The sequence below is a fragment of the Rhinoderma darwinii genome, chromosome 2, assembly GCF_050947455.1.
Source record: "Rhinoderma darwinii isolate aRhiDar2 chromosome 2, aRhiDar2.hap1, whole genome shotgun sequence".
Classification (NCBI taxonomy): Eukaryota; Metazoa; Chordata; class Amphibia; order Anura; family Rhinodermatidae; genus Rhinoderma; species Rhinoderma darwinii.
Window position 1 is genome coordinate 2,900,073 of NC_134688.1, and position 144,179 is coordinate 3,044,251.

Here is a 144,179-nt window from a genome sequence, read left to right on the forward strand (position 1 = left end):
ATACACCACAAATAGTGTCTGGCAGATACCCCATATACAGCTCCAGCCACAGATAAGCCATATACAGCACCTGACAGACACCTCGAAATACAGTTCTAGCCACAGATACCCCATATATAGTTCCAGACACAGATACCCCATATACAGTACCTGACACAGATACCCCATATACAGTGCCATATACAGATATCCCATATACAGTGCCTGACACCGATAACCCATATACAGTGCTTGACAAAGATACCCTATATAAAGTGCCTGATACAGATACCCCATATACAGTTCTAGCCACAGATACCCAATATACAGTGTCTGACACAGATACCCCATATACAGTGCCTGACACAGATGCCCCATATACTGTACCCGATACAGATAACCCATACACAGTTTCAGCCACAGATACCCGTATACAGTTTCAGGAACAGATACCCTATATACTGTGCCTGACACAGGTACCCCACCAACAGTGTCCTGGAGATATCCCATATACAGTGCCTGTCACTGATACCCCACATATAGTGCCAGACACAGATATCCTATATACAGTGCTTCCCACATATACCCCATATACAGTGCCTGACACAGATACCCCATATGCAGTGCATCCCACAGATTTCCCATATACAGTGCCTCCCAGATAACCCACATAAAGTTCCAGACACAGATACCCCATATACAGTGCCTGACACAGGTTCCCCATTTACAGTGCCTGACAGATACCGCATATTCAAAGGCTGACATAGATACCCAATATACAGTGCCTGACACATATACCCCATATACAGTGCCTGGGACAGATACCCCATATAAAGTGTCTGACACAGTTACCCAATATACAGTGCCAGCCACAGAGACCCCATATACAGTGCTAGCCACAGATACCCCATATACAGTGCCAGCCACAGATACCCCATATACGGTTCCAGACATAGATACTCCATATAAAGTGCCTGACACAGATACCACATATAGTGTGCCTGGAACAGATACCCCATATAAACTGCCAGCCACAGATATCCCATATACAGTGCCAGCCACAAATACCCAATATACCGTGCTTGCCACAGAAACCCCATTTATAGTGCATGAAACAGATACCCCATATACAGTGCCTGCCACAGAAACCCCATATACAGTGCCTGACACAAATACCCCATATACACTGCATGACACAAATACCCCATATACACTGCCTGACACAAATACCCCATATACAGTGACTGATTCAGATACCCAACATACAGTGCCTGACACAGATACCCCATTTCCAGTGTCTGACACAGATACCCCAAAGACAGATCTAGCCACAGTAACTCCATATACAATGTCTGACACAGATACCCCATATACATTGCCTAACAAAGATAACTTATATACAGTGCCTGCCACAAATATCGCATATATAAAGTGCCAGCCACAGATACCCAATATACAATTCCAGACACAGATACACAATATATAATTCCTGCCACAGTTCCCCCATATACAGTGACTGACAGAGACACCACATATACATTGCCATATACAGATATCCCATATACAGTGCATGACTCTGATAACCCATATACAGTGCTTGACAAAGACACCCTATATAATGTGCCTGATACAGATACCCCATATACAGTGCCTGACACAGATACCTCATATACAGTGTCTGACACAGATACCCCATGTACAGTGCCTGACAAGGTTACCCCACTAGGTGTCTGACACAAATACACCATATACAGTTCCAGCCACAGATACCCCATATACTGTGCCTGACACAGATGCCCCATGTACAGTACCTGATACAGATAACCCATACACAGTTTCAGCCACAGATACCCCGTATACAGTTTCAGCAACAGATACCCTATATACTGTGCCTGACACAGGTACCCCACCAACAGTGTCCTGGAGATATCCCATATACAGTGCCTGTCACTGATACCCCATATGCAGTGCCTTACACAGGTACCCCACATACAGTGCCAGACACAGATACCCTATATACAGTGCCTCCCACAGATATCCCATATACAGTGCCTGAAACATATCCCATATACAGTGATTCTCACATATACCCCATATACCGTGTATCCCACAGATTCCCCATATACAGTGCCTGACATAGATATCCCATATACAGTGCCTGACATATACCCCATATACAAAGGCTTATATAGATACCCCATATACAGTGCCTGACACAGATACCCCATGTACAGTGCCTCCCACAGATACCCCACATACAGTTCCAAACACAGATATCCCATATACAGTGCCTTGCACAGATACCCTATATAAAGTGCCTGACACAGTTACCCTATATACAGTTCCAGCCACAGATACCCCATATACATTGCCAGCCACAGATACCCCACATACAGTGACAGAAACAGATATCCCATATACAGTGCCTGACATAGATACCCCATATACAGTGCCTGATACAGATAACCAATACACAGTTCCAGCCACAGATACCCCATATACAGTGTCTGATACAGATGCCCCATTTACAGTGACTGAAAGATATCCCACATACAGTGCCTGACACAGATACCCCATATACAGTGCCTCCCACAGATACCCCATATACAGTGCCTCCCACAGATACCCCATATGGAGTGCCTCCCACAGATACCCCATATGGAGTGCCTGGAACAGATACCCCATATAAAGTGCCAGCCATAGATACCCCATATACAGTGCCAGCCACAGATACGCCATATACAGTGCCTGAGAGATACCCCAAATACAGTGTCAGCTACAGATACCATATATAGAGTGCCTGACACAGATGCCCCATATACAGTGCCTCCCACAGATACCCCATATACAGTGCCTCCCACAGATACCCCATATGGAGTGCCTCCCACAGATACCCCATATACAGTGCCTGGAACAGATACCCCATATAAAGTGCCAGCCATAGATACCCCATATACAGTGCCAGCCACAGATACGCCATATACAGTGCCTGAGAGATACCCCAAATACAGTGTCAGCTACAGATACCATATATAGAGTGCCTGACACAGATGCCCCATATACAGTGCCTCTTACAGATACACCATTGTCACGAAGGGTCTGTGGACCCACTGGGCCGTACCGCCTTGGCGGTAAGGCAGCTGGCCAACAGGGAGCAGGTGAATGTCTATAGTTCTATAGGTACCTGTGGCAGCTCAGACAGCAGCAGGGCAGGCTCTGCTGGGACTTAGGTAGCAGGCGGACGTCAGGCGAGGTGAAGCAGGTCAGACGTGGATGCAGCACGGCACAACTTTGGCACAGCTCGGTGTTAGACCAGGAAGGTATGGATTGCTAGGAACCGGAACTGGAAACAGGTATAGGTACAGGGACAGGGACTGGAACAGGAAACACACTAGGAGGCAATCACATAGATAAACTATAGGGAACACAACAACGCTCAGGCATAGAACTAGGGGGCTGGACCCCTCTTATCGTCCAGGGTACTCACAGGTAAAGTTCGTCCATGAGGTCCCGTGCGCGCGCTGCCCCTACGGGATCCGGCGGAGGTCAGTGGACGCGAGCACTGGCGTCTCCTGAGGAGGAGGCTGGGGCCAGCGCTTGCCGACTCGTGGCTGCGGCTGTCAGGGGGATGTTGGAGCGGACAGCCCGCAGCCACGGACATTACACCCATATACAGTGCCTGACACAGATAACCCATATAGTGTGCCACAGATAACAGTGTACAGATAACCTATATAGTGTGACACAGATAACCCATATAAAGTGCCTGACACAGTTACCCAATATACGATGCCAGCCACAGATACCCCATATACAGTGCCTGACACAGATACCCCATGTACAGTGCTAGCCACCGATACCCCATATACAGTACCTAACAGATACCCCATCTACAGTGCCTGACACAGAAACCCCATATACAGTGGCTGACACAGATACCCCATATACAGTGCCTGACACAAATACCCCATATACAGTGCGTGACACAGTTACCCCATTTACAGCGCCTGACAGACACCTCAAATACAATTCAAGCCACAGATACCCCATATATAGTTCCAGCCAGAGATACCCCATATACAGTGCCTGTAACAGATACCCCACATACAGTGCCAGCCACAGGGACCCTATATACAGTTCCAGACACAGATACCCCATATATTATTCCAGCCACATATATCCCATATACAGTGCCTCCCACAGATACCCCATATACAGTGCCAGCCACAGAAACCCCATATACAGTGTCAGAACAGATACCCCATATACAGTGCCTGGAACAGATACCCCATATACAGTGCTAGCCACAGATACCCCATATATAGTGCCAGCCACAGATACGCCATATACAGTGCCAGACACAGATACCCCATATACATTGCCTGACAGATATCCCAAATACAGTGCCAGGTACAGATACCCCATATACAGTGCCTGACATAGATACCCCATATACAGTGCCTCTTACAGATACCCCATATACAGTGCCTGGCACAGATAACCCATATAGTGTGCCACAGATAACAGTGTACAGATAACCTATATAGTGTGACACAGATACCCAATATAAAGTGCCTGACACAGCTACCCAATATACGGTGCCAGCCACAGATACCCCATATACAGTGCCTGACATAAATACCCTATATACAGTGCCTGCCACAGATACCCCATATACAGCGCCTGACAGACACCCCCAAATACAGTTCCTGCCACAGTAACCCCATATAAATTTCCAGCCATAGATACCACATATACAGTGCCTGGCACAGATACCCCATATACAGCGCCAGATACAGATATCTCATATACAGTGCTTGACGCTGATACCCCATATAAAGTGCCTGACACAGATGTCCCATATACAGTGCCCGATACAGATACCCCATATAAAAGGCCTCCCACAGTTACCCCATATACAGTGCCTCCCAGATAACCCACATACAGTTCCAGACACATAGTCCCCATTTACATTGCCTGACATAGATACCCCATATACAGTGCCAGACACAGATACTCCATATACAGTGCCTCCCACAGAAACCCCATATACAGTGCCTCCCACAGATACCCCACATACAGTACCTAACAGATACCCCATATACAGTGCCTGACACAGAAACCCCATATACAGTGCCGGCCACAGATACCCCATATACAGTGGCAGCTACCGATGCCCCATATACAGTACCTAAAAATACCCCATATACAGTGCCTGACACAGAAACCCCATATACAGTGCCGGCCACAGATACACCATATACTGTCCCTGACATAGATACCCCATATACAGGGCCTGACACAGATACCCCATATACAGTGCCAGCCACAGATACACCATATACTGTCCCTGACATAGATACCCCATATACAGTGCCTGACACAGATACCCCATATACAGTCCCTGACACAGATACCCCACATACAGTGCCTGACACAGATACCCCATATACAGTCCCTGACACAGATACCCCACATACAGTGCTAGATACAGATATCCCATTTACAGGGCCTGACACAGATACACTTATTGCAGTAATAAGCGTCCCACAAAGCGCTGAAGCTGCTTTTCTCCTTCAGTGTGCTGGGTCTCTTATCTGCATAATAGATCATGAGGTGCAGTGAAGGGTCCTCACACGGACGCCTCATTCTTCCCATTGTTACTTCTGTTCTGTATACGCTGCTATATTATCCATTCTTACTGAAGTGTCATCTTCTCTCTGACAGAGGAGTTTGCATTAGAAAGTGTTGGAGACCTCTCTGAAAGAATATATACCCCCATCATCCCTGTATATACCAGCCATCATCCCTGTATATAACCCCATTATCCCTGTATATAACCCCATCACCCCTGTATATACCAGCCAACGCCACTGTATATAACCCCATCATCCCTGTATATACCTACCAGTGATCATCCCTGTATATACCAGCCATCACCCCTGTATATAATCCCATCATCCCTGTATATACCTGTATTTACCTACCAGCGATCATCCCTGTATATACCAGCCATCACCCCTGTCTATAACCCCATCACCCCTGTATATACCAGCCATCGCCCCTGTATATAACCCCATCATCCCTGTATATACCGATCAGCGATAATTCCTGTATATACCGGCCATCACCCCTGTATATACCAGCCATCACCCCTGTATATACCTGTATATACCTACCAGTGATCATCCCTGTATATACCAGCCATCACCCCTGTATATAATCCCATCATCCCTGTATATACCTACCAGCGATCATCCCTGTATATAACCTCATCATCCCTGTATATACCAGCCATCAGCCCTGTATATAACCCCATTATCCCTGTATATAACCCCATCACCCCTGTATATACCAGTCATAACCCCTGTATATAATCCCATCATCCCTGTATATACCTACCAGCGATCATCCCTGTATATACCAGCCTTCACCCCTGTATATACCAGCCATCACCCCTGTATATAACCCCACCATCCCTGTATATAACCCCACCATCCCTGTATATACCAGCCATTAGCCCTGTATATAACCTCATCATCCCTGTATATAACCCCAACATCCCGGTATATACCAGCCATCAACCCTGTATATAACCCCCATCATCACTGTATATACCAGCCATCACCCCTGTATATAACCCCATCATCCCTGTATATACCTACCTGCATTCATTCCTGTATATACCTACCAGCGATCATTCCTGTATATACCGGCCATCACCCCTGTATATAATCCCATCATCGCTGTATATACCTACCAGCCATCATCCCTGTATATACCAGCCATCAGCCCTGTATATAACCCCATTATCCCTGTATATAACCCCATCATCCCTATATATACCAGCCATCACCCCTGTATATAACCCCATCATCCCTGTATATACCAGCAATTATCCCTGTATACAAACCCCATCATCCATGTATCCAGCCATCCATTTATTGGGGAGGGCTGCTTTCTCACGCAGACTTCTTCTGCTCCTCTCTGGCGGGCAGCATCAGAAGTGTGCTCTAGCACAGGTGCAGCACGTCTGCTAGATTGAAGAGTATTGGTGGCGTGGCCGCGGCGGTCATGGTGGGGGCTGACAGCGGTCATGGTGGGGGCTGACAGCGGTCATGGTGGGGACTGACGGCGGTCATGGTGGGGACTGACGGCGGTCATGGTGGGGACTGACGGCAGCTTGTATACAGATCTGTACAGAATAGACACTGACCGTAATAGCTTACTGCACTATAGCAGCTGCCACGCCTTAGCCCCCAACCAAGAGGTCATTACCTCGTTCTCAATTTGAGAGAGTTAAAAGGATTGTAGAAGACATTCCCACACAAACTATCAGACTAGAGGAAATCGCAGGGAAATTCCTAGAAAGGGGTTACCCTCGTGACATCACAGAAAGCAACTTACAAGCCCGTCCACACATCAGACCTCCAATGGGTAAGAGGACACCGTTCAATAAGGTGCAAAACGTCATCAGGAGACACTGGAACATCCTCGCGAAGGCCTATCCAACCATAGAAGAGTTCCAGTCACCCATTCTCCCATGTAACCGTAGACCCAGGAACCTCAGGGACAAACTAGTGAGGGCAGACGAAGGATCCAAGATCAAATTACATAGACAACTCTTTTTAGGTACCCAAAAGAAAGGCACATTCCCTCACCCGCACTGCGCCCTGTGCTCCAATGTCCTGAAAGGGGACAAAATACATCCTCCCCACATGGGGAAAACCTTCCCGGTCAGGGTATGTTCACACGGCAGCGTCCGTTACGGCTGAAATTACGGTGCTGTTTTCAGGAGATAACAGCACCGTACTTTCAGGCGTAATGGCATGTTGCTGGCGTCTTTCGCTGCGTCCATTACGGAAGTAACTGGAGCTGTTTTTCCATGGAGTCCAGGACAGGCACTCCTTTGACGCGGGCGTCTTTTTTAAAATGACCGTCGGCACAGAACATCGTAATGAATGGGCAGATGTTTGCCGACGCTTTGGAGCCGCTATTTCGGACGCAATTCGGGGCTAAAACGCCCGAATTATGTCCGTAAATAGTGTGTGTGAACCCAGCCTTAGAGATTACTTTACATGCGATTCCAGGTACGTTGCATGTCTTATTAAATGCCCATGCGGATTAGGTTATGTAGGGGAATCTACTCAAACAGTGAGCGATAGGATTGGCAAACATAAGTCCACAATACGATGCCAAAATCTACTATTACCCATACCCCAACATAAACAAGGTGAGTTTGATGCCTTTCGCTATCTATGACCTCCCACCACCCAATCCCAATAAGAGACCACACATGAATTTTGGTGTAAAGGCCACAGCAGCCATTTATTAAACACACAACTTTTATGCAATAAAATAACATAACCATAAAACATCATAAACACTCCATAATAACATCATAACACTCCATAATAACATCATAACACTCCATAATAACATCATAAACACTCCATAATAACATCATAACACTCCATAATAACATCATAAACACTCCATAATAACATCATAACACTCCATAATAACATCATAACACTCCATAACAACATCATAACACTCCATAATAACATCATAACACCCCATAATAACATCATAAACACTCCATAATAACATCATAACACTCCATAATAACATCATAACACTCCATAATAACATCATAACACTCCATAATAACCATCATAACACTCCATAATAACCATCATAACACTCCATAATAACATCATAACACTCCATAATAACATCATAAACACTCCATAATAACATCATAAACACTCCATAATAACATCATAACACTCCATAATAACATCATAAACACTCCATAATAACATCATAACACTCCATAATAACATCATAACACTCCATAATAACATCATAACACTCCATAATAACATCATAACACTCCATAATAACATCATAACACTCCATAATAACATCATAACACTCCATAATAACATCATAACACCCCATAATAACATCATAACACTCCATAATAACATCATAACACTCCATAATAACATCATAAACACTCCATAACAACATCATAAACACTCCATAATAACATCATAACACTCCATAATAACATCATAACACTCCATAATAACATCATAACACTCCATAATAACATCATAAACACTCCATAATAACATCATAAACACTCCATAATAACATCATAAACACTCCATAATAACATCATAACACTCCATAATAACATCATAACACTCCATAATAACATCATAACACTCCATAATAACATCATAACACTCCATAATAACATCATAACACTCCATAATAACATCATAACACTCCATAATAACATCATAACACTCCATAATAACATCATAAACACCCCATAATAACATCATAACACTCCATAATAACATCATAACACTCCATAATAACATCATAACACTCCATAATAACATCATAACACTCCATAATAACATCATAACACTCCATAATAACCATCATAACACTCCATAATAATCATCATAACACTCCATAATAACATCATAACACTCCATAATAACATCATAACACTCCATAATAACATCATAACACTCCATAATAACATCATAACACTCCATAATAACATCATAAACACTCCATAATAACATCATAACACTCCATAATAACATCATAACACTCCATAATAACATCATAACACTCCATAATAACATCATAACACTCCATAATAACATCATAACACTCCATAATAACATCATAACACTCCATAATAACATCCTGCTCTATTTCCCACATTCTCCAGATAAAGGATCCTTGAAGGCACTTCAGTCATTAAACTCCATCGTTTCCTTGTTAGGTCTGGACTTCTTTCCCTACAGCCGTTCTGCAGCTGACCCGAGGGCACCAACCATGTCCAAGACCTCTCTCTCCCTTCCTGGGGACCCTGCCCATCAGGAATATATGCCATATCAGCTGGGTAACCACTCCCCAGCCCCTCCAATACTATCCAGGGTTAAACGCCCCGAGTTCTCTTCCAACAATCTCCATTGTTGCTTCTCCTTCTTCCCATTACGTGCCTTCAAAGACCCCTCCTCCTACCGCCATCGCTACTGTGACAAATTGCAACCCAAAGACCCCCATTAAAACAGGAGAAAATTGGGAGGGCGGGCAGGACAAATCTTTTCTCCTGTTGTCCAGCGGGAAAGAGGGCGGTCTCTATCCCGCATGGACTTATATACACTATACTCCTCCCACCACATATAGATACATTCTTACACCAGCCCCCCTATACTTAACCCTTTAACTCCCTATACACATAGCCTCGAACGTAATAGCCTAAAACCCTGCGTCTACATTACGTTGGGCTTACTTTTTCAGGAGGCAAAACACAATATTTCACAACTCAAGTTTCAGGTTCTGGAGCATGTGCCCAAATCTAGGAGAGGAGGGAATAGAATCAAATTACTCAAAAAAAGGGGAGCCTATTGGATCCATAAGCTGCAACGCCATGCACCACGGGGTCTAAACCGGGACTACGAGATTTATAGCTTCTTTTTAACACCATAGACGAATCTCCTTTCTTTTTTAACCTGTCATTTACAGCTTAATCTCGCGAGATTAAGCTGTAAATGACAGGTTACGAGATCACGCTTCCTCTGCTGTAACTACCACAGACAGAGTAACGAAGTGCAGAGATTGTGAATAGACATCCCGTGGAATGTCTATTCACTGTCTAAACACTTCAGTATCGTTAATGTGTTAGTATAAGACAGCACATAAGGATCTAGCAGGATCCCTATGTGCTGAGGAAATGAGTGGAGAGGAGTGCATGATGCTGATTGGTCACTGATTGGTCAGCGTCATACACTCCCCTGTACAACGCCCGCTTGGTCTAAAGAAAAACACGCCCACTTGGTCATTAAGCAACTCATTATCATAAATCTAAAATCGCTAATAAAGTGGTGAAAACAGATCATTTTTTTTTAAAATAAAAAGCATTACTGTCACCTACATTATAGCGCCGACCTCCTTATATAGGAGACAGGGCACTTATAATGTGGTGACAGAGCCTCTTTAAGTTTATCTTTCCAAATATCTGCGGGGTGGGAACCCTACCTATAGCACCCAGACGACGTGCAGAGTGCCACAGATTCGATCTATGGTGGGGACGGCGGCACTCATGGCGGGCCCTACCATCTCAGTGGACCCGGGGCCGCCGCCCCCCCCCCCCCTGCTTGCTACGCCACTGTCTAAACCGTGAGATGATCTGAGGGTTTGTTTCACTTTTATCCAGTGTAAACAATCCTCTGGGAGAAGAGACATTTTACCTGCATTGATATCAGAACAGGAAAGAAATTTGTGCTGCTGATGTTTAGCTCACAGACAACAAGCAGAGATTTTGAAAATGGTATGGAATTGCAATAAAGTATATTAGAAAGTAGCATTCTCAGCAGATTAATGGGGTCGTCTCATCACAGAACTGCCTGGGTCCGGCCCTCACGACCCCGCAAACATGAGATTTTTCTGGGGGGAGTTTGTCGAATAAAATTTCCCCTATAGTGACCCCTACAGTACAAATGTGGTATTACATGATGACCATTTACCTGCGCTCTGACTCCGCTCCTATGGGGAATTATTTTAGTCGCTCGTCATCTATTGGAATAATTTGAATTTTGGGGTCTATGTACTATGTGTGCACTGTATGCAGTATATGGGTGCTGTATGTACTATGTGTGCGCTGTATGCAGTATATGGGTGCTGTATGTACCATGTGTGCGCTGTATGCAGTATATGGGTGCTGTATGTACTATGTATGCCGTATATGGGTGCTGTATGTACTATGTGTGCACTGTATGCAGTATATGGGGGCTGTATGTACTATGTGTGCACTGTATGCAGTATATGGGAGCTGTATGTACTATGTGTGCGCTGTATGCCGTATATGGGTGCTGTATGTACTATGTGTGCGCTGTATGCTGTATACGGGTGCTGTATGTACTATGTGTGCACTGTATGCAGTATATGGGGGCTGTATGTACTATGTGTGCACTGTATGCAGTATATGGGAGCTGTATGTACTATGTGTGCGCTGTATGCCGTATATGGGTGCTGTATGTACTATGTGTGCGCTGTATGCTGTATACGGGTGCTGTATGTACTATGTGTGCACTGTATGCAGTATATGGGGGCTGTATGTACTATGTGTGCACTGTATGCAGTATATGGGAGCTGTATGTACTATGTGTGCGCTGTATGCCGTATATGGGTGCTGTATGTACTATGTGTGCGCTGTATGCTGTATACGGGTGCTGTATGTACTATGTGTGCACTGTATGCAGTATATGGGGGCTGTATGTACTATGTGTGCACTGTATGCAGTATATGGGAGCTGTATGTACTATGTGTGCGCTGTATGCAGTATATGGGTGCTGTATGTACTATGTGTGCACTGTATGCAGTATATGGGGGCTGTATGTACTATGTGTGCACTGTATGCAGTATATGGGTGATGTATGTACTATGTGTGCGCTGTATGCCGTATATGGGTGCTGTATGTACTATGTGTGCGCTGTATGCAGTATATGGGTGCTGCATGTACTATGTGTGCACTGTATGCAGTATATGGGTGCTGTATGTACTATGTGTGCACTGTATGCAGTATATGGGTGCTGTATGTACCATGTGTGCGCTGTATGCAGTATATGGGTGCTGTATGTACTATGTATGCAGTATATGGGAGCTGTATGTACTATGTGCGCACTGTATGCAGTATATGGGTGCTGTATGTACTATGTGTGCGCTGTATTCAGTATATGGGTGCTGTATGTACTATGTGTGCACTGTATGCATTATATGGGTGCTGTATGTACTATGTGTGCACTGTATGCAGTATATGGGTGCTGTATGTACTATGTGTGCACTGTATGCCGTATATAGGTGCTGTATGTACTATGTGTGCGCTGTATGCAGTATATGGGTGCTGTATGTACTATGTGTGCGCTGTATGCAGTATATGGGTGCTGTATGTACTATGTGTGCGCTGTATGCAGTATATGGGTGCTGTATGTACTATGTGTGCGCTGTATGCAGTATATGGGTGCTGTATGTACTATGTGTGCACTGTATGCAGTATATGGGTGATGTATGTACTATGTGTGCGCTGTATGCAGTATATGGGTGCTGTATGTACTATGTGTGCACTGTATGCAGTATATGGGTGCTGTATGTACTATGTGTGCACTGTATGCAGTATATGGGGGCTGTATGTACTATGTGTGCACTGTATGCAGTATATGGGTGCTGTATGTACTATGTGTGCACTGTATGCAGTATATGGGTGCTGTATGTACTATGTGTGCGCTGTATGCAGTATATGGGTGCTGTATGTACTATGTGTGCACTGTATGCAGTATATGGGGGCTGTATGTACTATGTGTGCGCTGTATGCCGTATATAGGTGCTGTATGTACTATGTGTGCACTGTATGCAGTATATGGGTGCTGTATGTACTATGTGTGCACTGTATGCAGTATATAGGTGCTGTATGTACTATGTGTGCACTGTATGCAGTATATGGGTGCTGTATGTACTATGTGTGCACTGTATGCAGTATATGGTTGCTGTATGTACTATGTGTGCACTGTATGCAGTATATGGTTGCTGTATGTACTATGTGTGCGCTGTATGCAGTATATAGGTGCTGTATGTACTATATGTGCACTGTATGCAGTATATGGGTGCTGTATGTACTATGTGTGCACTGTATGCAGTATATGGTTGCTGTATGTACTATGTGTGCACTGTATGCAGTATATGGGTGCTGTATGTACTATGTGTGCTCTGTATGCAGTATATGGGTGCTGAATGTACTATGTGTGCGCTGTATGCAGTATATGGGTGCTGTATGTACTATGTGTGCGCTGTATGCCGTATATGGGTGCTGTATGTACTATGTGTGCGCTGTGTGCAGTATATGGGTGCTGTATGTACTATGTGTGCACTGTATGCAGTATATGGGTGCTGTATGTACTATGTGTGCGCTGTATGCAGTATATGGGTGCTGTATGTACCATGTGTGCGCTGTATGCAGTATATGGGTGCTGTATGTACTATGTATGCCGTATATGGGTGCTGTATGTACTATGTGTGCACTGTATGCAGTATATGGGGGCTGTATGTACTATGTGTGCACTGTATGCAGTATATGGGGGCTGTATGTACTATGTGTGCACTGTATGCAGTATATGGGAGCTGTATGTACTATGTGTGCGCTGTATGCCGTATATGGGTGCTGTATGTACTATGTGTGCGCTGTATGCCGTATACGGGTGCTGTATGTACTATGTGTGCACTGTATGCAGTATATGGGGGCTGTATGTACTATGTGTGCACTGTATGCAGTATATGGGAGCTGTATGTACTATGTGTGCGCTGTATGCCGTATATGGGTGCTGTATGTACTATGTGTGCGCTGTATGCAGTATACGGGTGCTGTATGTACTATGTGTGCGCTGTATGCAGTATACGGGTGCTGTATGTACTATGTGTGCGCTGTATGCAGTATATGGGTGCTGTATGTACTATGTGTGCACTGTATGCAGTATATGGGAGCTGTATGTACTATGTATGCAGTATATGGGTGCTGTATGTACCATGTGTGCGCTGTATGCAGTATACGGGTGCTGTATGTACTATGTGTGCACTGTAAGCAGTATATGGGAGCTGTATGTACTATGTATGCAGTATATGGGTGCTGTATGTACCATGTGTTCGCTGTATGCAGTATATGGGGGCTGTACGTACTATATATGCACTGTATGCAGTATATGGGAGCTGTATGTACTATGTGTGCGCTGTATGCAGTATATGGGTGCTGTATGTACCATGTGTGCGCTGTATGCAGTATATGGGTGCTGTATGTACTATGTGTGCGCTGTATGCAGTATATGGGTGCTGTATGTACTATGTGTGCACTGTATGCAGTATATGGGTGCTGTATGTACTATGTGCGCGCTGTATGCAGTATATGGGTGCTGTATGTACTATGTGCGCACTGTATGCAGTATATGGGTGCTGTATGTACTATGTGCGCGCTGTATGCAGTATATGGGTGCTGTATGTACTATGTGCACTGTATGCAGTATATGGGTGCTGTATGTACTATGTGTGCTCTGTATGCAGTATATAGGTGCTGTATGTACTGTATGCAGTATATAGGTGCTGTATGTACTATGTGTGCTCTGTATGCAGTATATGGGAGCTGTATGTACTATGTGTGCGCTGTATGCAGTATATGGGTGCTGTATGTACTATGTGTGCGCTGTATGCAGTATATGGGTGCTGTATGTACTATGTGTGCGCTGTATGCAGTATATGGGTGCTGTATGTACTATGTGCGCACTGTATGCAGTATATGGGTGCTGTATGTACTATGTGTGCACTGTATGCAGTATATGGGTGCTGTATGTACTATGTGTGCGCTGTATGCAGTATATGGGTGCTGTATGTACTATGTGTGCGCTGTATGCAGTATATGGGTGCTGTATGTACTATGTGCGCACTGTATGCAGTATATGGGTGCTGTATGTACTATGTGCGCGCTGTATGCAGTATATGGGTGCTGTATGTACTATGTGCACTGTATGCAGTATATGGGTGCTGTATGTACTATGTGTGCTCTGTATGCAGTATATAGGTGCTGTATGTACTGTATGCAGTATATAGGTGCTGTATGTACTATGTGTGCTCTGTATGCAGTATATGGGAGCTGTATGTACTATGTGTGCGCTGTATGCAGTATACGGGTGCTGTATGTACTATGTGTGCGCTGTATGCAGTATATGGGTGCTGTATGTACCATGTGTGCGCTGTATGCAGTATATGGGTGCTGTATGTACCATGTGTGCACTGTATGCAGTATATGGGTGCTGTATGTACCATGTGTGCACTGTATGCAGTATATGGGTGCTGTATGTACCATGTGTGCGCTGTATGATGTATATGGGTGCTGTATGTACTATGTGTGCGCTGTATGCCGTATATGGGTGCTGTATGTACTATGTGTGCGCTGTGTGCAGTATATGGGTGCTGTATGTACTATGTGTGCGCTGTATGCAGTATATGGGTGCTGTATGTACCATGTGTGCGCTGTATGCAGTATATGGGTGCTGTATGTACTATGTGTGCACTGTATGCAGTATATGGGTGCTGTATGTACCATGTGTGCGCTGTATGCAGTATATGGGTGCTGTATGTACTATATGTGCGCTGTATGCAGTATATGGGTGCTGTATGTACTATGTGTGCGCTGTGTGCAGTATATGGGTGCTGTATGTACTATGTGTGCACTGTATGCAGTATATGGGTGCAGTATGTACCATGTGTGCGCTGTATGTAGTATATGGGTGCTGTATGTACTATATGTGCGCTGTATGCAGTATATGGGTGCTGTATGTACTATATGTGCGCTGTATGCAGTATATGGGTGCTGTATGTACCATGTGTGCGCTGTATGCAGTATATGGGTGCTGTATGTACTATATGTGCGCTGTGTGCAGTATATGGGTGCTGTATGTACTATGTGTGCACTGTATGCAGTATATGGGTGCTGTATGGACCATGTGTGCGCTGTATGCAGTATATGGGTGCTGTATGTACTATATGTGCGCTGTATGCAGTATATGGGTGCTGTATGTACTATGTGTGCAGTATACGGGTGCTGTATGTACTATGTGTGCACTGTATGCAGTATATGGGTGCTGTATGTACTATGTGTGCACTGTATGCAGTATATGGGTGCTGTATGTAGTATGTGTGCACTGTATGCCGTATATGGGTGCTGTATGTACTATGTGTGCGCTGTATGCAGTATATGGGAGCTGTATGTACTATGTGTGCGCTGTATGCAGTATATGGGTGCTGTATGTACTATGTGTGCGCTGTATGCAGTATATGGGTGCTGTATGTACTATGTGTGCGCTGTATGCAGTATATGGGAGCTGTATGTACTATGTGTGCGCTGTATGTAGTATATGGGTGCTGTATGTACTATGTGTGCGCTTTATGACGTATATGGGTGCTGTATGTACTATGTGTGCACTGTATGCAGTATATGGGTGCTGTATGTACTATGTGTGCACTGTATGCAGTATATGGGGGCTGTATGTACTGTGTGTGCTCTGTATGCAGTATATGGGTGCTGTATGTACTATGTGTGCGCTGTATGCAGTAAACGGGAGCTGTATGTACTATGTGTGCGCTGTATGCAGTATATGGGTGCTGTATGTACTATGTGTGCGCTGTATGCAGTATATGGGTGCTGTATGTACTATGTATGCAGTATATGGGAGCTGTATGTACTATGTGTGCGCTGTATGCAGTATATGGGTGCTGTATGTACTATGTGTGCACTGTATGCAGTATATGGGTGCTGTATGTACCATGTGTGCGCTCTATGCAGTATACGGGTGCTGTATGTACTATGTGTGCACTGTATGCAGTATATGGGAGCTGTATGTACTATGTATGCAGTATATGGGTGCTGTATGTACCATGTGTACGCTGTATGCAGTATACGGGTGCTGTATGTACTATGTGTGCACTGTATGCAGTATATGGTTGCTGTATGTACCATGTGTGCGCTCTATGCAGTATACGGGTGCTGTATGTACTATGTGTGCACTGTATGCAGTATATGGGAGCTCTATGTACTATGTATGCAGTATATGGGTGCTGTATGTACCATGTGTGCGCTGTATGCAGTATACGGGTGCTGCATGTACTATGTGTGCACTGTATGCAGTATATGGGTGCTGTATGTACTATGTGTGCACTGTATGCAGTATATGGGTGCTGTATGTACCATGTGTGCGCTGTATGCAGTATATGGGTGCTGTATGTACTATATGTGCACTGTATGCAGTATATGGGAGCTGTATGTACTATGTGTGCGCTGTATGCAGTATATGGGTGCTGTATGTACTATGTGTGCGCTGTATGCAGTATACGGGTGCTGTATGTACTATGTGTGCGCTGTATGCAGTATATGGGTGCTGTATGTACCATGTGTGCGCTGTATGCAGTATATGGGTGCTGTATGTACTATATGTGCACTGTATGCAGTATATGGGAGCTGTATGTACTATGTGTGCGCTGTATGCAGTATATGGGTGCTGTATGTACTATGTGTGCGCTGTATGCAGTATACGGGTGCTGTATGTACTATGTGTGCACTGTATGCAGTATACGGGTGCTGTATGTACTATGTGTGCACTGTATGCAGTATATGGGTGCTGTATGTACTATGTGTGCGCTGTATGCAATATATGGTTGCTGTATGTACTATATGTGCACCTTATGCAGTATATGGGTGCTGTATGTACTATGTGTGCACTGTATGCAGTATATGGGTGCTGTATGTACTATGTGTGCGCTGTATGCAGTATATGGGTGCTGTATGTACTATGTGTGCACTGTATGCAGTATATGGGTGCTGTATGTACTATGTGTGCACTGTATGCAGTATATGGGTGCTGTATGTACTATGTGTGCGCTGTATGCAGTATATGGTTGCTGTATGTACTATGTGTGCACTATATGCAGTATATGGGGGCTGTATGTACTATGTGTGCACTGTATGCAGTATATGGGTGCTGTATGTACTATGTATGCAGTATATGGGAGCTGTATGTACTATGTATGCAGTATATGGGTGCTGTATGTACTATGTGTGCACTGTATGCAGTATATGGGTGCTGTATGTACTATGTATGCAGTATATGGGTGCTGTATGTACTATGTGTGCACTGTATGTAGTATATGGGTGCTGTATGTACTATGTGTGCGCTGTATGCAGTATATTGGTGCTGTATGTACTATGTGTGCGCTGTATGCAGTATATGGGTGCTGTATATACTATGTGTGCGCTGTATGCAGTATATAGGTGCTGTATGTACTATGTGTGCGCTGTATGCAGTATATGGGTGCTGTATGTACCATGTGTGCGCTGTATGCAGTATATGGGTGCTGTATGTACTATGTGTGCACTGTATGCAGTATATGGGTGCTGTATGTACTATGTGTGCACTGTATGCAGTATATGGGTGCTGTATGTACTATGTGTGCACTGTATGCAGTATATGGGTGCTGTATGTACTATGTATGCAGTATATGGGTGCTGTATGTACTATGTGTGCGCTGTATGCAGTATATGGGTGCTGTATGTACTATATGTGCACTGTATGCAGTATATGAGTGCTGTATGTACTAAGTGTGCGCTGTATGCAGTATATAAGTGCTGTATGTACTATATGTGCACTGTATGCAGTATATGGGTGATGTATATGGTTGCTGGGTGTGCTATGTGTGCAGTATATGGGTGCTGTATGTACTATGTGTGCAGTATACGGGTGCTGTATATACTATTTATTCAGTATATGGGAGCTGTATGAACTATATGTGCACTGTATGCAGTATATGGGTGCTGTATGTACTATGTGTGCACTGTATGCAGTATATGGGTGCTGTATGTACTATGTGCGCGCTGTATGCAGTATATGGGAGCTGTATGTACTATGTGTGCGCTGTTTGCAGTATATAGGTGCTGTATGTACTATGTACGCGCTGTTTGCAGTATATGGGAGCTGTATGTACTATGTGCGCACTGTATGCAGTATATGGGTGCTGTATGTACTATGTGTGCGCTGTATGCAGTATATGGGTGCTGTATGTACCATGTGTGCTCTGTATGCAGTATATGGGTGCTGTATGTACCATGTGTGCGCTGTATGCAGTATATGGGTGCTGTATGTACCATGTGTGCGCTGTATGCAGTATATGGGTGCTGTATGTACCATGTGTGCGCTGTATGCAGTATATGGGTGCTGTATGTACCATGTGTGCGCTGTATGCAGTATATGGGTGCTGTATGTACCATGTGTGCGCTGTATGCAGTATATGGGTGCTGTATGTACCATGTGTGCGCTGTATGCAGTATATGGGTGCTGTATGTACTATGTGTGCGCTGTATGCAGTATATGGGTGCTGTATGTACTATGTGTGCGCTGTATGCAGTATATGGGTGCTGTATGTACTATGTGTGCGCTGTATGCAGTATATGGGTGCTGTATGTACTATGTGTGCACTGTATGCAGTATATGGGTGCTGTATGTACTATGTGTGCGCTGTATGCAGTATATGGGTGCTGTATGTACTATGTGTGCACTGTATGCAGTATATGGGTGCTGTATGTACTATGTGTGCACTGTATGCAGTATATGGGTGCTGTATGTACTATGTGTGCGCTGTGTGCAGTATATGGGTGCTGTATGTACTATGTGTGCACTGTGTGCAGTATATGGGTGCTGTATGTACTATGTGTGCACTGTGTGCAGTATATGGGTGCTGTATGTACTGTGTGTGCACTGTATGCAGTATATGGGTGCTGTATGTACTGTGTGTGCACTGTATGCAGTATATGGGTGCTGTATGTACTATGTGTGCGCTGTATGCAGTATATGGGTGCTGTATGTACTATGTGTGCACTGTATGCAGTATATGGGTGCTGTATGTACTATGTGTGCGCTGTCTGCAGTATATGGGTGCTGTATGTACTATGTGTGCGCTGTCTGCAGTATATGGGTGCTGTATGTACTATGTGTGCACTGTATGCAGTATATGGGTGCTGTATGTACTATGTGTGCGCTGTATGCAGTATATGGGTGCTGTATGTACTATGTGTGCTCTGTATGCAGTATATGGGTGCTGTATGTACTATATGTGCACCTTATGCAGTATATGGGTGCTGTATGTACTATGTGTTCGCTGTATGCAGTATATGGGTGCTGTATGTACTATGTGTGCGCTGTATGCAGTATATGGGTGCTGTATGTACTATGTGTTCGCTGTATGCAGTATATGGGTGCTGTATGTACTATGTGTGCGCTGTATGCAGTATATGGGTGCTGTATGTACTATGTGTGCACTGCATGCAGTATATGGGTGCTGTATGTACTATGTGTGCACTGTATGCAGTATATGGGTGCTGTATGTACTATGTGTGCGCTGTATGCAGTATATGGTTGCTGTATGTACTATGTGTGCACTATATGCAGTATATGGGTGCTGTATGTACTATGTGTGCACTGTATGCAGTATATGGGTGCTGTATGTACTATGTGTGCACTGTATGCAGTATATGGGTGCTGTATGTACTATGTATGCAGTATATGGGTGCTGTATGTACTATGTGTGCGCTGTATGCAGTATATGGGTGCTGTATGTACTATATGTGCACTGTATGCAGTATATGAGTGCTGTATGTACTAAGTGTGCGCTGTATGCAGTATATGGGTGCTGTATGTACTATATGTGCACTGTATGCAGTATATGGGTGATGTATATGGTTGCTGGGTGTGCTATGTGTGCAGTATATGGGTGCTGTATGTACTATGTGTGCAGTATACGGGTGCTGTATATACTATTTATTCAGTATATGGGAGCTGTATGAACTATATGTGCACTGTATGCAGTATATGGGTGCTGTATGTACTATGTGTGCACTGTATGCAGTATATGGGTGCTGCATGTACTATGTGTGCACTGTATGCAGTATATGGGTGCTGCATGTACTATGTGTGCACTGTATGCAGTATATGGGTGCTGTATGTACCATGTGTGCACTGTATGCAGTATATGGGTGCTGTATGTACCATGTGTGCGCTGTATGCAGTATATGGGTGCTGTATGTACCATGTGTGCACTGTATGCAGTATATGGGTGTTGTATGTACTATGTGTGCACTGTATGCAGTATATGGGTGCTGTATGTACTATGTGTGCGCTGTATGCAGTATATGGGGGCTGTATGTACTATATGTGCACTGTATGCAGTATATAGGTGCTGCATGTACTATGTGTGCACTGTATGCAGTATATGGGTGCTGTATGTACTATGTGTGCGCTGTATGCAGTATATGGGTGCTGTATGTACTATGTGTGCGCTGTATGCAGTATATGGGTGCTGTATGTACTATGTGTGCACTGTATGCAGTATATAGGTGCTGTATGTATCATGTGTGCGCTGTATGCAGTATATGGGTGCTGTATGTACCATGTGTGCGCTGTATGCAGTATATGGGTGCTGTATGTACCATGTGTTCGCTGTATGCAGTATATGGGTGCTGTATGTACTATGTGTGCGCTGTATGCAGTATATGGGGGCTGTATGTACTATGTGTGCACTGTATGCAGTATATGGGGGCTGTATGTACTTTGTGTGAACTGTATGCAGTATATGGGTGCTGTATGTACTATGTGTGCACTGTATGCAGTATATGGGTGCTGTATGTACTATGTGTGCACTGTATGCAGTATATGGGTGCTGTATGTACTATGTGTGCGCTGTATGCAGTATATGGGTGCTGTATGTACTATGTGTGCGCTGTATGCAGTATATGGGTGCTGTATGTACTATGTGTGCACTGTATGCAGTATATGGGTGCTGTATGCAGTATATGGTTGCTGTATGTACTATGTATGCAGTATATGGTTGCTGTATGTACTATGTGTGCACTGTATGCAGTATATGGGTGCTGTATGCAGTATATTGGTGCTGTATGTACTATGTGTGCGCTGTATGCAGTATATGGGTGCTGTATGTACCATGTGTGCGCTGTATGCCGTATATGGGTGCTGTATGTACTATGTGCGCACTGTATGCAGTATATGGGTGCTGTATGTACTATATGTGCACTGTATGCAGTATATGGGTGCTGTATGTACTATGTGTGCACTGTATGCAGTATATGGGTGCTGTATGTACTATGTGTGCGCTGTATGCAGTATATGGGTGCTGTATGTACTATGTGTGCACTGTATGCAGTATATGGGTGCTGTATGTACTATGTGTGCGCTGTATTCAGTATATGGGTGCTGTATGTACTATGTGCGCACTGTATGCAGTATATGGGTGCTGTATGTACCATGTGTGCGCTGTATGCAGTATATGGGTGCTGTATGTACTATGTGTGCGCTGTATGCAGTATATGGGAGCTGTATGTACTATGTGTGCACTGTATGCAGTATACGGGTGCTGTATGTACTATGTGTGCGCTGTATGCAGTATATGGGTGCTGTATGTACTATGTGTGCACTGTATGCAGTATATAGGTGCTGTATGTACTATGTGTGCACTGTATGCAGTATATGGGTGCTGTATGTACTATGTGTGCGCTGTATGCAGTATATGGGTGCTGTATGTACTATGTGTGCACTGTATGCAGTATACGGGTGCTGTATGTACTGTGTGTGCGCTGTATGCAGTATATGGGTGCTGTATGTACTATGTGTGCACTGTATGCAGTATATAGGTGCTGTATGTACTATGTGTGCACTGTATGCAGTATATGGGTGCTGTATGTACTATGTGTGCACTGTATGCAGTATATGGGTGCTGTATGTACCATGTGTGCGCTGTATGCAGTATACGGGTGCTGTATGTACTATGTGTGCACTGTATGCAGTATATGGGAGCTGTATGTACTATGTATGCAGTATATGGGTGCTGTATGTACCATGTGTGCGCTGTATGCAGTATACGGGTGCTGTATGTACTATGTGTGCACTGTATGCAGTATATGGGAGCTGTATGTACTATGTATGCAGTATATGGGTGCTGTATGTACCATGTGTGCGCTGTATGCAGTATACGGGTGCTGTATGTACTATGTGTGCACTGTATGCAGTATATGGGTGCTGTATGTACCATGTGTTCGCTGTATGCAGTATATGGGTGCTGTATGTACTATGTGTGCACTGTATGCAGTATATGGGTGCTGTATGTACCATGTGTTCGCTGTATGCAGTATACGGGTGCTGCATGTACTATGTGTGCAGTATACGGGTGCTGTATGTTCTATGTGTGCAGTATACGGGTGCTGTATGTTCTATGTATGCAGTATACGGGTGCTGTATGTACTATGTATGCAGTATACGGGTGCTGTATGTACTATGTGTGCAGTATACGGGTGCTGTATGTACTATGTGTGCAGTATACGGGTGCTGTATGTTCTATGTGTGCAGTACACGGGTGCTGTATGTACTATGTGTGCAGTATACGGGTGCTGTATGTACTATGTGTGCAGTATACGGGTGCTGTATGTACTATGTATGCAGTATACGGGTGCTGTATGTACTATGTGTGCAGTATACGGGTGCTGTATGTACTATGTGTGCAGTATACGGGTGCTGTATGTACTATGTGTGCAGTATACGGGTGCTGTATGTACTATGTGTGCAGTACACGGGTGCTGTATGTACTATGAGTGCAGTATACGGGTGCTGTATGTACGATGTGTGCAGTATACGGGTGCTGTATGTACTATGTATGCAGTATACGGGTGCTGTATGTACTATGTCTGCAGTACACGGGTGCTGTATGTACTATGTGTGCAGTATACGGGTGCTGTATGTACTATGTGTGCAGTATACGGGTGCTGTATGTTCTATGTGTGCAGTACACGGGTGCTGTATGTACTATGTGTGCAGTATACGGGTGCTGTATGTACTATGTCTGCAGTACACGGGTGCTGTATGTACTATGTATGCAGTATACGGGTGCTGTATGTACTATGTGTGCAGTATACGGGTGCTGTATGTACTATGTGTGCAGTATACGGGTGCTGTATGTACTATGTGTGCAGTATACGGGTGCTGTATGTACTATGTGTGCAATATACGGGTGCTGTATGTACTATGTGTGCAATATACGGGTGCTGTATGTACTATGTGTGCAGTATACGGGTGCTGTATGTACTATGTGTGCAGTATACGGGTGCTGTATGGGCAGCTCGGGTTTACGCCAATCTCATCGTCCAGTCTTATTTCTACAGATATGACGTCTGCGCAATCATCAGATAAGAACCATAAAAGCAGAAAAGAGCGGAACCGAAACACGGATCGTCCACCTGTAATCACCGCCATTACCGGCCACCGGTCACATGACACAAGGAGCAAGAAAGAAAGTGACCCCCACAGCTCTAAACGCATTATGGAAACCAGCTGGTAGCGGACAACCCTTCTGGACGCCCCTCTAATCTCCCACCGATCCCCAGGTCTATCTATGTCACTGTTCTGGGTTCACTGGGGGGGCTTTTGCTGTTATGGAGGCACTGTGGCTGTCACTGTTATGGGGGCACTGTGGCTGTCACTGTTATTTGGATTGGTGGGAGGGGCTGCACGACCAGTAATAGGGGTGACGTCCCGCGGCCACGACCAGTAATAGGGGTGACGTCCCGCGGCCAGTAATAGGGGTGACGTCCCGCGGCCACGACCAGTAATAGGGGTGACGTCCCGCGGCCACGACCAGTAATAGGGGTGACGTCCCGCGGCCACGACCAGTAATAGGGGTGACGTCCCGCGGCCAGTAATAGGGGTGACGTCCCGCGGCCACGACCAGTAATAGGGGTGACGTCCCGCGGCCACGACCAGTAATAGGGGTGACGTCCCGCGGCCACGACCAGTAATAGGGGTGACGGCAGGTGTACAAGATGACAGCCCCCCCATGTGGTACCACCGGACAATTTCGGACTCTGGACTATGAGAACCTGAGGAACGGGGAAAAGCTCCAAATCAGGGGGAACATTAACTGTAAAATCAGAAAGTTTATGGGGGAAGAACATGCAAAGAATTACAGAGGAGGATTCAGAAATAATTCTCTGCGACTCTCCCCCGAGTGACGTCCTGCAGGAAGAAACCCTCAGGGGCCGCGCACCTTCCTGGAGGTCTTGGGGGGTGCACGTGGAGGGTCTGGGAGAGGTTCCCGGCAGAATGTGAGGTGGCGATGACACTCAGGCCGGGATCACACGTAGCGGAAATACTGCGCATTTTCATCACTACATCCTAGTCTGTTGGAGGTTCCTCATCACTACATCCTGGTAGGTTGGAGGTTCCTCATCGCTACTTCCTGGTAGGTTGGAGGTTCCTCATCGCTACTTCCTGGTAGGTTGGAGGTTCCTCATCGCTACTTCCTGGTAGGTTGGAGGTTCCTCATCGCTACTTCCTGGTAGGTTGGAGGTTCCTCATAGCTACTTCCTGGTAGGTTGGAGGTTCCTCATAGCTACTTCCTGGTAGGTTGGAGGTTCCCCATCACTAGATCCTGGTCTGTTGCTGGGTCGGGCGGTCTCTCCCGGTAGCTGGTATCTTCTGTTACATGGGACTATCCATAAACTGGCTCCTATTGATCGCCTTAGATTTATATTTGTGTTTTGGATCGGCAGCCGGTTCTGGGGGCACTGTGGACATCTCTGTTCTGGAGGCACCTTGGATGTAACTGTTCTGGGGGCACCGTGGACGGCTCTGTTCTGGGGGCACCGTGGACGGCTCTGTTCTGGGGGCACCGTGGACGGCTCTGTTCTGGGGGCACCGTGGAGGCTCTGTTCTGGGGGCACCGTGGACGGCTCTGTTCTGGGGGCACCGTGGACGGCTCTGTTCTGGGGCACCGTGGACTCTCTCACAGATTTAAGTGGCTGATAAGAGAGATTTACTTGCAGACAGCAGGTGGCATCCCGACCTTGGGTCCCTCCACACCCTCATACTAGAACTACAACCCCCATGTGGCGGGGGGCATGGCAGATGATGGACGTGTTTCCTCCGCAGCGGTGGTGACTGAGCAGTGAGTGTTTATATAGAACAGGCAGAGCTGCCATTCAGGAGTCTGGGAAAGCTGGAGCTTCACTCAAATATTTTTGTTGATATTTTTACAAAACTCGGAATTTGACCGGATCTCGTGAATATTAATGTCCGAAATAATGAACCGCGGCACCGGAAGCCGCGCTCTCAGGCCGCAGCCGGCGCCACGGTGGAAGTCATCGCGTGGATGGCACCATATATGGCCGCGCCTCGTGCTGCGCTCCAGATCAGCTTCCTGTTTCTATATTCTATCACTTCCTGCGCTTGAGGCGTCTAATCTGGTGACAACACGCGGTTATACCGGCAGCTGAACCACGACACGCACCGGTCCTAACATCTGAGGGGTGCGCGGAGCAGCAACTACTGAGCTCCGCTCATAACCATCCTTACCATGCCTTATACTCCACTCACAGCTAAAGCTGCACTAAAAAAAATCAGCTGTTACCTCATGTCATACTCCACTCACAGCCAAAGCTGCACTCACAAATCAGCTATTACCTCATGTCATACTCGTCACAGCCAAAGCTGCACTCACAAATCAGCTGTTACCTCATGTCATACTCCACTCACAGCCAAAGCTGCACTCACAAATCAGCTGTTACCTCATGTCATACTCCAGTCACAGCCAAAGCTGCACTCACAAACCTTCTGTTACATCACATCTTATACACAAGTCACATTCAGAGCTGCAATTCACTATTCTGCTATCACATAATATCCTCTATTACAGTTACACCCAGAGCTGCAGTCCCTGTTCTATCATGTCTTATACTCCAGTCACACCCAGAGCGGCAGTCACTATTCTGCTCTCAGGCTGCCAGCTCTTACCTCTCACTGTGGGTCCTGCTGGCTGAGTGTCTGTACAATGCTCCAGTGATGTCTTATACATCTCCCACAATGCAATACACCTGAGATCATTACAGAATGTCCAGGACTTCCACCTGCTCTGCTCCAACCTGAGGCAGCCTGAGATCCACCTCCTGCCTCATGACAGGCTCAGGCTGCTGCCTCTCCCCCATGCTTTACACTGCAGCTCTGCTCGGTCATATTCTCTGCTGTTTATCAGCACAAGCTCATCAGGTCTTGGGCTCGTTCGGCCCTTGACGGGTGACGATGATTGGGGTGTGTGGAGCGGTGATTACCATCATATGAACGCGGTGAGTATACGAGCTGCCGCCGCTCCACTACGCGAGGAATAGGGGTATGTTCACACGCAGCGTTTTCAGACGTTTTTGGTCACTGCGTGTGAACATACCCTTACTGGGTGACTACCGGATCACACCCAGCCAGACCCTCCCCAAAAAAAATTAAATTCAAGCCCCGCCTCCTACCCGTCAATCACAAGACACCACGCCCACCCTTTCCCATCAATCACTCGTCGCTCCACTGTAATCGTACTAAGCCCCACCCATAACAGTATGGCAGGCTCCACCCTGCTATCAATCACTGTACGCCACTCCCCTCATCAGTGACGCACCACGCCCTCACCGTCTCCACGCCTCACATATGTAATACCTGCCACGTCTATCACCAGCTCCACGCCCCGCCCAACACGTTTCATCACGACTTGTCACCGCCCAGCTTTGAATTTCTAATCCCGCCCATCGCAGTTTTACCACATTTTTCATTTTAATTCCTAGCCCCGCCCATCTCTTGTTACACTGCTCAATGCCACGCCTTTTGCGTCTTTAGCGCACTGACGTCAGATACGTCATCCGTGAGGTCAGTGTCAGGGGCGGAGCTTGGAGTGAGTGGAGTCAGAGCCGGGGACAGCAGCAGCAGGAGAGGCAGCCGGTGTGAGGTGTAGAGGCGGACACGGGACGGGGATGTGTGCGGCGGGGCTGTAGCTGCAGGGAGCCAGTGTTGTGTTCACCTATTCTCCACAGACATTATTCCAGGCAGCGCCCCCAGGAGGATGTGACTGGTATGACATGGACTGCCTCTTGTGGACACCGCTTGGCATGGGATGTGCACAGCGCCCTCTGCTGAGCCTCTGAGTCACTGTACATAGGAGTGAAGTGCGAGCTCTTGGGCCCACGTTTCTGCGGGTGGAGTATCCTCATAGACATGGACGTGTGCTCCCGCATCGTGGTGTGGATATTATGTGCCTCCTTCCTGCCACATGGACAGGCGGAGAAACCGACCGGAGCGCCGGCCGAGGAGTCCCTGCTGACAGGTGAGAGCGGCCGCGGAGTCACTGCTGAGATGTGCGGGGGGTGACTGGAGATCTAAAGGGGAGAGGGGGAGTGACTGGAGATCTAAAGGGGAGAGGGGGGTGACTGGAGATCTAAAGGGGAGAGGGGGGTGACTGGAGATCTAAAGGGGAGAGGGGAGTGACTGGAGATCTAAAGGGGAGAGGGGGAGTGACTGGAGATCTAAAGGGGAGAGGGGGAGTGACTGGAGATCTAAAGGGGAGAGGGGGTGACTGGAGATCTAGAGGGGGTGACTGGAGATCTAGAGGGGAGAGGGGGGATGACTGGAGATCTAAAGGGGAGAGGGGGGTGACTGGAGATCTAAAGGGGAGAGGGGGGGGTGACTGGAGATCTAGAGGGGAGAGGGGGGTGACTGGAGATCTAGAGGGGAGAGGGGGGTGACTGGAGATCTAAAGGGGAGAGGGGGTGACTGGAGATCTAGAGGGGGTGACTGGAGATCTAAAGGGGAGAGGGGGGTGACTGGAGATCTAGAGGGGGTGACTGGAGATCTAAAGGGGAGAGGGGGGTGACTGGAGATCTAGAGGGGGTGACTGGAGATCTAGAGGGAGAGGGGGTGACTGGAGATCTAAAGGGGAGAGGGGGGTGACTGGAGATCTAACGGGGGGGGGGGGTGACTGGAGATCTAACGGGGAGAGGGGGGGTGACTGGAGATCTAAAGGGGAGAGGGGGGGTGACTGGAGATCTAAAGGGGAGAGGGGGGGTGACTGGAGATCTAAAGGGGAGAGGGGGGGGACTGGAGATCTAAAGGGGAGAGGGGGGTGACTGGAGATCTAAAGGGGAGAGGGGGGGTGACTGGAGATCTAGAGGGGAGAGGGGGGGGTGACTGGAGATCTAAAGGGGAGAGGGGGGGTGACTGGAGATCTAAAGGGGAGAGGGGGGTGACTGGAGATCTAAAGAGGAGAGGGGGTGACTGGAGATCTAAAGGGGAGAGGGGGTGACTGGAGATCTAAAGGGGAGAGGGGGTGACTGGAGATCTAAAGGGGAGAGGGGGGTGACTGGAGATCTAAAGGGGAGAGGGGGGTGACTGGAGATCTAAAGGGGAGAGGGGGGTGACTGGAGATCTAAAGGGGAGAGGGGGGTGACTGGAGATCTAAAGGGGAGAGGGGGGTGACTGGAGATCTAAAGGGGAGAGGGGGGGGGGGTGACTGGAGATCTAAAGGGGAGAGGGGGGGGTGACTGGAGATCTAAAGGGGAGAGGGGGGGGGTGACTGGAGATCTAAAGGGGGAGGGGGAGTGACTAGATCTCCAGGGCTCCTGTGTCATGAGAGATCCCGGGGTTCTGTTTCATTTGAGATCTGGGGGGGGGGGGTCACTACAGTTTTGGGGGCTTCGGCGCCCTGTCGTAGGTCCCGGGGCTTCGGTGCCCGCTCGTGGGTCTGCAGTACAGGCCTGAGCGGTGGCCCCTCCACAGGATAATCTCCTGCAGCGTCATCACTGTGGCCACCAGGGGGCAGTAAATCCTGTCCCGTCCCAGGGGGGGGGGGGTTTATGAGGAGGGTGATAAGATGTGGATCCCCGGATGTCGATTATAAGATTGAGGGGGCAGTTTCTTTTGTCAGCTGCACATATTTAAAGGGACAGTGCGCCTGCAGAATGTCTTCTCCGTGTGCTGAATCTATTGCTCCCTGTTATCAGGCTGATGAGCAGCTGATTGTAGGACAGGTACATCTGATCTTCACTCTTAGATTGCTGAGGGACTTCAGACTGTGAGGGTTACTGGCGCTTTAAATCCGGAAATCTGTTCTCCTACCTAATGGAAGCCCAAACTAATCAGAGCAGCGTCTGCGGGGCGATCAGGACCACCGCAGATCAGGAGCGCTGCTGGTGGTGACGGGGCTGTTATGGGACAAGCGCTAGCGTTTCCCTCCTTCCTGGGACCAGTATTTAGTCGTGAGGATTTTTGCAGTGATCGGAGCCGCTACGTAAACAATGAATAAATATCGTAGCGTTCGTCTGATGGCGGGATAAGTCTGACGTGTCGCCCACCGCCCTGACCCCTGAGGTCTCCTGCGCTCCCCCCCCCCCGAGGTCTCCTGCGCTCCCCCCCCGAGGTCTCCTGCGCTCCCCCCCCGAGGTCTCCTGCGCTCCCCCCCCGAGGTCTCCTGCGCTCCCCCCCCGAGGTCTCCTGCGCTCCCCCCCCGAGGTCTCCTGCGCTCCCCCCCGAGGTCTCCTGCGCTCCCCCCCCGAGGTCTCCTGCGCTCCCCCCCCGAGGTCTCCTGCGCTCCCCCCCCGATGTCTCCTGCGCTCCCCCCCGATGTCTCCTGCGCTCCCCCCCCGATGTCTCCTGCGCTCCCCCCCGATGTCTCCTGCGCTCCCCCCCGATGTCTCCTGCGCTCCCCCCCCGAGGTCTCCTGCGCTCCCCCCCCGAGGTCTCCTGCGCTCCCCCCCCGAGGTCTCCTGCGCTCCCCCCCCGAGGTCTCCTGCGCTCCCCCCCCGAGGTCTCCTGCGCTCCCCCCCCGAGGTCTCCTGCGCTCCCCCCCCGAGGTCTCCTGCGCTCCCCCCCCGAGGTCTCCTGCGCTCCCCCCCCGAGGTCTCCTGCGCTCCCCCCCCCGAGGTCTCCTGCGCTCCCCCCCCGAGGTCTCCTGCGCTCCCCCCCCGAGGTCTCCTGCGCTCCCCCCCCGAGGTCTCCTGCGCTCCCCCCCCGAGGTCTCCTGCGCTCCCCCCCCGAGGTCTCCTGCGCTCCCCCCCCGAGGTCTCCTGCGCTCCCCCCCCGAGGTCTCCTGCGCTCCCCCCCCGAGGTCTCCTGCGCTCCCCCCCCGAGGTCTCCTGCGCTCCCCCCCCGATGTCTCCTGCGCTCCCCCCCCGATGTCTCCTGCGCTCCCCCCCCGATGTCTCCTGCGCTCCCCCCCCGATGTCTCCTGCGCTCCCCCCCCGATGTCTCCTGCGCTCCCCCCCGATGTCTCCTGCGCTCCCCCCCGAGGTCTCCTGCGCTCCCCCCCGAGGTCTCCTGCGCTCCCCCCCGAGGTCTCCTGCGCTCCCCCCCCGAGGTCTCCTGCGCTCCCCCCCCGAGGTCTCCTGCGCTCCCCCCCCGATGGTCTCCTGCGCTCCCCCCCCCCGATGTCTCCTGCGCTCCCCCCCCCGATGTCTCCTGCGCTCCCCCCCCGATGTCTCCTGCGCTCCCCCCCCCGATGTCTCCTGCGCTCCCCCCCCCGATGTCTCCTGCGCTCCCCCCCGATGTCTCCTGCGCTCCCCCCCGAGGTCTCCTGCGCTCCCCCCCCGAGGTCTCCTGCGCTCCCCCCCCGAGGTCTCCTGCGCTCCCCCCCCGAGGTCTCCTGCGCTCCCCCCCCGAGGTCTCCTGCGCTCCCCCCCCGAGGTCTCCTGCGCTCCCCCCCCGAGGTCTCCTGCGCTCCCCCCCCGAGGTCTCCTGCGCTCCCCCCCCGAGGTCTCCTGCGCTCCCCCCCCGAGGTCTCCTGCGCTCCCCCCCCGAGGTCTCCTGCGCTCCCCCCCCGAGGTCTCCTGCGCTCCCCCCCCGAGGTCTCCTGCGCTCCCCCCCCGAGGTCTCCTGCGCTCCCCCCCCGAGGTCTCCTGCGCTCCCCCCCCGAGGTCTCCTGCGCTCCCCCCCCGATGTCTCCTGCGCTCCCCCCCCGATGTCTCCTGCGCTCCCCCCCCGATGTCTCCTGCGCTCCCCCCCCGATGTCTCCTGCGCTCCCCCCCGATGTCTCCTGCGCTCCCCCCCGATGTCTCCTGCGCTCCCCCCCCGAGGTCTCCTGCGCTCCCCCCCCGAGGTCTCCTGCGCTCCCCCCCGAGGTCTCCTGCGCTCCCCCCCCGAGGTCTCCTGCGCTCCCCCCCCGAGGTCTCCTGCGCTCCCCCCCCGAGGTCTCCTGCGCTCCCCCCCCGAGGTCTCCTGCGCTCCCCCCCCGAGGTCTCCTGCGCTCCCCCCCGAGGTCTCCTGCGCTCCCCCCCCGAGGTCTCCTGCGCTCCCCCCCCGAGGTCTCCTGCGCTCCCCCCCCGAGGTCTCCTGCGCTCCCCCCCCGAGGTCTCCTGCGCTCCCCCCCGAGGTCTCCTGCGCTCCCCCCCGAGGTCTCCTGCGCTCCCCCCCCGAGGTCTCCTGCGCTCCCCCCCCGAGGTCTCCTGCGCTCCCCCCCGAGGTCTCCTGCGCTCCCCCCCGAGGTCTCCTGCGCTCCCCCCCCGAGGTCTCCTGCGCTCCCCCCCGAGGTCTCCTGCGCTCCCCCCCCCCCCCTGAGGTCTCCTGCGCTCCCCCCTGAGGTCTCCTGCGCTCCCCCCCCGAGGTCTCCTGCGCTCCCCCCCCCCCTGAGGTCTCCTGCGCTCCCCCCCCGAGGTCTCCTGCGCTCCCCCCCCCCCCTGAGGTCTCCTGCGCTCCCCCCCCCCCCTGAGGTCTCCTGCGCTCCCCCCCCCCCTGAGGTCTCCTGCGCTCCCCCCCCTCCCCCCCCCCTGAGGTCTCCTGCGCTCCCCCCCTGAGGTCTCCTGCGCTCCCCCCCCGAGGTCTCCTGCGCTCCCCCCCCGAGGTCTCCTGCGCTCCCCCCCCGAGGTCTCCTGCGCTCCCCCCCCGAGGTCTCCTGCGCTCCCCCCCCGAGGTCTCCTGCGCTCCCCCCCCGAGGTCTCCTGCGCTCCCCCCCCGAGGTCTCCTGCGCTCCCCCCCCCGAGGTCTCCTGCGCTCCCCCCCCGAGGTCTCCTGCGCTCCCCCCCCGAGGTCTCCTGCGCTCCCCCCCCGAGGTCTCCTGCGCTCCCCCCCGAGGTCTCCTGCGCTCCCCCCCCCGAGGTCTCCTGCGCTCCCCCCCCGAGGTCTCCTGCGCTCCCCCCCCGAGGTCTCCTGCGCTCCCCCCCCGAGGTCTCCTGCGCTCCCCCCCGAGGTCTCCTGCGCTCCCCCCCCGAGGTCTCCTGCGCTCCCCCCCCGAGGTCTCCTGCGCTCCCCCCCCGAGGTCTCCTGCGCTCCCCCCCCGAGGTCTCCTGCGCTCCCCCCCCGAGGTCTCCTGCGCTCCCCCCCCCCCCTGAGGTCTCCTGCGCTCCCCCCCCCGAGGTCTCCTGCGCTCCCCCCCCCCCTGAGGTCTCCTGCGCTCCCCCCCCCCTGAGGTCTCCTGCGCTCCCCCCCCCCTGAGGTCTCCTGCGCTCCCCCCCCTCCCCCCCCCCTGAGGTCTCCTGCGCTCCCCCCCCTGAGGTCTCCTGCGCTCCCCCCCCGAGGTCTCCTGCGCTCCCCCCCCGAGGTCTCCTGCGCTCCCCCCCCGAGGTCTCCTGCGCTCCCCCCCCGAGGTCTCCTGCGCTCCCCCCCGAGGTCTCCTGCGCTCCCCCCCGAGGTCTCCTGCGCTCCCCCCCCGAGGTCTCCTGCGCTCCCCCCCCCGAGGTCTCCTGCGCTCCCCCCCCGAGGTCTCCTGCGCTCCCCCCCCGAGGTCTCCTGCGCTCCCCCCCCGAGGTCTCCTGCGCTCCCCCCCCCCGAGGTCTCCTGCGCTCCCCCCCCAGGTCTCCTGCGCTCCCCCCCCCAGGTCTCCTGCGCTCCCCCCCCGAGGTCTCCTGCGCTCCCCCCCCGAGGTCTCCTGCGCTCCCCCCCCCGAGGTCTCCTGCGCTCCCCCCCCGAGGTCTCCTGCGCTCCCCCCCCGAGGTCTCCTGCGCTCCCCCCCGAGGTCTCCTGCGCTCCCCCCCGAGGTCTCCTGCGCTCCCCCCCCGAGGTCTCCTGCGCTCCCCCCCCCGAGGTCTCCTGCGCTCCCCCCCCGAGGTCTCCTGCGCTCCCCCCCCGAGGTCTCCTGCGCTCCCCCCCCGAGGTCTCCTGCGCTCCCCCCCCGAGGTCTCCTGCGCTCCCCCCCGAGGTCTCCTGCGCTCCCCCCCCGAGGTCTCCTGCGCTCCCCCCCCGAGGTCTCCTGCGCTCCCCCCCCGAGGTCTCCTGCGCTCCCCCCCCGAGGTCTCCTGCGCTCCCCCCCCGAGGTCTCCTGCGCTCCCCCCCCGAGGTCTCCTGCGCTCCCCCCCCCCCCTGAGGTCTCCTGCGCTCCCCCCCCCCCTGAGGTCTCCTGCGCTCCCCCCCCCCTGAGGTCTCCTGCGCTCCCCCCCCTCCCCCCCCTGAGGTCTCCTGCGCTCCCCCCCCTCCCCCCCCCTGAGGTCTCCTGCGCTCCCCCCCTGAGGTCTCCTGAGGTCTCCTGCGCTCCCCCCCTCCCCCCCCTGAGGTCTCCTGCGCTCCCCCCCTCCCCCCCCTGAGGTCTCCTGCGCTCCCCCCCCCCCCTGAGGTCTCCTGCGCTCCCCCCCCCCCCTGAGGTCTCCTGCGCTCCCCCCCCCCCCTGAGGTCTCCTGCGCTCCCCCCCCCCCCCCCCCTGAGGTCTCCTGCGCTCCCCCCCCCCCCCTGAGGTCTCCTGCGCTCCCCCCCCCCCCCTGAGGTCTCCTGCGCTCCCCCCCCCCCCCTGAGGTCTCCTGCGCTCCCCCCCCCCCCCCTGAGGTCTCCTGCGCTCCCCCCCCCCCTGAGGTCTCCTGCGCTCCCCCCCCCCCTGAGGTCTCCTGCGCTCCCCCCCCCCCCCCCTGAGGTCTCCTGCGCTCCCCCCCCCCCCCCCTGAGGTCTCCTGCGCTCCCCCCCTCATTGAATAGTGGTAGCAGGCGTGAATACTTCTACATTGGGCGTCCTTAGTACCTGAAAGTGAGAGCCCGGCAGAGGCTCTCCATAGAGGTCAGTGACCGATGGTCGTCCACCCAGAAATAGGACCGAGCCAGCACTATGGTCAAGAGCACAGGGCCTTAAAGGGCCAGCAACCCTATAACAGTACAGGAGCGTTATAAGAGGAGCGGCTGATATCCGTGACATGTAGAAAGTTCTCAGCACTGGGAATATGACATAAGGTGATCATGGGGGAGGTGCACGTCCTGTTACACATCGCATTGCTGCACTACAGTCATCCTCCCCAGCCTGACATGTCTGATAACAGAGAACAATAGATTGTATTCACCTGTCCTACAGTCATCCTCCCCAGCCTGACATGTCTGATAACAGAGAACAATAGATTGTATTCACCTGTCCTACAGTCATCCTCCCCAGCCTGACATGTCTGATAACAGAGAACAATAGATTGTATTCACCTGTCTACAGTCATCCTCCCCCAGCCTGACATGTCTGATAACAGAGAGCAATAGATTGTATTCACCTGTCCTACAGTCATCCTCCTCCAGCCTGACATGTCTGATAACAGAGAACAATAGATTGTATTGACCTGTCCTACAGTCATCCTCCTCCAGTCTGACATGTCTGATAACAGAGAACAATAGATTGTATTCACCTGTCCTACAGTCATCCTCCCCAGCCTGACATGTCTGATAACAGAGAGCAATAGATTGTATTCACCTGTCCTACAGTCATCCTCCCCAGCCTGACATGTCTGATAACAGAGAACAATAGATTGTATTCACCTGTCCTACAGTCATCCTCCCCCAGCCTGACATGTCTGATAACAGAGAACAATAGATTGTATTCACCTGTCCTACAGTCATCCTCCCCCAGCCTGACATGTCTGATAACAGAGAACAATAGATTATATTCACCTGTCCTACAGTCATCCTCCCCCAGCCTGACATGTCTGATAACAGAGAGCAATAGATTGTATTCACCTGTCCTACAGTCATCCTCCCCAGCCTGACATGTCTGATAACAGAGAACAATAGATTGTATTCACCTGTCCTACAGTCATCCTCCCCCAGCCTGACATGTCTGATAACAGAGAACAATAGATTATATTCACCTGTCCTACAGTCATCCTCCCCCAGCCTGACATGTCTGATAACAGAGAGCAATAGATTGTATTCACCTGTCCTACAGTCATCCTCCCCAGCCTGACATGTCTGATAACAGAGAACAATAGATTGTATTCACCTGTCCTACAGTCATCCTCCCCCAGCCTGACATGTCTGATAACAGAGAACAATAGATTGTATTCACCTGTCCTACAGTCATCCTCCCCCAGCCTGACATGTCTGATAACAGAGAACAATAGATTGTATTCACCTGTCCTACAGTCATCCTCCCCCAGCCTGACATGTCTGATAAAGAGAATAATAGATTGTATTCACCTGTCCTACAGTCATCCTCCCCCAGCCTGACATATCTGATAACAGAGAACAATAGATTGTAATCACCTGTCCTACAGTCATCCTCCCCCAGCCTGACATGTCTGATAACAGAGAACAATAGATTGTATTCACCTGTCCTACAGTCATCCTCCCCCATCCTGACATGTCTGATAACAGAGAATAATAGATTGTATTCACCTGTCCTACAGTCATCCTCCCCCATCCTGACATGTCTGATAACAGAGAATAATAGATTGTATTCACCTGTCCTACAGTCATCCTCCCCAGCCTGACATGTCTGATAAGAGAACAATAGATTGTATTCCCCTGTCCTACAGTCATCCTCCCCCGGCCTGACATATCTGATAACAGAGAACAATAGATTGTATTCCCCTGTCCTACAGTCATCCTCCCCCCGGCCTGACATGTCTGATAACAGAGAACAATAGATTGTATTCACCTGTCCTACAGTCATCCTCTCCCAGCCTGACATGTCTGATAACAGAGAACAATAGATTGTATTCACCTGTCCTACAGTCATCCTCTCCCAGCCTGACATGTCTGATAAAAGAGAACAATAGATTGTATTCACCTGTCCTACATTCATCCTCCTCCCCCAGCCTGACATGTCTGATAACGGAGAACAATAGATTGTATTCATCTGTCCTACAGTCATCCTCCCCCCGGCCTGACATGTCTGATAACAGAGAACAATAGATTGTATTCACCTGTCCTACAGTCATCCTCCCCCCGGCCTGACATGTCTGATAACAGAGAACAATAGATTGTATTCACCTGTCCTACAGTCATCCTCTCCCAGCCTGACATGTCTGATAACAGAGAACAATAGATTGTATTCACCTGTCCTACAGTCATCCTCCCCCCGGCCTGACATGTCTGATAACAGAGAACAATAGATTGTATTCACCTGTCCTACAGTCATCCTCCCCCCGGCCTGACATGTCTGATAACAGAGAACAATAGATTGTATTCACCTGTCCTACAGTCATCCTCTCCCAGCCTGACATGTCTGATAACAGAGAACAATAGATTGTATTCACCTGTCCTACAGTCATCCTCCCCCCGGCCTGACATGTCTGATAACAGAGAACAATAGATTGTATTCACCTGTCCTACAGTCATCCTCCCCCAGCCTGACATGTCTGATAACAGAGAACAATAGATTGTATTCACCTGTCCTACAGTCATCCTCCCCCAGCCTGACATGTCTGATAAGAGAACAATAGATTGTATTCCCCTGTCCTACAGTCATCCTCCCCCGGCCTGACATATCTGATAACAGAGAACAATAGATTGTAATCACCTGTCCTACAGTCATCCTCCCCCAGCCTGACATGTCTGATAAAGAGAATAATAGATTGTATTCACCTGTCCTACAGTCATCCTCCCCCAGCCTGACATGTCTGATAACAGAGAACAATAGATTATATTCACCTGTCCTACAGTCATCCTCCCCCAGCCTGACATGTCTGATAACAGAGAGCAATAGATTGTGTTCACCTGTCCTACAGTCATCCTCCCCAGCCTGACATGTCTGATAACAGAGAACAATAGATTGTATTCACCTGTCCTACAGTCATCCCCCCCCAGCCTGACATGTCTGATAATAGAGAACAATAGATTGTATTCACCTGTCCTACAGTCATCCTCCCCCAGCCTGACATGTCTGATAACAGAGAACAATAGATTGTATTCACCTGTCCTACAGTCATCCTCCCCAGCCTGACATGTCTGATAACAGAGAACAATAGATTGTAATCACCTGTCCTACAGTCATCCTCCCCCAGCCTGACATGTCTGATAACAGAGAACAATAGATTGTATTCACCTGTCCTACAGTCATCCTCCCCCAGCCTGACATGTCTGATAACAGAGAACAATAGATTGTATTCACCTGTCCTACAGTCATCCTCCCCCAGCCTGACATGTCTGATAAAGAGAATAATAGATTGTATTCACCTGTCCTACAGTCATCCTCCCCCAGCCTGACATATCTGATAACAGAGAACAATAGATTGTAATCACCTGTCCTACAGTCATCCTCCCCCAGCCTGACATGTCTGATAACAGAGAACAATAGATTGTATTCACCTGTCCTACAGTCATCCTCCCCCATCCTGACATGTCTGATAACAGAGAATAATAGATTGTATTCACCTGTCCTACAGTCATCCTCTCCCCCAGCCTGACATGTCTGATAACAGAGAATAATAGATTGTATTCACCTGTCCTACAGTCATCCTCCCCCAGCCTGACATATCTGATAACAGAGAACAATAGATTGTAATCACCTGTCCTACAGTCATCCTCTCCCAGCCTGACATGTCTGATAACAGAGAACAATAGATTGTATTCACCTGTCCTACAGTCATCCTCCCCCCAGCCTGACATGTCTGATAACAGAGAACAATAGATTGTATTCACCTGTCCTACATTCATCCTCCTCCCCCAGCCTGACATGTCTGATAACGGAGAACAATAGATTGTATTCATCTGTCCTACAGTCATCCTCTCCCAGCCTGACATGTCTGATAACAGAGAACAATAGATTGTATTCACCTGTCCTACAGTCATCCTCCCCCCGGCCTGACATGTCTGATAACAGAGAACAATAGATAGTATTCACCTGTCCTACAGTCATCCTCCCCCCGGCCTGACATGTCTGATAACAGAGAACAATAGATTGTATTCACCTGTCCTACAGTCATCCTCCCCCCGGCCTGACATGTCTGATAACAGAGAACAATAGATTGTATTCACCTGTCCTACAGTCATCCTCCCCCAGCCTGACATGTCTGATAAAAGAGAACAATAGATTGTATTCACCTGTCCTACATTCATCCTCCTCCCCCAGCCTGACATGTCTGATAACAGAGAACAATAGATTGTATTCACCTGTCCTACAGTCATCCTCCCCCAGCCTGACATGTCTGATAAAAGAGAACAATAGATTGTATTCACCTGTCCTACATTCATCCTCCTCCCCCAGCCTGACATGTCTGATAACGGAGAACAATAGATTGTATTCTCCTGTCCTACAGTCATCCTCCCCCAGCCTGACATGTCTGATAACAGAGAACAATAGATTGTATTCACCTGTCCTACAGTTATCCCCCCCCAGCCTGACATGTCTGATAACAGAGAACAATAGATTGTATTCACCTGTCCTACAGTCATCCTCCTCCAGCCTGACATATCTGATAACAGAGAACAATAGATTGTGTTCACCTGTCCTACAGTCATCCTCTCCCCAGCCTGACATGTCTGATAACAGAGAACAATAGATTGTATTCACCTGTCCTACAGTCCTCCTCCCCCAGCCTGACATATCTGATAACCGAGAACAATAGATTGTATTCACCTGTCCTACAGTCATCCTCCCCCCCCCGGCCTGACATGTCTGATAACCGAGAACGATAGATTGTGTTCACCTGTCCTACAGTCATCCTCCCCCAGCCTGACATGTCTGATACCAGAGAACAGTAGATTGTATTCACCTGTCCTAGTCATCCTCCCCCTGACATGTCTGATAACAGAGAACAATAGATTGTATTCACCTGTCCTACAGTCATCCTCTCCTCCCAGCCTGATATGTCTGATAACAGAGAACAATAGATTGTATTCACCTGTCCTACATTCATCCTCCTCCAGCCTGACATGTCTGATAACAGAGAACAGTAGATTGTATTCACCTGTCCTACAGTCATCCTCCCCCCAGCCTGACATGTCTGATAAGAGAACAGTAGATTGTATTCACCTGTCCTACAGTCATCCTCCCCCCAGCCTGACATATCTGATAACAGAGAACAATAGATTGTATTCACCTGTCCTACAGTCATCCTCTCCCCATCCTGACATGTCTGATAACAGAGAACAATAGATTGTATTCCCCTGTCCTACAGTCATCCTCCCCCAGCCTGACATGTCTGATAACAGAGAACAATAGATTGTATTCACCTGTCCTACAGTCATCCTCCCCCAGCCTGACATGTCTGATAACAGAGAACAATAGATTGTATTCACCTGTCCTACAGTCATCCTCCCCCAGCCTGACATGTCTGATAACAGAGAGCAATAGATTGTATTCACCTGTCCTGCAGTCATCCCCCCCCCCGCCTGACATGTCTGATAACAGAGAACAATAGCTTGTAGTCACCTGTCCTAGAGTCATCCTCCTCCAGCCTGACATGTCTGATAACAGAGAACAGTAGATTGTATTGACTTGTTCTGCCGTGTAGTGTCCCTTTAAGATGGAGTCTTCCGGTGCAGTAGATGATCTCCTCGCAGACTGTACACAGGACATGTGCTGATAGTCCGGCTGATTGTTATGACACTTGTGGTTTCCTCCCGCTTCTCGCGGTGTTCGTCGTCCTCGCCGCCTCCTGGGCCCCCGTAGTTGGCACATCGGGTGCAGCCGCCGTCCATCCATGAGTCTTAAAGGGCCGGTGCAGCCTCCTGAACAGCTCTGCAGCTTCCTCACCATTTTCTGGATCTCTGCTTAACTCCATTAAAGAGTATTGAAGAATGAAGAAAATTGGACCAACGGCGCTGCTTAAGTAAAGGTATTATCCGACCATCTCAATGGATAAAAGTAGATAAAAGGACTTTATTGTCAACAAGGCTACGCGTTTCGACACCGAACCGGCATCTTCCTCAGGCCAATACGAGATGGTCGTATAATACCTTTACTTAAGCAGCGCCGTTGGTCCAATTTTCTTCATTCTTCAATACTCTACAAATCTGACATCAAACCCTGTTTTGGCTGTGCTTTGGACCTGGCTGCACCCGAGGTGCCCATCACCCGAGGTGCCCATCACCCGAGGTGCCCATCACCCGAGGTGCCCATCACCCGAGGTGAGCGTAATTGTCACATTCACCGTGATCCTTTACCTTATCCGTTTCCTGTGGCGCCGTGTTCCTTTTTTCTAATATTTAGTAACTCCATTAAAGGGTTTGACGTTTCATAGTGTCGTGTCCGAAGTCTTGATCCGTGGGGTCCGAGCGCTGAGACCCCCACCAATCGCTAAAATAAAGCTGCAGACGACCTGGGGTGAGCGCTGGCCTCTTCCTTTCTGATCGGCTATCCTCGGAGCGGTTCTATAGACAGTCCCGGATCTGTACGTCGCTCCTGAGGAAACCCGATCAGATATGAAGCGGCGCCGTGTTCTGCCGCTACGTTTTAGCGATCAGTGGGGTCTCAGGGCCCGAACCCCCAGCGATCAAAACTACTGACCTGTCACTATGAAATGTCAAAAGTCTTTCAACGTTTAGTTACCCTTAAAACCCATGTCAACCTAATACTTCTCACATCTGAGGGTTTGTTACTATGTATCAGTGTTAAGAATTCTCTGTGGGTAAGACGACAGCAGCACAATCCTCTCTCCTGATAGTTTGTTACAATGTATCAGTGCAGGTAAAATACATCAGTCTGGAGTCCAGCTTGTTCAGCTGACGCAGGATTGTCTAGACTGGATACAACTGTAACAACGCCTCAGCTGTGAGAAGTATTAGACCAGATTAGTTGGTCAGCCTCTGTATGTAAGCAATAATGTTCCCATTCACTGACAGTGAGCAGTGATCTTAAAAATTGTCCATTAGGAAGTTGTAGAAGTTTTTATGACGGGAGGATTGTTGGGAGGTGATTGTGGTTTCTGGGCCTTTGTTGCGCTTCAGATGTTGTGAACTATCACTCCCATCATGTGTGCCGAGTTATACAGCGCAGCGTCTCCTGGGCACATCCTGTACGGCCTCTGCTATAACCTCCAGAGCTCATCCTGCTTTCCCAGGCTCCTGAATGGCAGATTTGTTGGGTGAATTCTACTCCTTCCTGTTCTTCTGGGTGCTGGGAGAGCTGGGTGACTCCCCGGTGAGCGGCTTTATATGGAGGTCACCCCGCTGTCTGTGACCCTGAGACTAAGCCCAATCCTTGAAGGTCTCGGGACTTGTATACAGGGGATTGTTGATTCTACCCGGCAGGAATGGGAAGGGGAGACGTCGTCCTCGGATCCTCACGGTAGTGCAGCCGCAGCAGCTTTGGGCCTGTGTGGAGGATTCACATTTGCAGTTCTGTTAAATCCTTTTTTTTTTACTTCTCTTGCACTGATACATAATGTCTTTTATACTCCAGTCACATCCAAAGCTGCATTCAGCAGTCCTTTGTTGCATCACATCTTTTCCTCCAGCCACATCTATAGCTGCTGCACGACTTCTTCTTAGTCAGACCCCTGAGACCCTAGAATTCCCAGAACTCTGCTGTATTGCATTGTGGGAAAGGTTGAAAAAGTGAAACGCCCGGCGCAACTCCCACATATCCCGCAATGCAGAGCAGCAGAGCTCAGTGCAGAGGCTGAACCAGCAGGAGGTGCTAACAAGAAAGCCGGGATTGTGAGTGCAGCTCTGGTAGTGACTGGAGTGTGCCCATACAGTGGCCCTGACATTATTTGTATGCACGCTCCATGCTGCGGAGGATTGGGGAGTAGTTCCTGGAGTAGTTCCTGTATCTTCTGCCCTCGTTACTGTTGTGGAGACGCAGCAGAGTGGAACGTGTTACTGCTACAATGCTGCTCCAACACCTGTCCCCTCCCGTGTAAAGTTCAGAGGAGGGGGAGGGGTTTTAACCCTTTAGAGCTTTCTCCGGTGAGGGGGGTGATGGGAGTAACGTCCTGTGCAGGCGACCCCGTACCCGCAGCCTCGCCCTGATGCCGCCCGCACCGCAGGACGTGGCACTAACACAACTGCTCATCTTATGTCTTCTGACGTGTAAATAATGTGCAATAAAAAAAATCTCCTACCGTTTTGCGTATGCAGCTCCTATGCAGATTTACTACACACTGCAAGCAAACCCTGTGTAGCCAGATCCTGCTACTGTCTGTAGAGAAGAAGGTGGGGGAGGAGGGAATGGAGGAACACGGGACTGCGGGGTCCTGATGTAGTCTGTTACCATGGAGACACATAGGAGCTGTATACGCAAAATGGTCGATTTGTAACCAAGAACGTTTACAGAGGAGCCGGTCCTGGGGTTCAGTATGCGGCGGTGACATCAGAGGCTTGGGGGCGGTTCTGGTGGGATGATGTCACTCAGTGCTACGGTGTCTATCTGAGCTCCCACAATGCACTGCGCTCTGATAAAAGGAAAGCAGCAGATTTGTGACTGCAGCCTGTGATGTGACTGGAGTATGAGTTGACCTAAGGTGATGCAGATGTTGCCCCCCCTCCCCCGTTTCCTGTTGTTATGGGTGTCGGGGACAAACCCCTTTCCTTGTGGGACCCCTGTGTTTGCCCCCTGAGTGTGACCATCGGTTCTATTGTTGGCACCCGGTCGTAGTTTCATAATCTGGGGGTCCCTGGATGGACCGCTCTCTTTTAGGACCCTGCACTGGAGGCCCCCCGGACTCTCTGCCTGCGCGGTCCCTCCACGGCGTTAGTAGAGCCGGGCGCACGGGACCCTCCTGCCAACCGTCTCCAGGGTATTCATGTCAAGTGTCTGTGCCCCCTCCATAGAGACACGGCGGCCACATCACCCCTGTACCCCATTACTAGTCCTGATTGTAGGGAGCACTCAGTGTACCCCATTACTAGTCCTGATTGTGGAGAGCGCTCAGTGTACCCCATTACTAGTCCTGATTGTAGGGAGCGCTCAGTGTACCCCATTACTTGTCCTGATTGTAGGGAGTGCTCTGTGTACCCCATTACTAGTCCTGATTGTAGGGAGCGCTCAGTGTACCCCATTACTTGTCCTGATTGTAGAGAGCGCTCAGTGTACCCCATTACTTGTCCTGATTGTGGAGAGCGCTCAGTGTACCCCATTACTTGTCCTGATTGTAGGGAGCGCTCAGTGTACCCCATTACTTGTCCTGATTTTAGAGCGCTCAGTGTACCCCATTACTAGTCCTGATTGTAGGGAGCGCTCAGTGTACCCCATTACTAGTCCTGATTGTAGGGAGCGCTCTGTGTACCCCATTACTTGTCCTGATTGTAGGGAGCGCTCAGTGTACCCCATTACTAGTCCTGATTGTAGGGAGCGCTCAGTGTACCCCATTACTTGTCCTGATTGTAGGGAGTGCTCAGTGTACCCCATTACTTGTCCTGATTGTAGGGAGCGCTCAGTGTACCCCATTACTTGTCCTGATTGTAGAGCGCTCAGTGTACCCCATTACTAGTCCTGATTGTAGAGCGCTCAGTGTACCCCATTACTTGTCCTGATTGTAGAGCGCTCAGTGTACCCCATTACTTGTCCTGATTGTAGGGAGCGCTCAGTGTACCCCATTACTTGTCCTGATTGTAGAGCGCTCAGTGTACCCCATTACTAGTCCTGATTGTAGGGAGCGCTCAGTGTACCCCATTACTAGTCCTGATTGTAGGGAGCGCTCTGTGTACCCCATTACTTGTCCTGATTGTAGGGAGCGCTCAGTGTACCCCATTACTAGTCCTGATTGTAGGGAGCGCTCAGTGTACCCCATTACTTGTCCTGATTGTAGGGAGTGCTCAGTGTACCCCATTACTTGTCCTGATTGTAGGGAGTGCTCAGTGTACCCCATTACTTGTCCTGATTGTGGAGAGCGCTCAGTGTACCCCATTACTAGTCCTGATTGTAGGGAGCGCTCAGTGTACCCCATTACTAGTCCTGATTGTAGGGAGCGCTCAGTGTACCCCATTACTAGTCCTGATTGTAGGGAGCGCTCAGTGTACCCCATTACTTGTCCTGATTGTAGGGAGTGCTCAGTGTACCCCATTACTTGTCCTGATTGTAGGGAGTGCTCAGTGTACCCCATTACTTGTCCTGATTGAAGGGAGTGCTCAGTGTACCCCATTACTTGTCCTGATTGTAGGGAGTGCTCAGTGTACCCCATTACTTGTCCTGATTGTAGGGAGTGCTCAGTGTACCCCATTACTTGTCCTGATTGTAGGGAGTGCTCAGTGTACCCCATTACTTGTCCTGATTGTAGGGAGCGCTCTGTACCCCATTACTAGTCCTTACATGATCACGTCGCTGCTTTGTTGGGGCCTCCGGCGCTGGGCGGATGTCACGGGGTAAATATGTGGAGGAAATTCTCATTTCTACATCCTGGTTATTTCCCCATAACCACAGCGCAGCTGGAGCGGACTTTGTTGTCTTCTCATCAGATGTTCCAATGCCAAATATTTGTGGGAGGTTATAAATAGATGAAGGAAGAAACATGTCCCCCCCCCCCCAGGTGTGTGCAGTATTCATACCTGTCCCCTGTCTGTAGGAGCTGCTTCTATCCTGTGTCCCCCCCCAGGTGTGCGCAGTATTCATACCTGTCACCTGTCTGTAGGAGCTGCTTCTATCCTCTGTCCCCCCAGGTGTGTGCAGTATTCATACCTGTCACCTGTCTGTAGGAGCTGCTTCTATCCTGTGTCCCCCAGGTGTGTGCAGTATTCATACCTGTCACCTGTCTGTAGGAGCTGCTTCTATCCTGTGTCCCCCAGGTGTGTGCAGTATTCATACCTGTCACCTGTCTGTAGGAGCTGCTTCTATCCTCTGTCCCCCCAGGTGTGCGCAGTATTCATACCTGTCACATGTCTGTAGGAGCTGCTTCTATACTCTGTCCCCCCAGGTGTGTGCAGTATTCATACCTGTCACCTGTCTGGAGGTGCTGCTTCTATCCTCTGTCCCCCCCAGGTGTGCGCAGTATTCATACCTGTCACCTGTCTGTAGGAGCTGCTTCTATCCTGTGTCCCCCCAGGTGTGCGCAGTATTCATACCTGTCACCTGTCTGTAGGAGCTGCTTCTATCCTCTGTCCCCCCAGGTGTGTGCAGTATTCATACCTGTCACCTGTCTGGAGGTGCTGCTTCTATCCTCTGTCCCCCCAGGTGTGTGCAGTATTCATACCTGTCACCTGTGTGTAGGAGCTGCTTCTATCCTGTGTCCCCCCAGGTGTGCGCAGTATTCATACCTGTCACCTGTCTGTAGGAGCTGCTTCTATCCTCTGTCCCCCCAGGTGTGCGCAGTATTCATACCTGTCACCTGTCTATAGGAGCTGCTTCTATCCTGTGTCCCCCCAGGTGTTTGCAGTATTCATACCTGTCACCTGTCTGTAGGAGCTGCTTCTATCCTCTGTCCCCCCAGGTGTGTGCAGTATTCATACCTGTCACCTGTCTGTAGGAGCTGCTTCTATCCTGTGTCCCCCAGGTGTGTGCAGTATTCATACCTGTCACCTGTCTGTAGGAGCTGCTTCTATCCTGTGTCCCCCCAGGTGTGTGCAGTATTCATACCTGTCACCTGTGTGTAGGAGCTGCTTCTATCCTCTGTCCCCCCAGGTGTGTGCAGTATTCATACCTGTCACCTGTGTGTAGGAGCTGCTTCTATCCTCTGTCCCCCCAGGTGTGTGCAGTATTCATACCTGTCACCTATCTGTAGGAGCTGCTTCTATCCTGTGTCCCCCAGGTGTGTGCAGTATTCATACCTGTCACCTGTCTGTAGGAGCTGCTTCTATCCTGTGTCCCCCCAGGTGTGCGCAGTATTCATACCTGTCACCTGTCTGTAGGAGCTGCTTCTATCCTCTGTCCCCCCAGGTGTGCGCAGTATTCATACCTGTCACCTGTCTGTAGGAGCTGCTTCTATCCTCTGTCCCCCCCAGGTGTGTGCAGTATTCATACCTGTCACCTGTCTGTAGGAGCTGCTTCTATCCTCTGTCCCCCCAGGTGTGCGCAGTATTCATACCTGTCCCCTGTGTGTAGGAGCTGCTTCTATCCTCTGTCCCCCAGGTGTGTGCAGTGTTCATACCTGTCACCTGTCTGTAGGAGCTGCTTCTATCCTCTGTCCCCCCAGGTGTGTGCAGTATTCATACCGGTCACCTGTCTGTAGGAGCTGCTTCTATCCTGTGTCCCCCCCCCAGGTGTGCGCAGTATTCATACCTGTCACCTGTCTGTAGGAGCTGCTTCTATCCTGTGTCCCCCAGGTGTGCGCAGTATTCATACCTGTCCCCTGTCTGTAGGAGCTGCTTCTATCTTCTGTCCCCCCAGGTGTGCGCAGTATTCATACCTGTCACCTGTCTGTAGGAGCTGCTTCTATCCTCTGTCCCCCCAGGTGTGTGCAGTATTCATACCTGTCACCTGTCTGTAGGAGCTGCTTCTATCCTGTGTCCCCCCAGGTGTGCGCAGTATTCATACCTGTCCCCTGTCTGTAGGAGCTGCTTCTATCTTCTGTCCCCCCAGGTGTGCGCAGTATTCATACCTGTCACCTGTCTGTAGGAGCTGCTTCTATCCTGTGTCCCCCCAGGTGTGCGCAGTATTCATACCTGTCACCTGTGTGTAGGAGCTGCTTCTATCCTGTGTCCCCCCAGGTGTGTGCAGTATTCATACCTGTCACCTGTCTGGAGGTGCTGCTTCTATCCTCTGTCCCCCCAGGTGTGTGCAATATTCATACCTGTCACCTGTGTGTAGGAGCTGCTTCTATCCTGTGTCCCCCCAGGTGTGTGCAGTATTCATACCTGTCACCTGTCTGTAGGAGCTGCTTCTAGCCTGTGTCCCCCAGGTGTGTGCAATATTCATACCTGTCACCTGTCTGTAGGAGCTGCTTCTATCCTCTGTCCCCCCAGGTGTGTGCAGTATTCATACCTGTCACCTATCTGTAGGAGCTGCTTCTATCCTGTGTCCCCCAGGTGTGTGCAATATTCATACCTGTCACCTGTCTGTAGGAGCTGCTTCTATCCTCTGTCCCCCCAGGTGTGTGCAGTATTCATACCTGTCACCTGTCTGGAGGTGCTGCTTCTATCCTCTGTCCCCCCAGGTGTGTGCAGTATTCATACCGGTCACCTGTGTGTAGGAGCTGCTTCTAGCCTGTGTCCCCCAGGTGTGTGCAATATTCATACCTGTCACCTGTCTGTAGGAGCTGCTTCTATCCTCTGTCCCCCCAGGTGTGTGCAGTATTCATACCTGTCACCTATCTGTAGGAGCTGCTTCTATCCTGTGTCCCCCAGGTGTGTGCAATATTCATACCTGTCACCTGTCTGTAGGAGCTGCTTCTATCCTGTGTCCCCCAGGTGTGTGCAATATTCATACCTGTCACCTGTCTGTAGGAGCTGCTTCTATCCTCTGTCCCCCCAGGTGTGCGCAGTATTCATACCTGTCACCTGTGTGTAGGAGCTGCTTCTATCCTCTGTCCCCCCAGGTGTGTGCAATATTCATACCTGTCACCTGTCTGTAGGAGCTGCTTCTATCCTCTGTCCCCCCAGGTGTGTGCAGTATTCATACCTGTCACCTGTCTGTAGGAGCTGCTTCTATCCTGTGTCCCCCCAGGTGTGCGCAGTGTTCATACCTGTCACCTGTCTGTAGGAGCTGCTTCTATCCTGTGTCCCCCCAGGTGTGTGCAGTATTCATACCTGTCACCTGTCTGTAGGAGCTGCTTCTATCCTGTGTCCCCCCAGGTGTGTGCAGTATTCATACCTGTCACCTGTCTGTAGGAGCTGCTTCTATCCTGTGTCCCCCCAGGTGTGCGCAGTATTCATACCTGTCACCTGTCTGTAGGAGCTGCTTCTATCCTCTGTCCCCCCCAGGTGTGTGCAGTATTCATACCTGTCACCTGTCTGTAGGAGCTGCTTCTATCCTCTGTCCCCCAGGTGTGCGCAGTATTCATACCTGTCACCTGTCTGTAGGAGCTGCTTCTATCCTCTGTCCCCCCAGGTGTGTGCAGTATTCATACCTGTCACCTGTGTGTAGGAGCTGCTTCTATCCTCTGTCCCCCCAGGTGTGCACAGTATTCATACCTGTCACCTATCTGTAGGAGCTGCTTCTATCCTGTGTCCCCCCAGGTGTGCGCAGTATTCATACCTGTCACCTGTCTGTAGGAGCTGCTTCTATCCTCTGTCCCCCCCAGGTGTGTGCAGTATTCATACCTGTCACCTGTCTGTAGGAGCTGCTTCTATCCTCTGTCCCCCAGGTGTGCGCAGTATTCATACCTGTCACCTGTCTGTAGGAGCTGCTTCTATCCTCTGTCCCCCCAGGTGTGCGCAGTATTCATACCTGTCACCTGTGTGTAGGAGCTGCTTCTATCCTCTGTCCCCCCAGGTGTGCGCAGTATTCATACCGGTCACCTGTCTGTCGGAGCTGCTTCTATCCTGTGTCCCCCCAGGTGTGTGCAGTATTCATACCTGTCACCTGTCTGTAGGAGCTGCTTCTATCCTCTGTCCCCCCAGGTGTGTGCAGTGTTCATACCTGTCACCTGTCTGTAGGAGCTGCTTCTATCCTGTGTCCCCCCAGGTGTGTGCAGTATTCATACCTGTCACCTGTCTGCAGGAGCTGCTTCTATCCTGTGTCCCCCCAGGTGTGTGCAGTATTCATACCTGTCACCTGTCTGCAGGAGCTGCTTCTATCCTGTGTCCCCCCAGGTGTGTGCAGTATTCATACCTGTCACCTGTCTGTAGGAGCTGCTTCTATCCTGTGTCCCCCCAGGTGTGTTCAGTATTCATACCTGTCACCTGTCTGTAGGAGCTGCTTCTATACTCTGTCCCCCCAGGTGTGTGCAGTATTCATACCTGTCACCTGTCTGTAGGAGCTGCTTCTATCCTGTGTCCCCCAGGTGTGCGCAGTATTCATACCTGTCACCTGTCTGTAGTAGCTGCTTCTATCCTCTGTCCCCCCAGGTGTGCGCAGTGTTCATACCTGTCACCTGTCTGTAGGAGCTGCTTCTATCCTGTGTCCCCCAGGTGTGTTCAGTATTCATACCTCTCACCTGTCTGTAGGAGCTGCTTCTATCCTCTGTCCCCCCAGGTGTGTGCAGTATTCATACCTGTCACCTGTCTGTAGGAGCTGCTTCTATCCTGTGTCCCCCCCCAGGTGTGCGTAGTATTCATACCTGTCACCTGTCTGTAGGAGCTGCTTCTATCCTCTCTCCCCCCAGGTGGTGTGCAGTGTTCATACCTGTCACCTGTGCGTAGGAGCTGCTTCTATCCTCTGTCCCCCCAGGTGTGCGCAGTATTCATACCTGTCACCTTTGTGTAGGAGCTGCTTCTATCCTCTGTCCCCCCAGGTGTGCGCAGTATTCATACCTGTCACCTGTCTGTAGGAGCTGCTTCTATCCTGTGTCCCCCCCCCCAGGTGTGTGCAGTATTCATACCTGTCACCTGTGTGTAGGAGCTGCTTCTATCCTGTGTCCCCCAGGTGTGTGCAGTGTTCATACCTGTCACCTGTCTGTAGGAGCTGCTTCTATCCTGTGTCCCCCCCCCAGGTGTGCGCAGTATTCATACCTGTCACCTGTCTGTAGGAGCTGCTTCTATCCTCTGTCCCCCCAGGTGTGTGCAGTATTCATACCTGTCACCTGTCTGTAGGAGCTGCTTCTATCCTGTGTCCCCCAGGTGTGTGCAGTGTTCATACCTGTCACCTGTCTGTAGGAGCTGCTTTTATCCTCTGTCCCTCCCAGGTGTGTGCAGTATTCATACCTGTCCCCTGTCTGTAGGTGCTGCTTCTATCCTGTGTCCCCCCAGGTGTGTGCAGTATTCATACCTGTCACCTGTCTGTAGCAGCTGCTTCTATCCTCTGTCCCCCCAGGTGTGTGCAGTGTTCATACCTGTCACCTGTGTGTAGGAGCTGCTTCTATCCTGTGTCCCCCAGGTGTGTGCAGTATTCATACCTGTCACCTGTGTGTAGGAGCTGCTTCTATCCTGTGTCCGTCCCCCCCAGGTGTGTGCAGTATTCATACCGGTCACCTGTCTGTAGGAGCTGCTTCTATCCTGTGTCCCCCAGGTGTGCGCAGTATTCATACCGGTCACCTGTCTGTAGGAGCTGCTTCTATCCTGTGTCCCCCCAGGTGTGTGCAGTATTCATACCGGTCACCTGTCTGTAGGAGCTGCTTCTATCCTGTGTCCCCCCAGGTGTGCGCAGTATTCATACCTGTCCCCTGTCTGTAGGTGCTGCTTCTATCCTGTGTCCCCCCAGGTGTGTGCAGTATTCATACCGGTCACCTGTCTGTAGGAGCTGCTTCTATCCTCTGTCCCCCCAGGTGTGTGCAGTATTCATACCTGTCACCTGTCTGTAGGTGCTGCTTCTATCCTCTGTCCCCCCAGGTGTGCGCAGTATTCATACCTGTCACCTGTCTGTAGGTGCTGCTTCTATCCTCTGTCCCCCCAGGTGTGCGCAGTATTCATACCTGTCACCTGTCTGTAGGTGCTGCTTCTATCCTCTGTCCCCCCAGGTGTGCGCAGTATTCATACCTGTCACCTGTCTGTAGGAGCTGCTTCTATCCTGTGTCCCCCAGGTGTGTGCAGTATTCATACCTGTCACCTGTCTGTAGGAGCTGCTTCTATCCTGTGTCCCCCAGGTGTGCGCAGTATTCATACCTGTCCCCTGTCTGTAGGAGCTGCTTCTATCCTGTGTCCCCCCAGGTGTGTGCAGTATTCATACCTGTCACCTGTCTGTAGGAGCTGCTTCTATCCTGTGTCCCCCAGGTGTGTGCAGTATTCATACCTGTCCCCTGTCTGTAGGAGCTGCTTCTATCCTGTGTCCCCCCAGGTGTGTGCAGTATTCATACCTGTCACCTGTCTGTAGGAGCTGCTTCTATCCTGTGTCCCCCCCAGGTGTGTGCAGTGTTCATACCTGTCACCTGTCTGTAGGAGCTGCTTCTAGCCTGTGTCCCCCAGGTGTGCGCAGTATTCATACCGGTCACCTGTCTGTAGGAGCTGCTTCTATCCTGTGTCCCCCAGGTGTGCGCAGTATTTATACCTGTCACCTGTCTGTAGGAGCTGCTTCTATCCTCTGTCCCCCCAGGTGTGCGCAGTATTCATACCGGTCACCTGTCTGTAGGAGCTGCTTCTAGCCTGTGTCCCCCAGGTGTGCGCAGTATTTATACCTGTCACCTGTCTGTAGGAGCTGCTTCTATCCTCTGTCCCCCCAGGTGTGCGCAGTATTCATACCGGTCACCTGTCTGTAGGAGCTGCTTCTATCCTCGGTCCCCCCAGGTGTGCGCAGTATTCATACCTGTCACCTGTGTGTAGGAGCTGCTTCTATCCTGTGTCCCCCAGGTGTGTGCAGTATTCATACCGGTCACCGGTCTGTAGGAGCTGCTTCTATCCTCTGTCCCCCCAGGTGTGTGCAGTATTCATACCGGTCACCTGTCTGTAGGAGCTGCTTCTACCCTGTGTCCCCCAGGTGTGTGCTGTATTCATACCTGTCACCTGTCTGTAGGAGCTGCTTCTATCCTGTGTCCCCCCCAGGTGTGTGCAGTATTCATACCTGTCACCTGTGTGTAGGAGCTGCTTCTATACTGTGTCCCCCCCAGGTGTGTGCAGTATTCATACCTGTCACCTGTGTGTAGGAGCTGCTTCTATCCTGTGTCCCCCCCAGGTGTGTGCAGTATTCATACCTGTCACCTGTGTGTAGGAGCTGCTTCTATCCTCTGTCCCCCCAGGTGTGTGCAGTGTTCATACCTGTCGGAGCTGCTTCTATCCTCTGTCCCCCCAGGTTTGCGCAGTATTCATACCTGTCACCTGTGTGTAGGAGCTGCTTCTATCCTGTGTCCCCCAGGTGTGCGCAGTATTCATACCTGTCACCTGTCTGTAGGAGCTGCTTCTATCCTGTGTCCCCCCAGGTGTGTGCAGTGTTCATACCTGTCACCTGTCTGTAGGAGCTGCTTCTATCCTCTGTCCCCCCAGGTGTGTGCAGTATTCATACCTGCCACCTGTCTGTAGGAGCTGCTTCTATCCTGTGTCCCCCAGGTGTGTGCAGTGTTCATACCTGTCACCTGTCTGTAGGAGCTGCTTCTATCCTCTGTCCCTCCCAGGTGTGTGCAGTATTCATACCTGTCACCTGTCTGTAGGAGCTGCTTCTATCCTCTGTCCCCCCAGGTGTGTGCAGTATTCATACCTGCCACCTGTCTGTAGGAGCTGCTTCTATCCTCTGTCCCCCCCAGGTGTGTGCAGTATTCATACCTGTCCCCTGTCTGTAGCAGCTGCTTCTATCCTCTTTCCCCCCAGGTGTGTGCAGTATTCATACCTGTCACCTGTCTGTAGCAGCTGCTTCTATCCTCTGTCCCCCCAGGTGTGTGCAGTGTTCATACCTGTCACCTGTCTGTAGGAGCTGCTTCTATCCTCTGTCCCCCCAGGTGTGCGCAGTATTCATACCTGTCACCTGTCTGTAGGTGCTGCTTCTATCCTCTGTCCCCCCAGGTGTGCGCAGTGTTCATACCTGTCACCTGTGTGTAGGAGCTGCTTCTATCCTCTGTCCCCCCAGGTGTGTGCAGTATTCATACCTGTCACCTGTGTGTAGGAGCTGCTTCTATCCTCTGTCCCCCCAGGTGTGTGCAGTATTCATACCTGTCACTTGTGTGTAGGAGCTGCTTCTATCCTCTGTCCCCCCAGGTGTGTGCAGTATTCATACCTGTCACCTGTCTGTAGGTGCTGCTTCTATCCTCTGTCCCCCCAGGTGTGCGCAGTATTCATACCTGTCACCTGTCTGTAGGAGCTGCTTCTATCCTCTGTCCCCCCCAGGTGTGCGCAGTATTCATACCGGTCACCTGTCTGTAGGAGCTGCTTCTATCCTGTGTCCCCCCAGGTGTGTGCAGTATTCATACCTGTCACCTGTCTGTAGGTGCTGCTTCTATCCTCTGTCCCCCCAGGTGTGCGCAGTATTCATACCGGTCACCTGTCTGTAGGAGCTGCTTCTATCCTCTGTCCCCCCCAGGTGTGCGCAGTATTCATACCTGTCACCTGTCTGTAGGTGCTGCTTCTATCCTCTGTCCCCCCAGGTGTGCGCAGTGTTCATACCTGTCACCTGTGTGTAGGAGCTGCTTCTATCCTCTGTCCCCCCAGGTGTGTGCAGTATTCATACCTGTCACCTGTGTGTAGGAGCTGCTTCTATCCTCTGTCCCCCCAGGTGTGTGCAGTATTCATACCTGTCACCTGTGTGTAGGAGCTGCTTCTATCCTCTGTCCCCCCAGGTGTGTGCAGTATTCATACCTGTCACCTGTCTGTAGGTGCTGCTTCTATCCTCTGTCCCCCCAGGTGTGCGCAGTATTCATACCTGTCACCTGTCTGTAGGAGCTGCTTCTATCCTCTGTCCCCCCCAGGTGTGCGCAGTATTCATACCTGTCACCTGTGTGTAGCAGCTGCTTCTATCCTCTGTCCCCCCAGGTGTGTGCAGTATTCATACCTGTCACCTGTCTGTGGGAGCTGCTTCTATCCTCTGTCCCCCCAGGTGTGCGCAGTATTCATACCTGTCACCTGTGTGTAGGAGCTGCTTCTATCCTGTGTCCCCCCAGGTGTGTGCAGTATTCATACCGGTCACCTGTCTGTAGGAGCTGCTTCTATCCTCTGTCCCCCCCAGGTGTGCGCAGTATTCATACCGGTCACCTGTCTGTAGGAGCTGCTTCTATCCTGTGTCCCCCCAGGTGTGTGCAGTATTCATACCTGTCACCTGTCTGTAGGTGCTGCTTCTATCCTCTGTCCCCCCAGGTGTGCACAGTATTCATACCTGTCACCTGTCTGTAGGAGCTGCTTCTATCCTCTGTCCCCCCCAGGTGTGCGCAGTATTCATACCTGTCACTTGTGTGTAGGAGCTGCTTCTATCCTCTGTCCCCCAGGTGTGTGCAGTATTCATACCGGTCACCTGTCTGTAGGAGCTGCTTCTATCCTGTGTCCCCCCAGGTGTGTGCAGTATTCATACCTGTCACCTGTCTGTAGGAGCTGCTTCTATCCTGTGTCCCCCCAGGTGTGTGCAGTATTCATACCTGTCACCTGTCTGTAGGTGCTGCTTCTATCCTCTGTCCCCCCAGGTGTGCGCAGTATTCATACCTGTCACCTGTCTGTAGGAGCTGCTTCTATCCTGTGTCCCCCCAGGTGTGTGCAGTGTTCATACCTGTCACCTATCTGTAGGAGCTGCTTCTATCCTCTGTCCCCCCAGGTGTGTGCAGTATTCATACCTGTCACCTGTCTGTAGGAGCTGCTTCTATCCTGTGTCCCCCAGGTGTGCGCAGTATTCATACCTGTCCCCTGTCTGTAGGAGCTGCTTCTATCCTGTGTCCCCCCAGGTGTGTGCAGTGTTCATACCTGTCACATGTCTGTAGGAGCTGCTTCTATCCTCTGTCCCCCCAGGTGTGTGCAGTATTCATACCTGTCACCTGTCTGTAGGAGCTGCTTCTATCCTGTGTCCCCCAGGTGTGCGCAGTATTCATACCTGTCCCCTGTCTGTAGGAGCTGCTTCTATCCTGTGTCCCCCCAGGTGTGTGCAGTGTTCATACCTGTCACATGTCTGTAGGAGCTGCTTCTATCCTCTGTCCCCCCAGGTGTGCGCAGTATTCATACCTGTCACCTGTCTGTAGGAGCTGCTTCTATCCTCTGTCCCCCCAGGTGTGTGCAGTGTTCATACCTGTCACCTGTCTGTAGGAGCTGCTTCTATCCTGTGTCCCCCAGGTGTGCGCAGTATTTATACCTGTCACCTGTCTGTAGGAGCTGCTTCTATCCTGTGTCCCCCAGGTGTGCGCAGTATTTATACCTGTCACCTGTGTGTAGCAGCTGCTTCTATCCTCTGTCCCCCCCAGGTGTGCGCAGTATTCATACCTGTCACCTGTCTGTAGGAGCTGCTTCTATCCTCTGTCCCCCCAGGTGTGCGCAGTATTCATACCTGTCACCTGTCTGTAGGAGCTGCTTCTATCCTCTGTCCCCCCAGGTGTGCGCAGTATTCATACCTGTCACCTGTCTGTAGGAGCTGCTTCTATCCTCTGTCCCCCCAGGTGTGTGCAGTATTCATACCTGTCACCTGTCTGTAGGAGCTGCTTCTATCCTCTGTCCCCCCAGGTGTGTGCAGTATTCATACCGGTCACCTGTCTGTAGGAGCTGCTTCTATCCTGTGTCCCCCAGGTGTGTGCAGTATTCATACCTGTCACCTGTCTGTGGGAGCTGCTTCTATCCCCTGTCCCCCCAGGTGTGCGCAGTATTCATACCTGTCACCTGTCTGTAGGAGCTGCTTCTATCCTGTGTCCCCCAGGTGTGTGCAATATTCATACCTGTCACCTGTCTGTAGGAGCTGCTTCTATCCTCTGTCCCCCCAGGTGTGCGCAGTATTCATACCTGTCCCCTGTCTGTAGGAGCTGCTTCTATCCTGTGTCCCCCAGGTGTGTGCAGTATTCATACCTGTCACCTGTCTGTAGGAGCTGCTTCTATCCTCTGTCCCCCCAGGTGTGCGCAGTATTCATACCTGTCCCCTGTCTGTAGGAGCTGCTTCTATCCTGTGTCCCCCAGGTGTGTGCAGTATTCATACCTGTCACCTGTCTGTGGGAGCTGCTTCTATCCCCTGTCCCCCCAGGTGTGTGCAGTATTCATACCTGTCACCTGTCTGTAGGAGCTGCTTCTATCCTGTGTCCCCCCCCAGGTGTGTGCAGTATTCATACCTGTCACCTGTCTGTAGGAGCTGCTTCTATCCTGTATCCCCCAGGTGTGTGCAGTATTCATACCTGTCACCTGTCTGTAGGAGCTGCTTCTATCCTCTGTCCCCCCAGGTGTGTGCAGTATTCATACCTGTCACCTGTGTGTAGGAGCTGCTTCTATCCTCTGTCCCCCCAGGTGTGTGCAGTATTCATACCTGTCACCTGTGTGTAGGAGCTGCTTCTATCCTCTGTCCCCCCAGGTGTGTGCAGTATTCATACCTGTCACCTGTGTGTAGGAGCTGCTTCTATCCTCTGTCCCCCCAGGTGTGTGCAGTATTCATACCCGTCACCTGTCTGTAGGATCTGCTCTGATAACCTCTTCCCTTATTTCCGGGGGGTCCTCGTTTAGTCCTGACCTCCGGCCTCTTGTCTTTCTTTCACCTCCCTCTGCAGCAGCATCACTGTTTATCCATTTGCTGCCCCCTCCCCGGTGCTCAGACCCCGGCGTCCCTGGTTTAGGATCAGGGACAGGTGTCGTCTTGCTTTATGTGTGTCTGTTTGTTTTCTGTATATTTAACCCCCTTACCTTATAACGGGTTCCGATTAGTTTGGTTGATTACGGGGCCCCCTGCTGGAGTCCCCCATAATCCCCTACTATTTGCAGTGGTGAAGTCACCGGCATCTGCGTGACATTCATTTTGGTGGATGTAGCGGGTCCTATATAAAGGGGTGGGGTCCGGTTGTGTTATGGGGCACATTCCTCACTATATACGGAGCTATAATGACGCTGATAGTGGTGGTCACCCAGCTTTCCCAGATACAGAAACTTCCTAACAACATAAGAGAAGATGACGACTCGAGAAATTCAGTGTCCGGGATTTGGGGATAAAGTGTGTGTGTGGGGGTGGGGGGGGGGGGTAGGTGATGCCGTTGCGTTTAGTCGGGTGGGGGTCTGCCGGCAGTGACCAAACCCTGAGGCCGCCCCAGCTGGTGGGTTTTTATCTTGAGCCATTTTCGGCCTCTTCCCCTGACAAGGTGAAATGTCTGAGATGCTTCTCTGCCGGCGGAGAGGACTCAGCCCCCCCCCCCCCACAGTCCTGCTTTGTGCTGGAGGTTGAGGGGTTAAAGGACGACACTTCCCTGCGTGACATTAATAGGTGTGTGCCAGTCAGGGGGTGAGAAAGCTGGGTGCCGCTAAAGGTCATATTGCCGGTCCTGGAGCGCTGTCCCGATTCTTCACCCTCTAAGCAGCGGCGGCGACGACAGGATCCTATAAATAACTAATCATTACAGACAATCTACATCATCCCTCCGGACACAACCTGCAGTACACTGAACGAGCGCGCTGTCCCATCTATCCTCCTGTCGCTGTACTCTCATCCTCTTCCTCCTCCTGTCGCTGTACTCTCTCTTCCTTCTTCCGTCGGGGTGCTCTCTTCCTCCTTCCGTCCGTCGGGGTGCTCTCTTCCTCCTTCCGTCCGCCAGGGTGCTCTCTTCCTCCTTCCGTCCGTCGGGGTGCTCTCTTCCTCCTTCCGTCCGTCGGGGTGCTCTCTTCCTCCTTCCGTCCGTCGGGGTGCTCTCTTCCTCCTTCCGTCCGTCGGGGTGCTCTCTTCCTCCTTCCGTCCGTCAGGGTGCTCTCTTCCTCCTTCCGTCCGTCGGGGTGCTCTCTTCCTCCTTCCGTCCGTCGGGGTGCTCTCTTCTTCCGTCCGTCGGGGTGTTCTCTTCCTCCTTCCGTCCGTCGGGGTGCTCTCTTCTTCCGTCCGGGGTGTTCTCTTCCTCCTTCCGTCCGTCGGGGTGCTCTCTTCCTCCGTCCGTCGGGGTGCTCTCTTCCTCCTCCTCCTTCCGTCCGTCGGGGTGCTCTCTTCCTCCTTCCGTCCGTCGGGGTGCTCTCTTCCTCCTCCTCCTTCCGTCCGTCGGGGTGCTCTCTTCCTCATCATCCTCCTCCTTCCGTCGGGGTGCTCTCTTCCTCCTCCTCCTCCTCCTTCCGTCCGTCGGGGTGCTCTCCTCCTCCTCATCCTCCTCCTTCCGTCGGGGTGCTCTCTTCCTCCTCATCCTCCTCCTTCCGTCGGGGTGCTCTCTTCCTCCTCCTCCTTCCGTCCGTCGGGGTGCTCTCTTCCTCCTCCTACTCCTCCTTCCGTCCGTCGGGGTGCTCTCTTCCTCCTTCCGTCCGTCGGGGTGCTCTCTTCCTCCTCCTCCTTCCGTCCGTCGGGGTGCTCTCTTCCTCATCATCCTCCTCCTTCCGTCGGGGTGCTCTCTTCCTCCTCCTCCTCCTCTTCCTTCCGTCGGGGTGCTCTCCTCCTCCTCCTCCTCCTCCTTCCGTCGGGGTGCTCTCTTCCTCCTCATCCTCCTCCTCCTTCCGTCGGGGTGCTCTCTTCCTCCTCATCCTCCTCCTTCCGTCGGGGTGCTCTCTTCCTCCTCCTCCTTCCGTCCGTCGGGGTGCTCTCTTCCTCCTCCTACTCCTCCTTCCGTCCGTCGGGGTGCTCTCTTCCTCCTTCCGTCCGTCGGGGTGCTCTCTTCCTCCTCCCGTCCGTCGGGGTGCTCTCTTCCTCCTCCCGTCCGTCGGGGTGCTCTCTTCCTCCTCCCGTCCGTCGGGGTGCTCTCTTCCTCCTCCCGTCCGTCGGGGTGCTCTCTTCCTCCTCCCGTCCGTCGGGGTGCTCTCTTCCTCCTCCCGTCCGTCGGGGTGCTCTCTTCCTCCTCCCGTCCGTCGGGGTGCTCTCTTCCTTTTCCTCCTCCCGTCCGTCGGGGTGCTCTCTTCCTTTTCCTCCTCCCGTCGGGGCGCTCTCTTCCTTTTCCTCCTCCCGTCGGGGCGCTCTCTTCCTTTTCCTCCTCCCGTCGGGGCGCTCTCTTCCTTTTCCTCCTCCCGTCGGGGCGCTCTCTTCCTTTTCCTCCTCCCGTCGGGGCGCTCTCTTCCTTTTCCTCCTCCCGTCGGGGCGCTCTCTTCCTTTTCCTCCTCCCGTCGGGGCGCTCTCTTCCTTTTCCTCCTCCCGTCGGGGCGCTCTCTTCCTTTTCCTCCTCCCGTCGGGGCGCTCTCTTCCTTTTCCTCCTCCCGTCGGGGCGCTCTCTTCCGTTTCCTCCTCCCGTCGGGGCGCTCTCTTCCTCCTCCCGTCGGGGTTCTCTCTTCCTCCTCCTCCTCCTCCTCCCGTCGGGGCGCTCTCTTCCTCCTCCCGTCGGGGTTCTCTCTTCTTCCTCCTCCTCCTCCTCCCGTCGGGGTGCTCTCTTCCTCCTCCTTCCGTCCGTCCGTCGGGGCGCTCCCTTTTCCTCCTCCCGTCGGGGCGCTCTCTTCCTCCTCCCGTCGGGGTTCTCTCTTCCTCCTCCTCCTTCTCCCGTCGGGGCGCTCTCTTCCTCCTCCCGTCGGGGTTCTCTCTTCCTCCTCCTCCTCCTCCCGTCGGGGTGCTCTCTTCCTCCTCCTTCCGTCCGTCGGGGCGCTCCCTTTTCCTCCTCCCGTCGGGGCGCTCTCTTCCTTTTCCTCCTCCCGTCGGGGCGCTCTCTTCCTCCTCCTCCTTCCGTCCGTCGGGGTGCTCTCTTCCTCCTCCTCCTTCCGTCCGTCGGGGGTGCTCTCTTCCTCCTCCTACTCCTCCTTCCGTCCGTCGGGGTGCTCTCTTCCTCCTCCTACTCCTCCTTCCGTCCGTCGGGGTGCTCTCTTCCTCCTCCTACTCCTCCTTCCGTCCGTCGGGGTGCTCTCTTCCTCCTCCTACTCCTCCTTCCGTCCGTCGGGGTGCTCTCTTCCTCCTCCTACTCCTCCTTCCGTCCGTCGGGGTGCTCTCTTCCTCCTCCTACTCCTCCTTCCGTCCGTCGGGGTGCTCTCTTCCTCCTCCTACTCCTCCTTCCGTCCGTCGGGGTGCTCTCTTCCTCCTCCTACTCCTCCTTCCGTCCGTCGGGGTGCTCTCTTCCTCCTCCTCCTTCCGTCCGTCCGTCGGGGCGCTCTCTTCCTTTTCCTCCTCCCGTCGGGGCGCTCTCTTCCTTTTCCTCCTCCCGTCGGGGCGCTCTCTTCCTTTTCCTCCTCCCGTCGGGGCGCTCTCTTCCTTTTCCTCCTCCCGTCGGGGCGCTCTCTTCCTTTTCCTCCTCCCGTCGGGGCGCTCTCTTCCTTTTCCTCCTCCCGTCGGGGCGCTCTCTTCCTTTTCCTCCTCCCGTCGGGGCGCTCTCTTCCTTTTCCTCCTCCCGTCGGGGCGCTCTCTTCCTTTTCCTCCTCCCGTCGGGGCGCTCTCTTCCTTTTCCTCCTCCCGTCGGGGCGCTCTCTTCCTTTTCCTCCTCCCGTCGGGGCGCTCTCTTCCTTTTCCTCCTCCCGTCGGGGCGCTCTCTTCCTTTTCCTCCTCCCGTCGGGGCGCTCTCTTCCTTTTCCTCCTCCCGTCGGGGCGCTCTCTTCCTTTTCCTCCTCCCGTCGGGGCGCTCTCTTCCTTTTCCTCCTCCCGTCGGGGCGCTCTCTTCCTTTTCCTCCTCCCGTCGGGGCGCTCTCTTCCTTTTCCTCCTCCCGTCGGGGTTCTCTCTTCCTCCTCCTCCCGTCGGGGTGCTCTCTTCCTCCTCCTTCCGTCCGTCCGTCGGGGCGCTCCCTTTTCCTCCTCCCGTCGGGGCGCTCTCTTCCTTTTCCTCCTCCCGTCGGGGCGCTCTCTTCCTCCTCCTCCTTCCGTCCGTCGGGGTGCTCTCTTCCTCCTCCTACTCCTCCTTCCGTCCGTCGGGGTGCTCTCTTCCTCCTCCTACTCCTCCTTCCGTCCGGGGTGCTCTCTTCCTCCTCCTACTCCTCCTTCCGTCCGTCGGGGTGCTCTCTTCCTCCTCCTCCTTCCGTCCGTCGGGGTGCTCTCTTCCTCCTCCTCCTCCTACTCCTCCTTCCGTCCGTCGGGGTGCTCTCTTCCTCCTCCTCCTTCCGTCCGTCGGGGTGCTCTCTTCCTCCTCCTCCTTCCGTCCGTCGGGGTGCTCTCTTCCTCCTCCTCCTTCCGTCCGTCCGTCGGGGCGCTCTCTTCCTTTTCGTCCGTCCGTCGGGGCGCTCTCTTCCTTTTCCTCCTCCCGTCGGGGCGCTCTCTTCCTTTTCCTCCTCCCGTCGGGGCGCTCTCTTCCTTTTCCTCCTCCCGTCGGGGCGCTCTCTTCCTTTTCCTCCTCCCGTCGGGGCGCTCTCTTCCTTTTCCTCCTCCCGTCGGGGCGCTCTCTTCCTTTTCCTCCTCCCGTCGGGGCGCTCTCTTCCTCCTCCCGTCGGGGTTCTCTCTTCCTCCTCCTCCTCCTCCCGTCGGGGTGCTCTCTTCCTCCTCCTTCCGTCCGTCGCGGCGCTCCCTTTTCCTCCTCCCGTCGGGGCGCTCTCTTCCTTTTCCTCCTCCCGTCGGGGCGCTCTCTTCCTCCTCCTCCTTCCGTCCGTCGGGGTGCTCTCTTCCTCCTCCTCCTTCCGTCCGTCAGGGTGCTCTCTTCCTCCTCCTACTCCTCCTTCCGTCCGTCGGGGTGCTCTCTTCCTCCTCCTACTCCTCCTTCCGTCCGTCGGGGTGCTCTCTTCCTCCTCCCGTCCGTCGGGGTGCTCTCTTCCTCCTCCTCCCGTCCGTCGGGGTGCTCTCTTCCTCCTCCTCCCGTCCGGGGTGCTCTCTTCCTCCTCCTCCTCCTTCCGTCCGTCGGGGTGCTCTCTTCCTCCTCCTACTCCTCCTTCCGTCCGTCGGGGTGCTCTCTTCCTCCTCCTCCCGTCCGTCGGGGTGCTCTCTTCCTCCTCCTCCCGTCCGTCGGGGTGCTCTCTTCCTCCTCCTCCTCCCGTCCGTCGGGGTGCTCTCTTCCTCCTCCTTCCGTCCGTCGGGGTGCTCTCTTCCTCCTCCTCCTCCTTCTGTTCGTCGGGGTGCTCTCTTCCTCCTGTCCGTCGGGGTGCTCTCTTCCTCCTCCTCCCGTCCGTCGGGGTGCTCTCTTCCTCCTCCTCCTCCTCCTCCTCCTCCTTCCGTCCGTCGGGGTGCTCTCTTCCTCCTCCTCCTCCTTCCGTCCGTCGGGGTGCTCTCTTCCTCCTCCTCCTTCCGTCCGTCGGGGTGCTCTCTTCCTCCTCCTCCTCCTCCTCCCGTCCGTCGGGGTGCTCTCTTCCTCCTCCTCCTCGTCCGTCCGTCCGTCCGTGTGCTCTCTTCCTCCTCCTCCTTCCGTCCGTCGGGGCGCTCTCTTCCTTTTCCTCCTCCCGTCGGGGCGCTCTCTTCCTTTTCCTCCTCCCGTCGGGGCGCTCCCTTTTCATCCTCCCGTCGGGGCGCTCTCTTCCTCCTCCTCCTTCCGTCCGTCGGGGTGCTCTCTACCTCCTCCTCCTCCTCCTCCATCCATCTGTCCGTCGGGGTGCTCTCTTCCTCCTCCTCCTTCCGTCCGTCCGGGTGCTCTCTTCCTCCTCCTTCCGTCCGTCGGGGTGCTCTCTTCCTCCTCCTGCTTCCGTCCGTCGGGGTGCTCTCTTCCTCCTCCTCCTTCCGTCCGTCGGGGTGCTCTCTTCCTCCTCCTCCTTCCGTCCGTCGGGGTGCTCTCTTCCTCCTCCTTCCGTCCGTCGGGGTGCTCTCTTCCTCCTTCCGTCCGTCGGGGTGCTCTCTTCCTCCTTCCATCCGTCGGGGTGCTCTCTTCCTCCTCCTCCCGTCCGTCGGGGTGCTCTCTTCCTCCTCCTCCCGTCCGTCGGGGTGCTCTCTTCCTCCTCCTCCTCCCGTCCGTCGGGGTGCTCTCTTCCTCCTCCTCCTCCCGTCTGTCGGGTTGCTCTCTTCCTCCTCCTCCCGTCCGTCGGGGGGCTCTCTTCCTCCTTCCGTCCGTCCGTCCGTCCGGGTGCTCTCTTCCTCCTCCTCCTTCCGTCCGTCGGGCTGCTCTCTTCTTCCTCCTCCTCCTCCTTCCGTCCCTCGGGGTGCTCTCTTCCTCCTCTTCCTCCTTCCGTCCGTCGGGGTGCTCTCCTCCTCCTCCTCCTCCTCCTTCCGTCCGTCCGTCCGGGTGCTCTCTTCCTCCTCCTCCCGTCCGTCGGGGTGCTCTCTTCCTCCTCCTTCCGTCCGTCGGGGTGCTCTCTTCCTCCTCCTTCCGTCCGTCCGTCGGGGTGCTCTCTTCCTCCTCCTGTCCGTCGGGGTGCTCTCTTCCTCCTCCTCCCGTCCGTCGGGGTGCTCTCTTCCTCCTCCTCCCGTCCGTCGGGGCGCTCTCTTCCTTTTCCTCCTACCGTCGGGGCGCTCTCTTCCTTTTCCTCCTACCGTCGGGGCGCTCTCTTCCTCCCCCCGTCGGGGCGCTCTCTTCCTCTTCCTCCCCCCGTCGGGGCGCTCTCTTCCTCCCCCCCGTCGGGGTGCTCTCTTCCACCTCCTGTGAGAACAATTGTCCGCTGTGTTCTCTCCTATCCTGCGGACACGCCTGTGTTTACACCATGCAGAGCTTATTGTATGTGTTCTCGGCTTTGATGCCAGGCTCTCTGCCAACCCGCCTGCTCCTCTACTCTCACCCTTCCTACAGTTCTTATCAGGTATAAGGTCAATATCTTTCTGTAATGATCCTGATTTGTATCCTGTTTTATACTCCAGTCACATCCAAAGCTGCTTCCACAATCCTGTTAGCTCGCTGCCTGAAGAACATCATTCCTCCCTGCTTGTTCAGTGGCTGTATAGTCTGGTGCCGTCTCATACGATGACGTGTTCTGTAACTCGCTAATAGGCTGTGTTTAAATACCCGGCCGTTTTTAAAGGTTTCTGCTTGCGGTCAGTGAATGGGAACAATTATGTTTATAGAAACATTTTAATACCTGTCCTAACCTAGTACTGCTCACACAGCTGCGGGTTTGTTACAATATATCATGTGCTGCTGCTGTGTTTAGCTCATAGATGACTGCAGATGCTGCGACATTGTGAGGAGTCTATCAGCTGTGTGAGCAGGACTCGGTCAGGACCCTTTCCTGTCCGGACCCTTTCCTGTCCGGACCCTTTCCTGTCCGGACCCTTTCCTGTCCGGACCCTTTCCTGTCCGGACCCTTTCCTGTCCGGACCCTTTCCTGTCCGGACCCTTTCCTGTCCGGACCCTTTCCTGTCCGGACCCTTTCCTGTCCGGAGTTACACAATGTCGTGGTCACGGTATGAGTGGTGAATGTTGTGTGAGCGTCGCTGGGGTGAAGCAGTCTGACCCTGTGGATGTGTGGAGGCCTCCGCTCTCCCTTTTTGCCATGGTCACCGCGTACACAAGGAGTAAACGCTGCGTCTCCGGGAGCCTCCTAATCCTCTCACCCCCTCGTCCTGCCTCATAGACATAGAAAATCCTTAAAGGGACCTGACCGCTGTGCCCACTCTCTGCCCACTCTCTGCCCTCACTTCTGTAAGTTGAGGGTAAATGTACAATTACAAGGCAGATCAGTCTAGTCTGCACTCAGGAGCCTGGGAAAGCTGGGTGACTATCCTCATGGGAGTTGTAATTGCAGCCATATTTATTGACCATCTTCTGGAGGAACCTGCTCCAAAACAAGATGACTCAGGAGGGTGCAGTGGAGAGCGGCGACTTTATACAGAAGGGGACAGAATGGTGGTCTCCAAGCTAAGCTTATATAGAATGGGACGGGGGAAGGGGGGTCTTCAGGTTAGGGGTTAGGTTTATGTTGGGCAGGATGCAGGTGGTCTTCAGGCTAGGCTCATCTTGGGCAGGATGGAGGTGGTCTTCAGGCTATGCGCATCTTGGGCAGGATGCAGGTGGTCTTCAGGCTATGCTCATCTTGGGCAGGATGGAGTGGGTCTTCAGGCTAGGCTCATCTTGGGCAGGATGCAGGTGGAATTCAGGCTATGCTCATCTTGGGCAGGATGGAGGTGGTCTTCAGGCTAGGCTCATTTTAGGCAGGGTGCAGGTGGTCTTCAGGCTATGCTCATCTTGGGCAGGATGCAGGTGGTCTTCAGGCTATGCTCATCTTGGGCAGGATGGAGTGGGTCTTCAGGCTAGGCTCATCTTGGGCAGGATGGAGGTGGTCTTCAGGCTAGGCTCATCTTGGGCAGGATGGAGGTGGTCTTCAGGCTAGGCTCATCTTGGGCAGGATGGAGGTGGTCTTCTGGCTAGGCTCATCTTGGGCGGGATGGAGGTGGTCTTCAGGCTAGGCTCATCTTGGGCAGGATGGAGGTGGTCTTCAGGCTAGGCTCATCTTGGGCAGGATGGAGGTGGTCTTCAGGCTAGGCTCATCTTGGGCGGGATGGAGGTGGTCTTCAGGCTAGGCTCATCTTGGGCGGGATGCAGGTGGTCTTCAGGCTAGGCTCATCTTTTGTGGGATCGAGGTGGTCTTCAGGCTAGGCTCATCTTGGGCAGGATGGAGGTGGTCTTCAGGCTAGGCTCATTTTAGGCAGGATGCAGGTGGTCTTCAGGCTAGGCTCATTTTAGGCAGGATGCAGGTGGTCTTCAGGCTATGCTCATCTTCGGCAGGATGCAGGTGGTCTTCAAGCTATGCTCATCTTGGGCAGGATGGAGGTGGTCTTCAGGCTATGCTCATCTACGGCAGGATGCAGGTGGTCTTCAGGCTATGCTAATCTTGGGCAGGATGGAGGTGGTCTTCAGGCTAGGCTCATCTTGGACAGGATGGAGGTGGTCTTCAGGCTATGCTCATCTTGGACAGGATGCAGGTGGTCTTCAGGCTATGCTCATCTTGGGCAGGATGCAGGTGGTCTTCAGGCTATGCTCATCTTGGGCAGGATGCAGGTGGAATTCAGGCTATGCTCATCTTGGGCAGGATGGAGGTGGTCTTCAGGCTAGGCTCATTTTAGGCAGGGTGCAGGTGGTCTTCAGGCTAGGCTCATTTTAGGCAGGATGCAGGTGGTCTTAGTCAGATGGAATAAATTCTTAGGATTACCTAGAGAAGCTCTGGCCGGAGTGATGACATGTGGTGCCTCTTACCCTCAGCTTCTCCTTTCGTCTCCCCGGGTGTTTCATCACTCCTGATCCTCATCTGCACAGCAGAACGTGCCCTCGTATACTGACAGTGCGCACTGTGTGTATATAGATGTAGACCGGTGCAAGAAGTGGACCCTTAGAATTTCTGCATTGATTACCAATACAATGTGGTGGGATTGTGTGTCTATAATTGTGACTAAACCAATAACACACAAGACACGAGGCGAGTCCTGATCAGGTCTAAGGGGAAATGAACATTTACAATGCCCCCTCCACCATGATGCCTCCACTGACGTGTTCCCTCCTTCCATTCACACCATTGTTCAGTGGTTTTCTATTGGTAGACACGTGAACAGGGGGTTTTCAGGTTGTAGGGTCTTCAGTAGTTCTTTTCCCTCTTGCTGTTACATTTTGGGGTCTTTCTCACCTCTTCCGGGATTGCTCATTGTGCTCTTGGGTTGACCTGGTGTAGCCGTGGATTGACGCACCCCCAGGTCTTCAGCTTCTGGAGCCTTGTCCAGCGTCCTGCGTCTCTATATCTCGTCTTCTGACAGTTGTTTGCCTCTGGCTATCGTTCACACTGGCCAGTCTTTCTTAGGAAGAACAGATTTGTCAGTAACCAGGCTCTGTGTGCCTTTATGTAATGGACAAAGCACCTGTGAAACCCACACTTCTAATATCTCCTTACTGGGAACACATTTTATCAATTAGCTCTTAGTCATTACCACAAAGGTTCACTTACTTTTCTCCCTGCCCTGCGGATGTTTACGCCATGCGCTCAGTACAAGTGTTGTGTGTTATTACATTAGTTACATTGTGTGTCATTACATTAGTTACATTGTGTGTTAGCTATTCATCTATTACTACTGACAACCAGCCTGTCTATCGTGTGAGAGGTTGTCACAGCCCCGCCCCCTGTTACTGACATCACTGATATATAATATAATTACATTGTGATCAGACATGAGATCCACACATCTTCTATACAGTAACAGCTATTCATCTATTACTACTGACAACCTGCCTGTATATCATGTGTGAGAGGTTGTCACAGCCCCGCCCCCTGTTACTGACATCACTGATATATAATATAAATACATTGTGATCAGACATGAGATCCACACATCTTATATACAGTAACCGCTATTCATCTATTACTACTGACAACCAGCCTGTATATCATGTGTGAGAGGTTGTCACAGCCCCGCCCCCTGTTACTGACATCACTGATATATAATATAATTACATTGTGATCAGACATGAGATCCACACACCTTATATACAGTAACAGCTATTCATCTATTACTACTGACAACCTGCCTGTATATCATGTGTGAGAGGTTGTCACAGCCCCGCCCCGCCCCCTGTTACTGACATCACTGATATATAATATAATTACATTGTGATCAGACATGAGATCCACACATCTTATATACAGTAACCGCTATTCATCTATTACTACTGACAACCGGCCTGTATATCATGTGTGAGAGGTTGTCACAACCCCGCCCCCTGTTACTGACATCACTGATATATAATATAATTACACTGTGATCAGACATGAGATCCAGACATCTTATATACAGTGACAGCTATTCATCTATTACTACTGACAACCAGCCTGTATACCATGTGTGAGAGGTTGTCACAGCCCCGCCCCCTGTTACTGACATCACTGATATATAATATAATTACATTGTGATCAGACATGAGATCCACACATCTTATATACAGTAACAGCTATTCATCTATTACTACTGACAACCAGCCTGTATATCATGTGTGAGAGGTTGTCACAGCTCCGCCCCCTGTTACTGACATCCTGATATATAATATAATTACACTGTGATCAGACATGAGATCCAGACATCTTATATACAGTGACAGCTATTCATCTATTACTACTGACAACCAGCCTGTATACCATGTGTGAGAGGTTGTCACAGCCCCGCCCCCTGTTACTGACATCACTGATATATAATATAATTACACTGTGATCAGACATGAGATCCACACATCTTATATACAGTAACAGCTATTCATCTATTACTACTGACAACCAGCCTGTATATCATGTGTGAGAGGTTGTCACAGCCCCGCCCCCTGTTACTGACATCACTGATATATAATATAATTACACTGTGATCAGACATGAGATCCACACATCTTATATACAGTAACAGCTATTCATCTATTACTACTGACAACCAGCCTGTATATCATGTGTGAGAGGTTGTCACAGCCCCGCCCCCTGTTACTGACATCACTGATAATAGACCGGTGATTAGATTTCTCCATTCTTGCTGTGCGGTGTGATGATGTGGAGCAGTGCGGGGTTAATGAGGCTCCTTGTGACTGGGCTCTGTAAGGAGGTGACCCGGATTCGGATGAGATCAGGGCGATCCTCCGTGGATCTGACACACATTCGCTGATTTGTAGAACACAATGTCCGGAGTTCTTCCAGAAGATAAGAGTTTGTAGACGATCGCTGAGCAGATGTCGTCCTCTTCAGTCTAGTTCTCCTGTATGTGGGAAAGCTGGGTGATGAGTTCTGCAGGAGCTGTCATTTATCACCCAACTTTCCCAGGCTCCTCAATGGCAATCTATCTAGTGATACAACTCCTGCATTACTAAGAAGATTTGTCAGTCAGGGGTCGAGAAAAGTTGGGTGACCATGTCAGATTGCGCAAAATGTATTGCTCTCCGTGCAGCACGTTCCGACTCGCAGATGTTTCCTGTTCAGATAGAAGCGCTCGGCCGGTCGCACGTGACGTATTTGCCTCCTATTTCGGACCCTTCACCCTGTAGAACGATACGGGAAAAACACTCCGCATCTCAGACGCGTTTCTTTGCGGTTTGCGTTGCGCGCTGTTTCTCCCATCGGACGTCGTGGAGTTCTCTGCGTATCTTTACGCTGCGAAAGCGCAAATCAAATCCGCAACATGTGACTGCGCCGGTCCAGTGACATCACAAGTAGCCCCTGAAACTCCTGATCATATTTCACCGTGATTTCCAGAAATGTAACCAGGGGTGACGGCTGAGGGCGAGATGCGGGCGATACTGGTACCTGCACGAGGGAGGGGGTCAGCAAAACCGCCAAGTCCCAGCGCCACTCATGTATTATACTCTAGTCGCATCCAGAGCTGCAGTCACAATGCTGCTGTTACATCTTTGACAGCATTGCAGCAGGGTGGGATGGGTGCTGAGATGTTGGGAGGTGTCTGGATTGTGTTGGCGCTGCTGCCGGGTGCCTGAGCTTTGCAGAGGGCCGGGATGTTTGCGCAGCGTCTGCAGAGCGTTTCTCTGTGACTGGAGGAGGGAGCAGTGCTCTGCAGGTGAAGGGGCCCTGACATTACAGAGGAACAGCGCCCCTCCTGGCCATGGCTGTGACTGGTATAGCAGAGCAATCGACCTTTAATGTAATGGGGGATATAGAATAACCGTGCTGTCATAGGGCCAACGCCAGGTGCTGCGTACAGTCTATTGCTCTCTGTTATCAGCCATTCCAGACCGAAGAGAGGCTGACTGTAGGGCAAGGGAGTTCAACCTATTGCTCCCTGTTGTCAGCCATTCAGCACCGGTGGATACAATCTATTGGTCGGGGTTCTCATGACTGGGTCGGCAGCAGTTCATTGACACGGAATTGATCTGTATCGTGGCGGCCGGGCAGAGGGTGAGCGGAGATGCCGGGGTCCGACGTTCCCCCAGGCTTTACCCTCACAGCAACTGTAGAACTGTCACAGGGGGCATTGTGCCCGCTATACTCCATATACTGCCCGTTGTGCCCGCTATACTCCGTATACTGCCCGTTGTGCCCGCTATACACCGTATACTGCCCGTTGTGCCCGCTATACTCCATATACTGCCCGTTGTGCCCGCTATACCCCGTATACTGCATGTTGTGCCCGCTATACCCCGTATACTGCCCGTTGTGCCCTCTGTGCCCTGTATACTGCACGTTGTGCCCGCTATACCCCGTATACTGCACATTGTGCCCGCTATACCCCATATACTGCACGTTGAGCCCGCTATACTCCATATACTGCACATTGAGCCCGCTATACCCCATATACTGCACGTTGTACCCGCTATACCCCATATACTGCACGTTGAGCCCGCTATACCCCGTATACTGCACGTTGTGCCCGCTATACCCCGTATACTGCACATTGTGCCCGCTATACCCCATATACTGCACGTTGAGCCCGCTATACCCCGTATACTGCATGTTGTGCCCGCTATACTCCATATACTGCACATTGTGCCCGCTATACCCCATATACTGCACGTTGAGCCCGCTATACCCCGTATACTGCACATTGTGCCCGCTATACCCCATATACTGCACATTGTGCCCGCTATACCCCATATACTGCACGTTGAGCCCGCTATACCCCGTATACTGCACGTTGTGCCCGCTATACTCCATATACTGCACGTTGAGCCCGCTATACCCCGTATACTGCACGTTGTGCCCGCTATACCCCGTATACTGCACGTTGTGCCCGCTATACCCCGTATACTGCACGTTGTGCCCGCTATACCCCGTATACTGCACGTTGAGCCCGCTATACCCCGTATACTGCACGTTGTGCCCGCTATACCCCGTATACTGCACGTTGTGCCCGCTGTACCCCGTATACTGCACGTTGTACCCGCTGTACCCCATATACTGCACGTTGTGCCCGCTATACCCCGTATACTGCACGTTGTGCCCGCTATACCCCGTATACTGCACGTTGAGCCCGCTATACCCCGTATACTGCACGTTGTGCCCGCTATACCCCGTATACTGCACGTTGTACCCGCTGTACCCTGTATGCTGGATGTACTCTATAACGGTGGCTGATTGTCAGCTCTTTTGACGAGGCTCTAGTATTTGTTCTGTTCGTGTTGCGTGGTATGACCGGTCCCGGGCTGATCTCGCTGTCTGGGCAGTGTATGGGGGGGGGGGGTGACTGGCGGTTTGGGCAGTCAGACCGGTTTGGTGTCACCCGGCAGTTACTCTGATTGTAATAACGGGTGTTCAGGGAGCGGTCAGCGCCGCCCACCAACGCGCACATATTTGTATGTGAAATTACCCAGCAGCGCCATGACGCCCCTCATGCTGGCGCTCCAATAATAGAATGGCGCAGGTGCGTTGTAAGCTTCAGTGTCAATAATTTTTTTTTTTTTAACTCGTTTTATTAAGAACTGTTACAGTAAGAAGTATAAAAACAGTCACACATCACTAATTACAATATATGGCATTAGATCAAGGAGATGTACAAATAGCAAGTCAAGTAATGAGTACATAGAAGATTTCCCATTAATAATGGCGCTTAGACGTATGTATGACCGTTCAACAAAAACCAAAAACAGATATACAGGAAAACAAAACCACCCCGGACCCGTCACCCACGAGCCGCTGATAGATCCGGCACAGCCAGTCCATGGAGACACATAATAAAAATGTGTGGGCCCCCAATATTCCTATCTCACAGTATCTGGTGAACCAGCGGCGGGGTTGACTGTCAGTGGGGAGTTATTCCAAATATCCCAGACCTTAGAAAACGTAGTACTACAACCACCATTCAGAAATACAACCTTCTCAAAAGGTATGACCGAATTTACCAATCCCTTCCAATGACCAATGGATGGAGGTCGCTCATTCATCCAATGCTGTGCTATGGTTTTCCGTGCTAGAAAGTTTCTCTCAAGAAGATTCTAGTGTGGTGATTCCATGTCTCCCCATCCAGTATACCAAACAAACATATCTCAGGACATAAAGGGATGCCTACATGCAATAAGGACGATAACAGGGACAGTATGTCGTTCCAGAAGTCCCTAATGACCGTGCATGACCATATCATATGCCAAAAATCTGCCTCCGGAACACGGCATCTCAGACAGTCTGAAGAAGGCAATCATCCCATTCTGTATATCCTCACCGGGGTCACGTATGCCTGGTGTATTATATATAGCTGGATCATTTTATTGTTTGCGGATGGGGAAACCTGAAGATGAGACTCCAAAATATCATCCCACTCATTTGTCTGGATGGTAGGAATCCACCGTTTCCATCTACTCTCTATAGCAAGTGGAGTGGAGTTCACCGTGACGGATAACAGATGGGTATAGAGAGCGGATATCAGGCCTCGTGGACCCTGCGAGTTAAGAATCCCTATCAGTGGGGAGGAAGAGACTGTTAAGTTACTTCTCAAGTGATGGAATTGGGTTTGTAGAATATGTCGGGTATGTAGATACCTATGAAAACTGGTGCGTGGTCTGTCATACTTAGTCTGCAGCTGAGTGAAGGAAAGTAGGACATTATCCTCATATAGGTCCCCTATAGCTCCAATAGCTGGAGATAACCGCGGGGACATTACAGGAAAGTAAGAAGCATTGTTCCATAGAGGATTTCAGACACAATATCGCTGTAACCCAGCTGCTGCTTCTTCGCTTGTCTCCAGACCACACGGGCCGGCTTGTGTAAGGGCAGGGGTTTAATATGGGCGGGGAGAGAATTTACTTCAAGGGAGCCGAGCAGACATTGACCCCCAAGTACATGAGCCAAATGGTGCTCTGAGTTGGGAAGGTCTTTTTCAGGCATCCGGGAACTTAAGGTTTTCTGCTAAATAATATAAAAATAAATCTGTCAGAGCCGTCCCTGCCCGCGCCTTACGCCTCTGGAGCGTGGACAACCGGAGTTTATGTCTGGAATTCCCCCTATAAACGGTGATAACAAGGAGTTGAGCTGTTTAAAAAAGGACTTCGGTACGACAACCGGACTGTGCTGAAGGGGATATAGAAATGTAGGCAACAAAATCATTTTAACCAGGTTTATACGGCCCGATACTGATACAGGCAGTTTACCCCATGTGTGAAATTTAGACCGTGTGAAGCCCAATAGCGGTAACATATTTAAGGAAAGGTCAACATTTGGAAGTTTAGTGATGAATATGCCCAGATATTTGAAATGATCTACTAGAGGCAACGGCGACAGCTCAGACAGGCCCGGGGGCGGCGACAGCTCAGACAGGCCCGGGGGCGGCGACAGCTCAGACAGGCCCGGGGGCTGTACTTTGGACAGGGACATAAGATAAACCGGAATATTGTCCAAAACGTTCAATGATCTTAATTACCGAGGGAAGGGTATCCTGCACTCCATCCATACAAAGCACCACATCATCTGAATAGAGACCAATGGTGTCCGTACCATCTGCTATGGTTATACCTGTGATGAGTGGAGAGGAGCGTATCCGCAATGCTAAAGCCTCAATTGCCAGACTAAATAAAGCGGGCGAGAGGGGGCATCCCTGACGTGTACCTCTTTGAAGAGCAATTGACGGGGATAGTATATTATTCACCAAGACATTAGCCCGGGGTGAAGCATATATTATCTGTATCCATTTACAAAAAACGGGACCAAAACCAAAGTTTTCCAGGCAAGCAAATAAAAAGGGCCATTCAATGGAATCAAAAGCCTTTGTTGCGTCCAGAGACGCCAAAGCCCAAGTGTTGTCCTGTAATGCGCTATATTGGACTATCGTCTGAACCCTCTTAATGCTGATAGATGTGCTTTTACCCGGCATTAAGCCGGTTTGGTCCGGGTGTATCAGATCCAAGATGACCGTATTCAGTCGTTGAGCTAGGATTTTAGTCAGGATCTTATAGTCGGCATTTACCAATGATATGGGCCGGTATGAACTACAGTCCAAGGGGTCTTTTCCGGGTTTGAGCAGAACCACTATGGTGGCATCATAAAATGTGGATGGCAATGCCCCAGAGACCATGGCAGACTCAAAGACCTTCTGTAGCTGGGGTGTTAAATGGTCACTGTATTTACTATAGATCTCTATAGGCAGGCCATCTGGGCCGGGGGATTTACCTTTAGCCATAGCTTGGATGGCCAGGGTGATTTCATCTATTGTGATATCGGCATCCAGAAATGCCCGTTGAGTGTCTGTGAGCTGCGGGAGAGATAAGCAGAGATATCCGTTCTAGCCAGCGTAGTCTTATAAAGGGAAGTGTAATAATCCTGAAAGCGTTGGGTCAAAAGTTCTGCTTTCACAAGTTTATCCCCAGAAGGGGCGCTGAGCTTCAGGACCGCATTCGAGGCCGAGTTTTGCTTCACCATGAATGCTAATAGTTTGCTGGATTGATTCCTCAGTTCAAAGTATGACTGTCTAGAAAAAAAGAGCTTCCGTTTAGATTTAACGTGTTGTTGGGCGTATAATCTCTGAAAGCTCAACCATTCAGACCTGTGTGCATCAGTGGGGTCAGAGACAGGACCGTTCAGCTAATGCCAGCCTATCTGTCAGAATCTCCTCATCTTGGGCAGTGTCAATAATTTGCGCCATGTTCAGCCTTCTGGGCGGTCACAATATTTTGACAGAAGCTGGTGTGACTGCGGGCCGGCGGCCTGGCTGGTGTGGCTGCGGGCCGGTGTGGCTGCAGGCCGGTGTTGCTGCGGGCCGGCGGCCTGACTGGTGTGGCTGCGGGCCGGTGTGGCTGCGGGCCGGCGGCCTGACTGGTGTGGCTGCGGGCCGGTGTGGCTGCGGGCCGGCGGCCTGACTGGTGTGGCTGCGGGCCGGTGTGGCTGCGGGCCGGCGGCCTGACTGGTGTGGCTGCGGGCCGGTGTGGCTGCGGGCCGGTGTGGCTGCGGGCCGGCGGCCTGGCTGGTGTGGCTGCGGGCCGGCGGCCTGGCTGGTGTGGCTGCGGGCCGGTGTGGCTGCGGGCCGGCGGCCTGGCTGGTGTGGCTGCGGGCCGGTGTGGCTGCGGGCCGGCGGCCTGGCTGGTGTGGCTGCGGGCCGGCGGCCTGGCTGGTGTGGCTGCGGGCCGGTGTGGCTGCGGGCCGGTGTGGCTGCGGGCCGGCGGCCTGACTGGTGTGGCTGCGGGCCGGTGTGGCTGCGGGCCGGCGGCCTGGCTGGTGTGGCTGCGGGCCGGTGTGGCTGCGGGCCGGTGGCCTGGCTGGTGTGGCTGCGGGCCGGTGTGGCTGCGGGCCGGCGCCTCGCTGGTGTGGCTGCAGTATGATTCCATCGTGTGTCGCCGCCGTCCTCCACAGCGAGACCTCACGCCTCTTTCTCTCCTCGCAGAGTTCTGTCGCATTGACCAGGTCTTGTGCCAGAAGGCGGACGAGCTGCTGGGCTTTGAGGCGGTCGTCAGTATTCACAAGCAGATGGACGACGACGCCAACGGCAACGTGGACGTGGAGGAGAGCGATGAGGTGAGCGGACGCTGAATGTGGTCTATAAACGTAGATGCATCTACTCTAGTCACATCCAGAGCTGTCACCACTGTCCTAACAGCGAGGTTCAGATCCTATAATACCTCCTCATGTCATACTCCACTCACACCTAGAGCTGCATTCACATTCTGCTGGGTGCTGCATGAGATCTGTATTCACTTTCTTACATTGCATTCTGGGAGGATTTTCCACGTCGCACGACTGTGCAGGGTAAACACTACATGTCCCAGAATGCAATACAAGCAGCAGATTTCCTGTGGAGACCCTGAACCAGCGGGATAAGGAGGGAGGTATCAGATCCTTGCAGCTTTGGATGTGACTGGTTTTGTCCTATGACCAGACTCAGACCTCAAGAAAAGAGCGATCACTTTACCTCTTCCCAAGCTAAATATACAGAGGAACAGCTGAGACGAGGAGGGGGAGGGGGGCGGCCGGGGAACACGGGACAAAATACCCAGAAATGAGACCCCAAACATGGGGAGAACAGGACACATGTAGCAGAGTGGAGAACGTGTAGGGCCCGCGGGATGTAGTGGAGGGGGGGGCGAGGAGCTTGCAGCGTGTAGTGGGGGGGCGCAGAGCTTGCAGCGTGTAGTGGGGGGGCGCAGAGCATGTAGTGGGGAGCGCAGAGCTTGTAGTGGGGGGCGCAGAGCTTGTAGTGGCGGGCGCAGAGCTTGCAGAGCATGCAGTGGGGGGGCGCAGAGCATGCAGTGGGGGGGGGGCGCAGAGCATGCAGTGGGGGGGGGGGCAGAGCATGCAGTGGGGGGGGGGCGCAGAGCATGCAGTGGGGGGGGGGCGCAGAGCATGTAGTGGGGGGGGCGCAGAGCATGTAGTGGTGAGCGCAGAGCTTGCAGCGTGTAGTGGGGGGGCGCAGAGCATGTAGTGGTGAGCGCAGAGCTTGCAGCGTGTAGTGGGGGGGCGCAGAGCATGTAGTGGGGAGCGCAGAGCTTGTAGTGGGGGGCGCAGAGCTTGTAGTGGCGGGCGCAGAGCTTGCAGAGCATGCAGTGGGGGGGGGGCGCAGAGCATGCAGTGGGGGGGGGGCGCAGAGCATGCAGTGGGGGGGGGCGCAGAGCATGCAGTGGGGGGGGGGCGCAGAGCATGTAGTGGGGGGGGGCGCAGAGCATGTAGTGGGGGGGGCGCAGAGCATGTAGTGGTGAGCGCAGAGCTTGCAGCGTGTAGTGGGGGGGCGCAGAGCATGTAGTGGTGAGCGCAGAGCTTGCAGCGTGTAGTGGGGGGGCGCAGAGCATGTAGTGGGGAGCGCAGAGCTTGTAGTGGGGGGCGCAGAGCATGTAGTGGCGGGCGCAGAGCTTGCAGAGCATGCAGTGGGGGGGGCGCAGAGCATGCAGTGGGGGGGGGGGCGCAGAGCATGTAGTGGGGGGGGAGCGCAGAGCATGTAGTGGGGGGGGGCGCAGAGCATGTAGTGGGGGGGGGCGCAGAGCATGTAGTGGGGGGGGGGCGCAGAGCATGTAGTGGGGGGGGCGCAGAGCATGTAGTGGGGGGGGGCGCAGAGCATGTAGTGGGGGGGCGCAGAGCATTTAGTGGGGGGGGCGCAGAGCTTGCAGCGTGTAGTGGGGGGGCGCAGAGCGTGTAGTGGGGGGGCGCAGAGCGTGTAGTGGGGGGGCGCAGAGCGTGTAGTGGGGGGGCGCAGAGCGTGTAGTGGGGGGGCGCAGAGCGTGTAGTGGGGGGGGGGCACAGAGCTTGGAGCGTGTAGTGGGGGCAGGGTTCCTCGCAGAGATATGACACGGTCTTTATACAGTGCGCGGTGATTCGGTGAGCGGGCGCTGAGTGTTTTATCATTCTCCCACTTACCCATAATCACAGCTTATCTGCAGCCTGTTGACAGCGCAAGAACCTCCGGGGGTGGGGCAGCTTAGCTTATAAAGACCAAGTCATAGTCATTATTACACTGCAGAAATCTACTGATCATCCAGGACTACATTGGATTTTTATAGGCCCGGTACAGAGCTTATAATAGTACTGGAGTGATATAATAGGAGCGGCTGATATCAGTCACACATATGATGTAATGTCTCTGGAGGATATAATAGTGCTGGAGTGATATAAGAGGAGCGGCTGATATCAGTCACATATGATGTAATGTCTCTGGAGGATATAATAGTGCTGGAGTGATATAAGAGTAGCGGCTGATATCAGTCACATATGATGTAATGTCTCTGGAGGATATAATAGTACTGGAGTGATATAAGAAGAGCGGCTGATATCAGTCACATATGATGTAATGTCTCTGGAGGATATAATAGTACTGGAGCGTTATGGGAGCGGCTGATATCAGTCACATATGATGTAATGTCTCTGGAGGATATAATAGTACTGGAGTGATATAAGAGGAGCGGCTGATATCAGTCACATATGATGTAATGTCTCTGGAGGATATAATAGTGCTGGAGTGATATAAGAGGAGCGCCTGATATCAGTCACATATATGATGTAATGTCTCTGGAGGATATAATAGTGCTGGAGTGATATAAGAGGAGCGGCTGATATCAGTCACATATGATGTAATGTCTCTGGAGGATATAATAGTGCTGGAGTGTTATAAGAGGAGCGGCTGATATCAGTCACATATGATGTAATGTCTCTGGAGGATATAATAGTGCTGGAGTGATATAAGAGGAGCGGCTGATATCGGTCACACATGATGTAATGTCTCGGGAGGGTATAATAGTGCTGGAGTGATATAAGAGGAGCGGCTGATATCAGTCACATATGATGTAATGTCTCTGGAGGATATAATAGTACTGGAGTGATATAAGAGGAGCGGCTGATATCAGTCACACATATGATGTAATGTCTGGAGGATATAATAGTACTGGAGTGATATAAGAGGAGCGGCTGATATCAGTCACACATATGATGTAATGTCTCTGGAGGATATAATAGTGCTGGAGTGATATAAGAGGAGCGGCTGATATCAGTCACATATGATGTAATGTCTCTGGAGTATATAATAGTACTGGAGTGATATAAGAGGAGCGGCTGATATCAGTCACACATATGATGTAATGTCTCTGGAGGATATAATAGTACTGGAGTGTTATAAGAGGAGCGGCTGATATCAGTCACATATGATGTAATGTCTGGAGGATATAATAGTACTGGAGTGATATAAGAGGAGCGGCTGATATCAGTCACACATATGATGTAATGTCTCTGGAGGATATAATAGTACTGGAGTGATATAAGAGGAGCGGCTGATATCAGTCACACATATGATGTAATGTCTCTGGAGGATATAATAGTACTGGAGTGATATAAGAGGAGCGGCTGATATCAGTCACACATATGATGTAATGTCTCTGGAGGATATAATAGTACTGGAGTGATATAAGAGGAGCGGCTGATATCAGTCACACATATGATGTAATGTCTCTGGAGGATATAATAGTACTGGAGTGATATAAGAGGAGCGGCTGATATCAGTCACACATATGATGTAATGTCTCTGGAGGATATAATAGTACTGGAGCGTTATGGGAGCGGCTGATATCAGTCACATATATGATGTAATGTCTCTGGAGGATATAATAGTACTGGAGTGATATAAGAGGAGCGCCTGATATCAGTCACATATATGATGTAATGTCTCTGGAGGATATAATAGTGCTGGAGTGATATAAGAGAAGCGGCTGATATCAGTCACATATGATGTAATGTCTCTGGAGGATATAATAGTACTGGAGTGATATAAGAGGAGCGGCTGATATCAGTCACACATATGATGTAATGTCTCTGGAGGATATAATAGTACTGGAGTGTTATAAGAGGAGCGGCTGATATCAGTCACACATATGATGTAATGTCTCTGGAGGATATAATAGTGCTGGAGTGATATAAGAGGAGCTGCTGATATCAGTCACACATGATGTAATGTCTCTGGAGGATATAATAGTACTGGAGTGATATAAGAGGAGCGGCTGATATCAGTCACACATATGATGTAATGTCTCTGGAGGATATAATAGTACTGGAGTGATATAAGAGGAGCGGCTGATATCAGTCACATATGATGTAATGTCTCTGGAGGATATAATAGTACTGGAGTGTTATAAGAGGAGCGGCTGATATCAGTCACACATATGATGTAATGTCTCTGGAGGATATAATAGTACTGGAGTGATATAAGAGGAGCGGCTGATATCAGTCACATATGATGTAATGTCTCTGGAGGATATAATAGTGCTGGAGTGATATAAGAGGAGCGGCTGATATCAGTCACACATATGATGTAATGTCTCTGGAGGATATAATAGTACTGGAGTGTTATAAGAGGAGCGGCTGATATCAGTCACATATGATGTAATGTCTCTGGAGGATATAATAGTACTGTAGTGATATAAGAGGAGCGGCTGATATCAGTCACATATGATGTAATGTCTGGAGGATATAATAGTGCTGGAGTGATATTAGAGCAGCGGCTGATATCAGTCACATATGATGTAATGTCTCTGGAGGATATAATAGTACTGGAGTGATATAAGAGGAGCGGCTGATATCAGTCACATATATGATGTAATGTCTCTGGAGGATATAATAGTACTGGCGTGTTATAAGAGGAGCGGCTGATATCAGTCACACATATGATGTCTCTGGAGGATATAATAGTGCTGGAGTGTTATAAGAGGAGCGGCTGATATCAGTCACATATGATGTAATGTCTCTGGAGGATATAATAGTGCTGGAGTGATATAAGAGGAGCGGCTGATATCGGTCACACATATGATGTAATGTCTCGGGAGGGTATAATAGTGCTGGAGTGATATAAGAGGAGCGGCTGATATCAGTCACATATGATGTAATGTCTCTGGAGGATATAATAGTACTGGAGTGATATAAGAGGAGCGGCTGATATCAGTCACACATATGATGTAATGTCTGGAGGATATAATAGTACTGGAGTGATATAAGAGGAGCGGCTGATATCAGTCACACATATGATGTAATGTCTCTGGAGGATATAATAGTGCTGGAGTGATATAAGAGGAGCGGCTGATATCAGTCACATATGATGTAATGTCTCTGGAGTATATAATAGTACTGGAGTGATATAAGAGGAGCGGCTGATATCAGTCACACATATGATGTAATGTCTCTGGAGGATATAATAGTGCTGGAGTGATATAAGAGGAGCGGCTGATATCAGTCACACATATGATGTAATGTCTCTGGAGGATATAATAGTACTGGAGTGATATAAGAGGAGCGGCTGATATCAGTCACATATGATGTAATGTCTCTGGAGGATATAATAGTACTGGAGTGATATAAGAGGAGCGGATGATATCAGTCACACATATGATGTAATGTCTCTGGAGGATATAATAGTACTGGAGTGTTATAAGAGGAGCGGCTGATATCAGTCACATATGATGTAATGTCTGGAGGATATAATAGTACTGGAGTGATATAAGAGGAGCGGCTGATATCAGTCACACATATGATGTAATGTCTCTGGAGGATATAATAGTACTGGAGTGATATAAGAGGAGCGGCTGATATCAGTCACACATATGATGTAATGTCTCTGGAGGATATAATAGTACTGGAGTGATATAAGAGGAGCGGCTGATATCAGTCACACATATGATGTAATGTCTCTGGAGGATATAATAGTACTGGAGTGATATAAGAGGAGCGGCTGATATCAGTCACACATATGATGTAATGTCTCTGGAGGATATAATAGTACTGGAGCGTTATGGGAGCGGCTGATATCAGTCACATATATGATGTAATGTCTCTGGAGGATATAATAGTACTGGAGTGATATAAGAGGAGCGCCTGATATCAGTCACATATATGATGTAATGTCTCTGGAGGATATAATAGTGCTGGAGTGATATAAGAGGAGCGGCTGATATCAGTCACACATATGATGTAATGTCTCTGGAGGATATAATAGTACTGGAGTGATATAAGAGGAGCGGCTGATATCAGTCACATATATGATGTAATGTCTCTGGAGGATATAATAGTACTGGAGTGATATAAGAGAAGCGGCTGATATCAGTCACATATGATGTAATGTCTCTGGAGGATATAATAGTACTGGAGTGATATAAGAGGAGCGGCTGATATCAGTCACACATATGATGTAATGTCTCTGGAGGATATAATAGTACTGGAGTGTTATAAGAGGAGCGGCTGATATCAGTCACACATATGATGTAATGTCTCTGGAGGATATAATAGTGCTGGAGTGATATAAGAGGAGCTGCTGATATCAGTCACACATGATGTAATGTCTCTGGAGGATATAATAGTACTGGAGTGATATAAGAGGAGCGGCTGATATCAGTCACACATATGATGTAATGTCTCTGGAGGATATAATAGTACTGGAGTGATATAAGAGGAGCGGCTGATATCAGTCACATATGATGTAATGTCTCTGGAGGATATAATAGTACTGGAGTGATATAAGAGGAGCGGCTGATATCAGTCACATATATGATGTAATGTCTCTGGAGGATATAATAGTACTGGAGTGATATAAGAGTAGCGGCTGATATCAGTCACATATGATGTAATGTCTCTGGAGGATATAATAGTACTGGAGTGTTATAAGAGGAGCGGCTGATATCAGTCACACATATGATGTAATGTCTCTGGAGGATATAATAGTGCTGGAGTGATATAAGGGGAGCGGCTGATATCAGTCACACATATGATGTAATGTCTGGAGGATATAATAGTGCTGGAGTGATATAAGAGGAGCGGCTGATATCAGTCACATATGATGTAATGTCTCTGGAGGATATAATAGTACTGGAGTGATATAAGAGGAGAGGCTGACATCAGTCACATATATGATGTAATGTCTCTGGAGGATATAATAGTGCTGGAGTGATATAAGAGGAGCGGCTGATATCAGTCACACATATGATGTAATGTCTCTGGAGGATATAATAGTGCTGGAGTGTTATAAGAGGAGCGGCTGATATCAGTCACACATATGATGTAATGTCTCTGGAGGATATAATAGTACTGGAGTGATATAAGAGGAGCGGCTGATATCAGTCACATATGATGTAATGTCTCTGGAGGATATAATAGTACTGGAGTGATATAAGAGGAGCGGCTGATATCAGTCACACATATGATGTAATGTCTCTGGAGGATATAATAGTACTGGAGTGTTATAAGAGGAGCGGCTGATATCAGTCACACATATGATGTAATGTCTGGAGGATATAATAGTACTGGAGTGATATAAGAGGAGCGGCTGATATCAGTCACACATATGATGTAATGTCTCTGGAGGATATAATAGTGCTGGAGTGATATAAGAGGAGCGGCTGATATCAGTCACACATATGATGTAATGTCTCTGGAGGATATAATAGTACTGGAGTGATATAAGAGGAGTGGCTAATATCAGTCACATGATGTAATGTCTCTGGAGGATATAATAGTACTGGAGTGATATAAGAGGAGCGGCTGATATCAGTCACATATGATGTAATGTCTCTGGAGGATATAATAGTGCTGGAGCGTTATATGAGGAGCGGCTGATATCAGTCACACATATGATGTAATGTCTCTGGAGGATATAATAGTGCTGGAGTGTTATAAGAGGAGCGGCTGATATCAGTCACACATATGATGTAATGTCTCTGGAGGATATAATAGTACTGGAGTGATATAAGAGGAGCGGCTGATATCAGTCACACATGATGTAATGTCTCTGGAGGATATAATAGTACTGGAGTGATATAAGAGGAGCGGCTGATATCAGTCACACATATGATGTAATGTCTCTGGAGGATATAATAGTACTGGAGTGATATAAGAGGAGCGGCATATCAGTCACATATGATGGAATGTCTCTGGAGGATATAATAGTGCTGGAGTGATATAAGAGGAGCGGCTGATATCAGTCACACATATGATGTAATGTCTCTGGAGGATATAATAGTACTGGAGTGATATAAGAGGAGCGGCTGATATCAGTCACACATGATGTAATGTCTCTGGAGGATATAATAGTACTGGAGTGATATAAGAGGAGCGGCTGATATCAGTCACACATGATGTAATGTCTCTGGAGGATATAATAGTACTGGAGTGATATAAGAGGAGCGGCTGATATCAGTCACACATGATGTAATGTCTCTGGAGGATATAATAGTGCTGGAGTGTTATAAGAGGAGCGGCTGGAGCGTTATAAGAGGTATAATTGTTGGGGTTCCTTCGTGTGGTGATACATGTGACGTGCGCTGATGACGCTGGTGTCTTGGTGGGTCGGTTGCGGTCGGCGCTGGGCGGTCGAGAGGGGTGTCACTTACTTATGACCTTGTTTTCTGATTTCAGTTCTTGAGAGAAGATCTTAATTATCACGACCCCACGGTGAAGCACAGCACCTTCCATGGAGAGGACAAGCTCATCAGCGTGGCGGACCTGTGGAACACGTGGAAGGCGTCAGAAGGTAACGTGTGGTGTCTGGCGGTGGTTACCATGACAATGTCCTTTCTAGTGATGCTGCTGCTATTAGTAACTGTTTCCATGGTGATGTAACTGCTGGTCTCCTGGGTAGTGGTCTCCATGGTGATGTAATTCTGGTCTCTTGGGTAGTGATCTCCATGGTGATGTAATGCTGGTCTCTAGGGTAGTGGTCTCCATGGTGATGTAATGCTGGTCTCTTGGGTAGTGGTATCCATGGTGATGTAATGCTGGTCTCTTGGGTAGTGGTCTCCATGGTGATGTAACTGCTGGTCTCTTGGGTAGTGGTCTCCATAGTGATGTAACTGCTGGTCTCTTGGGTAGTGGTCTCCATGGTGATGTAACTGCTGGTCTCTTGGGTAGTGGTCTCCATGGTGATATGAGGGGGTATTGTGGTTCCCTGTAGTCACAGCTGGAGGTTCAGGCTTTGGGTGGAGTTGCTCTTTAATGTTGATCCTGGTTTCCTCCGGGCATCGGGTTTCGTGGTTTTGTCCCTGATCCTTCTCTCTTCTTCCTCAGTGTATAACTGGACGATGGACGAGGTGGTTCAGTGGCTCATCACCTACGTGGAGCTTCCACAATACGAGGAGACGTTCCGGAAGCTGCAGCTGAGCGGCCGAGATATGCCCAGGTACAAGAGCCATGGTGGTGGTACAGGGACCCGAGGATCCGGAGCGCGTACGTGACTGGGGCCCGGGAGGGGTCCGTGACTGGGGCCCGGGAGGGGTCGGCGGCCCGTTTCTGGGGCCCGGGACAATCTGGCAATGAGGCCCTCGGACCAGAACGGTTTGTGCCCCCCTGAGCTGTATTGTATCATGGTGGGTTACACCCCTCCCCCCTCAGTGTTTGGTCCCTCCGGATCCGCTCTAGCAGTAGATTTTTGCCCCTGTGATCGGAGTTGTAACCGCTGAGCATGAGTGACCCCCGGATCACCGAGACCCCTTCATTGGTTAGATACTGATCACAATCCAGCCAATCAGTGCGCAGCTCTCATACGGATGCGGTTACGTTTTCCTGTTTGGTCCTGTGAAAAGATTCTCATTGAGGTGTCTGGGACCGGTCGGGGGCAGTGATGGTGTCCGTGGTAACCAGGATTGTTAGATTGATACAATGTGTCGTCGGTTGCCGTAGTTTCGTGTCATTTATCATCTTTGGGTCCATCTTTACGGCGGTCGTGATCGGCCGCCCGTCCCGCCTCGTTCTGTAATGGCGCTCCACGTTGTATCACGATGCCCACGCTTTGACATGACCGCCGTTGTTTTGTCAGTTCTCGTCCACGGTGATCATGTTCTTTTACGTTTCTGGTCTCAGGTTGGCGGTGACGAACGCGACGATGTCGGGAACGCTCCTGAAGATGACGGACCGCAGCCACCGGCAGAAGCTGCAGCTGAAGGCTCTGGACACGGTGCTGTTCGGACCCCCTCTGTGTGAGTAACCTGCAGCGGGGTCGTCGTGTCCTCGTTGGTCCGCTCTCCGCTGATCTCGGCGAGACGTTAATAATACCAGTGATCGGAGACGTCCTGTGCGCCGCGATATTATCAGTCCGACCTTGGTGTCCCCCGGAGTGCGACATTCTAGTCCTGCAGTCGTCTCCTCTGTCCAGATGACGGCTGGTCACCCAGCTTTCCCTGGCTCCGGCATGGCGGCACTGCTGCTTAATTCTACCTGTGCTCAGATACAGCCGGGTGACGGCCCCTGTTGGCGCTGTAACGGTGGCCATATTGCCGTCTGCCACAGAAAAAACGCCCAGTGAAACGGGAGACGGATTGTGGGTGTCGGGGGCTGTCGCCCAGCTGTTCACAGGAATCTGTATTGTTACTGGCAGGAGATCAGGTGTCGGTCTTCACTGTCGTTCTTGCATTCCATTCATGAACCAGAAAGCTCAGGATGAGCTGCTCCCAGATAGTTGGTTGCGACAGAGCCGGGAATTGTGTCTGTGGGGGGGGGGGGGGGCTATAAATACAATGAATCCCCTTCTATAATATAAGCCCTGGGATTATCATCCGTGACTTGCTGCAGTTGTGGGGTCTGGGGGGTAGAGATGAGGGGTTTTCTTCAGGGTCTCCTGTAGTTGCCCCGGGTCTTTGTGCCCCTGGAAACCATTTGCTCCGTCGTCCGTAAATATTAACTCCGTGGCGTCTGTTTGCTTTACCTGCAGTGACACTTATTTATCTTGTGGTGGTGACCCCGGGGCGATAACCTCGCGGGGGAGCTGGGTGATCGCTGCAGTCACTGTTACATCTCCTACCGGTGGTTGTCACCCTCCTCTCCATCACATGCAGGAGTCTGGGAGAGCTGGGTGATCGCTGCAGTCACTGTTACATCTCCTACCGGTGGTTGTCACCCTCCTCTCCTATACACGATCACATGCAGGAGTCTGGGAGAGCTGGGTGATCGCTGCAGTCACTGTTACATCTCCTACCGGTGGTTGTCACCCTCCTCTCCATCACATGTAGGAGTCTGGGAGAGCTGGGTGATCGCTGCAGTCACTGTTACATCTCCTACCGGTGGTTGTCACCCTCCTCTCCTATACACGATCACATGCAGGAGTCTGGGAGAGCTGGGTGATCGCTGCAGTCACTGTTACATCTCCTACCGGTGGTTGTCACCCTCCTCTCCTATACACGATCACATGCAGGAGTCTGGGAGAGCTGGGTGATCGCTGCAGTCACTGTTACATCTCCTACCGGTGGTTGTCACCCTCCTCTCCTATACACGATCACATGCAGGAGTCTGGGAGAGCTGGGTGATCGCTGCAGTCACTGTTACATCTCCTACCGGTGGTTGTCACCCTCCTCTCCTATACACGATCACATGCAGGAGTCTGGGAGAGCTGGGTGATCGCTGCAGTCACTGTTACATCTCCTACCGGTGGTTGTCACCCTCCTCTCCTATACATCGCATGCAGGAGTCTGGGAGAGCTGGGTGATTGCTGCAGTCACTGTTACATCTCCTACCGGTGGTTGTCACCCTCCTCTCCTATACATCGCATGCAGGAGTCTGGGAGAGCTGGGTGATTACTGCAGTCACTGTTACATCTCCTACCGGTGGTTGTCACCCTCCTCTCCTATACATCACATGCAGGAGTCTGGGAGAGCTGGGTGATTGCTGCAGTCACTGTTACATCTCCTACCGGTGGTTGTCACCCTCCTCTCCTATACATCACATGCAGGAGTCTGGGAGAGCTGGGTGATCGCTGCAGTCACTGTTACATCTCCTACCGGTGGTTGTCACCCTCCTCTCCTATACATCACATGCAGGAGTCTGGGAGAGCTGGGTGATCGCTGCAGTCACTGTTACATCTCCTACCGGTGGTTGTCACCCTCCTCTCCTATACACGATCACATGCAGGAGTCTGGGAGAGCTGGGTGATTGCTGCAGTCACTGTTACATCTCCTACCGGTGGTTGTCACCCTCCTCTCCTATACATCACATGCAGGAGTCTGGGAGAGCTGGGTGATCGCTGCAGTCACTGTTACATCTCCTACTGGTGGTTGTCGCCCTCCTCTCCTATACATCACATGCAGGAGTCTGGGAGAGCTGGGTGATCGCTGCAGTCACTGTTACATCTCCTACCGGTGGTTGTCACCCTCCTCTCCTATACATCACATGCAGGAGTCTGGGAGAGCTGGGTGATGAGGACCCTGGAGCCGCATTGATCACCCAGCTTTCCCAGGGACAGATATAACTCTGCAGCAGCTGGATGAAGCTTCTCCTATGTTTGTCTAGACACGACTCCTCCTTGGCCACGGAGCTGACAGTCTTTCCTGCTGACGTGGGCTGTTATGTGGCCGCACGGACTTGTTTTCCTCTACGCTGCGCTCGGCATAAACATCGGATTATTTTTAGACCTTTTCATTTATAATTTCACACGGAATGAAACTCGACCCCGGCCAGCGGAACGCGGGGAACCGGCCAACACTCAGATAATGGGAGGAAGCGGGGTCCCCGGGGAAGAGGCGGCAACAAATTCTGCTCCACTGCTGCTCTGTATGTGACTTCACATGGGCAGGTCACGTGCTCCAGAGCTCAGGGGGGGGGGGGGGGCGGCAGGTGACCCCCCCCCCCCTCCGCATAGGCCTAGAGTGACCCCCCAGCATAGGCCTAGAGTGACCCCCCCCCCTGCATAGGCCTAGAGTGACATGCCGGTGCTGTAAGTGGCCGCTCCCCTCCCCCACACACTGCAGCTCAGGATGAGGAAGTGGTCACCAGAGTTACACAAGGTTCCACTGTTGTGGGCGGGGGAGGGGCGCTCATAGATGTTGTCAGGATGAGGGTATAAAGGATTTGGGGGGCTGCGGGTGATGGGGGTTGTCACAGCGGTTCATACCCTGCCCCTGTCCTCACCTTTTATCTGTATGTGACGCTGATTATAAGTTTGTGCCCCCCTCCCCCGTGTGTGTGCCCCCCGTGTATGTGCGTTCTGTATGTTGGTGTATCGGGGGGCAGCATTGTGGGCAGCCCTCACCCCCTGTCTCTTCCTCAGTGACTCGTCATAACCATCTCAAGGACTTCATGTTGGTCGTGTCCATCGTCATCGGTGTCGGGGGCTGCTGGTTCGCCTACATCCAGAACCGATACTCCAAGGACCACATGAAGAAGATGATGACGGACCTGGAGGGTCTGCACCGCGCCGAGCAGAGTCTCCATGATCTCCAGGAGAGGTGGGTGATGGGCTGTGGGGACCCCGTGCACTGGGTGATGGGCTGTGGGGACCCCGTGCACTGGGTGATGGGCTGTGGGGACCCCGTGCCCTGGGTGATGGGCTGTGGGGACCCCGTGCACTGGGTGATGGGCTGTGGGGACCCCGTGCACTGGGTGATGGGCTTTGGGGACCCCGTGCCCTGGGTGATGGGCTGTGGGGACCCCGTGCACTGGGTGATGGGCTGTGGGGACCCCGTGCACTGGGTGATGGGCTTTGGGGACCCCGTGCCCTGGGTGATGGGCTGTGGGGACCCCGTGCACTGGGTGATGGGCTGTCATATACGGGGCACATTTAACCATACACAGTCATTATTTCTGTTCACGAGAATACACTAAACTCCCCTGCACCTGTAAAGTTGTGTGGTCAGTACCACCTGCGCCCTGTAATGCCCTTTTACACTGGAGACCCCCTGAGCTCTGCCTGGCACTGCCCCTCCATTACTATATATATATATATCTATCCTGGGCAGCGGTTGCGTATACATCTCTATATAATGACCATGTGACCCCCGCTCCGTGCTGGGAGGTGATGTAGCTGAGTTGAGTGTGCGCACTGCGTCTCCTATCTGTATATGTTGTTTATTTGATGCAGTGGATGTTATAAACACAGGACGGACGCCAAGTCTGGTCCCTGGAGCCGCGCTCATCACTGACGGCCGCGCTTCTATAATTAGAAGGTTCTGCGCTCACATCCTCTGTGCGCCCCCTGCAGCGATAGATTGCCAGCTCTTCTGTTTACGTCCCTATGTACTATATACATCCCAAACTGTGCCAGCAGGAGACGGGTAACACCAGGGTGGCACCACCGCTGCCTCCTGAACGGACGTCCTACAGACAGGGTTTTCTGGGCGTTATTGGAGATTTGCGTTCTCGCTTTTCACGTCTCCCTCAGTATCGTGCTGGCGCTGACACACCGGTATAGCAGAGGGGCCGGTCCAGTACAGACCGCATAGCAGGCAGGGTGTAGTGTCAGCACCGCTGGGGGCACTTCGGAGTTCAGGATCGGGGCTGCCTGAGGCAGGACGGGGCAGATATGGAGACAGGGAGCGCTGACTGGTATCAGTAGGAGCTCTCATCATCCATCGCTGACCCGGAAGCCCCACAGTGACCCCTCTGTTATTACACTGGCATCTGGTAAGTGGGCGCTTTACCACCGTATGTCCCCTTTAAGTAATGGCGGCTCGTACAGGACTTTCTCCTGAGACCGGTCAGAGCCGCGTCCCCTGCTCTCTGGTCCGAGGATTGCAGCCTGCGTGCTGGGAATATGCATCCTGCAGCCACGGCGACCTCTAGTGGTGACCAGGGGCGGTGCAGCAGGGAGATGGTCAGCAGGTATCAATGCCTGGATGGTGCCAGGGATGTGCGTCCCTGGTAGTCAGGCTGGCACAATGACGACACCCCCTTCCTTTTATGTGCCCTCATTGAGGACTGTCTGTGGCAATGTGAACAAAATGAGCAGTTTACATAGGACTGCACCTACACGTCCAACTGTTCCTGATGGTCCTGCCCAATAAGGTGCCGGGCTCAGCATGCCATCTCTTTTACACCTTCACCCCAGGTGATAATGATTATTCTCCCGGGTTCTTCCTATGAAGATCAGGCATCATATGACGGGTAAGGAGGTCCTCTACCTGCCACCTGACCCACCGTGCCTGTAATGCCCCCTCTATGAATCCTCCTTATAACGCACCTTGTCCGGTCTCCGGTTCCAGACTTCAGAAGGCGCAGGAGGAGCACCGCACGGTGGAGGTGGAGAAGGTTCATCTGGAGAAGAAGCTGCAGAATGAGATCTGTTTGGCCAAGCAGGAGGCCCAGAGGTTGCGGGAGCTCCGAGAGGGAACGGAGAATGAACTGAGCCGACAGAAATATGCGGAGCAGGAGCTGGAGCAGGTGACATGTGTATTACTAGTCCCCAGGACTGTGCCCCCAACCCCCATATCACACACTGTACAGGGTATTATCTGTATTACTAGTCCCCAGGACTGTTCCCCCAACCCCCATATCACACACTGTACAGGGTATTATACTTATTTATATTATCTGTATTACTAGTCCCCAGGACTGTGCCCCCTACCCCCATATCACACAGTGTTCAGGGTATGAAGCTTATGTATATTATCTGTATTACTAGTCCCCAGGACTGTGCCCCCTACCCCCATATCACACACTGTACAGGGTATTATCTGTATTACTAGTCCCCAGGACTGTGCCCCCTACCCCCATATCACACAGTGTTCAGGGTATGAAGCGTATGTATATTATCTGTATTACTTGTCCCCAGGACTGTTCCCCGTACCCCTATATCAGTGTTCAGGTCATTATTCTTATGTATATTATCTGTATTACTAGTCCCCAGGACTGTACCCCCTACTCCCATATCACAGTGTACAGCTTATGTATATTTACATTACTAGTGCCCAGGATGGTGCCCCCTACCCCCATATCTTAGTGTATGAAGCTTATGTATATTTACATTACTAGTGCCCAGGACGGTGCCCCCTACCCCCATATCAGTGTTAGGTCATTATCATTATGTATATTTCTATTACTAGTCCCCAGGACTGTGCCCCCTACCTCCTGGCTGTTTATCTTTTCACACCCCACCCCCCTACATTGTCATGTTGCCCCCTGACCGTGTCTGTCCCCCCTCCCCGGGCAGGTGCGCATGGCTCTGAGGAACGCAGAGAAGGAGCTGGAGTCTCACAGTAATTGGTCGGCCCCGGAATCGTTACAGAAGTGGCTGCAGCTGACGCACGAGGTGGAGGTCCAGTACTACAACATCAAGAAGCAGAACGCCGAGAAGCAGCTGCTGCTGGCCAAGGAAGGGGTGAGGATGTGGGCGTGCTCCCCATGCTACCCGCCCGTCCGTGCCCGCCGCCTCATTCACCTTCTGTGTTTCCCTCCAGGCAGAAAAGATTAAGAAGAAGAGGAACACGTTATTCGGGACGTTCCATGTGGCGCACAGCTCCTCGCTGGATGACGTGGATCACAAGATCCTGAGCGCAAAGTAAGTCCGTTATAAAGCGACCGCCCGCCCGCCAGCACCTCCCCCGCTCTGCTCCTATCGGGTAATCTATAGCAGGTGAGAGAGGCTGATCCTGGGAAAGCTGTGTGACCTGTAATAGTTGTATTCATCACCCAGCTTTCCCAGAAACCCATACGACTGAACGTTTTCCTCTTCTCTCTGATATTTGGGGTCTCGTCTGTGTATTGAGGGGGATGGGCATGTGTGGTGGTGCCGCCTCCCCCTCTCTGTGACTGATTCTCATCCCCCTCCTCCAGACAGGCCCTCAGCGAGGTGACGGCGGCGTTACGGGAGCGGCTGCATCGCTGGCACCAGATTGAGATGCTCTGCGGCTTCCAGATCGTTAATAACCCCGGTCTGCATGTCCTGATGACGACCTTAAACCTTGACCCCAGTCTGATGGGGGGGTCCCGTCCTGCAGCCGCCCACTTCATCATGACTGACGACCTGGATGACATGGACGGGGAGATCGTGGCTCCAATCAGCATGCAGTGTAAGTATGTGGGGGAGGGGGTTATTGGGTGGCGCTTAGGTGTGTCCATGGATTCCTGGCAGGGGCTGAATGATGGGGGTTATGCTTGGGCTACACGACTCCTTGTGCCATGTTATTCCCAGCGTATGATCAGTCAGGTGATACAAGTCTCCTATGAGCTGTCATGTGACCGTCCGGCAGGATGTAGTGGAGGATGGTCGTGTAGCCCGGTTCTGGGGGGAGGGGTGTCCTCTGGTCTCCCTTACTGATGGTTTCTCTCCCGGTTGAGACAGACGCGGCCTGGCTCATGGGACGCAGGTACAGCGAACGTCCGTCCACCTGCTCCGAGGATTCTGCCCTCTGGAAGTTTTCCGGTTTGGTCCATGTTCTCGAATCTCCAGAACTGTCCTCTCTCCGATAACCAATCACTTTCCTGCTGTGAATGTGCACCCGGGGCAACTAACAGCCGGCACCGCGGGAGAGGGAGGGGGAGAACAGCCGGCACTGCGGGAGAGGGAGGGGGAGAACAGCCGGCACTGCGGGAGAGGGAGGGGGAGAACAGCCGGCACTGCGGGAGAGGGAGGGGGAGAACAGCCGGCACTGCGGGAGAGGGAGGGGGAGAACAGCTGGCACCGCGGGAGGGGGAGAACAGCCGGCACCGAGGGAGGGAGGGGGAGAACAGCCGGCACCGCGGGAGGGGGAGTGGGATCCTGGTCCGCAGATGAGACCTCAGGGGCGCCGCACAATCCTGTCACATGAGGGGTCAGACCAGGCAACAGACTACGAAGCGTCGCATATAGCAAGTACCTGCAAAACGTCCCATACACTATCACTCCAATCATCCCTGACCCCAGGAGCTCACAATCTGTTCTCCCTGAGCCACACAGAGTATCACTCCCATCATCCCTGACCCTCAGGTACTGTAAAAGGTAATCTTGTGATAATGGGGGGACAAACAGAATTCCGAGTCTCTATTTTCCCACCTGATGTCACGTTCTCTCTGCTCTGACTTTCCAAGACTAATATTGTCTCTGACGTCATAACCTCATATGACAGCATGGCTACTTACCCCACTGCTGTGCATGCTGGGAAAATATGGGTACACTGAAGATGGCATGATTACACTGGAAAAAGCCTAGTCCCCCCCCTCCCCGGTCAGGAACACTTGGCGGGGCCTGGCCTCCCCCCTCGGGTACACTTGGCGGGGCCTGGCCTCCCCCCTCGGGTACACTTGGCGGGGCCTGGCCTCCCCCCTCGGGTACACTTTGCGGGGCCTGGCCTCCCCCCTCGGGTACACTGGGCGGGGCCTGGCCTCCCCCCTCGGGTACACTGGGCGGGGCCTGGCCTCCCCCCTCGGTGCTCTGAGGAAGTGATGGTTACACTGGGAAGGCACTGGGTATGCTTGGGTCACCAGAGAACGATGCTTACGTTGTATTGTCTCTTCTCTCCTCAGCGCCCTCGCTCCGTCACCGCCATACGGACTCTTCGCTCTCTACGCTGGGATCGCAGAGGTTGGTAGAAGGTCATGTGGTCGGCCAGTCTGAGGCTAGCCCACCCATCCATTACCGGCCCAGCAAAGTATCGCTCCACCGAATGCGCAGCCTTTCTCACGGACAGTCGTTCAGCTCCGACCATCATCCTTCCAGCTCCTCCTCCTGTGCCGCCGCATGTCCTCCTCCCCCACCCGGGCCGCACGCCCTGCCTGTCTATTATCACCACTCCACCACCTACTACCTGCAGATGGACTCTCTGCCCGATCTGCCCCCTCCAGACCTCACCTCCGGTATCCCGTGCCGCTCTCCTAGCGTTGGGTAGAGTTGCATGGGCGTGTGTCTGCTGTGACTCACCACTGTGACGTGTGCGCCGCGTCCTTACTAACCGCTGCCCGGTCAATGCATGGAGACCCCGGAAAACTGTCGTCATTACCTTTTAAAAGCCCTAAATCAATTGGGAAAAGTAAATGCCCCCTCTGCACAGCATGCCCACCGCAAAAATCTTCCTATAACAGAGTTACTGTGTAAATCGTGTATACTCCAGTCACACTCAAAGCTGCTGTGATAATTCTGCTGATAAATCATGTCTTGTCCTTCGGTCACCTCCAGAGCTGCAGTCACGATTCTGCTGGTTGTAGCCTGGAATCTGCTGATAATCCCTAACCGCTTAGTTCAGATCCCATGATGCATTGCATTCCAGTAGGGATTGACTATCGTACACTGCCTGGTGTAGACGCTGCATCTCCGCTATGCGGTCAAAGTAAAGTACAGACACAGAACTAGAAGAGTCACCTGACACAAGAGACAGGTGGAATGTTAAATGCAGCTCTGGATGTGCTTAGAGTATAAGACGTGTTGTAAACCCCAGCCTGGGACTGCAGCTCTGGGTGTGACTGGAGTTTTATCCTGTGCAGCAAGTTTGACTATGAACGTAGTGATGACCTGTAGGAATTGTTCTGCTCCAGCGTCTGCGGGGTTAAGGTCAGGTGACCCGGGGAACGTGGATCTCACGGGGTCGGAGCTTACAGCATTTTTGACATTTTAGGTACATAAAAGGCAATGCAACCGGTGGTGTGATAATGGGTGCGGGACGCGGGCGCCGTCAAGGTGACCTTCGTGTTCCATACTAAACATGGTCACAAGTCGCCGTCCGCCGCCCGCCGCAGACGATTTGCAGTAATTTGTAAAAATCCCTCAATCCTGTCAGGATCTGCCGGATTATGTGAGAGCAGACAGCGGGGGATGTGCTCCTCCCGTACAGCAGACACTTGGCGCAGCGCCCGCACCCTGTACATTATATAACGATCATCGGCCGCCTCATCCGACTGCTGAGGAAAAACCTTCCCCGGACCCCCAGTGTGACTGAATCGAGATTTAAAGGGGGGGGGGGGGGGGTCATGGTTTATATTAGTCCCTTTTCCTTACGGTGGCCCCTTCCCTAAATCTTCTGTTATTGCCGTGTCCTTCACCCTCATATACAGATATCTGTGGCTTTATGGCCCCTGCCAGACGCTGAGTGTACAGAACATTGTGGTATTGGCCGTTGTCTGACGTTTCTATATGACCTCGAGCCTCCGTTATCTGACGTTTCTATATGACCTCGCCCCTCCGTTGTCTGACGTTTCTATATGACCTCGCGCCTCCGTTGTCTGACGTTTCTATATGACCTCGCCCCTCCGTTGTCTGACGTTTCTATATGTCCTCGCCCCTCCGTTATCTAACGTTTCTATATGACCTCGCGCCTCCGTTGTCTGACGTTTCTATATGACCTCGCCCCTCCGTTGTCTGACGTTTCTATATGTCCTCGCCCCTCCGTTGTCTGACGTTTCTATATGTCCTCGCCCCTCCGTTATCTGACGTTTCTATATGACCTCGCGCCTCCGTTGTCTGACGTTTCTATATGACCTAGCGCCTCCGTATCTCACGTTTCTATATGACCTCGCGCCTCCGTTGTCTGACGTTTCTATATGACCTCGCGCCTCCGTTGTCTGATGTTTCTATATGTCCTCGCGCCTCCGTATCTGACGTTTCTATATGTCCTCGCGACTCCGTTGTCTGATGTTTCTATATGTCCTCGCGCCTCCGTTGTCTGACGTTTCTATATGACCTCGCGCCTCCGTTATCTGACGTTTCTATATGACCTCGCGCCTCCGTTATCTGACGTTTCTATATGTCCTCGCGCCTCCGTTGTCTGACGTTTCTATATGTCCTCGCGCCTCCGTTGTCTGATGTTTCTATATGACCTCGCCCCTCTGTTGTCTGATGTTTCTATATGACCTCGCGCCTCCGTTATCTGACGTTTCTATATGACCTCGCGCCTCCGTTGTCTGATGTTTCTATATGACCTCGCGCCTCCGTTGTCTGATGTTTCTATATGACCTCGCGCCTCCGTTGTCTGACGTTTCTATATGACCTCGCGCCTCCGTTGTCTGACGTTTCTATATGACCTCGCGCCTCCGTTGTCTGACGTTTCTATATGACCTCGCGCCTCCGTTGTCTGACGTTTCTATATGACCTCGAGCCTCTGTTGTCTGACGTTTCTATATGACCTCGCGCCTCCGTTGTCTGATGTTTCTTTATGTCCTCGAGCCTCCGTTGTCTGACGTTTCTATATGACCTCGCGCCTCCGTTGTCTGATGTTTCTATATGACCTCGCGCCTCCGTTATCTGACGTGTCTATATGACCTCGCCCCTCCGTTGTCTGACGTTTCTATATGTCCTCGCGCCTCCGTTGTCTGACGTTTCTATATGACCTCGCGCCTCCGTTATCTGACGTTTCTATATGACCTCGCGCCTCCGTTGTCTGACGTTTCTATATGTCCTCGCGCCTCTGTTGTCTGACGTTTCTATATGACCTCGCGCCCCCGTTGTCTGACGTTTCTATATGTCCTCGCGCCTCCGTTGTCTGACGTTTCTATATGACCTCGCGCCTCCGTTGTCTGACGTTTCTATATGACCTCGCGCCTCCGTTATCTGACGTTTCTATATGTCCTCGCGCCTCCGTTGTCTGATGTTTCTATATGACCTCGCGCCTCCGTTGTCTGACGTTTCTATATGTCCTCGCGCCTCTGTTGTCTGACGTTTCTATATGTCCTCGCGCCTCCGTTGTCTGACGTTTCTATATGTCCTCGCGCCTCTGTTGTCTGACGTTTCTATATGTCCTCGCGCCTCCGTTGTCTGACGTTTCTATATGTCCTCGCGCCTCCGTTGTCTGACGTTTCTATATGTCCTCGCGCCTCTGTTGTCTGACGTTTCTATATGTCCTCGCGCCTCCGTTGTCTGACTTTTCTATATGACCTCGCCCCTCCGTTGTCTAACTCTTTTTTTCTTCTTATTTCTCAGGGACTTGAGTCGCTCCGATTCGGATTCATCCATCCCGTACATGGGTGAGTCTCGACTCAGCAAGATCCCCAGTTCCAAATCCTCCCTCTCTCAGCGAGCCTTTGAAGAGCTGCCATCCAGTAGCCAAACCCCCAATGGTGGAAACCGCCAGCTGGAAATGTCCGGTATCGGGGGGGCCCTTCAAAGACTTTCCGACAGCCCGCAGCTGGAGAAGATGCTCGGCGACAAGTCGTGCAGCTTAGGAGAGATCAGCATGGCCGGAACGGGACAACCGCATTCTGACTCTTCCCGATCCCACAGCCCGAGCTCCACCGATGCCGATACCCCATCCCCCGGCACAGAGTCCAAGCACAACCACTCAAAGAGCACGCGAATCCCGCAGCTGGCCATGAAGAAGGACGAGGACAGCGGCTCCACCGGGGAGGACAATGACCCCAATTCTGGAAAGAAGAAGCTGACGCTCAATATCTTCAAGAAGCCAAAGAAATAAATGGACCTTTCCAGAGCACAGGAACACGGCGGTGGGGCCACTGCGGACTTCTCTTCTGCCGCCCTCTAATGAGATGCAAATATATGCAGAACTATTGGAGAGGAGGATGCGAGGTGGGAGCCAGGACCGGACGCTTCTCCCGTATCCCCCCCCCCCCCCCGGAGCAGACCTTGCACGTACAATCACTAGTGGGGGGCGCGGGCTGTTCATCCTCGTGTTTATTTTGGGGCTGCTGGCTGATCACTCTTTCCCCCCCTCCCCCCAGTTACGGCATCTCCCCGCTTTGCTATGCATGGCTTTTGGGAATCTTCTCCCTTTGCCACCAAAAAAAAAAAACGATAAACCCCCGCCGAGGGCATTGATAGATTTGTACTTGGGTCGTGGAGTTTTATTTTGTGGGGGATGTTTGGATGACGTTTTCTTTTTTTCTGTATTCTTTGCTTCGGATGGGCATGCCTAAAAAAAGCCAAAACAATAAAAAACCAATAAAATGCTATTTATTAACTGCTGGTGATGCTGGAAGAGCAAAGTCGTGTGAGAGTCTGAGGAGGCCTGACCCGGTCCTGCTCACACAGCTGAGGGTTTGTTACAGTGTATCAGTGTAGACAATCCTGTGAGCAAAGTACAGCAGCAGCACAATCTTCTCTCCTATCCTGGACTCCAAGCTGATAGCGCTTATCTACGCTAATACATTGCAACAAACCCTCAGCTGTGAGAGGCGTTACGTTAGGCTTTCAGCCTCTAAGTGTTAAAAAAATGAATGTTTCCAGACAATGACGGCAAGAAGAGGTCTTGAAAACGGTGACTCCGCTTTATCTACAGGAGACTGGACGAGGACTTTACCAGAAACAGCGGAGATTTCCTGTGTGGTCGGTTGTACCGATTACTAGCCGTAAGATACCGCATCTGATTGTGGGGGGTGCATAGCACCGGGTGATATAGTCGCCCCCTTTAAACTACACCCTACTGCTTGTTAATGATGATATTCTGTAGGGGGGTCCCAGGATCACACTCCGGTGCTGAACGTTACAGGGGTTTCCTATACACTGATCACGTGATGGAGCGGACATCAATCCAATCACCCCCCCCCCCCCCAATAGCTTACACATTAGATAATTGAGTGCATACGATGGGTACACGCAGCAATGTAGGGTGGATGAATTTAGGATCCACAGGGAGGTATTTAGAGGTGACTTGATCTCTATTATAGGTATTGAAGCACAGCGTCAGTCTGCTGCAGCTCGAAGGAAATTGTCAGCTAGAAGAAATCGGACAAAGGCAAAAAAAACAAAACGCTGCTTCGTAGAGTAATACCGTCCAGAATATGAACAAATTAAAGAGGCTGTCGGCAGATTATAAGTGCCCTGTCTCCTACATAATGTGATCGGTGCTGTAATGTAGATAACAGTGGTCCTAGTAATAAAGAGGCTGTCACCTCTTAGCATAAACCTAAAATTTTCAAATTAAAAACCACTGTTATCTACATTACAGCGCCGATCCCATTATGTAGGAAACAGGACACTTATAATGTGGTGACAGCCTCTTTATTACTAGGACCACTGTTATCTACATTACAGCGCCGATCACATTATGTAGGAGATAGGGCACTTATAATCTGGTGACAGCCTCTTTATTACTAGGACCACTGTTCTCTACATTACAGCGCCAATCACATTATGTAGGAGATAGGGCATTTAAAGAGGCTCTGTCACCAGATTATAAACTGGACCTCCAGCCTGATTTATAAAGTTGTAATATTGTGTAGGCCCAACTGAGAAAGGTAAAATGACAAATACAGTGTCAGTGTACCCACAACCGGCATGTAAGATACATAGAAATGACGGTGTCATAGCTGCTCTGTTATGATAGGGGCCCCCACTTTAGATGAAGGGCCCTCCTATCCCCCACCCCCCCTACTGCATACTGCTATATGACCTGCGGAGGGGTCTACCTCTCCGATCTACCGCACTAGCAATAACCGCGAACCTAACTCTTGGGCCGGGTTCCCACGAGTCGGATATGCTGCATAGAAACTGCGGCTTATTCCAACCTGGAACCCGCAGCACCAGCTGTCCGAAAAACTGCATCACGTTATAAAGTTACATAAAGACGCATGTCCATCAAGTTCAACCAAGAGACGGGAAAAGGAGGGAAACATTTCTACACACAGCAGCTGATATATTTTTTGTTCTAGGAAATGATCTTTGCGTTTTTTGCAGCATCTCCTGTCCCTGCTGTGACCGCTCCTGCGCTGACTATTCCACAGATTCACCGCTCTTACTGTAAAGAACCAGCACCTACGGTGACTTCCACAGATTCACTGCTCTTACTGTAAAAAACCAGCACCTGCGGTGACTTCCACAGATTCATAGTTCTCACAGTAAAGAAGAGTTGTCGCCTCTGCAGGTTGAACCTTTTTTTCTCCAGATAACGGTAGCGCCCCCTTGTTTTTTGAGGGGGTTTTACATGGAACAGGATTTCACCATATTTTTTGTATGTGCCATTAATATATTTATATAAGTTAATCATGTCCACCCTTAGTCGTCTTTTTTCAAGGCTAAATAGGTTTAGTTATTTTAATCTTTCCTCATAACTTAGATTCTCCGTGCCCCTAATTAGCTTCGTTGCTCTTCTTTGTATTTTTCCTCCTTTCTATGAACTGGAGCCCCGAACTGAACTGCATATTCTAGATGAGGCCTCACTAATGCTTTGTAAAGTGGTAATATTACATCCCTGTCCCGCGAGTCCATGCCTCTTTTAATACACGACAATATCCTGCTGGCCTTAGAAGTAGCTGATTGACATTGTGCTGTAGTCTATGATTTACAAGTACACCCAGATCCTTCTCTACAAGTGAGTCCCCCAGTGTAGCGCCACCTAGGACATATGACGCCTGCAGATTATTACACCCAGATGCAGAACTTTACATTTATCTACATTAAACCTCATTTGCCAAGTGGACGCCCAAACACTTAGTGTGTCCAAATCCGCTTGCAATTTACGAACATCTTCCATAGACTGAACATTATTACATAGTTTGGTGTCATCTGCAAAAATAGAAATAGTGCTATTAATCCCATCCTCTATATCATTAATAAATGAGGTGAATAATAGTGGTCCCAGCACTGAACCCTGGGGTCACCACTTATAACCGGGGACCATTCAGAGTAGGAGTCATTGACCACAACTCTCTGGATTGAGAATTGGCTCAAGGACGTATCCAATTACAAACTATATTTTCTAAACCTATAGTCCTTGATTTTCCCATTAGACGTCTATGGGGGACAGTGTCAAATGCCTTTATAAAGTCCAAAAACTCTATACCCAGAGCGGCCCCTCTGTCTAGGCTTCTCCTCACCTCTCTGTCTAGGCTTCTCCTCACCCCTCATATAAACATTATATACACGGCGACCTCTCTGTCCAGACTTCTCCTCACCTCTCATATATCATTATATACACAGCGACCTCTCTGTCCAGACTTCTCCTCACCTCTCACATATCATTATATACACAGCGACCTCTCTGTCCAGACTTCTCCTCACCCCTCACATATCATTATATACACAGCGACCTCTCTGTCCAGACTTCTCCTCACCTCTCATATATCATTATATACACAGCGACCTCTCTGTCCAGACTTCTCCTCACCTCTCATATATCATTATATACACAGCGACCTCTCTGTCCAGACTTCTCCTCACCCCTCACATATCATTATATACACAGCGACCTCTCTGTCCAGACTTCTCCTCACCTCTCATATATCATTATATACACGGCGACCTCTCTGTCCAGACTTCTCCTCACCTCTCATATATCATTATATACACAGCGACCTCTCTGTCCAGACTTCTCCTCACCTCTCATATATCATTATATACACGGCGACCTCTCTGTCCAGACTTCTCCTCACCCCTCATATATCATTATATACACGGCGACCTCTCTGTCCAGACTTCTCCTCACCTCTCATATATCATTATATACACGGCGACCTCTCTGTCCAGACTTCTCCTCACCCCTCATATATCATTATATACACAGCGACCTCTCTGTCCAGACTTCTCCTCACCCCTCATATATCATTATATACACAGCGACCCCTCTGTCCAGACTTCTCCTCACCCCTCATATATCATTATATACACAGCGACCTCTCTGTCCAGACTTCTCCTCACCTCTCATATATCATTATATACACAGCGACCCCTCTGTCCAGACTTCTCCTCACCTCTCATATATCATTATATACACGGCGACCCCTCTGTCCAGACTTCTCCTCACCCCTCATATATCATTATATACACGGCGACCTCTCTGTCCAGACTTCTCCTCACCCCTCATATATCATTATATACACAGCGACCCCTCTGTCCAGACTTCTCCTCACCCCTCATATATCATTATATACACGGCGACCTCTCTGTCCAGACTTCTCCTCACCTCTCATATATCATTATATACACAGCGACCTCTCTGTCCAGACTTCTCCTCACCCCTCATATATCATTATATACACGGCGACCCCTCTGTCCAGACTTCTCCTCACCCCTCATATATCATTATATACACGGCGACCTCTGTCCAGACTTCTCCTCACCCCTCATATATCATTATATACACAGCGACCCCTCTGTCCAGACTTCTCCTCACCTCTCATATATCATTATATACACGGCGACCCCTCTGTCCAGACTTCTCCTCACCCCTCATATATCATTATATACACGGCGACCTCTCTGTCCAGACTTCTCCTCACCCCTCATATATCATTATATACACGGCGACCCCTCTGTCCAGACTTCTCCTCACCTCTCATATATCATTATATACACAGCGACCCCTCTGTCCAGACTTCTCCTCACCCCTCATATATCATTATATACACGGCGACCTCTGTCCAGACTTCTCCTCACCCCTCATATATCATTATATACACAGCGACCCCTCTGTCCAGACTTCTCCTCACCCCTCATATATCATTATATACACGGCGACCTCTCTGTCCAGACTTCTCCTCACCTCTCATATATCATTATATACACGGCGACCTCTCTGTCCAGACTTCTCCTCACCCCTCATATATCATTATATACACAGCGACCTCTCTGTCCAGACTTCTCCTCACCTCTCATATATCATTATATACACGGCGACCTCTCTGTCCAGACTTCTCCTCACCTCTCATATATCATTATATACACGGCGACCTCTCTGTCCAGACTTCTCCTCACCCCTCATATATCATTATATACACGGCGACCCCTCTGTCCAGACTTCTCCTCACCCCTCACATATCATTATATACACAGCGACCTCTCTGTCCAGACTTCTCCTCACCCCTCATATATCATTATATACACGGCGACCCCTCTGTCCAGACTTCTCCTCACCTCTCATATATCATTATATACACGGCGACCTCTCTGTCCAGACTTCTCCTCACCTCTCATATATCATTATATACACGGCGACCTCTCTGTCCAGACTTCTCCTCACCCCTCATATATCATTATATACACGGCGACCTCTCTGTCCAGACTTCTCCTCACCCCTCATATATCATTATATACACGGCGACCCCTCTGTCCAGACTTCTCCTCACCCCTCATATATCATTATATACACGGCGACCTCTCTGTCCAGACTTCTCCTCACCCCTCATATATCATTATATACACAGCGACCTCTGTCCAGACTTCTCCTCACCCCTCATATATCATTATATACACGGCGACCTCTCTGTCCAGACTTCTCCTCACCTCTCATATATCATTATATACACGGCGACCTCTCTGTCCAGACTTCTCCTCACCTCTCATATATCATTATATACACGGCGACCCCTCTGTCCAGACTTCTCCTCACCTCTCATATATCATTATATACACAGCGACCTCTCTGTCCAGACTTCTCCTCACCTCTCATATATCATTATATACACGGCGACCTCTCTGTCCAGACTTCTCCTCACCTCTCATATATCATTATATACACAGCGACCTCTCTGTCCAGACTTCTCCTCACCCCTCATATATCATTATATACACGGCGACCTCTCTGTCCAGACTTCTCCTCACCTCTCATATATCATTATATACACGGCGACCTCTCTGTCCAGACTTCTCCTCACCCCTCATATATCATTATATACACGGCGACCCCTCTGTCCAGACTTCTCCTCACCCCTCACATATCATTATATACACGGCGACCTCTCTGTCCAGACTTCTCCTCACCTCTCATATATCATTATATACACGGCGACCCCTCTGTCCAGACTTCTCCTCACCTCTCATATATCATTATATACACGGCGACCTCTCTGTCCAGACTTCTCCTCACCCCTCATATATCATTATATACACGGCGACCTCTCTGTCCAGACTTCTCCTCACCTCTCATATATCATTATATACACGGCGACCCCTCTGTCCAGACTTCTCCTCACCTCTCATATATCATTATATACACGGCGACCCCTCTGTCCAGACTTCTCCTCCCCCCTCATATATCATTATATACACGGCGACCTCTGTCCAGACTTCTCCTCACCTCTCATATATCATTATATACACAGCGACCTCTCTGTCCAGACTTCTCCTCACCCCTCATATATCATTATATACACGGCGACCTCTCTGTCCAGACTTCTCCTCACCCCTCACATATCATTATATACACAGCGACCTCTGTCCAGACTTCTCCTCACCCCTCATATATCATTATATACACAGCGACCTCTCTGTCCAGACTTCTCCTCACCCCTCATATATCATTATATACACAGCGACCCCTCTGTCCAGACTTCTCCTCACCCCTCATATATCATTATATACACGGCGACCTCTCTGTCCAGACTTCTCCTCACCCCTCATATATCATTATATACACGGCGACCCCTCTGTCCAGACTTCTCCTCACCTCTCATATATCATTATATACACGGCGACCTCTCTGTCCAGACTTCTCCTCACCTCTCATATATCATTATATACACGGCGACCTCTCTGTCCAGACTTCTCCTCACCCCTCATATATCATTATATACACGGCGACCTCTCTGTCCAGACTTCTCCTCACCCCTCATATATCATTATATACACGGCGACCCCTCTGTCCAGACTTCTCCTCACCCCTCATATATCATTATATACACGGCGACCCCTCTGTCCAGACTTCTCCTCACCCCTCATATATCATTATATACACGGCGACCTCTCTGTCCAGACTTCTCCTCACCCCTCATATATCATTATATACACAGCGACCTCTCTGTCCAGACTTCTCCTCACCTCTCATATATCATTATATACACGGCGACCCCTCTGTCCAGACTTCTCCTCACCTCTCATATATCATTATATACACAGCGACCTCTCTGTCCAGACTTCTCCTCACCTCTCATATATCGTTATATACACGGCGACCTCTCTGTCCAGACTTCTCCTCACCTCTCATATATCATTATATACACAGCGACCCCTCTGTCCAGACTTCTCCTCACCTCTCATATATCATTATATACACGGCGACCTCTCTGTCCAGACTTCTCCTCACCTCTCATATATCATTATATACACGGCGACCTCTCTGTCCAGACTTCTCCTCACCTCTCATATATCATTATATACACAGCGACCTCTCTGTCCAGACTTCTCCTCACCCCTCATATATCATTATATACACGGCGACCTCTCTGTCCAGACTTCTCCTCACCTCTCATATATCATTATATACACGGCGACCTCTCTGTCCAGACTTCTCCTCACCCCTCATATATCATTATATACACGGCGACCCCTCTGTCCAGACTTCTCCTCACCCCTCACATATCATTATATACACGGCGACCCCTCTGTCCAGACTTCTCCTCACCTCTCATATATCATTATATACACGGCGACCTCTCTGTCCAGACTTCTCCTCACCTCTCATATATCATTATATACACGGCGACCTCTCTGTCCAGACTTCTCCTCACCTCTCATATATCATTATATACACGGCGACCTCTCTGTCCAGACTTCTCCTCACCTCTCATATATCATTATATACACGGCGACCTCTGTCCAGACTTCTCCTCACCCCTCACATATCATTATATACACAGCGACCTCTGTCCAGACTTCTCCTCACCCCTCACATATCATTATATACACGGCGACCCCTCTGTCCAGACTTCTCCTCACCTCTCATATATCATTATATACACGGCGACCTCTCTGTCCAGACTTCTCCTCACCCCTCATATATACATTATATACACGGCGACCTCTCTGTCCAGACTTCTCCTCACCTCTCATATATCATTATATACACGGCGACCTCTCTGTCCAGACTTCTCCTCACCCCTCATATATCATTATATACACGGCGACCTCTCTGTCCAGACTTCTCCTCACCCCTCATATATCATTATATACACGGCGACCTCTCTGTCCAGACTTCTCCTCACCTCTCATATATCATTATATACACGGCGACCTCTCTGTCCAGACTTCTCCTCACCTCTCATATATCATTATATACACGGCGACCCCTCTGTCCAGACTTCTCCTCACCTCTCATATATCATTATATACACGGCGACCTCTCTGTCCAGACTTCTCCTCACCTCTCATATATCATTATATACACGGCGACCTCTCTGTCCAGACTTCTCCTCACCCCTCATATATCATTATATACACAGCGACCTCTCTGTCCAGACTTCTCCTCACCCCTCATATATCATTATATACACGGCGACCTCTCTGTCCAGACTTCTCCTCACCTCTCATATATCATTATATACACGGCGACCCCTCTGTCCAGACTTCTCCTCACCTCTCATATATCATTATATACACGGCGACCCCTCTGTCCAGACTTCTCCTCACCCCTCATATATCATTATATACACAGCGACCTCTCTGTCCAGACTTCTCCTCACCTCTCATATATCATTATATACACAGCGACCTCTGTCCAGACTTCTCCTCACCTCTCATATATCATTATATACACGGCGACCTCTCTGTCCAGACTTCTCCTCACCTCTCATATATCATTATATACACAGCGACCTCTCTGTCCAGACTTCTCCTCACCTCTCATATATCATTATATACACGGCGACCCCTCTGTCCAGACTTCTCCTCACCTCTCATATATCATTATATACACAGCGACCTCTGTCCAGACTTCTCCTCGCCCCTCATATATCATTATATACACAGCGACCTCTGTCCAGACTTCTCCTCACCTCTCATATATCATTATATACACGGCGACCTCTCTGTCCAGACTTCTCCTCACCTCTCATATATCATTATATACACAGCGACCTCTCTGTCCAGACTTCTCCTCACCTCTCATATATCATTATATACACGGCGACCTCTCTGTCCAGACTTCTCCTCACCTCTCATATATCATTATATACACAGCGACCTCTGACCAGACTTCTCCTCACCCCTCATATATCATTATATACACAGCGACCTCTCTGTCCAGACTTCTCCTCACCTCTCATATATCATTATATACACGGCGACCTCTCTGTCCAGACTTCTCCTCACCTCTCATATATCATTATATACACAGCGACCCCTCTGTCCAGACTTCTCCTCACCCCTCATATATCATTATATACACGGCGACCCCTCTGTCCAGACTTCTCCTCACCCCTCATATATCGTTATATACACGGCGACCCCTCTGTCCAGACTTCTCCTCACCCCTCACATATCATTATATACACGGCGACCCCTCTGTCCAGACTTCTCCTCACCCCTCACATATCATTATATACACGGCGACCTCTCTGTCCAGACTTCTCCTCACCTCTCATATATCATTATATACACAGCGACCTCTCTGTCCAGACTTCTCCTCACCTCTCATATATCATTATATACACGGCGACCTCTCTGTCCAGACTTCTCCTCACCTCTCATATATCATTATATACACGGCGACCTCTCTGTCCAGACTTCTCCTCACCCCTCATATATCATTATATACACGGCGACCTCTCTGTCCAGACTTCTCCTCACCCCTCATATATCATTATATACACGGCGACCCCTCTGTCCAGACTTCTCCTCACCTCTCATATATCATTATATACACGGCGACCTCTCTGTCCAGACTTCTCCTCACCTCTCATATATCATTATATACACGGCGACCTCTCTGTCCAGACTTCTCCTCACCTCTCATATATCATTATATACACGGCGACCTCTCTGTCCAGACTTCTCCTCACCTCTCATATATCATTATATACACGGCGACCTCTCTGTCCAGACTTCTCCTCACCTCTCATATATCGTTATATACACGGCGACCCCTCTGTCCAGACTTCTCCTCACCCCTCACATATCATTATATACACGGCGACCCCTCTGTCCAGACTTCTCCTCACCCCTCATATATCATTATATACACGGCGACCTCTCTGTCCAGACTTCTCCTCACCTCTCATATATCATTATATACACAGCGACCTCTCTGTCCAGACTTCTCCTCACCTCTCATATATCATTATATACACGGCGACCTCTCTGTCCAGACTTCTCCTCACCCCTCATATATCATTATATACACGGCGACCTCTCTGTCCAGACTTCTCCTCACCCCTCATATATCATTATATACACGGCGACCCCTCTGTCCAGACTTCTCCTCACCTCTCATATATCATTATATACACGGCGACCTCTCTGTCCAGACTTCTCCTCACCTCTCATATATCATTATATACACGGCGACCCCTCTGTCCAGACTTCTCCTCACCCCTCATATATCATTATATACACGGCGACCTCTCTGTCCAGACTTCTCCTCACCCCTCATATATCATTATATACACAGCGACCTCTCTGTCCAGACTTCTCCTCACCTCTCATATATCATTATATACACAGCGACCCCTCTGTCCAGACTTCTCCTCACCTCTCATATATCATTATATACACAGCGACCTCTCTGTCCAGACTTCTCCTCACCTCTCATATATCATTATATACACGGCGACCTCTCTGTCCAGACTTCTCCTCACCCCTCATATATCATTATATACACGGCGACCTCTCTGTCCAGACTTCTCCTCACCTCTCATATATCATTATATACACGGCGACCTCTCTGTCCAGACTTCTCCTCACCTCTCATATATCATTATATACACGGCGACCTCTCTGTCCAGACTTCTCCTCACCTCTCATATATCATTATATACACAGCGACCCCTCTGTCCAGACTTCTCCTCACCTCTCATATATCATTATATACACAGCGACCTCTCTGTCCAGACTTCTCCTCACCTCTCATATATCATTATATACACGGCGACCTCTCTGTCCAGACTTCTCCTCACCTCTCATATATCATTATACACACAGCGACCTCTCTGTCCAGACTTCTCCTCACCTCTCATATATCATTATATACACAGCGACCCCTCTGTCCAGACTTCTCCTCACCTCTCATATATCATTATATACACGGCGACCCCTCTGTCCAGACTTCTCCTCACCTCTCATATATCATTATATACACGGCGACCCCTCTATCCAGACTTCTCCTCACCCCTCATATATCATTATATACACGGCGACCCCTCTGTCCAGACTTCTCCTCACCCCTCATATATCATTATATACACAGCGACCTCTCTGTCCAGACTTCTCCTCACCTCTCATATATCATTATATACACAGCGACCCCTCTGTCCAGACTTCTCCTCACCTCTCATATATCATTATATACACAGCGACCTCTCTGTCCAGACTTCTCCTCACCTCTCATATATCATTATATACACGGCGACCTCTCTGTCCAGACTTCTCCTCACCCCTCATATATCATTATATACACGGCGACCTCTCTGTCCAGACTTCTCCTCACCTCTCATATATCATTATATACACGGCGACCTCTCTGTCCAGACTTCTCCTCACCTCTCATATATCATTATATACACGGCGACCTCTCTGTCCAGACTTCTCCTCACCTCTCATATATCATTATATACACAGCGACCCCTCTGTCCAGACTTCTCCTCACCTCTCATATATCATTATATACACAGCGACCTCTCTGTCCAGACTTCTCCTCACCCCTCATATATCATTATATACACAGCGACCTCTCTGTCCAGACTTCTCCTCACCCCTCATATATCATTATATACACGGCGACCTCTCTGTCCAGACTTCTCCTCACCCCTCATATATCATTATATACACAGCGACCTCTCTGTCCAGACTTCTCCTCACCTCTCATATATCATTATATACACGGCGACCTCTCTGTCCAGACTTCTCCTCACCTCTCATATATCATTATATACACGGCGACCTCTCTGTCCAGACTTCTCCTCACCCCTCATATATCATTATATACACGGCGACCCCTCTGTCCAGACTTCTCCTCACCCCTCATATATCATTATATACACGGCGACCCCTCTGTCCAGACTTCTCCTCACCTCTCATATATCATTATATACACGGCGACCTCTGTCCAGACTTCTCCTCACCCCTCATATATCATTATATACACGGCGACCCCTCTGTCCAGACTTCTCCTCACCTCTCATATATCATTATATACACAGCGACCTCTCTGTCCAGACTTCTCCTCACCCCTCATATATCATTATATACACGGCGACCTCTCTGTCCAGACTTCTCCTCACCTCTCATATATCATTATATACACAGCGACCTCTCTGTCCAGACTTCTCCTCACCCCTCATATATCATTATATACACAGCGACCCCTCTGTCCAGACTTCTCCTCACCCCTCATATATCATTATATACACAGCGACCTCTCTGTCCAGACTTCTCCTCACCCCTCATATATCATTATATACACGGCGACCTCTCTGTCCAGACTTCTCCTCACCCCTCATATATCATTATATACACGGCGACCTCTGTCCAGACTTCTCCTCACCCCTCATATATCATTATATACACAGCGACCCCTCTGTCCAGACTTCTCCTCACCCCTCATATATCATTATATACACGGCGACCTCTGTCCAGACTTCTCCTCACCCCTCATATATCATTATATACACAGCGACCTCTCTGTCCAGACTTCTCCTCACCTCTCATATATCATTATATACACGGCGACCTCTCTGTCCAGACTTCTCCTCACCTCTCATATATCATTATATACACGGCGACCTCTCTGTCCAGACTTCTCCTCACCCCTCATATATCATTATATACACGGCGACCTCTCTGTCCAGACTTCTCCTCACCCCTCATATATCATTATATACACGGCGACCTCTCTGTCCAGACTTCTCCTCACCCCTCATATATCATTATATACACAGCGACCTCTCTGTCCAGACTTCTCCTCACCCCTCATATATCATTATATACACAGCGACCCCTCTGTCCAGACTTCTCCTCACCCCTCATATATCATTATATACACGGCGACCCCTCTGTCCAGACTTCTCCTCACCCCTCATATATCATTATATACACGGCGACCTCTCTGTCCAGACTTCTCCTCACCCCTCATATATCATTATATACACAGCGACCTCTCTGTCCAGACTTCTCCTCACCCCTCATATATCATTATATACACGGCGACCTCTCTGTCCAGACTTCTCCTCACCCCTCATATATCATTATATACACGGCGACCTCTCTGTCCAGACTTCTCCTCACCTCTCATATATCATTATATACACGGCGACCTCTCTGTCCAGACTTCTCCTCACCTCTCATATATCATTATATACACGGCGACCTCTCTGTCCAGACTTCTCCTCACCTCTCATATATCATTATATACACGGCGACCTCTCTGTCCAGACTTCTCCTCACCCCTCATATATCATTATATACACGGCGACCTCTCTGTCCAGACTTCTCCTCACCTCTCATATATCATTATATACACGGCGACCCCTCTGTCCAGACTTCTCCTCACCCCTCATATATCATTATATACACAGCGACCCCTCTGTCCAGACTTCTCCTCACCTCTCATATATCATTATATACACAGCGACCCCTCTGTCCAGACTTCTCCTCACCTCTCATATATCATTATATACACAGCGACCCCTCTGTCCAGACTTCTCCTCACCCCTCATATATCATTATATACACGGCGACCCCTCTGTCCAGACTTCTCCTCACCTCTCATATATCATTATATACACAGCGACCCCTCTGTCCAGACTTCTCCTCACCTCTCATATATCATTATATACACGGCGGCCTCTCTGTCCAGACTTCTCCTCACCCCTCATATATCATTATATACACGGCGACCTCTCTGTCCAGACTTCTCCTCACCTCTCATATATCATTATATACACGGCGACCTCTGTCCAGACTTCTCCTCACCTCTCATATATCATTATATACACAGCGACCCCTCTGTCTAGACTTCTCCTCACCCCTCATATATCATTATATACACAGCGACCTCTCTGTCCAGACTTCTCCTCACCTCTCATATATCGTTATATACACGGCGACCTCTCTGTCCAGACTTCTCCTCACCTCTCATATATCATTATATACACAGCGACCTCTCTGTCCAGACTTCTCCTCACCTCTCATATATCATTATATACACGGCGACCCCTCTGTCCAGACTTCTCCTCACCCCTCATATATCATTATATACACAGCGACCTCTGTCCAGACTTCTCCTCACCTCTCATATATCATTATATACACAGCGACCTCTCTGTCCAGACTTCTCCTCACCCCTCATATATCATTATATACACGGCGACCTCTCTGTCCAGACTTCTCCTCACCCCTCATATATCATTATATACACAGCGACCTCTCTGTCCTGACTTCTCCTCACCTCTCATATATCATTATATACACGGCGACCTCTCTGTCCAGACTTCTCCTCACCCCTCATATATCATTATATACACAGCGACCTCTCTGTCCAGACTTCTCCTCACCCCTCATATATCATTATATACACGGCGACCTCTCTGTCCAGACTTCTCCTCACCCCTCATATATCATTATATACACAGCGACCTCTCTGTCCAGACTTCTCCTCACCTCTCACATATCATTATATACACGGCGACCTCTCTGTCCAGACTTCTCCTCACCCCTCATATATCATTATATACACAGCGACCTCTCTGTCCAGACTTCTCCTCACCCCTCATATATCATTATATACACGGCGACCTCTCTGTCCAGACTTCTCCTCCTCCCTCATATATCATTATATACACGGCGACCCCTCTGTCCAGACTTCTCCTCACCCCTCATATATCATTATATACACAGCGACCCCTCTGTCCAGACTTCTCCTCACCCCTCATATATCATTATATACACAGCGACCTCTCTGTCCAGACTTCTCCTCACCTCTCATATATCATTATATACACGGCGACCTCTCTGTCCAGACTTCTCCTCACCTCTCATATATCATTATATACACGGCGACCCCTCTGTCCAGACTTCTCCTCACCCCTCATATATCATTATATACACGGCGACCCCTCTGTCCAGACTTCTCCTCACCCCTCATATATCATTATATACACGGCGACCCCTCTGTCCAGACTTCTCCTCACCCCTCATATATCATTATATACACAGCGACCTCTCTGTCCAGACTTCTCCTCACCTCTCATATATCATTATATACACGGCGACCCCTCTGTCCAGACTTCTCCTCACCCCTCATATATCATTATATACACGGCGACCCCTCTGTCCAGACTTCTCCTCACCCCTCATATATCATTATATACACGGCGACCTCTCTGCCCAGACTTCTCCTCACCCCTCATATATCATTATATACACGGCGACCCCTCTGTCCAGACTTCTCCTCACCCCTCATATATCATTATATACACGGCGACCTCTCTGTCCAGACTTCTCCTCACCCCTCATATATCATTATATACACGGCGACCTCTCTGTCCAGACTTCTCCTCACCCCTCATATATCATTATATACACGGCGACCTCTCTGTCCAGACTTCTCCTCACCTCTCATATATCATTATATACACAGCGACCCCTCTGTCCAGACTTCTCCTCACCCCTCATATATCATTATATACACGGCGACCTCTCTGTCCAGACTTCTCCTCACCCCTCATATATCATTATATACACAGCGACCTCTCTGTCCAGACTTCTCCTCACCTCTCATATATCATTATATACACAGCGACCTCTCTGTCCAGACTTCTCCTCACCTCTCATATATCATTATATACACGGCGACCCCTCTGTCCAGACTTCTCCTCACCTCTCATATATCATTATATACACGGCGACCTCTGTCCAGACTTCTCCTCACCTCTCATATATCATTATATACACAGCGACCTCTCTGTCCAGACTTCTCCTCACCCCTCATATATCATTATATACACGGCGACCTCTCTGTCCAGACTTCTCCTCACCTCTCATATATCATTATATACACGGCGACCTCTCTGTCCAGACTTCTCCTCACCCCTCATATATCATTATATACACAGCGACCTCTCTGTCCAGACTTCTCCTCACCTCTCACATATCATTATATACACGGCGACCTCTCTGTCCAGACTTCTCCTCACCCCTCACATATCATTATATACACGGCGACCTCTCTGTCCAGACTTCTCCTCACCCCTCATATATCATTATATACACGGCGACCCCTCTGTCCAGACTTCTCCTCACCCCTCATATATCATTATATACACAGCGACCTCTCTGTCCAGACTTCTCCTCACCTCTCATATATCATTATATACACGGCGACCTCTCTGTCCAGACTTCTCCTCACCCCTCATATATCATTATATACACGGCGACCTCTCTGTCCAGACTTCTCCTCACCTCTCATATATCATTATATACACAGCGACCTCTGTCCAGACTTCTCCTCACCTCTCATATATCATTATATACACGGCGACCTCTCTGTCCAGACTTCTCCTCACCCCTCATATATCATTATATACACGGCGACCTCTCTGTCCAGACTTCTCCTCACCCCTCATATATCATTATATACACAGCGACCCCTCTGTCCAGACTTCTCCTCACCCCTCATATATCATTATATACACAGCGACCCCTCTGTCCAGACTTCTCCTCACCCCTCATATATCATTATATACACGGCGACCCCTCTGTCCAGACTTCTCCTCACCCCTCATATATCATTATATACACAGCGACCTCTCTGTCCAGACTTCTCCTCACCCCTCATATATCGTTATATACACGGCGACCCCTCTGTCCAGACTTCTCCTCACCCCTCATATATCATTATATACACAGCGACCCCTCTGTCCAGACTTCTCCTCACCCCTCATATATCATTATATACACGGCGACCCCTCTGTCCAGACTTCTCCTCACCCCTCATATATCATTATATACACAGCGACCTCTCTGTCCAGACTTCTCCTCACCCCTCATATATCATTATATACACAGCGACCTCTCTGTCCAGACTTCTCCTCACCCCTCATATATCATTATATACACAGCGACCTCTCTGTCCAGACTTCTCCTCACCCCTCATATATCATTATATACACGGCGACCTCTCTGTCCAGACTTCTCCTCACCTCTCATATATCATTATATACACGGCGACCCCTCTGTCCAGACTTCTCCTCACCTCTCATATATCATTATATACACGGCGACCTCTCTGTCCAGACTTCTCCTCACCCCTCATATATCATTATATACACGGCGACCCCTCTGTCCAGACTTCTCCTCACCCCTCATATATCATTATATACACGGCGACCTCTGTCCAGACTTCTCCTCACCCCTCATATATCATTATATACACGGCGACCTCTCTGTCCAGACTTCTCCTCACCCCTCATATATCATTATATACACGGCGACCTCTCTGTCCAGACTTCTCCTCACCCCTCATATATCATTATATACACGGCGACCCCTCTGTCCAGACTTCTCCTCACCTCTCATATATCGTTATATACACGGCGACCTCTCTGTCCAGACTTCTCCTCACCCCTCATATATCGTTATATACACGGCGACCTCTCTGTCCAGACTTCTCCTCACCTCTCATATATCGTTATATACACGGCGACCCCTCTGTCCAGACTTCTCCTCACCTCTCATATATCATTATATACACGGCGACCCCTCTGTCCAGACTTCTCCTCACCCCTCATATATCATTATATACACGGCGACCCCTCTGTCCAGACTTCTCCTCACCCCTCATATATCGTTATATACACGGCGACCCCTCTGTCCAGACTTCTCCTCACCTCTCATATATCGTTATATACACGGCGACCTCTCTGTCCAGACTTCTCCTCACCTCTCATATATCATTATATACACAGCGACCCCTCTGTCCAGACTTCTCCTCACCCCTCATATATCATTATATACACGGCGACCTCTCTGTCCAGACTTCTCCTCACCTCTCATATATCATTATATACACGGCGACCTCTCTGTCCAGACTTCTCCTCACCTCTCATATATCATTATATACACGGCGACCTCTCTGTCCAGACTTCTCCTCACCTCTCATATATCATTATATACACAGCGACCTCTCTGTCCAGACTTCTCCTCCTCCCTCATATATCATTATATACACAGCGACCTCTCTGTCCAGACTTCTCCTCACCCCTCATATATCATTATATACACGGCGACCCCTCTGTCCAGACTTCTCCTCCTCCCTCATATATCATTATATACACAGCGACCTCTGTCCAGACTTCTCCTCACCCCTCATATATCATTATATACACGGCGACCTCTCTGTCCAGACTTCTCCTCACCTCTCATATATCATTATATACACGGCGACCTCTCTGTCCAGACTTCTCCTCACCTCTCATATATCATTATATACACGGCGACCTCTCTGTCCAGACTTCTCCTCACCCCTCATATATCATTATATACACGGCGACCTCTCTGTCCAGACTTCTCCTCACCCCTCATATATCATTATATACACGGCGACCTCTCTGTCCAGACTTCTCCTCACCTCTCATATATCATTATATACACGGCGACCTCTCTGTCCAGACTTCTCCTCACCCCTCATATATCATTATATACACGGCGACCTCTCTGTCCAGACTTCTCCTCACCTCTCATATATCATTATATACACGGCGACCTCTCTGTCCAGACTTCTCCTCACCTCTCATATATCATTATATACACGGCGACCCCTCTGTCCAGATTTCTCCTCACCTCTCATATATCATTATATACACGGCGACCCCTCTGTCCAGATTTCTCCTCACCCCTCATATATCATTATATACACAGCGACCTCTGTCCAGACTTCTCCTCACCCCTCATATATCATTATATACACGGCGACCTCTCTGTCCAGACTTCTCCTCACCTCTCATATATCATTATATACACGGCGACCCCTCTGTCCAGACTTCTCCTCACCTCTCACATATCATTATATACACGGCGACCTCTCTGTCCAGACTTCTCCTCACCCCTCATATATCATTATATACACAGCGACCCCTCTGTCCAGACTTCTCCTCACCTCTCATATATCATTATATACACGGCGACCTCTCTGTCCAGACTTCTCCTCACCTCTCATATATCATTATATACACGGCGACCCCTCTGTCCAGACTTCTCCTCACCCCTCATATATCATTATATACACGGCGACCTCTCTGTCCAGACTTCTCCTCACCTCTCATATATCATTATATACACGGCGACCTCTGTCCAGACTTCTCCTCACCCCTCATATATCATTATATACACGGCGACCCCTCTGTCCAGACTTCTCCTCACCCCTCATATATCATTATATACACGGCGACCTCTCTGTCCAGACTTCTCCTCACCCCTCATATATCATTATATACACGGCGACCTCTCTGTCCAGACTTCTCCTCACCTCTCATATATCATTATATACACAGCGACCTCTCTGTCCAGACTTCTCCTCACCCCTCATATATCATTATATACACAGCGACCTCTCTGTCCAGACTTCTCCTCACCTCTCATATATCATTATATACACGGCGACCCCTCTGTCCAGACTTCTCCTCACCCCTCATATATCATTATATACACAGCGACCTCTCTGTCCAGACTTCTCCTCACCCCTCATATATCATTATATACACGGCGACCTCTCTGTCCAGACTTCTCCTCACCTCTCATATATCATTATATACACAGCGACCTCTCTGTCCAGACTTCTCCTCACCCCTCATATATCATTATATACACGGCGACCTCTCTGTCCAGACTTCTCCTCACCTCTCATATATCATTATATACACGGCGACCCCTCTGTCCAGACTTCTCCTCACCCCTCATATATCATTATATACACAGCGACCTCTCTGTCCAGACTTCTCCTCACCCCTCATATATCATTATATACACGGCGACCCCTCTGTCCAGACTTCTCCTCACCCCTCATATATCATTATATACACAGCGACCCCTCTGTCCAGACTTCTCCTCACCCCTCATATATCATTATATACACAGCGACCTCTCTGTCCAGACTTCTCCTCACCTCTCATATATCATTATATACACGGCGACCCCTCTGTCCAGACTTCTCCTCACCTCTCATATATCATTATATACACGGCGACCCCTCTGTCCAGACTTCTCCTCACCTCTCATATATCATTATATACACGGCGACCTCTCTGTCCAGACTTCTCCTCACCCCTCATATATCATTATATACACGGCGACCTCTCTGTCCAGACTTCTCCTCACCTCTCATATATCATTATATACACGGCGACCCCTCTGTCCAGACTTCTCCTCACCCCTCATATATCATTATATACACGGCGACCTCTCTGTCCAGACTTCTCCTCACCCCTCATATATCATTATATACACAGCGACCTCTCTGTCCAGACTTCTCCTCACCTCTCATATATCATTATATACACGGCGACCCCTCTGTCCAGACTTCTCCTCACCTCTCATATATCATTATATACACAGCGACCTCTCTGTCCAGACTTCTCCTCACCTCTCATATATCATTATATACACGGCGACCTCTCTGTCCAGACTTCTCCTCACCTCTCATATATCATTATATACACGGCGACCTCTCTGTCCAGACTTCTCCTCACCCCTCATATATCATTATATACACAGCGACCTCTCTGTCCAGACTTCTCCTCACCTCTCATATATCATTATATACACGGCGACCCCTCTGTCCAGACTTCTCCTCACCTCTCATATATCATTATATACACGGCGACCTCTCTGTCCAGACTTCTCCTCACCTCTCATATATCATTATATACACAGCGACCTCTCTGTCCAGACTTCTCCTCACCCCTCATATATCATTATATACACAGCGACCTCTCTGTCCAGACTTCTCCTCACCCCTCATATATCATTATATACACAGCGACCTCTCTGTCCAGACTTCTCCTCACCCCTCATATATCATTATATACACGGCGACCTCTCTGTCCAGACTTCTCCTCACCCCTCATATATCATTATATACACGGCGACCTCTCTGTCCAGACTTCTCCTCACCCCTCATATATCATTATATACACGGCGACCTCTCTGTCCAGACTTCTCCTCACCTCTCATATATCATTATATACACAGCGACCCCTCTGTCCAGACTTCTCCTCACCTCTCATATATCATTATATACACAGCGACCCCTCTGTCCAGACTTCTCCTCACCCCTCATATATCATTATATACACAGCGACCTCTCTGTCCAGACTTCTCCTCACCCCTCATATATCGTTATATACACAGCGACCTCTCTGTCCAGACTTCTCCTCACCCCTCATATATCATTATATACACAGCGACCTCTCTGTCCAGACTTCTCCTCACCCCTCATATATCATTATATACACGGCGACCTCTCTGTCCAGACTTCTCCTCACCTCTCATATATCATTATATACACGGCGACCTCTCTGTCCAGACTTCTCCTCACCCCTCATATATCATTATATACACAGCGACCTCTCTGTCCAGACTTCTCCTCACCTCTCATATATCATTATATACACAGCGACCCCTCTGTCCAGACTTCTCCTCACCCCTCATATATCATTATATACACGGCGACCTCTCTGTCCAGACTTCTCCTCACCTCTCATATATCATTATATACACAGCGACCTCTCTGTCCAGACTTCTCCTCACCCCTCATATCATTATATACACAGCGACCTCTCTGTCCAGACTTCTCCTCACCTCTCATATATCATTATATACACGGCGACCCCTCTGTCCAGACTTCTCCTCACCTCTCATATATCATTATATACACGGCGACCTCTCTGTCCAGACTTCTCCTCACCTCTCATATATCATTATATACACGGCGACCCCTCTGTCCAGACTTCTCCTCACCTCTCATATATCATTATATACACGGCGACCTCTCTGTCCAGACTTCTCCTCACCCCTCATATATCATTATATACACAGCGACCCCTCTGTCCAGACTTCTCCTCACCTCTCATATATCATTATATACACGGCGACCTCTCTGTCCAGACTTCTCCTCACCCCTCATATATCATTATATACACAGCGACCTCTCTGTCCAGACTTCTCCTCACCCCTCATATATCATTATATACACAGCGACCTCTCTGTCCAGACTTCTCCTCACCCCTCATATATCATTATATACACAGCGGCCTCTCTGTCCAGACTTCTCCTCACCTCTCATATATCATTATATACACGGCGACCTCTGTCCAGACTTCTCCTCACCCCTCATATATCATTATATACACAGCGACCCCTCTGTCTAGACTTCTCCTCACCCCTCATATATCATTATATACACGGCGACCTCTCTGTCCAGACTTCTCCTCACCTCTCATATATCATTATATACACGGCGACCTCTCTGTCCAGACTTCTCCTCACCCCTCATATATCATTATATACACGGCGACCCCTCTGTCCAGACTTCTCCTCACCTCTCATATATCATTATATACACAGCGACCCCTCTGTCCAGACTTCTCCTCACCCCTCATATATCATTATATACACGGCGACCCCTCTGTCCAGACTTCTCCTCACCTCTCATATATCATTATATACACGGCGACCCCTCTGTCCAGACTTCTCCTCACCCCTCATATATCATTATATACACGGCGACCCCTCTGTCCAGACTTCCCCTCACCCCTCATATATCATTATATACACGGCGACCTCTCTGTCCAGACTTCTCCTCACCTCTCATATATCATTATATACACGGCGACCTCTCTGTCCAGACTTCTCCTCACCCCTCATATATCATTATATACACAGCGACCTCTCTGTCCAGACTTCTCCTCACCTCTCATATATCATTATATACACAGCGACCTCTCTGTCCAGACTTCTCCTCACCCCTCATATATCATTATATACACGGCGACCCCTCTGTCCAGACTTCTCCTCACCCCTCATATATCATTATATACACAGCGACCTCTCTGTCCAGACTTCTCCTCACCCCTCATATCATTATATACACAGCGACCCCTCTGTCCAGACTTCTCCTCACCCCTCATATATCATTATATACACGGCGACCTCTCTGTCCAGACTTCTCCTCACCCCTCATATATCATTATATACACGGCGACCTCTCTGTCCAGACTTCTCCTCACCTCTCATATATCATTATATACACGGCGACCTCTCTGTCCAGACTTCTCCTCACCCCTCATATATCATTATATACACGGCGACCTCTCTGTCCAGACTTCTCCTCACCCCTCATATATCATTATATACACGGCGACCTCTCTGTCCAGACTTCTCCTCACCTCTCATATATCATTATATACACAGCGACCTCTCTGTCCAGACTTCTCCTCACCTCTCATATATCATTATATACACGGCGACCCCTCTGTCCAGACTACTCCTCACCTCTCATATATCATTATATACACGGCGACCTCTCTGTCCAGACTTCTCCTCACCCCTCATATATCATTATATACACGGCGACCTCTCTGTCCAGACTTCTCCTCACCTCTCATATATCATTATATACACGGCGACCTCTCTGTCCAGACTTCTCCTCACCCCTCATATATCATTATATACACGGCGACCTCTCTGTCCAGACTTCTCCTCACCCCTCATATATCATTATATACACGGCGACCCCTCTGTCCAGACTTCTCCTCACCCCTCATATATCATTATATACACGGCGACCCCTCTGTCCAGACTTCTCCTCACCCCTCATATATCATTATATACACAGCGACCTCTCTGTCCAGACTTCTCCTCACCCCTCATATATCATTATATACACAGCGACCCCTCTGTCCAGACTTCTCCTCACCCCTCATATATCATTATATACACAGCGACCCCTCTGTCCAGACTTCTCCTCACCCCTCATATATCATTATATACACAGCGACCCCTCTGTCCAGACTTCTCCTCACCTCTCATATATCATTATATACACAGCGACCCCTCTGTCCAGACTTCTCCTCACCCCTCATATATCATTATATACACGGCGACCCCTCTGTCCAGACTTCTCCTCACCCCTCATATATCATTATATACACGGCGACCCCTCTGTCCAGACTTCTCCTCACCTCTCATATATCATTATATACACAGCGACCCCTCTGTCCAGACTTCTCCTCACCCCTCATATATCATTATATACACAGCGACCTCTCTGTCCAGACTTCTCACCTCTCACATATCATTATATACACGGCGACCCCTCTGTCCAGACTTCTCCTCACCTCTCATATATCATTATATACACAGCGACCTCTCTGTCCAGACTTCTCCTCACCTCTCATATATCATTATATACACGGCGACCTCTCTGTCCAGACTTCTCCTCACCCCTCATATATCATTATATACACGGCGACCTCTCTGTCCAGACTTCTCCTCACCCCTCATATATCATTATATACACGGCGACCTCTCTGTCCAGACTTCTCCTCACCTCTCATATATCATTATATACACGGCGACCCCTCTGTCCAGACTTCTCCTCACCCCTCATATATCATTATATACACGGCGACCTCTCTGTCCAGACTTCTCCTCACCTCTCATATATCATTATATACACGGCGACCTCTCTGTCCAGACTTCTCCTCACCTCTCATATATCATTATATACACGGCGACCCCTCTGTCCAGACTTCTCCTCACCCCTCATATATCATTATATACACGGCGACCTCTCTGTCCAGACTTCTCCTCACCCCTCATATATCATTATATACACAGCGACCTCTCTGTCCAGACTTCTCCTCACCCCTCATATATCATTATATACACGGCGACCTCTCTGTCCAGACTTCTCCTCACCTCTCATATATCATTATATACACAGCGACCTCTCTGTCCAGACTTCTCCTCACCCCTCATATATCATTATATACACGGCGACCTCTCTGTCCAGACTTCTCCTCACCTCTCATATATCATTATATACACGGCGACCTCTCTGTCCAGACTTCTCCTCACCCCTCATATATCATTATATACACGGCGACCTCTCTGTCCAGACTTCTCCTCACCTCTCATATATCATTATATACACAGCGACCTCTCTGTCCAGACTTCTCCTCACCTCTCACATATCATTATATACACGGCGACCTCTCTGTCCAGACTTCTCCTCACCCCTCATATATCATTATATACACAGCGACCTCTCTGTCCAGACTTCTCCTCACCCCTCATATATCATTATATACACAGCGACCTCTCTGTCCAGACTTCTCCTCACCTCTCATATATCATTATATACACGGCGACCCCTCTGTCCAGACTTCTCCTCACCTCTCATATATCATTATATACACGGCGACCTCTCTGTCCAGACTTCTCCTCACCCCTCATATATCATTATATACACAGCGACCCCTCTGTCTAGACTTCTCCTCACCCCTCATATATCATTATATACACAGCGACCTCTCTGTCCAGACTTCTCCTCACCCCTCATATATCATTATATACACAGCGACCCCTCTGTCTAGACTTCTCCTCACCCCTCATATATCATTATATACACAGCGACCCCTCTGTCCAGACTTCTCCTCACCTCTCATATATCATTATATACACAGCGACCTCTCTGTCCAGACTTCTCCTCACCCCTCATATATCATTATATACACGGCGACCTCTCTGTCCAGACTTCTCCTCACCTCTCATATATCATTATATACACGGCGACCCCTCTGTCCAGACTTCTCCTCACCTCTCATATATCATTATATACACGGCGACCTCTCTGTCCAGACTTCTCCTCACCCCTCATATATCATTATATACACGGCGACCTCTCTGTCCAGACTTCTCCTCACCTCTCATATATCATTATATACACGGCGACCCCTCTGTCCAGACTTCTCCTCACCCCTCATATATCATTATATACACGGCGACCCCTCTGTCCAGACTTCTCCTCACCTCTCATATATCATTATATACACGGCGGCCCCTCTGTCCAGACTTCTCCTCACCCCTCATATATCATTATATACACGGCGACCCCTCTGTCCAGACTTCTCCTCACCCCTCATATATCATTATATACACGGCGACCCCTCTGTCCAGACTTCTCCTCACCTCTCATATATCATTATATACACAGCGACCTCTCTGTCCAGACTTCTCCTCACCTCTCATATATCATTATATACACGGCGACCTCTCTGTCCAGACTTCTCCTCACCCCTCATATATCATTATATACACGGCGACCCCTCTGTCCAGACTTCTCCTCACCCCTCATATATCATTATATACACGGCGACCCCTCTGTCCAGACTTCTCCTCACCTCTCATATATCATTATATACACAGCGACCTCTCTGTCCAGACTTCTCCTCACCCCTCATATATCATTATATACACGGCGACCTCTCTGTCCAGACTTCTCCTCACCTCTCATATATCATTATATACACGGCGACCTCTCTGTCCAGACTTCTCCTCACCTCTCATATATCATTATATACACGGCGACCCCTCTGTCCAGACTTCTCCTCACCCCTCATATATCATTATATACACAGCGACCCCTCTGTCCAGACTTCTCCTCACCTCTCATATATCATTATATACACGGCGACCTCTCTGTCCAGACTTCTCCTCACCCCTCATATATCATTATATACACGGCGACCTCTCTGTCCAGACTTCTCCTCACCCCTCATATATCATTATATACACGGCGACCCCTCTGTCCAGACTTCTCCTCACCTCTCATATATCATTATATACACGGCGACCTCTGTCCAGACTTCTCCTCACCTCTCATATATCATTATATACACAGCGACCCCTCTGTCCAGACTTCTCCTCACCTCTCATATATCATTATATACACGGCGACCTCTGTCCAGACTTCTCCTCACCTCTCATATATCATTATATACACGGCGACCTCTGTCCAGACTTCTCCTCACCTCTCATATATCATTATATACACAGCGACCCCTCTGTCCAGACTTCTCCTCACCCCTCATATATCATTATATACACGGCGACCTCTCTGTCCAGACTTCTCCTCACCTCTCATATATCATTATATACACGGCGACCTCTCTGTCCAGACTTCTCCTCACCCCTCATATATCATTATATACACGGCGACCTCTGTCCAGACTTCTCCTCACCCCTCATATATCATTATATACACGGCGACCTCTCTGTCCAGACTTCTCCTCACCTCTCATATATCATTATATACACGGCGACCTCTCTGTCCAGACTTCTCCTCACCTCTCATATATCATTATATACACGGCGACCTCTCTGTCCAGACTTCTCCTCACCTCTCATATATCATTATATACACGGCGACCCCTCTGTCCAGACTTCTCCTCACCCCTCATATATCATTATATACACAGCGACCCCTCTGTCCAGACTTCTCCTCACCTCTCATATATCATTATATACACGGCGACCTCTCTGTCCAGACTTCTCCTCACCCCTCATATATCATTATATACACAGCGACCCCTCTGTCCAGACTTCTCCTCACCTCTCATATATCATTATATACACGGCGACCTCTGTCCAGACTTCTCCTCACCTCTCATATATCATTATATACACGGCGACCTCTGTCCAGACTTCTCCTCACCTCTCATATATCATTATATACACAGCGACCCCTCTGTCCAGACTTCTCCTCACCCCTCATATATCATTATATACACGGCGACCTCTCTGTCCAGACTTCTCCTCACCTCTCATATATCATTATATACACGGCGACCTCTCTGTCCAGACTTCTCCTCACCCCTCATATATCATTATATACACGGCGACCTCTGTCCAGACTTCTCCTCACCCCTCATATATCATTATATACACGGCGACCTCTCTGTCCAGACTTCTCCTCACCTCTCATATATCATTATATACACAGCGACCTCTCTGTCCAGACTTCTCCTCACCTCTCATATATCATTATATACACAGCGACCCCTCTGTCCAGACTTCTCCTCACCCCTCATATATCATTATATACACAGCGACCTCTCTGTCCAGACTTCTCCTCACCTCTCATATATCATTATATACACGGCGACCTCTCTGTCCAGACTTCTCCTCACCCCTCATATATCATTATATACACGGCGACCTCTCTGTCCAGACTTCTCCTCACCTCTCATATATCATTATATACACGGCGACCTCTCTGTCCAGACTTCTCCTCACCTCTCATATATCATTATATACACAGCGACCCCTCTGTCCAGACTTCTCCTCACCCCTCATATATCATTATATACACGGCGACCCCTCTGTCCAGACTTCTCCTCACCCCTCATATATCATTATATACACGGCGACCTCTCTGTCCAGACTTCTCCTCACCTCTCATATATCATTATATACACGGCGACCTCTCTGTCCAGACTTCTCCTCACCCCTCATATATCATTATATACACGGCGACCTCTCTGTCCAGACTTCTCCTCACCTCTCATATATCATTATATACACAGCAACCTCTCTGTCCAGACTTCTCCTCACCCCTCATATATCATTATATACACAGCGACCTCTCTGTCCAGACTTCTCCTCACCTCTCATATATCATTATATACACGGCGACCTCTCTGTCCAGACTTCTCCTCACCCCTCATATATCATTATATACACAGCGACCTCTCTGTCCAGACTTCTCCTCACCTCTCATATATCATTATATACACAGCGACCTCTGTCCAGACTTCTCCTCACCTCTCATATATCATTATATACACGGCGACCTCTCTGTCCAGACTTCTCCTCACCTCTCATATATCATTATATACACGGCGACCTCTGTCCAGACTTCTCCTCACCTCTCATATATCATTATATACACAGCGACCTCTGTCCAGACTTCTCCTCACCTCTCATATATCATTATATACACGGCGACCTCTCTGTCCAGACTTCTCCTCACCCCTCATATATCATTATATACACAGCGACCCCTCTGTCCAGACTTCTCCTCACCCCTCATATATCATTATATACACGGCGACCCCTCTGTCCAGACTTCTCCTCACCCCTCATATATCATTATATACACAGCGACCCCTCTGTCCAGACTTCTCCTCACCTCTCATATATCATTATATACACGGCGACCCCTCTGTCCAGACTTCTCCTCACCCCTCATATATCATTATATACACGGCGACCTCTCTGTCCAGACTTCTCCTCACCCCTCATATATCATTATATACACAGCGACCTCTCTGTCCAGACTTCTCCTCACCTCTCATATATCATTATATACACAGCGACCTCTCTGTCCAGACTTCTCCTCACCTCTCATATATCATTATATACACGGCGACCTCTCTGTCCAGACTTCTCCTAACCCCTCATATATCGTTATATACACGGCGACCTCTCTGTCCAGACTTCTCCTCACCTCTCATATATCATTATATACACAGCGACCTCTCTGTCCAGACTTCTCCTCACCCCTCATATATCATTATATACACAGCGACCTCTCTGTCCAGACTTCTCCTCACCTCTCATATATCATTATATACACAGCGACCTCTCTGTCCAGACTTCTCCTCACCTCTCATATATCATTATATACACAGCGACCTCTCTGTCCAGACTTCTCCTCACCCCTCACATATCATTATATACACGGCGACCTCTCTGTCCAGACTTCTCCTCACCTCTCATATATCATTATATACACAGCGACCTCTGTCCAGACTTCTCCTCACCCCTCATATATCATTATATACACGGCGACCTCTCTGTCCAGACTTCTCCTCACCTCTCATATATCATTATATACACAGCGACCCCTCTGTCCAGACTTCTCACCTCTCATATATCATTATATACACGGCGACCTCTCTGTCCAGACTTCTCCTCACCCCTCATATATCATTATATACACGGCGACCTCTCTGTCCAGACTTCTCCTCACCCCTCATATATCATTATATACACGGCGACCCCTCTGTCCAGACTTCTCCTCACCCCTCATATATCATTATATACACAGCGACCTCTGTCCAGACTTCTCCTCACCCCTCATATATCATTATATACACGGCGACCTCTCTGTCCAGACTTCTCCTCACCCCTCATATATCATTATATACACGGCGACCCCTCTGTCCAGACTTCTCCTCACCTCTCATATATCATTATATACACAGCGACCTCTCTGTCCAGACTTCTCCTCACCCCTCATATATCATTATATACACAGCGACCTCTCTGTCCAGACTTCTCCTCACCCCTCATATATCATTATATACACAGCGACCCCTCTGTCCAGACTTCTCCTCACCCCTCATATATCATTATATACACAGCGACCTCTCTGTCCAGACTTCTCCTCACCTCTCATATATCATTATATACACAGCGACCTCTCTGTCCAGACTTCTCCTCACCTCTCATATATCATTATATACACGGCGACCTCTCTGTCCAGACTTCTCCTCACCCCTCATATATCATTATATACACGGCGACCTCTCTGTCCAGACTTCTCCTCACCTCTCATATATCATTATATACACGGCGACCCCTCTGTCCAGACTTCTCCTCACCCCTCATATATCATTATATACACGGCGACCTCTCTGTCCAGACTTCTCCTCACCTCTCATATATCATTATATACACAGCGACCTCTGTCCAGACTTCTCCTCACCTCTCATATATCATTATATACACAGCGACCTCTGTCCAGACTTCTCCTCACCCCTCATATATCATTATATACACAGCGACCTCTCTGTCCAGACTTCTCCTCACCTCTCATATATCATTATATACACAGCGACCTCCCTGTCCAGACTTCTCCTCACCCCTCATATATCATTATATACACGGCGACCTCTCTGTCCAGACTTCTCCTCACCCCTCATATATCATTATATACACGGCGACCTCTCTGTCCAGACTTCTCCTCACCTCTCATATATCGTTATATACACAGCGACCTCTCTGTCCAGACTTCTCCTCACCCCTCACATATCATTATATACACGGCGACCCCTCTGTCCAGACTTCTCCTCACCCCTCATATATCATTATATACACAGCGACCTCTCTGTCCAGACTTCTCCTCACCCCTCATATATCATTATATACACAGCGACCTCCGTCCAGACTTCTCCTCACCTCTCATATATCATTATATACACGGCGACCTCTCTGTCCAGACTTCTCCTCACCCCTCATATATCATTATATACACGGCGACCTCTCTGTCCAGACTTCTCCTCACCCCTCATATATCATTATATACACGGCGACCCCTCTGTCCAGACTTCTCCTCACCTCTCATATATCATTATATACACGGCGACCTCTCTGTCCAGACTTCTCCTCACCTCTCATATATCATTATATACACGGCGACCCCTCTGTCCAGACTTCTCCTCACCTCTCATATATCATTATATACACGGCGACCTCTCTGTCCAGACTTCTCCTCACCCCTCATATATCATTATATACACGGCGACCCCTCTGTCCAGACTTCTCCTCACCTCTCATATATCATTATATACACGGCGACCTCTCTGTCCAGACTTCTCCTCACCCCTCATATATCATTATATACACGGCGACCTCTCTGTCCAGACTTCTCCTCACCCCTCATATATCATTATATACACGGCGACCCCTCTGTCCAGACTTCTCCTCACCCCTCATATATCATTATATACACGGCGACCTCTCTGTCCAGACTTCTCCTCACCCCTCATATATCATTATATACACGGCGACCCCTCTGTCCAGACTTCCCCTCACCCCTCATATATCATTATATACACGGCGACCCCTCTGTCCAGACTTCTCCTCACCCCTCATATATCATTATATACACGGCGACCCCTCTGTCCAGACTTCTCCTCACCTCTCATATATCATTATATACACGGCGACCCCTCTGTCCAGACTTCTCCTCACCTCTCATATATCATTATATACACGGCGACCCCTCTGTCCAGACTTCTCCTCACCTCTCATATATCATTATATACACGGCGACCTCTCTGTCCAGACTTCTCCTCACCCCTCATATATCATTATATACACGGCGACCCCTCTGTCCAGACTTCCCCTCACCCCTCATATATCATTATATACACGGCGACCCCTCTGTCCAGACTTCTCCTCACCTCTCATATATCATTATATACACGGCGACCCCTCTGTCCAGACTTCTCCTCACCTCTCATATATCATTATATACACGGCGACCTCTCTGTCCAGACTTCTCCTCACCCCTCATATATCATTATATACACGGCGACCTCTCTGTCCAGACTTCTCCTCACCTCTCATATATCATTATATACACGGCGACCCCTCTGTCCAGACTTCTCCTCACCCCTCATATATCATTATATACACGGCGACCTCTCTGTCCAGACTTCTCCTCACCCCTCATATATCATTATATACACGGCGACCTCTCTGTCCAGACTTCTCCTCACCCCTCATATATCATTATATACACGGCGACCCCTCTGTCCAGACTTCTCCTCACCCCTCATATATCATTATATACACGGCGACCCCTCTGTCCAGACTTCTCCTCACCCCTCATATATCATTATATACACGGCGACCTCTCTGTCCAGACTTCTCCTCACCCCTCATATATCATTATATACACGGCGACCCCTCTGTCCAGACTTCTCCTCACCTCTCATATATCATTATATACACGGCGACCTCTCTGTCCAGACTTCTCCTCACCCCTCATATATCATTATATACACGGCGACCTCTCTGTCCAGACTTCTCCTCACCCCTCATATATCATTATATACACGGCGACCTCTCTGTCCAGACTTCTCCTCACCTCTCATATATCATTATATACACGGCGACCCCTCTGTCCAGACTTCTCCTCACCCCTCATATATCATTATATACACGGCGACCTCTCTGTCCAGACTTCTCCTCACCCCTCATATATCATTATATACACGGCGACCTCTCTGTCCAGACTTCTCCTCACCTCTCATATATCATTATATACACGGCGACCCCTCTGTCCAGACTTCTCCTCACCTCTCATATATCATTATATACACGGCGACCTCTCTGTCCAGACTTCTCCTCACCACTCATATATCATTATATACACGGCGACCTCTGTCCAGACTTCTCCTCACCTCTCATATATCATTATATACACGGCGACCTCTCTGTCCAGACTTCTCCTCACCCCTCATATATCATTATATACACGGCGACCTCTGTCCAGACTTCTCCTCACCTCTCATATATCATTATATACACGGCGACCTCTCTGTCCAGACTTCTCCTCACCTCTCATATATCATTATATACACGGCGACCTCTCTGTCCAGACTTCTCCTCACCTCTCATATATCATTATATACACGGCGACCTCTCTGTCCAGACTTCTCCTCACCCCTCATATATCATTATATACACGGCGACCCCTCTGTCCAGACTTCTCCTCACCCCTCATATATCATTATATACACGGCGACCTCTCTGTCCAGACTTCTCCTCACCTCTCATATATCATTATATACACGGCGACCTCTCTGTCCAGACTTCTCCTCACCCCTCATATATCATTATATACACGGCGACCCCTCTGTCCAGACTTCTCCTCACCTCTCATATATCATTATATACACGGCGACCTCTCTGTCCAGACTTCTCCTCACCTCTCATATATCATTATATACACGGCGACCTCTCTGTCCAGACTTCACCTCACCTCTCATATATCATTATATACACGGCGACCCCTCTGTCCAGACTTCTCCTCACCCCTCACATATCATTATATACACGGCGACCCCTCTGTCCAGACTTCTCCTCACCTCTCACATATCATTATATACACGGCGACCTCTGTCCAGACTTCTCCTCACCCCTCATATATCATTATATACACGGCGACCTCTCTGTCCAGACTTCTCCTCACCTCTCATATATCATTATATACACGGCGACCTCTCTGTCCAGACTTCTCCTCACCCCTCATATATCATTATATACACGGCGACCTCTCTGTCCAGACTTCTCCTCACCCCTCATATATCATTATATACACGGCGACCCCTCTGTCCAGACTTCTCCTCACCCCTCATATATCATTATATACACGGCGACCTCTCTGTCCAGACTTCTCCTCACCTCTCATATATCATTATATACACGGCGACCTCTCTGTCCAGACTTCTCCTCACCCCTCATATATCATTATATACACGGCGACCTCTCTGTCCAGACTTCTCCTCACCCCTCATATATCATTATATACACGGCGACCTCTCTGTCCAGACTTCTCCTCACCCCTCATATATCATTATATACACGGCGACCTCTCTGTCCAGACTTCTCCTCACCCCTCATATATCATTATATACACGGCGACCTCTCTGTCCAGACTTCTCCTCACCCCTCATATATCATTATATACACGGCGACCTCTCTGTCCAGACTTCTCCTCACCCCTCATATATCATTATATACACGGCGACCTCTCTGTCCAGACTTCTCCTCACCTCTCATATATCATTATATACACGGCGACCTCTCTGTCCAGACTTCTCCTCACCTCTCATATATCATTATATACACGGCGACCCCTCTGTCCAGACTTCACCTCACCTCTCATATATCATTATATACACGGCGACCTCTCTGTCCAGACTTCTCCTCACCTCTCATATATCATTATATACACGGCGACCTCTCTGTCCAGACTTCTCCTCACCTCTCATATATCATTATATACACGGCGACCCCTCTGTCCAGACTTCTCCTCACCCCTCATATATCATTATATACACGGCGACCTCTCTGTCCAGACTTCTCCTCACCCCTCATATATCATTATATACACGGCGACCTCTCTGTCCAGACTTCTCCTCACCTCTCATATATCATTATATACACGGCGACCCCTCTGTCCAGACTTCTCCTCACCCCTCATATATCATTATATACACGGCGACCCCTCTGTCCAGACTTCTCCTCACCCCTCATATATCATTATATACACGGCGACCTCTCTGTCCAGACTTCTCCTCACCCCTCATATATCATTATATACACGGCGACCTCTCTGTCCAGACTTCTCCTCACCCCTCATATATCATTATATACACGGCGACCTCTCTGTCCAGACTTCTCCTCACCTCTCATATATCATTATATACACGGCGACCCCTCTGTCCAGACTTCACCTCACCTCTCATATATCATTATATACACGGCGACCTCTCTGTCCAGACTTCACCTCACCTCTCATATATCATTATATACACGGCGACCCCTCTGTCCAGACTTCTCCTCACCTCTCATATATCATTATATACACGGCGACCCCTCTGTCCAGACTTCTCCTCACCTCTCATATATCATTATATACACGGCGACCTCTCTGTCCAGACTTCTCCTCACCCCTCACATATCATTATATACACGGCGACCCCTCTGTCCAGACTTCTCCTCACCTCTCATATATCATTATATACACGGCGACCTCTCTGTCCAGACTTCTCCTCACCTCTCATATATCATTATATACACGGCGACCCCTCTGTCCAGACTTCTCCTCACCCCTCATATATCATTATATACACGGCGACCTCTCTGTCCAGACTTCTCCTCACCTCTCATATATCATTATATACACGGCGACCTCTCTGTCCAGACTTCTCCTCACCCCTCATATATCATTATATACACGGCGACCTCTCTGTCCAGACTTCTCCTCACCTCTCATATATCATTATATACACGGCGACCTCTCTGTCCAGACTTCTCCTCACCTCTCATATATCATTATATACACGGCGACCTCTCTGTCCAGACTTCTCCTCACCCCTCATATATCATTATATACACGGCGACCCCTCTGTCCAGACTTCTCCTCACCCCTCATATATCATTATATACACGGCGACCCCTCTGTCCAGACTTCTCCTCACCCCTCATATATCATTATATACACGGCGACCTCTCTGTCCAGACTTCTCCTCACCCCTCATATATCATTATATACACGGCGACCTCTCTGTCCAGACTTCTCCTCACCTCTCATATATCATTATATACACGGCGACCTCTCTGTCCAGACTTCTCCTCACCCCTCATATATCATTATATACACGGCGACCTCTCTGTCCAGACTTCTCCTCACCTCTCATATATCATTATATACACGGCGACCTCTCTGTCCAGACTTCTCCTCACCCCTCATATATCATTATATACACGGCGACCTCTCTGTCCAGACTTCTCCTCACCCCTCATATATCATTATATACACGGCGACCTCTCTGTCCAGACTTCTCCTCACCCCTCATATATCATTATATACACGGCGACCCCTCTGTCCAGACTTCTCCTCACCTCTCATATATCATTATATACACGGCGACCTCTCTGTCCAGACTTCTCCTCACCTCTCATATATCATTATATACACGGCGACCCCTCTGTCCAGACTTCTCCTCACCTCTCACATATCATTATATACACGGCGACCCCTCTGTCCAGACTTCTCCTCACCTCTCACATATCATTATATACACGGCGACCCCTCTGTCCAGACTTCTCCTCACCTCTCACATATCATTATATACACGGCGACCTCTCTGTCCAGACTTCTCCTCACCTCTCACATATCATTATATACACGGCGACCCCTCTGTCCAGACTTCTCCTCACCCCTCATATATCATTATATACACGGCGACCTCTCTGTCCAGACTTCTCCTCACCCCTCATATATCATTATATACACGGCGACCTCTCTGTCCAGACTTCTCCTCACCTCTCATATATCATTATATACACGGCGACCTCTCTGTCCAGACTTCTCCTCACCTCTCATATATCATTATATACACGGCGACCTCTCTGTCCAGACTTCTCCTCACCCCTCATATATCATTATATACACGGCGACCCCTCTGTCCAGACTTCTCCTCACCTCTCATATATCATTATATACACGGCGACCTCTCTGTCCAGACTTCTCCTCACCTCTCATATATCATTATATACACGGCGACCTCTCTGTCCAGACTTCTCCTCACCCCTCATATATCATTATATACACGGCGACCTCTCTGTCCAGACTTCTCCTCACCCCTCATATATCATTATATACACGGCGACCCCTCTGTCCAGACTTCTCCTCACCTCTCATATATCATTATATACACGGCGACCCCTCTGTCCAGACTTCTCCTCACCCCTCATATATCATTATATACACGGCGACCCCTCTGTCCAGACTTCTCCTCACCTCTCATATATCATTATATACACGGCGACCCCTCTGTCCAGACTTCTCCTCACCCCTCATATATCATTATATACACGGCGACCCCTCTGTCCAGACTTCTCCTCACCTCTCATATATCATTATATACACGGCGACCCCTCTGTCCAGACTTCTCCTCACCTCTCATATATCATTATATACACGGCGACCCCTCTGTCCAGACTTCTCCTCACCCCTCATATATCATTATATACACGGCGACCCCTCTGTCCAGACTTCTCCTCACCTCTCATATATCATTATATACACGGCGACCCCTCTGTCCAGACTTCTCCTCACCCCTCATATATCATTATATACACGGCGACCTCTCTGTCCAGACTTCTCCTCACCTCTCATATATCATTATATACACGGCGACCTCTGTCCAGACTTCTCCTCACCTCTCATATATCATTATATACACGGCGACCCCTCTGTCCAGACTTCTCCTCACCTCTCATATATCATTATATACACGGCGACCCCTCTGTCCAGACTTCTCCTCACCCCTCATATATCATTATATACACGGCGACCCCTCTGTCCAGACTTCTCCTCACCCCTCATATATCATTATATACACGGCGACCTCTCTGTCCAGACTTCTCCTCACCTCTCATATATCATTATATACACGGCGACCTCTCTGTCCAGACTTCTCCTCACCTCTCATATATCATTATATACACGGCGACCTCTCTGTCCAGACTTCTCCTCACCCCTCATATATCATTATATACACGGCGACCTCTCTGTCCAGACTTCTCCTCACCCCTCATATATCATTATATACACGGCGACCCCTCTGTCCAGACTTCTCCTCACCTCTCATATATCATTATATACACAGCGACCTCTCTGTCCAGACTTCTCCTCACCCCTCATATATCATTATATACACAGCGACCTCTGTCCAGACTTCTCCTCACCTCTCATATATCATTATATACACGGCGACCCCTCTGTCCAGACTTCTCCTCACCTCTCATATATCATTATATACACGGCGACCTCTCTGTCCAGACTTCTCCTCACCCCTCATATATCATTATATACACAGCGACCCCTCTGTCCAGACTTCTCCTCACCCCTCATATATCATTATATACACGGCGACCCCTCTGTCCAGACTTCTCCTCACCCCTCATATATCATTATATACACGGCGACCTCTGTCCAGACTTCTCCTCACCCCTCATATATCATTATATACACGGCGACCTCTCTGTCCAGACTTCTCCTCACCCCTCATATATCATTATATACACGGCGACCCCTCTGTCCAGACTTCTCCTCACCCCTCATATATCATTATATACACGGCGACCCCTCTGTCCAGACTTCTCCTCACCCCTCATATATCATTATATACACAGCGACCTCTGTCCAGACTTCTCCTCACCTCTCATATATCATTATATACACAGCGACCTCTCTGTCCAGACTTCTCCTCACCCCTCATATATCATTATATACACAGCGACCTCTCTGTCCAGACTTCTCCTCACCCCTCACATATCATTATATACACGGCGGCCCCTCTGTCCAGACTTCTCCTCACCCCTCATATATCATTATATACACGGCGACCCCTCTGTCCAGACTTCTCCTCACCCCTCATATATCATTATATACACGGCGACCCCTCTGTCCAGACTTCTCCTCACCCCTCATATATCATTATATACACGGCGACCCCTCTGTCCAGACTTCTCCTCACCTCTCATATATCATTATATACACAGCGACCCCTCTGTCCAGACTTCTCCTCACCTCTCATATATCATTATATACACGGCGACCTCTCTGTCCAGACTTCTCCTCACCTCTCATATATCATTATATACACGGCGACCTCTGTCCAGACTTCTCCTCACCCCTCATATATCATTATATACACAGCGACCTCTCTGTCCAGACTTCTCCTCACCCCTCATATATCATTATATACACAGCGACCTCTCTGTCCAGACTTCTCCTCACCTCTCATATATCATTATATACACGGCGACCTCTCTGTCCAGACTTCTCCTCACCCCTCATATATCATTATATACACGGCGACCTCTCTGTCCAGACTTCTCCTCACCTCTCATATATCATTATATACACGGCGACCTCTCTGTCCAGACTTCTCCTCACCCCTCATATATCATTATATACACGGCGACCTCTGTCCAGACTTCTCCTCACCTCTCATATATCATTATATACACGGCGACCTCTCTGTCCAGACTTCTCCTCACCTCTCATATATCATTATATACACGGCGACCTCTCTGTCCAGACTTCTCCTCACCTCTCATATATCATTATATACACGGCGACCTCTCTGTCCAGACTTCTCCTCACCTCTCATATATCATTATATACACGGCGACCTCTCTGTCCAGACTTCTCCTCACCTCTCATATATCATTATATACACGGCGACCTCTCTGTCCAGACTTCTCCTCACCCCTCATATATCATTATATACACGGCGACCTCTGTCCAGACTTCTCCTCACCTCTCATATATCATTATATACACGGCGACCTCTCTGTCCAGACTTCTCCTCACCTCTCATATATCATTATATACACGGCGACCTCTCTGTCCAGACTTCTCCTCACCTCTCATATATCATTATATACACGGCGACCTCTCTGTCCAGACTTCTCCTCACCCCTCATATATCATTATATACACGGCGACCTCTGTCCAGACTTCTCCTCACCTCTCATATATCATTATATACACGGCGACCCCTCTGTCCAGACTTCTCCTCACCTCTCATATATCATTATATACACGGCGACCTCTCTGTCCAGACTTCTCCTCACCTCTCATATATCATTATATACACGGCGACCTCTCTGTCCAGACTTCTCCTCACCCCTCATATATCATTATATACACGGCGACCTCTGTCCAGACTTCTCCTCACCTCTCATATATCATTATATACACGGCGACCCCTCTGTCCAGACTTCTCCTCACCCCTCATATATCATTATATACACGGCGACCTCTCTGTCCAGACTTCTCCTCACCCCTCATATATCATTATATACACGGCGACCCCTCTGTCCAGACTTCTCCTCACCCCTCATATATCATTATATACACGGCGACCTCTCTGTCCAGACTTCTCCTCACCTCTCATATATCATTATATACACGGCGACCTCTCTGTCCAGACTTCTCCTCACCCCTCATATATCATTATATACACGGCGACCTCTCTGTCCAGACTTCTCCTCACCCCTCATATATCATTATATACACGGCGACCTCTCTGTCCAGACTTCTCCTCACCCCTCATATATCATTATATACACGGCGACCCCTCTGTCCAGACTTCTCCTCACCCCTCACATATCATTATATACACGGCGACCTCTCTGTCCAGACTTCTCCTCACCCCTCACATATCATTATATACACGGCGACCTCTCTGTCCAGACTTCTCCTCACCTCTCACATATCATTATATACACGGCGACCTCTCTGTCCAGACTTCTCCTCACCTCTCACATATCATTATATACACGGCGACCTCTCTGTCCAGACTTCTCCTCACCTCTCACATATCATTATATACACGGCGACCTCTCTGTCCAGACTTCTCCTCACCTCTCATATATCATTATATACACGGCGACCCCTCTGTCCAGACTTCTCCTCACCCCTCATATATCATTATATACACGGCGACCCCTCTGTCCAGACTTCTCCTCACCCCTCATATATCATTATATACACGGCGACCCCTCTGTCCAGACTTCTCCTCACCTCTCATATATCATTATATACACAGCGACCTCTGTCCAGACTTCTCCTCACCCCTCATATATCATTATATACACGGCGACCTCTCTGTCCAGACTTCTCCTCACCCCTCATATATCATTATATACACGGCGACCTCTCTGTCCAGACTTCTCCTCACCCCTCATATATCATTATATACACAGCGACCTCTCTGTCCAGACTTCTCCTCACCTCTCATATATCATTATATACACGGCGACCCCTCTGTCCAGACTTCTCCTCACCTCTCATATATCATTATATACACAGCGACCTCTCTGTCCAGACTTCTCCTCACCTCTCATATATCATTATATACACGGCGACCCCTCTGTCCAGACTTCTCCTCACCTCTCATATATCATTATATACACGGCGACCCCTCTGTCCTGACTTCTCCTCACCTCTCATATATCATTATATACACGGCGACCTCTCTGTCCAGACTTCTCCTCACCCCTCATATATCATTATATACACGGCGACCTCTCTGTCCAGACTTCTCCTCACCCCTCATATATCATTATATACACGGCGACCCCTCTGTCCAGACTTCTCCTCACCCCTCATATATCATTATATACACGGCGACCTCTCTGTCCAGACTTCTCCTCACCCCTCATATATCATTATATACACGGCGACCTCTCTGTCCAGACTTCTCCTCACCTCTCATATATCATTATATACACGGCGACCTCTGTCCAGACTTCTCCTCACCCCTCATATATCATTATATACACGGCGACCCCTCTGTCCAGACTTCTCCTCACCCCTCATATATCATTATATACACGGCGACCTCTCTGTCCAGACTTCTCCTCACCCCTCATATATCATTATATACACGGCGACCCCTCTGTCCAGACTTCTCCTCACCCCTCATATATCATTATATACACGGCGACCCCTCTGTCCAGACTTCTCCTCACCCCTCATATATCATTATATACACGGCGACCTCTCTGTCCAGACTTCTCCTCACCCCTCATATATCATTATATACACGGCGACCTCTCTGTCCAGACTTCTCCTCACCCCTCATATATCATTATATACACGGCGACCTCTCTGTCCAGACTTCTCCTCACCTCTCATATATCATTATATACACGGCGACCTCTGTCCAGACTTCTCCTCACCCCTCATATATCATTATATACACAGCGACCTCTCTGTCCAGACTTCTCCTCACCTCTCATATATCATTATATACACAGCGACCCCTCTGTCCAGACTTCTCCTCACCCCTCATATATCATTATATACACGGCGACCCCTCTGTCCAGACTTCTCCTCACCTCTCATATATCATTATATACACGGCGACCTCTCTGTCCAGACTTCTCCTCCTCCCTCATATATCATTATATACACAGCGACCCCTCTGTCCAGACTTCTCCTCACCCCTCATATATCATTATATACACGGCGACCCCTCTGTCCAGACTTCTCCTCACCCCTCATATATCATTATATACACGGCGACCTCTCTGTCCAGACTTCTCCTCACCCCTCACATATCATTATATACACAGCGACCTCTCTGTCCAGACTTCTCCTCACCTCTCATATATCATTATATACACAGCGACCTCTCTGTCCAGACTTCTCCTCACCCCTCATATATCATTATATACACAGCGACCTCTCTGTCCAGACTTCTCCTCACCCCTCATATATCATTATATACACGGCGACCCCTCTGTCCAGACTTCTCCTCACCTCTCATATATCATTATATACACGGCGACCTCTCTGTCCAGACTTCTCCTCACCCCTCATATATCATTATATACACAGCGACCTCTCTGTCCAGACTTCTCCTCACCCCTCATATATCATTATATACACAGCGACCTCTCTGTCCAGACTTCTCCTCACCTCTCATATATCATTATATACACAGCGACCTCTCTGTCCAGACTTCTCCTCACCCCTCATATATCATTATATACACAGCGACCTCTCTGTCCAGACTTCTCCTCACCCCTCATATATCATTATATACACGGCGACCTCTGTCCAGACTTCTCCTCACCTCTCATATATCATTATATACACGGCGACCTCTCTGTCCAGACTTCTCCTCACCCCTCATATATCATTATATACACGGCGACCTCTCTGTCCAGACTTCTCCTCACCTCTCATATATCATTATATACACGGCGACCTCTCTGTCCAGACTTCTCCTCACCCCTCATATATCATTATATACACAGCGACCCCTCTGTCCAGACTTCTCCTCACCTCTCATATATCATTATATACACGGCGACCTCTCTGTCCAGACTTCTCCTCACCCCTCATATATCATTATATACACAGCGACCTCTCTGTCCAGACTTCTCCTCACCCCTCATATATCATTATATACACGGCGACCCCTCTGTCCAGACTTCTCCTCACCCCTCATATATCATTATATACACGGCGACCTCTCTGTCCAGACTTCTCCTCACCCCTCATATATCATTATATACACGGCGACCTCTCTGTCCAGACTTCTCCTCACCCCTCATATATCATTATATACACGGCGACCTCTCTGTCCAGACTTCTCCTCACCTCTCATATATCATTATATACACAGCGACCCCTCTGTCCAGACTTCTCCTCACCCCTCATATATCATTATATACACAGCGACCTCTCTGTCCAGACTTCTCCTCACCCCTCATATATCATTATATACACGGCGACCTCTCTGTCCAGACTTCTCCTCACCTCTCATATATCATTATATACACGGCGACCCCTCTGTCCAGACTTCTCCTCACCCCTCATATATCATTATATACACAGCGACCCCTCTGTCCAGACTTCTCCTCACCCCTCATATATCATTATATACACAGCGACCTCTCTGTCCAGACTTCTCCTCACCCCTCATATATCGTTATATACACGGCGACCCCTCTGTCCAGACTTCTCCTCACCTCTCATATATCGTTATATACACGGCGACCTCTCTGTCCAGACTTCTCCTCACCTCTCATATATCATTATATACACGGCGACCCCTCTGTCCAGACTTCTCCTCACCTCTCATATATCATTATATACACAGCGACCCCTCTGTCCAGACTTCTCCTCACCTCTCATATATCATTATATACACGGCGACCCCTCTGTCCAGACTTCTCCTCACCCCTCATATATCATTATATACACAGCGACCCCTCTGTCCAGACTTCTCCTCACCTCTCATATATCATTATATACACAGCGACCTCTCTGTCCAGACTTCTCCTCACCTCTCATATATCATTATATACACGGCGACCTCTCTGTCCAGACTTCTCCTCACCCCTCATATATCATTATATACACGGCGACCTCTCTGTCCAGACTTCTCACCTCTCACATATCGTTATATACACGGCGACCTCTCTGTCTAGACTTCTCCTCACCTCTCATAAAAACAGATTAGGTTAGTTTGACAACTTCTGTCCTTAGTAAAACCGTGCTGGCCGTCACTTGTAATACTATTTTTTGTCACATAATCCTGTATATAGTCCCTTAAACATTTTCCCCACGATGGATGTTTAGCTTACTGGTCTATAATTACCTGGGGTAGACCTAGAGCCGTTTTTGAAAATAGGCACCACATTTGCGCTGCGCCAGTCCCTTGGCACTATACAAGTCACTAGAGAATCTCTAAATATGATGTAAAGGGGGACAGAAATAACTGAACTAAGCTCTTTACGAACTCTAGGGTGTAACCCATCTGGTCCCGGGCCCTAGTGTACATTTATTTTATTTAGATTGGACCATATCTACATTCATCCAGTTCAGTATATCAGCTGATATATTAACAGCTCTGGCACCGTCCACATCAGCTGCTCAGCACTGGCCACATCAGCGCCTCAGCACCGGCCACATCAGCTGCTCAGCACCGGCCACATCAGCGCCTCAGCACTGGCCACATCAGCGCCTCAGCATCGGCCACATCAGCGCCTCAGCACTGGCCACATCAGCGCCTCAGCACCGGCCACATCAGCGCCTCAGCACCGGCCACATCAGCGCCTCAGCACCGGCCACATCAGCTGCTCAGCACCGGCCACATCAGCGCCTCAGCACTGGCCACATCAGCGCCTCAGCATCGGCCACATCAGCGCCTCAGCACTGGCCACATCAGCGCCTCAGCACTGGCCACATCAGCGCCTCAGCACCGGCCACATCAGCTGCTCAGCACTGGCCACATCAGCGCCTCAGCACCGGCCACATCAGCTGCTCAGCACTGGCCACATCAGAGCCTCAGCACTGGCCACATCAGAGCCTCAGCGCCGGCCACATCAGCTGCGCAGCACCGGCCACATCAGCTGCGCAGCACC

The 144,179-nt window shown here is 50.1% G+C and overlaps 1 protein-coding gene across 2 annotated transcripts; it reads left to right on the forward strand.

The window, feature by feature from the left end:
- The first annotated feature begins 28,349 nt into the window (after positions 1-28,349).
- On the forward strand, positions 28,350-98,671 carry STIM1 (stromal interaction molecule 1). Of its 2 annotated transcripts, XM_075851277.1 has the most exons (13): positions 28,350-28,803; positions 76,038-76,168; positions 84,521-84,635; positions 85,169-85,280; positions 85,961-86,076; positions 89,136-89,313; positions 91,066-91,243; positions 92,013-92,180; positions 92,260-92,360; positions 92,636-92,871; positions 93,144-93,224; positions 94,304-94,361; positions 97,686-98,671. In XM_075851277.1, the coding sequence occupies exons 1-13, from the start codon at positions 28,695-28,697 to the stop codon at positions 98,173-98,175; spliced, it is 2,073 nt and encodes a 690-aa protein (XP_075707392.1). In that variant the 5' UTR covers positions 28,350-28,694; the 3' UTR covers positions 98,176-98,671. The 2 variants fall into 2 exon arrangements, with proteins under 2 accessions (XP_075707392.1, XP_075707393.1); XM_075851278.1 differs by lacking the exon at positions 93,144-93,224 and having other exon boundaries at positions 28,351-28,803.
- The last annotated feature ends 45,508 nt before the right edge of the window (positions 98,672-144,179 follow it).

Excerpts from the sequence above, each read along its gene's own strand:
- STIM1 (XM_075851277.1), top strand. The coding sequence starts at position 28,695 with ATGGACGTGTGCTCCCGCATCGTGGTGTGGATATTATGTGCCTCCTTC. Across the intron at positions 85,281-85,960 it reads AGCGGCCGAGATATGCCCAG|GTTGGCGGTGACGAACGCGA; the intron begins GTACAAGAGCCA and ends TTCTGGTCTCAG. Across the intron at positions 92,361-92,635 it reads CACAAGATCCTGAGCGCAAA|ACAGGCCCTCAGCGAGGTGA; the intron begins GTAAGTCCGTTA and ends CCCCTCCTCCAG.